This window comes from Molothrus ater, chromosome 3 (assembly GCF_012460135.2).
Source record: "Molothrus ater isolate BHLD 08-10-18 breed brown headed cowbird chromosome 3, BPBGC_Mater_1.1, whole genome shotgun sequence".
Classification (NCBI taxonomy): domain Eukaryota; kingdom Metazoa; phylum Chordata; class Aves; order Passeriformes; family Icteridae; genus Molothrus; species Molothrus ater.
In genome coordinates, this window is record NC_050480.2 from 73,015,750 (window position 1) to 73,159,928 (window position 144,179).

At 44.4% G+C, this 144,179-nt stretch overlaps 1 protein-coding gene and 1 non-coding gene across 2 annotated transcripts; both read left to right on the forward strand.

Moving 5' to 3' along the window:
• The first annotated feature begins 2,953 nt into the window (after window positions 1-2,953).
• Window positions 2,954-3,035, forward strand: TRNAS-AGA (transfer RNA serine (anticodon AGA)). The gene has a single exon. It is a non-coding gene; the product is annotated as a tRNA-Ser (tRNA).
• Window positions 3,036-3,160: 125 nt separating this feature from the next.
• On the forward strand, window positions 3,161-59,166 carry HS1BP3 (HCLS1 binding protein 3). The gene is made up of 7 exons (XM_036379294.1): window positions 3,161-3,217; window positions 9,186-9,351; window positions 18,666-18,873; window positions 20,789-21,008; window positions 47,568-47,719; window positions 48,220-48,355; window positions 57,413-59,166. Exons 1-7 carry the CDS (start codon window positions 3,174-3,176, stop codon window positions 57,639-57,641), a joined length of 1,155 nt encoding a protein of 384 aa, XP_036235187.1. The 5' UTR covers window positions 3,161-3,173; the 3' UTR covers window positions 57,642-59,166.
• The last annotated feature ends 85,013 nt before the right edge of the window (window positions 59,167-144,179 follow it).

Sequence of the window (144,179 nt, forward strand, 5' to 3'; positions counted from 1 at the left end):
CTGTCTCGCAGCCGCGCTGCTGCAGGACACTTCCCAATGCTCAGACATCTTGAAGACAACAAAAACCTCCTTCAGCCTCCTATTGAGCTTAATTACTTGTCTCCCACTCATTCTTTTCCTTCACTTTCTAGAAGCTTTTGACAGAAATCAGACTTACTTACATTTTCTTCGAGTATCTTCTCTCCCTTGGAGCAGTCATCTTTGGCCTTGGCCTCATTTATGCAGAAACCACAGAGGGTTTAGTACAGTACCACACAGACCTGCAGTAAAAGAACATGCATTCCTAATTAGGCAGTCATTCTATGCAAATTAATTGTTTAGCTATAGAGGCTATGCATAAATTAGGCTAGTAAATACAGACTGTGTGACTATGCTGATTGAGTTTGTTGGGGATATGGAAAGAAAGGGAAAATAAAACAGAAAAAGAATGGATAAAATTAAGTCAAGCAACATACTACACCAGTCAGTACTGCAGAGCTAAGAGGCAGGGAAAAAAGGCATAAATTCCAAAGAAAATAGTCCTGAAACTTCAGAGAGTTTCTTTGTCTTTCCTTTGCTCATAGAGAATTGAACTGAGGCAGAAGGGACCATGAAAGGGAGAGAAACAGCTGAGGGTAACCCAAGTAGTAGGTAGGAAAATATAAGTTTATAAGTGATGATTATTATTGGTATTGGTTCTCAGATTCTTTGGACATTCTCCATAGGCATCCCCCTGCATGTTTGCAGTGGATAATTGAGTAAAAAAATTGGTTCAGTGGAAGAAATTTTCTGTGTAGCATCCAAAGCAACATGGGAATCAAACTCCAAGTATTCTGGGAGTTGCTTCTCAAAGAGGCAAGTTGATGGTTATGTCCTGCAGATAGCTCTACTGGCATATTAGTTTTCTCCTGACAGGTTTGATTTATGTCCACCTTTTATGCAGAGGTTCACTCTACACAGTCACCATCTGAACAAAGACCCTGCCCTAACCTTGTGGGAAAATCAGCTGATTATTTCCACAACTTCAGAGGTTAGCACCACTGAGGGACTTGTTTTATTCACATGTTACGATGATGTGGGCTGTGGAGTTATAAAAATGCCATGTATGATAAGACTTGTTAGGAATTCAGATAAACAGGCAGTGCTCAGACTTCTCCTTGAGTGCACAGACACAGCATACACAGCCTCTCCAGGACACAGAGTGGCAGCTCACTGAAGCCAAGCAGACACTTCTGTTTGGGGAGAAAATCCCCAGCTTTTGAAGCCCCTTCACAGGCACTTAGCAACATCTGGAAGGACACTGCTCAGTGAGCACGACAAGCCTCAGTGGGAAGTCACGGGCTCAGGTCCTGCTCTATTTTTGCTGTCTCAGACAGCAAGCTGCCAGCTGCTTACTCCTTGTTACTACCTGAATAAATTGCATTATCCAGGAAGTCAAATGGGAATAAAAATGCCATTAGAGAAGCAATTTGTTTAGCCATAGAACTATTCATTATAAGCTTACAGGAACTCAACCCCAGAGCTTTTTAACCCTTCAGAGGCCACATGAGAACAATTAATCTTCCAAAAGCACTTTCTGGTGGCTTGCAGCATTTCTGGAAACTGCAACTCCTGTGCCAGAAAGGCTGCAGCTGGGTGGTGGTGTTTACACTCTGCTTAACAAAAGGTTTGTAGTGGCAGGGAGAGAAAACAATGGGGATTTAGGAAGGGACCCCACCCATGAAGTCTCCCTTTTTTTTTTGTTTTGACTCGTGGGTTTCATGTTCCAGATTTCTTGTTTCACCACAAGCATCAAAAGATTGTTCTGTGTCTGCCACTTTGGACTGCTCTCGATTTTGACATTTCCATCACTCCCAAACTCCTCCAACGCTCCTTTCTGGGGTGAAAAGTCTTAATCCACTCACTAGGTCATCTTTCAAGGGCTGCTTCTCTCTGGGGACACTGCTGCATACCCACTCGAGGTGCTGAGCCTGTTTGGAGGTTGGCTGCACTGATGCAGTATCAGCATCTGTTTTTTTATCACTTTTATAATATTCTCGGTCTGTGGTTTCTGTCTGTCCAGAGAAGGACAGCAAAGCTGGTGAGAAGGGTCTGGAGCACCAGTGTGATGAGGAGCAGGTGAGGGAGCTGGTGGTGTTTAACCTGGAGAAAAGGAGGCTTGGGGGGAACCCCATCACTCTCTACAAACACTCGAAAGGAGGGTGCAGGCAGGTGAGGGTCGGTCTCTTCTCCCAAGTAACAAGTGACAGATGAAGACATAGCCTCGAGTTGCACCTTAAGAGGTTTAAATTGGATATTAGGAAAAAATTCTTCACTGAAAGGGTGGTCAGGCATTGGGACAGGCGGCTCAGGGAAGTTGTGGGATTGCTGTCACTGGAAGTGTTCAAATAAACATGTGGCTGTAGCACTTAGGGTTATGGTTTAGTTTGAACATGGTGAATGAGTAAACGATTAGATCCCATGATCTTAGAGGTCTTTTCCAACCATAAGAACTTTGTAATTCCGTGATTCCACGAAGCTGTGCCCGCTGCGAAGCTTTTTTCCCAGGCGCTTCCCTGCAGGAGCCGTGCCCAGGAGCGCAGAGAGGCCGCGGGATAACCAAGGGCCCGGGTACGCCCAGCAGCCCGCAAACAAACCAGGGCAGCCCAGCCGAGCCGCGGGTGCCCCAAGGGCAGCAGAAGGACTGCTTCTCTCTTTCCCAAAATAAACTTCGGAACACACAGCCGCTCCGAGGTGTGTGGCCAGGCTGCGGGGGTGGCCGTGCCTCGCACCCGGCTGGTGCTGCCTGGGGAAGCAGCGCCGTGCCCGTTGTGTCAGCGGGAGGTGCGTGCGAGCTGTTTCCCGTGAGGAAGAGAAGCGCCCAGAGATTCACTGAGGTTTGGGGGAAGTTGCAGAAAGTTTGGGTCCGGGAGGAAGAGGAATTGCAGCGTGATGAGTTAGTGGGGCTCACGTGGCAACACACCCGCCCGTCGGTGTAGTCGTGGCCGAGTGGTTAAGGCGATGGACTAGAAATCCATTGGGGTCTCCCCGCGCAGGTTCGAATCCTGCCGACTACGAGCCGCGCTCTTCTTTTCCTCCCCGTGCCGGACGTTTTCTTTCCCCAGCTCGTTTTGCACCGGAGCCGCCGACGCCTGACATCCGGCAGGACGGCGGGTCCGGCCCCGGGAAGGGAGGCGGGACCTCCTCCCGCGGCCATGGAGCAGCGCGGCGCGGCTCCCGCCGTGCTGGCCACCACCAGGTACCGTCCGGGGACGGGCCGGGCAGCGCCCCGCGCCCGCAGCGGCCGCGGCCTCGGCGCGGCAGCCCGGGGGAGCGGGGAAGGAGAAAGGGAAGGGGAAGCAAAGGAAGGAGCGGCGGAGGCTGAGGGGAAGCCGGGTAGTGCTGTGTGGGTTTGCCCCGGGGCACTTCAGATGTTCTCCAGTTCTCCTGCATTCCACAGCCGGGGGGATCCCTGGCCCGTCCTGTGTGCCCTCCCTCTCCTCTTGTGACAGCTCCGCGTCCTTTGCCGTCCGCTCTGGCGCAGCTTTGGGTGCTGTTGCCCACCGGACACATCCCTTCCTTGGCGGTGTTTGGCGGTGGGTGGGCAGGAATTAGGGTTTATCCTGCGGTGTGCGGCGGTGTCCCCAGTGCTTTGGCCGGTGCCCATGCCCGCTGCTGTTCCCTGTATCCCTGTGTCCCCTCCTCGTGTCCCCTCGTGTCGGCAGCCCAGGAATGGGCAGAAAAAGAGTTTATTCTCCTTTCCCATCTCCTGGAAGCTGCCCCCTGCGTGGTGCAGGGGCGCTCTTCTCCTTTGCATTAAATGTTTAAACCCTGTTTCTTCCTAGGTGTGGTAAAGGAATCCTGATGAGAAATACCTCAAGAAGAAAATGCTTATGGCAATCTCTTATAGGGAAATTGATAGATCTCTTTCTCTCTCTTTTTTTTTAATCCCCATGAGATATTTGAGACCACATGAAAGCAGTTTCCTATCAGATGAGACATGAGAAGCAGAAGTGTTGATTCAGCAAGGTCCTTACCTCCTAGGACATAAATAATGAGTATTTCAGTCGATTTAACTTCAAAGTCATTATTTTAATCCTTAAATATTTGGCTGTATCAGGGCTGGACTTTCCTTGAAGCAGTGGCCTTGAACCTTCAAATGTATCTAATGTGACTAACAGACGTTTTGCAGGACTGACTTTATATAAAGTTTAGGCTTGGAAATGGAAATTGGAACACCTGGATTAATTTTACAGTTGTTAGACTGAAAAAGACCCACTTGCAAATTGTCCCACTGAAATTGGAATGCTTTCAGTGATAAAATTGGGTATATATGCATGTGTGGGATTAAGACTTTAGTAAGTGGACATACTTTCTAGCTTCTGTGGTGAAATAACTGTATAGTTGTGACCTTTTCCCCTCTTTTTTCCACATACTTGTTTTGGGAATAGGATTCCTAGTTGCTGTGGTAATATAAATCATGGAATCACAGACTATGCTGAGTTGGATCATGGAGTCCAACTCCTGGCTCAGCTCAGGACATCCCAAGGGTCACACCATGTGCCTGAGAGCATTGTCCAAACACTTCTTGAACCCTGTCAGGTTTGGTGCTGTGATCACTTCTCTGGGGAGCCTATAAAATCTGTATACTTGTAATTAGACCAGACAGAGAAATAAACTATTTGGTGAGTACTTTCCCTTCACTTAATAAATAAAACTGGTTGTACATTTTTTTCTCCTTCTGTTATGACCAGGAATGTCACAATTTGGTCCCCTCTGGAGAGAGGTTTTTGGAGCTGGGTGCTGCTGGCAGGGCTGAGTTTATCAAGGCAGGAAGCAAGACTCTGCTCTCCTGGCCATACAGATGCTGGAATAAATGTTTCTCTGGTCACAGCACTTGAATCTCTTGTTTTACTTTCTTTCTGGAGGTGCCTATTGACCACCCTCCATGTTGGCCTTTCAGCACAGAAAGCAGATTAATTGAAATACAATTTAATGATTATATGCAAATCAAAAACCAGGAGTGAACACCCAGCTCTTCCATGAACTGTGGAAGCTGCTCAGTTCAGCTGACCTTTACAGTCTGCGCTTCCTCTGTTCTGGGCCGCTCCTGCATGATCTGATTGTGCAATGCTCTGATTCACAGCAGTGCTGCTGGTATGAACAGTCTCCTTGTATTTGGGTGAAGTGATTCCTGTTAGGAAGGTTAACCATGTGCCCAGGTCTCTGGTGAACTGTCTGTTTTGTAGACAGAAGTGTAAACTGGAGATAAGCTAGATTCAAATAAAGAGTAGAAGCAATAAACCTGTGTATCCAAATTAAACAACCAGTTTTCTCCTTTTGCTGTTTTTTTTAAAAGATACAAGTGTAAAAATAGTTGGTTTTATGTGAAAGATGCAGTGAAACTATATTCTGTCTTGGGGTTTGCAGGTGCTGATTCTGTTTGAATAACAATAACAGCATTTAATTAGTTAAAACATTAAGGCTGCTTATTTTGAAGGCATTACAAGAACTAGGGAGCACTTTGGATAGTATGCTCTGTTTGTCTCAGTCTCCCTGCTGATTTCTGTTTCTTTAGAATCAGTTTTATATTTAAAAAGAAATCCTATTGCTATAGAAGATAATAGGGTTGGGTTTCCTGTAGGAGATGATAATGAAAATGATCATAAGGCCTAAAGCGAACAAACAAAAATGTAGCTGTTCCCCCTCCCTCTAATAATTTCCATGACATTTTAGCACAGACTTCTAACAACTTTATAAGAAAAACCCTGGGTATAGATAAGGTACTTACTAACTTCATTGCAGTTTCAGAACTCTCTAATGCAGCAGCTCTTTCAGTGAAGTTGTCATCGTGTCATCTCAGAACATCTGTACATGGTTGCTGTTTTCAGCTAAAGGCCATTGAGGATGGTTCACTGGTCATTACTCCTTTTATTTATATTAGAGGTGAAAAGCAGGTTAATTAGTCATTTATACTCTGTGTTAACAGAAGTAGAATCACAGACTCATTTGAGATTGAGAAGACCTTTAAGATCATCAACTGCAAGCATTAACCCAGCACTGCCAGGTCCACACTAAACCCTGTTCCCAGGTGCCGCTTCCACACATCCTTTCAAGGACTGGTAATCACGCACTTCCCTGGGGTTGTGGGTCACTTTTGAGTATGAGTGCCAGACCTTTTGGCTGCCATAGCTGCAGTCACAACCTGAGTGACTGTACATCTGGAGAGCTGTTAAGATCTGATTATTGTGATTATTAGAGAGAGATACTTCTACCCAAATTAAGGTGCCAGTGAGATCATTGCTAAAAATCAATAATGCAGATTTTATTAAGTGAAATGTGTGAGAGACAAAGACACAGAAAGGGTGGAGGGAAAGGCAGAGAGAGAACAATTAAGTAGAAAGATAATCACTAGCCTTGTGGATCCAGCATTGTTTTGTTGGTCCTTCTTCACTCTTTTTAGTGGTAAGGGTCCCACAAAAAATAAAGTTTAATGGGCTAATATGCATTCAGGTATATAGAGGCATGCCCAAGCACCTCCCCTGCAGGGTGGAGTTTTGCACTGTCTTTTGCTACACTGTGAATCATGTACAATCCTCTGATGGCCCAGAAATAAATCTGGGGGTGCTCTGGGTGACTTTGCTGGTTTATGACACCTTTTAAGACATGGCAGCTGCCTCTATGCCTGTGTAGTTGAGCCCCATCAGAAGGGATAAGTACCCTCAGGCCTACATAGGAGTGTGACTGTCCTGTGCTCAGTGTGTCTCTTCTTTGGAGTCAGTGGACTATGGTCTCCTGCAGTCAAAAGCTGACCTTCAGCACAGTTGCTGAGCTGGCCTTCTCCATGGACTCCTTGCAGTGTTACACTCTTCTCCCCCACTCTTGTTTATCTCTCCTTAGGCTTGAGATAACTTGGACAATAGTACTCCCTTTATCTTATCTCAAGTCCCTGTCATGTGGCTTAATTTACTGTCCATATCTCCAGGAATTCCTGGGGGCAGATTTGGGGTGGAGGCATTGGTGGTTGCAGATGAGGAGTTGCTTCTTTATACAGTCTGCCAGAGTGGGCAAAGTCCTTTGGTGATCGTAACAGTGTTTAGGGCTGTTGTGAGCTGTAAGTCTCTTCTAAGAGCATATCCTCTGCTGCAGGTATATTCTAAAAAAGTCCAGATCCAGCTGAGGTAACTGGCAGGTGCCCCTTAGGGCCAGCATTTTGGCTGCTACTGGAAGAGGCAGAGTTACAGCTGATGGTTGTTACTCCCAGGTCCCACAGGCTGCTGTGTGAAAGCCAGGCACCTGTGCATTCACACATGAGCACTACTGGTCCTGTGTTTTAGAGCCAACCACCTGTAACTGAGAACAAAATTTTGTCTGGATGTGTAAAGTGAAGTCCCTGACTGGCAGAACATAAGAACAGAACCAGAGCAGACAGAATAGCATCACCAAAATACTGGAGATGGTAAGAGCTGTTGTTAAAGCCCTAATGCTTTAAATATGGCTTGCAAAGAGGATTGGGTACAAAACTGAGTCTGTGTCCTTGTTTGTTGTTATCCTATTTATCAGGAGCTCTCAGGATATTCTCTTTAAAAGGCTTTTGATTCAAGCTTTGAATTAGAGATTCAGAGATTGTCTTCTTGAGGAAGCTCAAGTTTCATAAGAACTGATCAAGTTTTGACATGATGAGAGGATCTTTTGAAACTTTGTTTGAAACTAGATTGTTTAAGCCTCTTGAAAGTGTATATTAAGTTCTATGCATTGTGTATCCTTAGGTGAAAGGGCACTTGTGTTAATGATTCTAAACTTCCTGAAGGAAGAGGTTAAGAATTCCACAAAAACTCTACAGTCCACAGGAAATCCAGGGAAGATGGAACTTGATAATCCTCATGGTTAAAGTTTAAAGACAGAAAAAATGTTTAATAATCCTAGTTTAGTTTTCTTTTAAGTGGTCCCTCCTGATTTCTCTAAAAAACATTTACTCACACATAGGAAGAATGTGCTCAGAGATGTGTTCAGAGGGTATTGAGTGCTGTGGACAGTGAACTTCTGATTCTGGCAGAATACCCAGCAACAGCAAGTGGTCTATGGCTTGGCACAGGGTAACATTGGGGAAGGGGTCTTTGATCAGTTTTGCCTTTCAGGCTCTTGAAACAGACTGTTTATTTCATTATATGTACCAATTGATGCTCCAACAGCAACTGCTTGGTCTTACTCTTGATGTGTGGGCACTCTAATATGACCTGGCATTCCTCTTGCAAAAACGTCATAAATATTTTCAGGGGGCGCTCCAGGGGGCAGGTGGTGCTACAGTTCTGTGCATCTGAAGAGGTCAGGAGGAAAAAAATCCATTGAGTAAACTGCAGCAGCAACTCCCCTGTTGCATTTTCCTCCAGGAGGAACCATGGGTGGTTATGACTGCTCTCAGAGGTTAATGCTATTTAACTGGGTATGAAAGGACGGGTATCTGTTTCCAGTAGGATCTTCTGTGGGAAAGCCAATATGTTTTGGCTAGTGTGCCCTTTAGGCTGTTTGGCAGCAAGACTGTGTATCAGATAGTCAAAACCAGAAGGCAGCTCTGAGGGATCATGTCCTTCTTTAACTTGCTCAGTCCTGATGTTTGTCTGATTTTCCTCAAGGATCTTCACAAGTGGAAACTGCAATTGGCCCATCAGTCTGCTCCAGCAGCTTCCTTTGTATTTTGGCTTTAATCCACTTTCCTGATTGACTCTTCACAAGTTGTCCCTGTGCTCCAGGGAGCTCCTTCTTTCTTTCATGGCACTTTCAGTTATTGTCTCTGTCATTTCTGGGAATGTCCTTAGATAAAGGAGAGATGGATAGGGTTCGACATGAGTCACTATGAACAGACCTTTGTCTCAAAATAAACCTGATGAGAGATCATTGGATCTTCTCACCTGCCAGGTGGGCTAAGAGGACTTTCAGCTCCTGCAAGTGAAGTCCCATTCTGAATGAAAACACATCTCTTCACAGAAATTATGTGTTCCTGGGATGCTGCCTGCAGAGCTCACGTCAGGTGCTTTGGGATGGAATATAGGAAACAGGCCATGTCCCAGTTAGTCTTGTTACAGAGTAGGAAGTGTTGGGAACAGGGTCTGTGTGATGTCCTGTTCCAGTGAGAGCTTTTGCATTGATTTTCTAGGGCTTGTAACTGGGAGAGGGACAGCTAAAAGTCTTTGTGCCAATGCCTGAACTCTGTGTATTTTCTCCCCTAGGCAAATTCAGAATACACACACGGGACTGGATTTGTCCGTACCGGAATACCAGGAAATCCGTGGGAAGATGATGTCTGGCCATGTCGAATATCACATTGTTGTTGTTACCCGACTGGCTGCCTTCAAATCATCAAAGCACAAGCCTGAAGATGTGGTTCAATTTATGGTAAATATTTCATCAGACCTGTGTTAGTGATCACTTTCTTAACCAGCTTTAATTATTTCTGTCATGATGTGGCAGATGCTTCATCATCAATCCCAGCCTCTCCAGGTCAAGGTCCTTGGTAGGACAACACAGTCTGTACCATTTCTGCAATTCCTATTCCATTATGCATATTACATTATCCACACAGTAATTGAACTTTTTATTCCAGGAGCTAAAAGTGGCAATGCTGTTGTTGCCTTTAAGGCATTTTTCATTATGGATCAACAAATAGAAGCCAATTAAACTTTTTGTAAGTTCTACTGCAAATTAGTTTCTCTAATATATGTATCAGTACTAGACTTTGTATAAAAACATGAAATAAATACATAGTTGCTTATTTGAATGGGTCTGTTACCTGGACACAGATTTTAAAATCCTTCATAAGAGAGGTTTCCAAGGAAGTGTCCATATAAAACATGATTTAGCTGGATTGTCTTTTTCACTATACCTGCAGAGTAAAGGTTTGAAAGCACAGCACATGACTTAAAACAGGTGAAATTAATCTCATCTATGGCGTGTGCACATCCACTTAAGCTGTTGCTCCTGGGACTGTCTGTCAAGCTGATGGGAAAAGGTGCATTTAGGGTTTTCTCTTTAATCTTCTTTAGCTGCCTGCTGAAGCACTCCCAAGAAGTGCATTTCTCTGTCCATTGACCATAAGGGAACACACCTTGTTGCATGCTGTGACCATCTGCTCTTTTCAGATGTTTTGGCAATAACTATAATGTCAGAGTGGTGTGAGTGTGTGGTTACCTGGTAGACCATGACCCTGTAGTGTAACTCACACTTTGTGGAAGATAGCTGATAAAAGCCTATTTAAACAGTCTGATTTGCAGATAAATATCTAGCAGTGTTGTAAAGAAATGCTTTACAACAAATGAGATTTCTTGCATTTATTCCACACCTTGTGCTGTATATAACCATGGTAAAAGCAGCAATGCTGGCATAGGAGTCTGTTCTGTTCACCCTGCTCATCCCTGACTGCTTGTTCTTGCTCCTGCAGTGTTTCCTTTTGTGTCCCAGTGTTATGTGGCTATTCCATAATGTCAGCTGAGGAGCTGCTCCTGGCTAAAAATGGGTATTTTGGGGCTTGTTATTCAGTACTGATTTACACCTGTTCCTTGAGTCTGTGACTTGCACAGTATCATTATAGTTTCTTTTAGGGCAGGGAAGCACCTGAGGAGGCAGGGGCAGATAGAGACGGGGATGTGCAGTTGCTTTTTTTCATGCAGCAATGCCTGCTTATATTATGTAATTTTTCCACACAGCTCTGTGGAAGAAAGAATCTGGTTACACCTGAGGTGTTGAACTGGGCTGTCGTCATCTAACTTCATTTTGTATCATTTCAGAACAAGTTGATAAAATCAGCTTGTCTATAAAGAGGAGAAACAGACTTTGTACTGCAGCCCCCTCTGCTTGCTGGGGTTGTCTGTTCCCATGTCTCTCTGGGAGGATTTTCAGCACTCAGTTGCTCTTCTCAAGTGAAATGAACCTTCCTCATTTCTCCTCTGGTGAGGTCTCCTGACATTTCATTCTTCATGAAGAAGATAACTGGTGGAGCCTGACGAGAATAACATTTATCTCATCAGTTGCATTTTTTTCAGCTGACTAAATATGATATACTATATAGTTTGTTGTGTGAGAGTAATTTAAAACTGTGAGCTGGGAGGTTGAGGATGGATGCTTTCCATCGATTCATTCCGATGAGTCTTGTCTGTGTGTATTACTGGGGGGAACAGAGGGATTCACCTGTCGTAACTTATCTCTCTGTAAGTTGGATATTTTAATCTGAGTCTGTCCATGCTTATATGGTCAGTGGGGAGGAGGGGAATGATGTGACTCATCCTCTGGAAATGTCTCTCTTCTTTGACCATAAAGGGGAAGTATCTACATTGTAGACAGCTGCAGTGGGGGGCTTCAACTCCAAGCTGAAATGCTTGAGGGTCAGTAGAGTTACACACAAATCACTGTGCACTTGGAGGTGCCCTGGGATTTTCTACCTGGCCTTCAGAAGTTGTGTGTTTCCTATAGATCTTGTGTGGTATTAGCCTGCTGCACACAAGCCCTTTGGACACCCCAAAGCATCTCAGATAGCATGGGATGCCTTTTTCTGGGCAGAACAGTCCGCAGATGTCTGTGTTTGGTTTTCTAAACTCCCATCCCCATTGGTGCAGTGCTGTTGAAAAGGATGTAGCTGAGCATCTGTGGGGTGGGGGAACCCACTTTGCATAACATAAATGTCTTGTACCATTTGAGAAACCCTAAATTACCATAGGTGTGTGCACAGGGCTGGCAGGAGTGACAGAGGGCATAAAGGCATTGGCACTGCCCTGAAACAGCAAGAATACATGCAGCATCCAAGGTGCCACTGGCTGCCTGTGTTCAGGCAAGTTGAGCTTCAGTCACTTTCACCAAAATCTCATTTTACAATGACTGTCATGGGAGCTGAGATACCTCATGCATGTAGGCAGATGGCTCAGCCTGGAGAGAAGTGCCAGTCCTGTGGCTGCTGGGGAAGGCAGGTTGCACCCAGAGTGTCTGTGCAGTGCCCTGTTCCGCTGGGTGCTGGAGCAGCACAAACAAGAGCTGTGACCCTTCCCCAGAGTTTGCGGTGAAGTGTAAGAGAGGTACCTGAGGAACAGCAGAGGAGAACGAGGCTGCAATGGGCAGCAGATCTAACACATCAAATTTGTATCACAAAGCAGAGTGAGATGAGACATCTGAAGGAGGAAGAGGAAACTACTATGTGCCTGTTCTGGAGCAGAATGGGAGAGGGGGGCATCTTTTTTTGCTTTTTTTGAAACTGCCAAATTGGAGGAAGGAGTCAGTGTCACAGCGCTGAGGTGACACGGAGTTTAGAGAAGGCAGGCAGGTGTGGCAGGATTTTCCTTGTCTCTGGATGCTGATTTTGGATTGTCTCTGTTTTGGCCAGCTGGGGAGCCAGGTCTGTATTTTTTGGCTCCTTCTTGCCCTGTTGCTGTCCCTGAGGCCTCAGAGAAGTGGCTGCTCCCGCCCTGCCCTCGGGGCCTGCACCTCGCTGAGCGAGCGCTGGTTAGTGAGACCAGCGGCTCCAGCAGCTCCTCTTTTCCCTGGGAAAGGCTGGTGAGCAAGGCAGAAGCATCTCTAAGTTGGCTGTGGTCTCCAGGATTGAATCATAGGATCATTTGGGTGGGAAACAGCCTTTAAGATCCTTGACCCAGCTTTTGACGGATCACCACCTTGTCAGCTACGCTGGAGCACCAAGTGCCATGTCCAGATGTTTCTTGAACACCTCCAGGAATGGTAACTCCAGCACTTCCCTGGGTAGTCCATTCCAATATTTAATGACCATTTCCATGAAGAAATTATTTCTGATGTCCAACCTGAACCTTGCCTGGTGCAGCTTGAGGCTCTGTCCTCTCGTCCTGTCAAGATCGAGAGATGTGTTAAGGGGATAACAAAAACCAGATGACCATCAGAAAGAGACTTCAGATCTGACCTGTGAAACCTTTACTGTGGGTCTAAACAATCCAGAGTGCCCTATTCCCCAGCCTTAACAGAACTATGCAAAATCAGCATCACAACATCTCTAATTAAAATATTTGTGAAGAATTAACAGAATAAGAAATTCACTTCTGTGATGACTTTCTAAATTATTAGAAAGTGGAGGGATTTTTTAATTTAAAAAAATCCTAATTGTAAAATAGGGCAAATGGGTTTTAGAACTGCATAACCTTAAGGTTATATTTGGTAATTAAGGGAAAAGTCAGTTGCATTTCTTTCAAAGGTCAGAATACTCTTGTACTATCAAAAGAGGGAAATTGGTTTTCTCTTCGGTACTGCTACCAAGGTGATATTTAATTATTGCCTGTAGATTTGCCATTTTCTGTGATAAAAAGAAAAGGCTTTGCTTTTCTTAAAGGCATTTCTTCTAGCCACACCTTAGCTTTTTTAGCAATTAACTTCTCCCTTCCCAGCCTTATTAAAAATCCACCCAGCCTTTAGTGCCTTCTCTTTGTATCTGCATCCAGTTTGATTCTTCTGTACAAGTTATTTGTTAGTCAAGTTTTTTCTTTTTCAAAGCTGAACAAATAAGTACTGGTGTTTGACAGGCATAGTACAATTTAGGGAGGCATTTACTATAGAACTATCTTCCTCTCTTAAAATGAGGGAGTATATGAATACGTGGGTGTGTATTCATTTGTGTTTTCATCCTTGCCTTTTTGCATATGTTGCCCTTTTTTTTTTTTTTTGGGCCTCAAAATCTGAAAATCTGTGCATTGGAGTTGCATTTTCCTGACTGTGCAGGTATGTTGTGAAGATAAATTCCTTCACCTTCTAGCTTCTGTGATGTGAGAGGAGGGGAAAAAAATCCATGCTCAGTGTAGCAATAGGTTCAGGAGCCACTCAGGATTCATGCTGATTAAAAAGAAATATTACAGTTCTTGCTCTTCTGCTGGGCAAAACAGATGAGGAGAGCAGCATGTGGTCATGTAATTAAAATCTACCATAATGCACACCCACGGGGTCACCAAGCAACATTCATTCTGGTATGCCTTGAACTGGGAGTTTCCAAGCAAAAGCTTGGTTTGTGCTGCCTGGGAGAAGGGGTTTTGATTCCAGTACCCAAAGCTAGTGGTTGTTTAAAAGGACAGAGATGCTGGATCTCCCTTTTCTGCAGTGTTAAGAAGTGGACTTTGTAAGAAGAAGGTCACTGTAGCCCTGGTTTTCACGAAATACTGTAAAATCAAGTGTGCTCTTTGTTGGTGTGCTCTGGCTGGCAAGGGGCTCAAGTTAGCTCTGAGATCTCCATTTTGTTGAAATCCTTGCAGTAGATATAAAGCATATGAAGACAAGTTTGAGGTCACAAATGGGGCAGTAAAAGGAGCTTTGAAGGGTAAGAGGCATTAAATGGCATTAATACTGAGTGGGATCAAATTCTGCACACAACTGTGAGTGCCAGGCTCGTATCCCACAGCCATTCCAGTGTGTACTTTCCTGTGTGAGGCCCTTGGGAAGAGGGGGGGCAAGGCACATGCATGAGATTTGAAGGATTAGTAGCAAACTTCAGACTTTCACTTTGAACTTCATGGTGGTTTTCTTAACCTTCTAGCTATACTTGATCACATTCAACTTATTTATTTGTTCCCAGTGGGAAAAAAAAAAACCCAAAAAAATGTTCAACCCATCCCTGTCTGTCTTTTAAGTTCTGTGTTGGATGTTAATTGTTACAGGCAAATAAGGTCTTGACCTGGCAAATGTGCACATGCTTTGCTGTATTTGCATGATTAACTCTTTTGAAGTGAAGCAGATTGAGCCTTTGATATTGTGACTTGACAGAACTCCTTGAAGTGTGTGCACTCAGGCTGACTTACAGGTGGTGGGGTTTAGCTCCACAGTGTTCACAGAGTTCAGTTAGAGGCATGGAGGGGGGAGGAAAACTGCAGGATCAACACCTGGAGGAATTACAGGCAGCAGAAGAAAAATATCTGAATATTAATCAAATCAAACTTTGTTTATTTAATAGGATTGGTAAAATGGGGTTTAGAGCAGTGCTTATTTTCTATCCTGACATTTTGGGCCATAGGATCCATCAAGGATTTTCAAAGCACTGTAAGTGATAACCAGGAAAGGCAAGATTTAATTTTGTTACATGCTGATACACCTTTCTCCTGGAAGATTAACAGAGGATGTCAAATTGAAAGGGTCCAGAATTGTTGCAGCAGCAGTGCTTTCTAACTAGAAAGATGTGAGAATGCTCTGCATCATGTCTGGGATTTGCTTGAAAAAATACAGTGTGTGGAACCTGTCTGGCACTTGTGTAAGGCCTCTGTGCTGCTGCATCCAGCTCTGGGGTGCCAGGTACAGGATAGACATGGACCCGTTGGAGCAGATCCAGAGGAAGGGTACAGGAGTGGTCATAGAGCTGGGACAGTGAGGACACAGGGAGGGGAGAGCCTGTTCAGCCTGGAGAAGGCTCCAGGGTGGCACTGGATTCCTTCCAGTACCTGAAGGGGCTGTAAGAAAGCAGGAGAGGGACTGGCTACAAAGGCTGGAATTGACAAGAGGGGATGGCCTTAAGCTGAAGAAGGGAAGGTTTAGATTAGATGTAAGGAAAAATTCTTGACTGTGAGGGTGCTGAGCCACTGGCATAGGTTGCCCAGAGAAGCTGTGGCTGCCCCATCACTGGAACTGTTCAAGGCCAGGTTGGATGGGGCTCTGAGCAGCCTGGTCCAGGGGAAGGTGTCCCTCCCATATTGAAGAGGATGATCTTTAGAGTCCCTTCTAACCCAAACTGTTTGGTGGTTCTCAGCACACTAGTATGGGGCTGCTGGGCTCAGCCAGCCTTACCACTGCATTTCCAGCACCAAACCCCAGGTAAATCGAGCAGCAGAGCTGACTGAGGGTGTCGAGGAGCCCGTGGCTGCCAGGGCTGGAGGCACAGGGACAGTGGGTGAGGAGCCTGGCTGGCAGGGGCCAGCGCTGGGCTTGGGTAAGCAGGGAATGGTTTGGCTGGAGGGCTGACACCTCTCTGGTACAGCTGGGTGTTCTGGAGAACTGACACCTCTCTGGTACAGCTGGGTGTTCCAGCAGAGGGCTGACACCTCTATTCTGGAGGGCTGACACCTCTCTGGTCCATCAGGGTGTTCTGGGGGCTGACGCCTCGCTGGTACATCGAGGTGTTCCAGCAGAGGGCATCCCGGCACTGCAGGATATCTATCGGCCGGCCCGCTGTGCTGCGGGCTCTGGGAAGCACATTAGTATGCTTTGGGGACAGAGCTGTCACACTTGGTATTCCGTGTCGCCTGTGCGTTCCCGGCGTTGTTGTTCAAAGCCCACGTAGATCCACAAAGGCGCAATTAGCGATGGGATGCGAGGGTGTGCGTTTGCTTTAGGTTCAGTGGTGTAATTAGACATAAATTGAGGTTTATGAATAATTTACAGACTTTGATAGAGGAGGAATGAAAATTAAGTGGGGAAAGAAATAAGTTTGTGTATCTCAGTTCAGTGTTAGAGTATTTTTAAAAAACTGTTTTGGCATAATCTTGATTGGCTGCTGTCTTGTAATGCTTTCAGAAATTAATTTGGTAGTTATTATTGAAATTAATTAGATGTTAAATGTTTTTTGCAAATCAGACTTTTTTTTTTCCTGGGTGGAGGGTAATGATGTTTATTCTTTTGAAAGAGCACCGGTGAATTCCTTACTGCCCTTATATTTGTGCTTACATAGTATGTTTGGGAGGGGCTCAGGCATCCTACCCTGCTCAGAGCACTACTGGGACCTAGCAAACTAAAAATGTACAACAGTTCAGAAGGTCTGGAATTGCTTTCCCCTCTCTTTTTGGGGAGTCTTTCAGAGGGAAGATTGTGATGTTCTGGAACATCTCTATTGCCCTCACTTTAGTGCCTGGTTGCTGAATGTCATTTCAGATCTGGCATGTGGAGCACAGTGTTACTCACACTTTACCTTTGTTGCTTTCACAAGACAAGTCTAAAATTCTTGGTTTTCATTCCCCTGTCGACTCAGGTTGGGTGTTGTGTTTCAGATCTTTGTTACAAAGCTGCTTGCTGTTCATGCCTGGGCACTGAACCCACAGTGAACATTGTACAGCTGAAATGCAAATGCTTTTCCAAATCATCTGGCTAGGTTGATAATTACTGCGAAAGGCAGGGAAGCGTGACGCTGAGGTGGTTATTGCTCTTTGTGCCCACATCTGAATCAGTGAACTGGCTGAGGTGTGCCTGTTACTGACAGGGCCTGTTCCCTGGCCTGGAGGGCAGCTCACACAGTCTGGCTGCGTGCACAGCATTAAACTTCCTTACCATCTGCAGTGGGCATCAGTGCCCAAACTGGCTGCTCTGGGGTCTCTCCACTGGGCCAGATTTTGGGCTGAAGAGTTATCTGGGAGCATGATAGCTGTCCAGAGTGTAGAAACTGTGCCAGACATTGTCAGGTTCCAGTAGACACTGTAAATGAGGTTTCTAGTAGGCGCTCTCAGGTTCCAGTGGCTGGGAGTATGCCTGATGCTGTTTAGTTTGCCTGTATAGATGCAGTGCAGGGATTCTGCACTGATTTCTAACTCATTTCCCTTCTGTGATTTTTGTTAGGTTGACTTTCTTTATCACTGTGTTGATGGGAGAACTCTGCATTACTCCACTCCAAGATGTGGTGCTTGAGTCTCTCCTTCTTCTATATCCATCTCAGTATGTGCAATACTGCACATATTGCAGTGTTAATTAGGATTCACTCCTCTAGAGTTCAGCAACACATGTTACAGGAGGATTAGAGCTGGACCCTAAAAGAGTATTTGTCCCTTATGCACTCCCTTAGCACTGTTTTTGGAGTAGTTTTTATCTCTGTATTAATTGAAACAGTTTGGTAGATTATGGATCCAGGGAGGGCTTTGACAAATACAACAATCTGTGTAACACCACAGAGCAGGGAAGTCACCCTCATTGCATCTGTAACATCACTTAGTGTTTTGTTTGTGTGTGGGTTTTGTGTATTGGTTTAAAGTACTGAATTCAATACTTAATGTGGCATAAAAGCCACAATTTTTCTAACCAACATTCCCATAGCTATTGCTTTCCTTGTAATATCTTGAGCCTTATTTCTCCTCAGGCTTCCTGTCTTTGTCCACAGAAGGAATGACTCCATTCACTGCTGGCATCTTCTCCCTGTATGAGAACCTTTTAGGCCACGGCCAAGTTGTTGATTTTTATTTTCTCATGGATGAACTAAATAGTCAGGAGTCAGCTGAGCTCTTTGCCCTTAGGTTTTTGTGTCATGTGCTCTTCAGGGCAGAAAACGTGACAGTTTTTTAGGCCTAAGCAGCCAAAGGGCACTGAAGCCACCAGGAGTGAGGAGTGGGACAGTGGTGCAAAGACATGGGCAGCTTTCTCCACCATGTACCGACCAGGCAGGGCTTTTCTTCCCTCCTGTCTCTCAGGACTGGGCATCGCTTTTAGTGGACAAGGATTCCTGCTGTCAGAAAAGTATCTGCAGCAGTGACCTTCCCAGTATTTCATTAGCTGATGAGTCAGACAAATGAATTCTGGAATGAACTTTAACTCGATTAAGCAGTGGATTTTTAATAACAGAATTAGAAGGCTAGCAACAATGCTTAAGGATTCACTGGGTACATAACAGGCTTTTGCTAGGTCATATGTAAAGCTCCTTGCTAATACATGGTTTTCCACTTCCACAGTTAATGTTTCACAGCACTTCACTGCTGCTTTGCTGCTTCTGTCTCACCTGTAAAGAAATGAACCCAGGCAATACATTTTCATTGCAGGTTTCCAAGAAGTACAGCGAGATCGAGGAGCTCTACCAGAGACTGGCAGCACGGTATCCACAGGTCTCTCTGCCACTCCTGCCTAGAAAAGTTCTCTTTGTGGGGGAATCTGACATCTCTGAGCGAAGAGCTATGTTCAATGACATCATGAAATTCATCTCCAAAGATGAGGATCTAGCAACGAGTCCTGAGTTACTGGAATTTTTAGGTAACTAAAAGACGTGAGTGTCCCCTCTCCCAGGAATGTGCTTTATGGAAGTGTTAAGTTCTTGACTTGGGCAGCCAAAAACTAGAGAGTGCCAGAATAAAGGCTGTCCCTGAAAATATCCTCATGTGCATTTACAGTGCTGCACAGTCATGTTTGCTAGTGTTTCTCCCTCCTCTCAGGGGACACCTGCCTCATTTAGAGATGTTGATAGGTACCTTCAAAACAAGCATTGTGCTAGCCTGTCCCTGATTTCTTGCTGTACTTCAGAGCATGTAAGTTTAGAAGGCTTAATAGTCATATGTTTTCAGTGGGGAGATGGACCCTAAAGGGACAGTGCAGGGTCTCTCTTAGTGAGCAACTCTTCCATGTTTTGTCTGGTTTTCCTCCAAATTCTTTACTCTGGGAAAGATTTAAATGGAAGACAGATTCTTTGTTAGTTAAACACATGCTATGGCTAGCTTTTTTTTCTTTTTAGTTTGTTTTAATTTTTTTTTCTTAGTTTTCCTTAGCTTTATGTCCAGCTCTTGTTGTCTTGTCTAGTGATTCTTACAGTTCTTTTCTGCTGTCTCTTGGGCATAGCAGGGAGTTACTGAATGGGTGGAACATATGAGTTCTCTGCTTTTAATTCACCTGAGGGCTGCTGAACAGGGAGTACTCCAGCCTGGTGCTGTGCAGGATTCTTAGTGGAGGGTTACTTTTAAGTGAAGTTGCAAGAAGCTAAGAAGAGTAAACAGCCCATTTTGCAGAAGTGTCAGGTGTGGCCAGATTAGTTCTGTGAACTGGGAGCTTCCTAAAGTCAAAGGGGGCAAAACTGCTTAATGCATGGCAAAATCCAGGTGGTAAGGTTTTTGTTTGGTTTTTTTTTCCCTGAGCAGTATTCTCTTGGAAGCAGATCCCTTGCACAGAGTATTCAGAATTTATGTTGATTGATCTTTGCTTGCTGGTTAACCTAACCATGGTGCACATCTGTAGGTAAACTAGGCTGGACTTCATTCTGTGGGCAGGTTGGGTGCAAGTAATGTGAAATCAGAATTTGCATTAGAATAATGTCAGTCTTACCCTGATTTGGCAGATGCAGACATGAAAAGCTGGGTGAGATAAGTCTCCCATGCCATGTTACTTCAATAGTCAAAATGGTGTAGCCATGAATTTTATTCATCACAGTTTTCAGTAGCCTTTTTTTTTACCTGGGCTCATGATTTCAAATTGCTTCCCTGGACATTCAGAAACTCCCCAACAAAGAACTATTTTCTCCTCATTCTGCTGCTCTGTGCATGAACAAGTGTGGTGAGAAGACTTAGTTTTATTTTTCAGTTGGCTGAATTTGCTGAGCTGGATGCATCTTGCATACTGAAGGGTGTTAGAACTTCAGGCTTCATTTTTCAGTGTAAACTGAAGAGCTGCTGTAGAAACATGCTGTCCAATGCTCTAATTTTAACCCAAGTTAATTAAACTGTATCAAAAAGAGGATTTTATCTCTACTAGCTATGTGAAAGTTAACTACCTACATCTATGCAGAGTATTTACAGTGTCTCTGTAGCCAGTAGAAGAGAAATAAGCACTTCAGAGAGAAACTCACATGACTTCATTTGGATGGGATGAATCACCACGTGGAAATTCTATTGTTTCTGTTGACTGTAGAAGGAACATAAATAACAGATTTGACATGTGCTGCTGTGTCTCAGATAAAGTTCATTTCCTCTATCTTTCTCTACTTAACTACTTTGAATCAGTAAACAGATCAGACACAGGATGACACATAAAGGGAGCAGTGGGAGTGTTTTGAAAGAGTTTCACAAAAGCTGATCATGTCCTTCATTCCTTAAACAAAACTCTCAGCAACAAGTGCAAGGTATTAAAAACTGTATTTTTTATCTTGTATACTCAGTTTTGCCTCCATTACTATGTTTTGCAGGAACAAAATCTTCCAGTGCCATTGACTTCAAGGGTAAAAACATGCCTGATGACAGGGAGAAAGAAGATGAAGAAAATGAGGCATTGGATTTTTTCAAAGAGGAGAAGACACCTGACTTAATCTCACAGCTTTTATCAGTGGAAGATGTCAAAAAAGGGGAGAAAAAAGAAGGGGGAGATGAGGAAGAAGAAGAAATTTTAGACCCTCTTGGTATAATCAGGTATGCCTAAAATCCTGTAAATTAGGTATTTAGACTTCAGCCTTTCTGAATAAGGCTGTTGTATGTCACTGTCCCCACATTGCTAAATTTCACAGGGGAGGAGGGGCCTCTACACTTCATCAGGTGCTTTGATAGAGGGAAGAGACTCGGTAGTGCCTTTTCAGTGCATTCCTCAGGACATTGAAGTGACAGGGACATGATGAGTGCCTTGGTAGCAGTCCCAGCTACAGAAGGTGTTTTGCTGGGCACTGCAGGGTTCCACCACAGAGCATCCAGTGGATGTGCCTTCTGGAGTACACAGGACACTCTGATTACAGTGTCTGGAACTGCTTTTGAGCTCACTTGTGCCTTTTCTTTCCTTTTTCCTTTGTCTGAAGGTGTCAGATGCTAAATGCCACTAAGGCATATGCAGTAACAGCTTGAGAAACAGTAATTGGGTCACAGCTTCCTGATCTGGTATCTGGGTGTCCAGTAATTTTCAGCCAGTTACTTTCTTTCCTTCAAGATGGAATTTCTCACTGAATTCCAAACCGATTTCTACTAAACTCTGGAAGCAAATTAAGCTTTTCTGTGCTCGGATCATGAATATCAACTACTTTTTAGGGTGTCTCAGGCTTTAGATGTCCAAGTGGAGAAGGTGTAGCTGTTCTTGATCTTCAGTAAGCACTGACTGACCCAAGTGGATGGTTCCAGCCACCCAGAGTCCCAGCCACCACTGAGTGTTGTCTTGGATCTAGACTGTGCTTTCAAAATGCTTCTGCATAGCAATAGGAAGTAACTGAGAGTAACAAGCCAGACCCCTCTCTTGGTGTTTCCCAGTGGCATTAAATCATTTCTGGGGGATCATTCACTCTAGGTCTAAGCTGGAGTCTCCTACACTAAGTTTGGTCAAATAAGATGAATAATACTGGAAGCACCATTTGGACTTTCCTCCTGCTATTATAATCATGTAATTGTGGATGCCCAGATATTGTCCTTTTTACTTGAAGTATTTAATCCTTTAAATCAGAAAAGATTCACCAGAAAAACATTAACTATTACTCTTTTGATAAAATGTGCTGAATTACTCAGCATCAAAATTATTCTTTTGTTTAAGGAGAGTTAAAAAATTTAAGTAACTATTTACAACAAGAAGTTAGATAAAGCAATACTTCCCACAAAATGGTCCTTAGTTTGTATTTTTACAAAAGCAGCTGTCCTTTTTTGGATAGGAAAATGATCTATTGGGTTAGCAAATGCAATGTTATATTTTCCAACTTATAACAAATAGAAGCTGTAAAAAGCTTGCTATGCCAAAACAAGCAAGAAGTTTGCTTTTCTGCTCTGCACAGCTTGACATAGCATTTGAAAATCTTGATTATTTTGGTCTTCTAATGCACTGAAGGATGACAAGACCTGGTATTTAATCCTCATTGAGTTTATTGCTTCCATCCCTTCCAAGTAGAAAATTCTTACTGAATCAAAATTGCTTCATTTATATAAGAAGTATGGTCTTCACTGGGACAGAGCTGCAGCTCTGCAGCAGCAGTTATGCAGTCAGATGTTTTTCACCCTAAAGCAGTGGCTGGCTATCTATAAAAGACATCTCCATATCTGTTTGTTACTGTTTCTGTGATTCTCACATGTGCAGTGTTGGGGCAGAAACATGAAAGTGGAAACAAGAATTCTGAGGTGGATTTTTCATTGTCTCTGTTCTCCTGCAACTCATCCTGCTTCCATGGAAGTTATTTTCAGCTCACATCAATGGAGATCAGATTGTACATCAGCACTGTATCCCAGCTCTGTGCCTTCTAGTAAGAGGTGTCTAGGTGAGAGGCCAAAGGCAGGAGCTTAGTAGTCAGTGGATAGGCAGTTCTCAGGGGACATCTTAGGGTCTTTGTGCCTGTTAAAATGTTTGGTGCTTGCATGCTTTGAAGAGGGAGCTGAAGCCCCATAGCTTTAGTGCTTCACATGTGCTTGAAGTTACTTTGGCATGGGAATGAATAAACAGGAGGTGAAGCAGATAGATAAATGTGTTTAGTAGTAAATTGTCCCCTAGTGCCTAGTAAATTCAGGTTTAAAAGGAAAAAAAAAAAAATCCATGCTCCTTTCCCCTCTGAAAAACCTTTGGAAAGCAGTACAGTCAGCACTGAAACAAGCCAGTCCATTTGGTGAAGTAGTGGTGTCCAGAGTGCTTTGAGCAGCAGAGCTCCAACCTAAATTGAATCATGTGTTTGGCATAATCTTACAGGTTTTTTGCTTTCTGGATGAGGATGAAACTGCTCCAGTAGCACAGGCCTCCATATGCTGTCAGCATGCTTCATTTGGTAACAACTTCTCCTGGGCCAGAAGGCTGTGAGTTGGATTTGGCCCAGCACTGCTGCTGTGCTGCTGAACCACCCAGTATCCACTTAAATATCAGGCCTTAGGGGTAAAATGCTAAGCTAGGGGCTTTTTTTTCTGGTTTTGTATTGCTGGTGTCCATCCAGGTGGAAGCTCATAATGGGCTGGTTCCTTTTGCCTGGAAGAGACATCCCGGTGGTGCTGATTGTCTGCCTCGCTTTCAGGGCTGTGTCTGAGCTGCTCTTTGATGTCAGTTCAGCTCCTCATCTTTTGTGGGTATTAAGGATGATCTACAAACTTGCCAGTTCAGCTTCTCATCTTTTGTGGGTATTAACGATGATCTACAAACTTCGTGTTTCTCTGTTGTATGGTTCTTATGCCTCAAAGCTTTCTCTCTGTGTTAGCAGGATGATTCTGGGATTCTTACTCTTAACAGGATTCTTACTCGTAACAGGATTTTGCTCCTCTTAACAGGAGGAGGGCTTGGGGTTTTGCTCTTTTTCCAAACCAGGAACATGTCAGAAACAATAGATATTTCTGATTAAGTTTTCATCTTTTAACATGCCTCCTCCTTTATATTTTTTTACCCCAGAAGCCAGGTTCTTCCTAGAATAAAAGGTGCTCAATATTAACTTATATTTGTGGGATGCAGTGTTGAAATTCATTGAAATATGTTCTCTTCACCCTCTGCCTTTCTTGATAGTTTGGAGTGCTGGTATTCCAGTGTATTGTCACCAATTACTTTGCAGGTTTTCCTGGACATTTGTAGAAATCTTTTCAGCTTTGGACAGAATATACAGGTCCTGTAGGAAAAATAACTCCTAATGCAGAGTAAGACTATCCTTTGATATCAGCTGTGCATAAGGGAATGAATTATAGTATACTCACGTTTGTAGCAGTGGCACACTTATAGCTCTATTTCACTCTTCTTAGTACTTTAAGTATACAGTGACTTGTAAGTCATTGTAAATCTCTCATAACATTTTTTAAAGGTGCATCTCTTGGGTTTGGGGTTTTGTTTCCTTTTTTTTCTCTTGAGTCAAAATCACTAAAATACTCCTTTGTTAAAATATTTTATTTCCCCGATAAGTAGGAAATCAGATACATAATTAACTCCCCATTGTAGGGACAATATTAGGTATATTGACTTAGCTTTGTCACCACTCTTTGTCACTCTTCTTTAAATCCATAGAGCTCACCATTTGCAGATACGTATTTTTAAATCCTTAGTAGGCCACCATGGTACTTTGGTTTTGGAGTTTTTAAAGGCGCAGTATTTTTAAAAAATGTTTTAAAGGATTTTCCTCATAAATTGCAAAATAATATCATGTGGCCAGTCTCAGTTGCAGGGAGTTCTCCAACTACATGCCTTTAGGAATGAAAGAAACAAGAGCAGCCTGAAAGAGGCTAATACATCTGAAGGACAAGGCCTGGAAGAGAAGCACAAGTTGGATGAGCTATTCACCTGAACTTGATAGTACTGTTGAAAATTCTGCAATGGAAAAAAGGTGTGATTTGCCAGTGGTTTGAAGGGAGGTTGGCAGGGAGTGAAGGGAGCTGTGTGCAGCAGGGATCCAGAGCAGCAGCAGTGCTCAGCCAGGGCTGACTGGCCAGTGTCTGGCTGTGGCTGTACCATGACATTCTCTGTCCTCTCAGTGAGGTTGGCTGTGTCCAGAATGCAAGTGCCTGCTGGCCTGGGCTCCCTCCTGGGCTGTGATTGGGATAGTTTGGGAGAAGGCAGGTTGTCCCAAGCCAGGGTATACCAGGGGCTGTTCTAACAGCTTGAATTGTTGAACTGAGCTCCTGTGCTCAGGCCCAGGCTGTGAAGAAATTATTCAAAAAACTAGTATGGCCCCTGTTCTTCTACCCACAGAGCTTTCTGCCTGCTGCCATCTTTAGTCCACTCTGCCCTCAAGTTACCTTAGGGCTTGACTTTCTGTAGACAGGTCAGGCATCCAGTTTGGGTGCTTAATCCAAGCAAGATGAAGTTCACATTTCCAGGTATTCTTCTTAAAGCTAGTTAAAAACACATCACAGCAACTGAATTGGGTTTTGTCTTCTTCCTCTGTGGGTGAAATACAGAGTTCCACTGTTTATATTTTGAAGCCAAGAGCTTTAGCATCCCTCTCCTCCCACTTTGTAGTCACAACAACTGAATTTAGTACTTGTATTCAGTTCATTCCAAAAAACCTCAGACAGCAGCTGATTAAAATGACTGTGAACCAGCTCCTCTGAACAAAGCAGCAGCAATTCTGCAAAAGGAGTGTGGCTGCCTCGTGGGTTAAAACATGCAGCAGCCCTTTCAGTGCATGCATTTCTTCAGCTGCAATTACCTTCTGAGGTAATATTTGTTCACCACTTTGGGAGAACCCACCTTTTCCTGAGCTTTTTTTTCCTGTCTTCATCAGCTCTCTGCAGCCCTTGTAGGAGCCTCTCCTCCACACAGGGTTCCTCCCTTCCGTCCTTTTTCCTTTGCCTCCCTAAATCTTTCAGTGACAGCATGTATTTCCCCAGGCATAGGTTTTTCCTGGCAAACTGCACAGAGGTGAGTATTCCCTAGGCAAGAGTTCTTCAGTCTCATCATGGCTCCTGGAGAGTTTCTATCTTGATTCTGTGCCTTTACTATTGTTTCAGAGGATTTCCTTATGACTTCTCCTCATCCAAATTTGTGCCTCTCCTGAGGAATACAGACACGTGGGTAGGTGGAAGCTTTGCATCTGGTGTGTTTAAATACAGACACAGCTGAGTCCTGACAATAGTTAGGAAGGGATGGGGCTGGTGAGGGCTGACCTTTTGGGTGTCTTCTGCCAGGGGTTTTTTAAGTCTTTTTGTAGCTGGTTATTGCTGGGGTCAAGCTTAAGCACCTCCAGTGCTAGAGGTTTGCTGTTGCTGGGTTTAGTTGGTAAGGAGATTATTAAGGCTTTCAGTGCTTTTGCTGGCTGCAGATGAAGTAGGTGATGGCTTGGAGCAGCAGATTGGCAGGGAATGAGCAGCCAGGAGCCAGCCCTGGCCTTGCCAGAGCCTGTAGAGCCAGGCAGGCTGCAGGAGGAGGGTAGGTTGGCACACAAGCCAGCAGTTGTTTCTGGGTTGCATCCTACACCTTTGTGTTTCCCAGCCCCTTAGTGGCAGTCAGGCTAGAGCTTGACTCCTGAGTTGTTGATCCCAGTGCTCCCTTTCCTCTTCCCTGTTGTGGCAGAAGAGCTGAGAACAGCCTCAGCCTTCTGTCTTTGGGGAAGAAATAAGTGGCATCATTTGATCTTGCTTCCTCTGCCAGAAACCTTGGGCAGCTGAGAGTGGCTGATGGAGAGGCAGAAATCAGCTTAAGGGGAATCCTGCATTCGGCAGGATTCGCCTAATATAGCTCTGGGCACAATCCTGCATTCGGCAGGATTCACCTATTACAGCTCTGGGCACAACCCTGCATTCAGCAGGATTCACCTATTACAGCTCTGGGCACTCCATCAATAAAACCAAGTGGTTTTATTGATGGAGTGCCCAGAGCTGTAATAGGTGAGGGCAGTGTACTTGCTCATGGATTTTCCCCTCCAAGGAAGAAAATTTCTGCAGGGTGGAGTGGTGTTGCAGCGCAGCTGCTGTCTGCTGGACAGATGGTCTGGAGCAAACTTGTCAAAATGTGCATTCAGCTGCTGTGCCTTCTGCTCCTTGGCTGGCAGGATTGTATTGCTGCCACTCCTCAGGCATCCTGCTCCTCAGCCACTCACAAATTCACAGCTGCCTTTTGGTCCAGCCAGGTACGTGTTTGCTTCCCCTCTGAATCCTGTAGGATTTATACACAGCATAAAAACAGCTTGTCTGTTTGTCCTGGTCAGCTAAAAGAGAGTGAAGGTGTCAAAACATCAAAGAGTGAAGATACAGGTTATTTTTTTCTTTAACAAAATTCAGATAGTCAAAACAATGAATGGCAAAATAGAGCTTTGTTTTCCTAGCAGTGTGTGTATCTGTGCTCACAGCTGTGAGGCCTTCAGAGATTTAAACAGGCAAATCTCTATTTTCTGTCAGTTGTTGAGTCACAAGCTTAGGTTGCAAGGCATGCTTGACCATCACTTTGCCAAGTGACACAAGTATTTGTCACAATTCCAATCCAGCTGCTGTCAGATTGGCAACTCACAACATCCCAGTAAACAACCCTCTTGGTCTTCTACTGACAGATGAAATTTTTCTGAAAACCAAAGATAATAGTCTGGTATAGTGTTCTTCTCCATCAAAGAGAGAAGGAGAAAAGGGAGCAAAAATTCTGTATTACCTAACCAGTTAGAGGATAAGCCTGCCTCACTTTTCAGAAATTGTCTGGTCTCAGCCTTTTTTAGGGGCAACCTTATAGCCTCTCCTTGGACTGTTTTAACTGAGTGTCTAGGGAGTAAAGCAGGTTGGCAGGAATGCTCTCCATGCAGGAATTCTGTCCCTTCAGTTTATCTCCTGAATATTTTTGTTTTTATAGGTGCTTTGTGAGTGGTATTTCCTATGCAGAGGGCTTTCCTTTCTTTTCTGCCACCAATGCCATCTCCTGAGAAAAGCTTCCAATGTGTTTCCTTACTGAAAATCTTGCTGTGCCCCCACAAATGGGAGGTTGAGGGAGATGGAAAGAAAACAATGGAAAATGAAACCATGTTTAACTGCTGGATCTCACAGACTCATCCATATTCATTCTGTTTAAAGTCTTCTGAGTGGCAGAAACCTGTTCTTTTGAGATAACTCTACAAAGGTTTGTGTGGCTCTGAGTAGTGGAACTGAGACCCCTTCCTAGCTGTACTTCCCAGCCAGGAAAATCAAGTTGGATATGTGAAGGACTTGGCCCTCTTTTCTCATGGCTTTCTTTGGGAGGGCAGACTGAATGGAATTATGCTCAGGAAAACTGAGATTTTTGGGTACTCCTGGACTTGTAGTTGACATATCCATAAGCACTCCTTCAGGAGAGTGTATTGCACAGGTGGTTGCTGCTATGTCTGCACCTGGCAATCAGAAAGAACTGTACCTTGGGATCAGAGCTAGGGCACTCACACTGTCAGAGGGTTGGGAGTGGATACACAAGTCACAGCTCTAAAGTTGGCTGCTCTGTGTTTTCTTTTCTTTTGGAAATAGTCACTTCCCTGACCTAAGGAAAAGTTGTGTGAGTTCTCCCCGTGCCAGCATTGTCCTTATCTGCATTCATATTTCCCTGTCTAGTGTTGGATTTTTGGTCCCATGAGATTGTGCAGTCATTATTTCCCCAGGTTTTTAAGCAATTGCCTGGCTTAAAGTTCAGTGATGAGTTTTTGTCATGACAGGCTTGAGTGATTCCAGTACATCCACAGCTGGAACATGAGAATCCTCTGGGAAAGAGTTTAAGTAATTATTTTAATGTGCTTCATTTTCTTTCTGATTAGAACACTGAATATACTTTAATGGGTTTTATAAATAGTTAATTTGTGTTTATGCCATCATCCTAAGCCCAAAGGGCTGAAAATAGCTCTCTAGTCTGTGTAGTGTTACAGCTGTGTACCATCCAGTGGTGCTTCCAAGCAGAACACAAATGTGACTTCACCTGGGGTAAAATGCAGCAAGGACTTAATTGCTTCATGCAACACTGCATTGCAGCACTATAAATGAAGAACACTTAATTCAACTGGAAATGCAGAGAGAATTGCACCCATGTAAATGCAAATACCCAGCTTGGAATTTCACCAGATTGCCAAAGTATATTGTCTCCTTTTGATAAAGATTTCACAGGATTTTTAACAGACCTGGTTCATTGTTTACAATGTACTAAAGGAATAAAAGTTAACATACATTTTTCTGTATACAGAAGAACTGCTGTAGAGCCAAGTAATATCAGGGAACTGGAATGAAATGCCATTGCCACTAGCTGGTACCAGCTTTCAAATAATTCCCATACTCCTCTGAGTGAACTCCTGGCTTTTGGTTTCCCCCTCCTGTTTGGCAGGACGTGCAGGCATTTGTAGCAGAGCTAGGCAGCACTGAAGGTGTGCAGGAGCTGCTGTGAGCACATCCAGCAAGTCCTTACTTAACTGAGAAAGAGAGGAGAAGAAGGCAGGAGATCCTTTAGAGAGGCCACAGCATAAATTTATGACTGCACAGAATCAGAAGTGTCTTTTTTTTTTTTTTTACTTCTCCTTTGGAAGAGGATTGAACATGATGTAATTGGGCAGATTTAAACATGTTTTGTTTCACGGACTTTACAATAATAGGATGACTCAAATCCCTAATTAGAATAAAAAAGCATTACCTCATCGATGAGCCTGCTCCTTTCACCAAGGCAGGGGAAATCTTTAATCAACAGATGCAGGGAACTGCTCATAGATGAGACAGACTGCTAATGAGGGATGGATTCAGAGCTGCCCTACTGCTTTACTGTGCACTGAAGAAGCTGTCTGTGGGGTGAATGTGGGCTCAGTTTAAGTCGAGATGGGAGACTTGTTTTTCCTTTCATCTGATGCTGTCAGGTTCCTAATTCAGCAGACTTAATAAAACCCATTGTTCATTTTCCCCATGGACCTGCTGCAGACATTTCTGTCTTCATTTCAAAGGATCAAAGAATCAGCTTTTGGAAAACCATTTTTGAAAGCAATCTGTAAAACTTCGCCAAAAATGCATGATTTAGCTGTATTAACTATAGGTTGGTACTAATTAACACACCTGGGGATCACATCTTTTACTGCTGCCCCTTGCAGCATTTGGCCAGGTCTGGAATCACCTGAATTTTCAATTAAAAAGGAATGGCCCTAAGGACAGATGCATCTTGGACTCAGCAGCTCTTCATTCTGCACTAGAATTTCTTGGGTCATATCACAGTACTTAAAAGTTAGATTTCTCCATTATCCCTTTAGTAAAAGGAATAAAACTGATTTTATAGATCTGCCTGGGGAAAACTTTCCCTTTGCACAGAAATATGGCATTCAGATAGTTGTTAATGACAGTGTTGTTGAAGCAAAAGAAATGCTTTCCATTACCTTCTGTACATTTTGGGTAAGAGTCAAACCCTTTTTTTCCATATTGCCTGATATGCCCAGTCATGTCCAGATCATAGAGGGAGTAATATTCATTGTGAAAGTGAAATACACAGCTGTGGTAGGTGGTTTGACTGTGGCTAAACTAGTAAATAAAAGCAGACAGGAAGTGTAGTGTTGCTTTTGCCAGCTAGAATAAAGTAGCTTCTGTCCAACAGTTGAATCCTTCCTCTCCCCAGAGCAAACTGGCCATGTCCAAAACAGGAAGGGCCCTAAGCTTGTACTGATCCCTAAACTTTGTCCAGCCATCATTTGGGAAAGCAATAATTAGCCTGGGCCAAATTCATGCCGGGGAGCATGCTACAAACTCACAAGGCGGCTACTGTGCACCATTATCCCAGCCCATGCACCCACCACATTTATTTGCTGTTGTTGGCCCTTTTTTTTTTGCCCTCTGGGCAGCCTGAGGAATGTGCATTTTTAGAAATGAGGATTGGAGCTGTTGGGGCCCTGTAAGGAGGTGCCAGGCAGTACTGAGTGTATGACTGGCACCTGAGGATGCTCCCTGCCATAAATCCCCAGGTTCTGGCTGCTGGCTCCTCTCAGCTGGCACTCTCTGGGTGGTGGCCCAGTTCAGGAGCTGGCCTGGAGCTGGATAGGTGCAGCCTGCCTCTTTGGGGCTGTAACAGAGTTCAGCCCTGTGGGTGTGAGTACGGTGTATCACATGGCTTGAAAAGGTCTTGATTGTGATTTTCATTAGTGTAGGTTATTTTCTGAGGTCTGCTCTCTGAACCACCATTTTCTGTAATAACTGCTCTTTATTTGTCACAATACACAAATGGATTGGAGTGGCTTGAATGGAAGACTTCTAAGCTTCTTTGGTCTTTGCTTTATTGCTTTTTGTCTGTAATAGCATCTGAGGCATACTTGATGGCATCGTTAAACACAAAACACAGTGTCATGCCCTCAAAACCATCTTATAGAATCACTGGTTTGGAAGAGACCTTCAAGATCATCGGGTCCAACTCCATGCCCTAACACCTCAACTAAGCCATGGCACCGAGTGCCACATCCAGTCTTTTTTGTAACACATCCAGGGATGGTGACTCCACCACCTCCCTGGGCAGACCATTCCAGTACTTTATCACTCTTTCAGTAAAAAACTTTTTCCTAATATCCAACCTGTATTTCCCTTGACGCAGCTTAAAACTCTGTCCTCTTGTTCTGTCAGTTACTGCCTGGAGAAGGAGACCAACCCCACCTGACTACAACCACCTTTCAGGAAGCTGCAGAGAGTGATAAGGTCACCTCTGAGTCTCCTTTTCCCCAGGCTAAACAACCCCAGCTCCTTCAATCATTCCTCACAGGGCTTGTGTTCCCAGCCCCTCTCTAGCCTCGTTCCCTCCTCTGGACGCACTCAAGAGTCTCAACGTCCTTCCCAAACTGAGGGCACAGAACTGGACACAGCACTCAAGGTGTGGCCTCACCAGTGCTGAGTACAGGGGAAGAATGACCTCCCTGCTCCTACTGGCCACACTGTTCCTGATCCAGGCCAGGAGCCATTGGCCTTCTTGGCCACCTGGGCACACTGCTGGCTCATGTTCAGCCGGCTGTCACCAGCACCCCCAGGTCCCTTTCCTCCTGAGCACTGTCCAGCCACACCGTCCCCAGCCTATAACATTGGGCTATCGTGGCCAAAATGCAGGACTCGGCACTTGGATTTATTAAACTTGATCCTATTGGACTCTGCCCATTCATCCAGCCATTCCGGGTGTCTCTGCAGAGCCCTCCTACCTTCCAACAGATGGACACATGATCCCAGCTTAGTGTCTTCTGAAAATTTACTAATGAAAGACTCTAAACCCTCATCCATGTCATCAACAAAGATATTAAACAGAGCTGGCCCCAGCACAGACCCCTGAGGGACACCACTGGTGACTGGCCCCAGCTGGATGCAGCATCGCTCACCACCACCCTCTGGGCCCGGCCATCCAGCCAGTTCCTAACCCAGCAAAGAGTGCTCCTGTCCAAGCCACGAGCTGCCAGCTTTTCCAGGAGTGTGCTGTGGGAGACAGTGCCAAAGGCCCTGCTGAGGTCCAAACAGACAACATCCACAGCCTTTCCCATATCCACCAGGTGGGTCTGATGGTCATAAAAGGAGACCAGGTTGGTCAAACACAACCTGCCCCTCCCAAACCCCTGCTGGCTGGGTCCGATACCCTGGCCATCCTGTAAGTGCTGCATGATTACACTCAGTATAAACTCTTCCATGACCTTGCCTGGTACTGAGGTCAGGCTAACTGGCCTATAATTACCAGGATCCTCCTTCCCACCCTTTTTGTGAACAGGCATCACATTAGGGCAGTTTCCAGTTATCTGGAACCTCACCAGTGGGCCAGGACTGCTGGTAAATGATTGAGAGCAGCTTCACAAGCTCATCTGTCAGCTCCCTCATCACCCTGGGATGGATCCCATCTGGTCCCATAGATTTATGAATATCCAAACATCTCAGAAGTTCTCTGACAGCGTCCTCCTGGATAACAGGGAACCATTCTGCTTCCTGACACCATCTACCAACCCAGGAGGACAGCTGTCCTGAGGACAAGCCCTCTTCCCACTAAAAACTGAGGCAAAGAATGTGTTAAGTACTTCCACCTTCTCTTCATCTACAGTTACTAAGTTCCCTCCCACATCCAGTAGAGAACAAAGGTTGGTCTCACCCTTCCTTTTGCCATTAATATATTTGTAAAAACATCTTTTATTATCCTTTACAAAAGTTGCTAAATTAAGTTCAAACTGAGCTTTGACCTCCCTATTTTTTTTTCCTACATGCTCTAGCAACTCCCTTAAATACTTCCTGAGAGACCTGACCCTCCTTCCAAATATGATACACCTTTTTTGTTCCTAAGTTCCTCCAAAACCTCATTGCCCATCCAGACTGGACATTTGCCTCGTCGACTCATCTTTCAGCACACAGGGACAGTCTGTTCCTGTGCTCTCAGGGTCTCTGTTTTGAAGCTCGTCCACTTTTCCTGAACTCCTTTGTTTTTAAGGGCTGTTTCCCAAGGAACTCTCTGAATAAATCTCCTAAATAGGCCGAAGTCAGCTCTCCAGAAGTCCAGTGTAAAAGTCTTAGCGATGTTCCTCCTGATTTCACCAAATATCCAGAACTCTAATTTCATGATCACTCTGCCCCAAGTGGCCTCCAACCACCACATCTCCCACCATCCCATCTCTATTTGCAAACCACAGATCTAACATAGTCCCTCCCCTGGTGGGCTCACCCACTAGCTGTGATAAAAAGTTGTCCTTCACGCACTCTAAGAACTTCCTGGACTGCCTCTTTTCTGCTGTATTAAGTTCCCAGCAGATGTCTGGTAGGTTAAAGTCACCTACAAGAGCAAGGGCTGGTGATCCTGAAACCTTCTTCAGCTGCTTGTAGAATAAGTTGTCCACTTCTTCTTCCTGGTTGGGTGGGTGCTAACAGACTCCCAGTAGGATGTCAGCTTGTTGGCTTTCCTCTTAATTCTTACCCACAGGCATTCAACATTAGTTTCAATACCCATGGCATCAAAAGCTTCCCTAATATAAAGGGCCACCCCTCCACCATGTAGCCATCCAGTGCAGCACTCCAGCCATGTGAGTCATCCCACCACGTTTCTGTGATGGCAATTACATCATAGCTCTGCAGTTGCACCATGGCCTCCAGCTCTTCTCGTTTGTTGCCCATGCTGCACACATTGGTGTACATGCACCTCAGCTGGGCTGCTGATTTCACCCCTAATTCAGGCTTATCACCCTTGGGCCTGCTTCCAGACAGCCCAGCTGCATCCCCCTCTCCCTTCAAACCTAGTTTAAAGCCCTCTGAATGAGTTCCACCTGTTCATGAGCTAAAATCCTTCTGCCCTTAACAGAGAGAAGGGGCCCATCCAGTTCCAGCAGACCAGGTGCTATAAAAGTGGCCCCATGATCAAAGAACCCAAAATTCTGCTGATGACACCAACCCTTGGGCCACTTGCTGAGAATGTGGCCTCTCCTACTCCTTTCATCATTTTTCTCTGCCACCAAAGGGACTAAGCAAAACACAGTCTGTGCTCCTGCCCTATCAACCACTTGACCCAGTGCCCTAAAGTCCATTTTAATTCCCCTGGCACTCCTTTTCAATCTCATCACTGCCAGTCTGGAGTATCAGCAGTGGGTAATAAGCAGAGGGCTGAATCAGCCCAGGGAGTCTCTCAGTGATATCCTGTACCTGGGCCCCAGGGAGGCAGCAGACCTCTCTGTGGATGGGTCCAGTCAATGGGTCATGGGGCCCTCTGTTCCCCTCAGAAGGGAGTCATCCACCATGATTACCCTTCTCTTCTTTTTAATGTTAGAGGAGGTGCTCTGTCTGACAGATGAAGAATAACTGGGAGGCTCACTGGGCAGATCATTTTCTTCTACATCATCTGGCTGACCCTCTAGATCCAGGCCCCCATACTTATTCTGAAGTGGCACCTCAATAGGTGATGGGGGTTGGGAGGAATTTTTATTACCTCCCTGAGGAGGGACCCATTTCCACTCCACTGGTGGGTACCAGGTGTCCTCCTATTGCCTGACAGTAGGAGGCATGGGAGTCCTCTGACTCTTGATGGGCCTCCCTCAAGGATGGAAGGGCAGAACCCCACCAATCTATTTCCTTTCACTTTCCCTGATACTCCTTAGTCTTTCAACTTCCTCCCTAAGCTTGGCCACCATCAAGAAGAGATTGTTCACCCGTTCACACTGAAATCAGGCTTCTGCAATGCGCCTTGGTACCACTGATAAGCTCAAACACTCTGCACAGGAAGGGGTCTGGACAGATGTATTCTTTTTGGAGGATTCTGTTTGGCTACAAAAACTTTTACTAACTGCAGTTTTTGATCATGTAAAAGCCATTACTAACAAAAAACCTTAAAACCAACCAACCAATGAAAACACAACAAACAAACTGCAAACCCCACTAGCAGGAGGAAACCTGCAGCCCTGCCTGTGCAGAGCCCTCTTTCAGTCACCGTGCCACTGGCCGGAGGAAAGCCGCGCCCTGTGCCTCCATGGCTAATGAGAACTCACTACATTATCTAGACCTGTTTGCAGCAGACATCTCATTTATCCTCTGTGTGATGGGTTATCTGCCAGCATTGGCTGTCGTGTGTTAACAGTCTTGTCCTGGAAACTCATTCCTGAATCATCCATCTTTCTCCTCTTGGCTATGAGTGACAGAGCCATGGCCCCAGCTGTAATATGGAAAAAAGCAAATGTGTTCTCAAGAGACTCCTGAAGGTTAACCCTCACTTCGTCCCTCAGGGGCTGTAACACCAAACCCTGACCTCACTGGAGTTGTTTTTGTTTGTTCAGTGATGCTGCCAAGAGACAAGGGCAGTGCCACACAATGCAGGATGCTGGAAAAGGAAGGAGAAGCACATGGTCTAGAACTGTACACCAAAGTCTCAGGAGAATAAGTTTCAATTTTTCATTTCAAAGACATCCTGTTTAGGCTGCAGATAGCTCACTTCTGGTTTTCAGGACCAGATTTCATTCCTGATCTGTAAAGGAACAATGCTGGCATGCAGGAGTGCAAAGACACTGAATTCTGAAAGGCTGTGAGGTGTTTTGGGGCTATCCAAACATTGTGGTTTGTTGTCAGTAAACATTGGTTTAGCTGCCCTTGGGAGGTGGTGCTGGAGATGTTACCCAGCCCATTGTATCCCTTACTCTCATGGAGGAACTTCCTTGGTCTGCCAGTCCTTTTCCAGCTGTTGGCAGCCCAGCACCATTGCTCTCAGGGGGGATGCTGCCATGGTGCCATTGTGTGCTGCTGGTGGATATTATGAAAGATGATGAGGTGTCCTTAAGCCCTACAGCCAGATGGACAACATAGCAAAGGACAGCAGTCTCCTTTCTGCTCTCTGCTTATCAGTTCTTCCTGGAAGGGGCTGGTACCCAGAACCCCTCACAAAGACCCTTTCTAGAAGGTGACAGGGACATCAAGCTTCCCTCCATATACAGTCCTGTTGCAGCATCACACCAGCCTTTGCTTCTTCAAACAGCCCCATGTGCCTTTGTTCTGTGCCCAAAGCATGTCATTACCATCAGTTCAGGCTATGACTTTGCAGAGCTCTAGCACAACCCTCATGTCATTTCAAGCACTTTGGAATTAAAAACAGGTGCAGAACAAACATTAATTCCAGAATGCAACCAAGAGCAAGGGAAAACCAAGGCCAAGTGTTTTAAAGTATGGATTAAGTCCTTCCTGGACTGGCCCTCTTGTTCAGCACAAGGTGTAGGTGTGTGCTGCCTCCCGTGTTCATTGCACCTCTGCTGTGGAATTCAGTATCAAAATCTTCCCAAAGCCACTCCATCACTGCTCTCCTCAGCTGTGCATGGGAGAGAAATGATAATGACAGGCTCATGGGGTGAGGTAAGGACAGGGCGAGATTATTCACCAGTGACTGTCACAGGCAAAACAGGCTCTACTTGGGGAAATGAACTGAATTTATTACCAGACAAATCAGAGCAGGACAATGAGAAATAAAATTGATTATAAAATGCCTTCCCCTCACCTCTCCTATCCTGAACTCAGCTTCACTCCTGCTTTTCTCTGCCTCCCTACCAGCAGTGCAGGGGATGGGGAATGGGGGCTGGGGTCACTTCATCGCTCGTTGTCTCTGCTGTTCCTTCTCCTCAGGGGGAGGACTCCTCACATCCTACTCCCTTGGGGTCACAAGTCCTGCCAGCAAACCTGCTCCAGCATGGCCTCCTCTGTCCATGGGCCACAGGAGGCTGCTCCACTGGGGTCTCCACAAGGTCACAGCCTCCTTCAGGCATCCCTCTGATCTGGGTTGGGATCCTCCACAGGCTGCAGGTGGATCTCTGCTCCCCCATGGGCTTCAGGGGTACAGCTGCCTCACCAGGGGCTGCAAAGGAACCTCTGCTCTGGCACTGGAGCATCTTCTCTGCCTTCTTCACTGCCCTGGGCATCTGAAGGACAGTTTCTCTCACATTCTCCTTCTCTCCTGGCTGCAGTTGCAGAATAGTTTTTCCCCCTTATCTATGCCATCACAGAGGCACTACCACCATGGCTGATGGGCTCAGCCTTGGCCCCTGAGGAGTCCCTCTTGGAGCTGGCTGGCATTGGCTCTGTCAGATATGGGGAAGCTTCCAGCAGTTTCTCACAGAAGCCACCCCTGTAGCCCCTGCCTGCTACCAAAACCTTGCCATGCAACCCAGTACAGGTACCAATGTCCCTTCTTGGAAGAGCAAAGGAAGATGAAGAGAGACAGGAGTGAGGCCAGGAGCTGGGTGGGCAGCATGAAGGGGTTGGCTACAGGAAGAAGTCAGCCCTGTGAATCAGCATTTTGACCATATCTGATGTACTGTATGTTTGCAACCACACTGACCCTGTGGTGTTCTCTGTCCTTGCTGTGTGGCATGTGAAAGGTCTGCTGTAGCATTTCTGCTTATGGATCCAAATCCTGAAGTGCCCCGGGTCTGTATTTTCTGTCTGTAATGATCATTCTTCCTCCAACACTGCCATAGCCACTGTAACACAAGGGAGTAAAAGCTCAGAACATTGTGCAGTTATTTGTAGTTGCTACTCCCCTGCTCTCATCAGCATCATTTCAGCACTTTTCCAGTCATCCCTCTTACTGACAGACATCAGTGATACAATTTGTGTTCCCACTCTGTATTCAACCAAAGATCCTCCTTTAGCAAACCTCAGGTAATTTCTCACATCTCCAACTTACTAGATGGTACAAGATTCTTCACAGCATAGAGCTTTAATGTTCTTTGAATGAATTCAGGATTTGTGAGTCAGCAAGCTGACCCAAAGGATCAAGTTAGCTCACAGGTGAGTGACCAGTAGCTAAACCTGGCTCACCCTGTGAGTGACCAGTAGCTAAGCCTGGAAAGAGCTCTCCTTGGCTGCTGGAACTCTATGTTTGCCCCACACAAGCCTGAGATCTCATGTCATCTGGGGTATGAGAGCCTGAGATGTTTACCAGCATTTCTACCCACAGTCTGTGGGTAGAAATGTTCCCTGATCCATTTTTCTTGCTGCACCCTTCAGCACAGGAATCTTCAGGGTTTAATACAGCCATCTCAAGGGCTGGTGGGCAGGAGCAGATCATCAGGTGGCTGAGCAGGAGCAAGGAGTGGGGATCTGCAAGGAGCCACTTGTGTGGATCTACAGGCTTGTGTTGCTTGTGTCAGGTGATAATCCTCTGGGGATGTGAGATGCTAGATGGAGGCCTGAGATCATCTGTCTGCCAGCTCTGAAGAGTGCTGTGGGAATAGCAAGTGTCCTCTGGCTGGGCTGAGCTCAGAGATTTTTTTTGCCAGTAGGAGGGGAGTGAATTTTGTTGAGATTTTGGAATATTGTCGTGGCTGCCAAATAACACCAGCACTGAGTTGGATCACATGCATAAGCCAGAGCACTTGTGAAGACTGCTCATTTCTTCTTTCAGTCATGTGTTGTGGCTTAGCAGGTTCCAGTGATTCAGTGCCTGGCCCCACTGTGCTCCCCAAGGGGTTTGTGGTGCTTCCCCACTGAACCCCCCTCCAGCCTGACAGCCAGCCACTGGCACACTGAGCTCAGTGCCAGCCCCTGGAATTACTGACCTTGCAAAAACTTCTCTGCTGAGAAATCAAGCTAGTTAACAATAAAATCATAAATAGGAATCCAGTTTAAAAAATGCAGAAAGCAGAAGGCAGCAGAAAGCAGCCCCTGGGCAGCTGCCACTGCAGAGCCTCAGTCTCTGGCTTAGGAGGGAAGGATTGTGTCTGGGGTGCTCTCTGGTGTGACTGTTCCTGCAGCCTGACCTCCAGCAGTGTCTGCAGCATCACAAGTTGAATTGCTTCATGCAATAGGTATATCCATGGCCTAGGCAATATTTCACCCAGAGCAATTTTATCTTACCTCTGTTTTAAAAAGAAATCATCACAAGAAACCTGTAGGCAGGAAAGCAGTGTTCTCTTTTCATGGAAGCTCTTTTGGTGTCGTGATCAGCAGGAGAGGCAGCAGCCAGAGCGCGGCACTGTGTCTGCAACAGCAGAGCCATTTAGCTCTGACAATGTCTCACTGTGTCCTTCTCTCTTGTAGCTCCTGTGGAGCCATCTCTGAGTTGTGTTGAGAGGTCTGCTTTACCCATGGCACAGCCAAGAGGAAAAAGTGACCTCTGTGAACAGCAAGATGTGGGGGAGGGAAGGCAGTGGGGAGCCAGGCTCAGCCCCATCATCCCTCCTGGACTTGATGCAAGTCCTGCTTGGCCTTGCTGGAATCTGCTCACTGCCTTGGTGACTCGAGCTTCTCCTAAGCTCTTTAGATATGCTGTGGCAGGTATGTCAGACAAAATGTTACGCTCGAGGTTTTCGGTAGGCTGGGGGTTGGTCTGTGCAGGTACCAGCAAGGAAAAGCAAAGGTTCCTTTCAGACTGAATTTTATATGGATTGTAAGGGATTAGAGAGGCCAGAAGTTTTTTATGCAAACATCCTCTATCCTATTTGAAGTTTTTCTGTTCACAGATAGAAAAGTTAGAGTTGAGTCTGCAGTCTGGGCTCTTATGCCCCCTATGCTGGAAGATGTGGTGAGGAGGGAATTCAGGTGAGGCAGCAGCAAAGTGGAAATTATCTCCTCCTGAGGAGCACAGTGTGAGTCCAGGGGCTGGACTGCATTCTGTTGTGAGGAGGTAAAGATTAAATAACCCAAAATTAAAACTTTATTAAGTAGAGGTAGCAGTTGCAAACAGGCTGCTTGTCCTTTGAAGCAAACAGTTGCTGATTAGACCTTGCCAAGGCCTGTAGTGAGACGACACTTTATAAAACTTTAGGTGTTAAACTGAAAAAGGGTAGGTTTAGGTGAGATATAAGCACAATAAATGTAATGAGACACTGGCCCAGAGAAGCTGTGGATGCCCCACCTCTGGAAGTGTGCAAGGCCAGGTTGGATGGGGCCCTGAGCAGCCTAATGGCAGGGGTCCATGTACACAACAGGGGGGTTGGAATAGGTGATGTTAACGTCCCTTCCAACCCAAACCATTTTGTGACTCGACTGTTCCGTGAGGTGTGAGTGCCCAACACACCTGAAAATGGGGTATCAACTATTCACATGTTCAGTGCTTTTCCAGAAAACAGATCTAACAAGAAGCTACAGTAGTATGTTCATTTCAGGAGGGGAACAGGTTTCACCATTTCAGTGTAGAAGAAACATCACTTCTCCAAAACGGTTGCTATTTGCATTTGTCACTTATAGCTGCTACTTGTAAGAATTCTCAACATGACATTGCATACTTTTAGTACCTTTAACTCCCTTTTTGTGAGGCCTTCTTTTAAAGTGTTTGCTCCCAAATCTGTTGAGAGTGTGGCAGAAAACATGCTTACTAGCAAGTTTTTTTTTTCACACACTGTTTCAGCTTGGATGACTTGGATCATGAAGCTTCTCAGGATGTTTGTGAAGCATGTCTCATAAAGGGATGATATTGGGAGGTTGATTTCATTACAGTGGTCAAATTTAAATTCTTGTGGCAGATTTTATTGCTGAGGTATACTGCATATAGACATTACTTGACAGGCAACACAGTACCTACTCAAGAATTTGTTCATTTTGGAGCTACAGACCTGCAGCAATCATTAAATAATGTAAGGGAATGGCTTTTTTTTTTTCTTAGAGTGCAATTTTTATAGGGTTGAAAGAAAGTTTCCTGGGAAGCAACTCCTGAAATGTAACTATTCCTGAAATTAACTCCTTTAGCTTGAATTTTACCTTAAAGGAAATAAACCAAGGGATAATGTCTCGCAGAATTTTTTAAGTGCAAACTGTTCTCCCTCATTTTTTTTCTTGATAAAGCTTTGTTTCTTCAGAAAGATTATTGCATTTATTTAAGATTTGACGTGAACTTTGCCTTTTATTGAAAACTGACTAGTAATGTTGTTTATTTTTAGGGGCTAGCAGTTACAGCTAGTTATCATTTGTGATCAGCTTCAACCTCTCCCCTTTCTCTTGTTTTGCCTTCTGTACCTCTGCTTAGTTCTATCCCTTTTTTTCCCCTTACCTTTTCTCATCTGCATTTTCCTACTTTCTGAGTGAAGTTTCCTGTTTATTCTTCAGTTACTGCCTGGGGTCTTTTTCAGAAGCATAATTTGACCAATGATAATAATCTTCAGGGTTAAAGCAGAAAAAGAAGAGTCCAGAACAGAGGTCTGGAGAGTAAGAGGTATGTGATGTGAAGGAGGGAGTTCAAGATGACAAGGAGGCCTTATTGTCAGTCTGGAGGGTAAGGCAGCACTGCAGATTCTGGAGGTGGAGCAGGAAAATGTCTGATACTGGCCAGAAACATTGGGAAAATGAGGAAGGATGAAAAGGGGAAAAAGGACAGAATTGGGCAGAAATTGTAAAGGCTGGACCTAAGGAAAAAAGGTGCACCAGAAGAGGGAAGCAGAGCAAAAATCAATGCTTCTCTCCTTTTTTCAATTTAAAATCAAGTTCTGCCAGACATACAGATAGAGAATCAAGGGCATGATAAAAGCTGGCATGCATCAAGCCCTGATGCTATCATTGTCATATTTGCCTTGTAGCTCTTTTACTAATTCATAGACAGACATAATATTCTCGTGTCCTTGTCCTATCAAAAGAGTGTTGTGGTTTTATCCCCTGTTGCTTGTGGCATCTGAGTGTCCAAGTTAATGCAGAGATGGCTCAGGATCTCCACAGAGAAGCAGGTTCCTGCAATGGTGCAGTGAGATCACTGTCTGCACGACTCAGAGGAGAGAAACTTCCCTTGTCCTGCTCCTGCTTTAGAAAGAAATTATGGACTCTTTCAGGATTGCTATGTCACACCTGGGGTAAGATACCATTATTAATCAAGGCTGTAGGTTGATGAAAAGAAGATAGCATGACTCTGGACAGATTTTAGTAATGAATGCTTTTCATGGCTCTTTTAATTACTAACTGGTTATATCTGATAATCTGCCTTTCTATAATTTTACTGAGCATCAAGGCAATGCTCACTGGCCCATGCTTATGTTCTACTTTTTTAACTTTTCTGATTTCTAAAATAGCTTTATTTTTAGCCCTTGTGTAACTTCCCTGGAGTTCTAAACTGTGTTGAGTAGTTACATCCAGGGTGTGGAAAATGCCTGGCCAATTTTTTCCAAAACATCTTAGTTCATGTTATCCAGTATTGCATATCTGAAAATGTTCATCATTAGCGTGAGTATTAGGATAAGAAAAATTTCACTGCTGTCAGAAACCTTGGAACTACCATTTTGCTGCTTTGCAGACAAAACCCAAAATACTAATGAGTATTTTTGGCTTTTTCACATCATTATTGACAATTTTATTACGCTTCTCTTGTTCTGTACCACTGTGGTTTAATTTAGTCATGATTATGTTTTGAAACTTGTCTTTTGTTGTTCTTTAACTTGTTTCAGCAAGTCTTACACTCTGGCTTAGTCCAGAAAATCAGAGGAAAACTATAAAGAAATTTCCTTTATGTTAATTTTCCTTCTTTGCAATCTAGTCTCTAACCCCAGTTCTCTTGCCAGGTTTATGAGTGCTTGGTTTTATTAGTTATTTAGTTGAAAACATTTTAGGAAATGTTTCTCTATTATGATTATTGCTAATGACCTGTGTACTAAACAAAAGTTGTCCATCTGTGGTCTTCTCATCTGCTTTCAAATTACATTGGAAAAGGATATAATCAGAAAACTTGAGGACAGATTATAAACACAGCTTGCCTTTGTTTAGGAAGAACAGGTACTCTTAAGTTCTGAGCCCTTCAGAAAAATCTCCCCACAGAAGCAGGACCCTGGATGGGAGCTGAACTCTTGAAAATCTGTTCCTTCAGGCTTTCTTTCCTGTCTGCTGCTGTGCTGGAACAATAATCCAAGGCTGACCTAATCTCAGAGCAGCAGCAGACAAACTTTGCAACTGGATACTCTTGTTCCAAATTATTTCTAACTGGAGATTTATTCCATCAATTACACATTATCCTAATTTGGGACATGCCAAAGCCATTTAAAATCCTGTAAATCAGCATGATGTCCACAAGAAAAAGATTGCTGTGTGAGGTACAGTATCCCTGCAGCCAGCACTTGTGGTGGCAGCTTAATGCTTAGGAGTGAGGCTGTGTGAGCTGATGGGCTTAGAGTTTCTGTTGGGCATCCCTTGGCCAGAGCAATTGAGAATGACCCCTTTTGTCCTGTCTTTTATTATCAGGCAGCTCTGGAAAACGAGCACCATTGAGTGAAAAGAAAGCAGCAGATGACATTTTGTTTTCTGCACAAACGATTGTATAGGATCTTTGTTTTTCAGACGTGGTTTTCAAGAAGATGTGCAAATATTGCTGCTATTCTGGCTGCAGCTCTTTTGTTCAAGCCTGAACATAGATCTGTGGGAGTGGGGATGTCCATTTATATTAGTGAGCTCTTCCCTTGTAAAATTCCATGGATGCCTAATGTAGAAGTATGTATGTCTAATATATAAGTATATATTATATATATTGTATATACAATATATAAGTATGTATGCCTAATATATAAGTACGTATATTCTGAATAAGTATTTTTTTTAATATTACTGTAGCACTCCTTTTCTGAAACATAATTTTAGTTCTGTAAAAAAGATATGGTCATATTTTCAGAATAATAACACCTGAAGACTTTTGCCTGTGTGCTGAGATTACTCATGCTCTTGATTCCAACTCTCACTGTTTAAACCCAGCATTGAGCACGGGGCAGGGACTCCTCTCTGTATAGAGACAGTAGACACACTGTGATTTAAACCAGGGTCACCCAGCATTAGATCTGTAGTTCCAGTGTTTCACAAACAGCTGTCACACACAGGTCTGGAAATCTTCTGACTTTGAAGTGCCTTAGTCATCCTCATTGCTGTTTTCCACAGCTGACCAGAAAGCTCTTGTGCATTGCTGCTGTGCCAGGGAGACCTGGAGGCTGCCAGATGAGTGACCTACATTGTGTCAGTAAACAGTAGCAGGAGAACTGTGCTCACAAAGTGAGTGGGGTATGAAAGTGTCTGCATACAGGGTTTTGTTGACATTTTCATGGGTGATTTGAGGATCATATGGGAGGCAGGAGTCTCAGCTGGGCTTTCGAGTGTTCCAGCAGCCTGACTAGGTGGATTCATATACTCTAACTTTTGATCATCCAGTTTTGGTCCATGTCAGTTAAAAGGTCATTCTTTATGTACAGTCACTTAGGAGGCTCCTTTTTAGTTAGAGCAGGAGACAGGGGGGTTATTTGAGTTATTCTCACAGTGTTTCAGTGCTTCCTGTGTAGACATCAGTAGGGTCAACTGAGTAAATAGTTTCTGCTGAACAAAGGATCACGTCATCTTTAGGGCTGGTTTGGTTTTTGTTAAGGTTTTAAAAGTCACTAGAGTGATGCTCCAAAAGTTCACTTGTTTCATAAATGAAGAAATAGCAATAACATGGGTCATCTTCTGCCAGCTGGATGCTGGTAGTTTCAAAATGTCAGATGCCAAGGTTGTGAGCATGATGTATGAAGAAGGTGCTATTGAAGTGCAGGGTTTGAATACAGTAATACTTTGGAAGACTTCAATGTTCCTTCATTAAGAGTCTTCTCTAAAGACTCTACATTCCTGCACAAGTTTACTGCACCCTGGTACATCATGATCATTGAATTAGCTTCCTTGCAGCTTCTCCTCTGCATGCCTGCCTGCTTGGGGCTTCACAATCAGCTTGGCTCCAGCACAGTCCCTGGGCCCTGCTTATGGGGAGGTAGCACCAATATACAGAGAAGGGATGGGTGGGCAGGCAGATGCAGCCTCAGGCCAGCTGCAGAACCTCAGACAGTCTCTTAAACTTCCCACACCCCCTTCTCATCTGTTAACCTCTGCTCAGCAGTGCAGTCTGGGCTGGCACAGCTAAATACAGAACCATGGGAATCCTGTTTCCCACTTAGGGACTGACCTCAACAGTGGCCCTGTATGGATACGCTGGAATTACTTGGCAGTCCAACAGTGGCTTCCTTAGAAGGGCAGCGAAGGGAAACAACTTGAAGGCAGAAAAACAATTTCCTCCTGTTCCTACCGGTGCCAGTCAAGCTCAGCAGGTCTGGCCCTGTGCCCTGTAGCTGCCAGTGGAGTCCCTGGCCAAACAGAAAGTGAGCCCGTGTCAGTGGGCTGGTTTGGTGGCCAGACCACACAAAAGGTCATTACCAGGACATTTCAGTTCTATTATTTCTGTTTTACATGCTGTTCTGTATGATGCTCTTTATGATTCTCTTCCCTTTCTTTGGTGTTTCCACTATTCTGGTATTGTTCACTGCAAAAACTTGAGCTAACTAATAGTAAATTCCTTGCTAACTTCACTGGGCTGGAGACCTGTTGCTTGGCAATGTACTGGCTCCTGTATATAATTACCTGTGCCATGATGGGCTCTTAAGCATCAGGAGAGCTGTTGTAACTCTAAATGGACAAGAGTTCTTGTCAAAGACTTTTGGCATTCTGTAGGTTGGCAAGTCCTCACCTGTATTGTCATTCACCTCTCAAAGAATACTTTGAGAGGTGTGAATTATGCAAATAAAGGTTGCTTCTTCCATAGTAGATGAGATTTATTTGTGTTTGCTAAATCTTTTTTAATGGGTTATTCAGTTCTGAATGACTCAGTCCTACTGTTCTTCCAGTTTTGTTGTTGTTTGGTTTACCTTTAATACTTAGGGTCATTTGAGTGATAAATCCCTTACTACAGTTAATAAAGCAATGGATTTGAGTTTGTGTAGTATCCTGAGTGAAAGCTGCCTGTACATATTATAACTTTAGATTTTGACAGGTTTTAGAAGAAGGGTCTTCTGCAAATGCTTCACTTTGAAGCAGTTCCTTGGAGATGTGCTTTCAAAAGTTGCTCAAATTGAGAAGTTACTCAAGGCATATCCCTAATGAATATGAATGCAGAAAAAAATTCATTAAAGTTCCTGCTGCTTTAAAATGAAAGTTTTTGTCATGAATAGTAGTTGTTGACACCTGCAGATACCTTTAGAGTATCAAATAGGGTATATTTATTTCCAAATAAAGCATTGTTTAGGTTCTGCCTGGTGCTTGCTCTTAGGCTGCATTTGTGACAAAGTGGTGGCAGCAAGATAATACCATCTGTGAGTTCCAGTTTGTTGATAATAAACTTGTGAAAATATCTGGAAGTAACTGGACTCTGCTTTTGTGTGCAGCTGTAATTGGAAGAGGATTTTACAAGACTCCTTAATGTAGTTGGAGTGTGTGTGTAATCTTTTGACCTTGTTCTTAGTTTTTGATGAGTATGGCATGTTAAGTGCTGATAATTGGGTTTGCTCTAGGCTGAAACCTGACCTGCTCTCTGCAGAGAAGATCAGATCTTCTACTGTAAGGGGCACTCAAAAGGGGCTACCCTAGAAATTGCAGTACCAGGGCTGCTGAGAGTGAAGATCTCTGAAATATGGCAATTACTTTGGAAGGGCATGTTGTCCTAGGGACTGCTTCTCTTTCAGCCTAGTTTGAATTGGACTTTTCACCCAAAGGTTATTGTCCTCTAAATTTTCTTTTCTGTGCCATCTGGTTTGCCTCATAACTCAAGCTCAATTATTGTGAGAGCTGCCTTGTAGCCTCAGCTGGTGGAATGTGAGTGCTGGGTATGAGAGCAAGAGGCAGGTGCTTTTCATTTTGCTCTTGGAAGAAAAGTCAACTCTCTTTGTTTAAGCCATGTGCAAATGAGAGGAGTGTCTAATACCTTTCTGAAAGGAGTATGCAGCAATCATAAACAGCAGCAGGAGCTGGCAAGGAAATGGAGCCAAAGGGATTTTTTAAAACCTGTCCACAGGGATCAGTGCAATGGACCAACTTGCACTTTGTATTTCAAGCCATCCTTTTCTGTCTGTCTCAAACAGTGTTGATGGAACTGATCTTTCTTATTTTAAGCCTTCTGTGTGGGAGCAGTAAAACTGCTTAAATGTTTCTGAGTAGTAGTTTGCACAGTGCAGTATTGTTAGCTCTGCTTTTCCCATTCCCATTGGACTCCTTGACATATATTAAGAATACACAACGTGGGTCCAGCTAGAAAATGCCAGACCAACTGTCCCTCCAGGTCAGTATCCCATTCCTGCCAGCAATTAACAGATGCCTCTGCACCTTTGTCTAAACCTTTCCTAGCCTCCCACCGTCTGTTTTCAGCTTATGAGACTTTCTAGCCATAAATCTTACTTGTTAAAGGCAGAGTTGCAGCTAACTTTCTTTTCTCTTATGTTTTAGAACCAAAAAAGCAAAGAAGACAGCTGCTCCTCCAGCCAAGGAAGAGAAGCCCAAATTAAGCATTTTTGAAGAGGAGGTGGATCCAAATGAAGGACTCTTTGGTCCAGAAAAAGATTTCTCATCAATCGGTCCCAGAAGAAAGATTAAAGAGAGTAAATCTGTTCTATATTTGTATATACACAGATTGTTTTATCTAAAGCATGTGTATAACTGAGCCTTTAAATTACAGTGATGCATAGTATACAGGCTAAATAATGTCTTGGAAATGTTAAGGCAAATCTTCAGCTGGGCAGAATCATCTAGAATCATTCAGAAAGAACAAATGAAAACTGTAGCTCTCATAGCTATTCTCTGTAAACATTTTGAACTGAGATATTAAGGTCTGTGGGAGCTGGCTGTCCCACAGTCATTCATGCCACACTAACAGGAGTAATGTGACCTACTTTTGAATGCAAGGAAAAAGCAGATTTACCAAGTCCTTAGAGTGCAGAGTATCACTGCACTTTGTAGACTGGAAGTCTTTGGAAAAAAAGAATTGTCTGCATGATCTGTTTTTTCAACCCACCTAGCCAGATTTACTAGTTAGTGTTAGTGCAGGCCTTGTGTTACATAGCATGATTTAAATACAGCAGCTTCTGATTCCCCTTTCTAGATCTGAAGTTATTTGAAGACCCAGACCTTGGTGGGGTGGTGAGACTGGGTGACTCACTCCTGCTGCCAGCTGCCTGTGAGCACAGCAAGTATGTGCTGAGCAGGGATCCTGAGGAGGACACTGAGGAGCTGCTGAGGTACTCATCTCAAATCTGGCATGTGGGATGAAGGGGGTCTGATCTATTCTGATCTATTTAGATCTTGAAAGAGATGAATTTGGGGACAAAACTTAAATACTCAGAATGCAAACTGTGAATCAGTACTTGTATCATCAAGTAAAATGTAACGTGTGTCATGGAGCTTGGACATCAAACACATTTAAAAGGAAATTAGGAAGACCCTTTGAGAGAGGTGGGGTGCAAGGAATTATTCTGTGACTCCAAAGGAAGAGCCTTGAAGGCCCCAGGTGTGCTATCTGGTTCTTGTTTTCTAACAGGACACTTCTGCTTTCTGCAAATGATCCACAGGGAACCTGACTTCCACTGTGAAAAGTGGGGAACAAAGCCCAGAGATAAAGAGCAGTTCAGCTTCAGGGCCCTGAAATCAGGGGCTCTTGCCACAGGAGGAATGATTTTCATGCTGATGGCTCACAGACTTCTGTGCATGTTTCCAGGAGGGATCCTGTGCATACCTCCACAGCCATAAAGGACTCTATCACCCTGTGTTTAATTTTTAATCTAGTGGGAAGGAGGGCTGGAGCTCAGAGTTGCAGGAGGGTATAATATATTGCTTCTCCCTTGGTAGTGCAGCACTGGAACACATCAGCACACCATGCATTTATCCCTGACACCTCCCTCACAGGGCTGGTTCACCTGTGCTGATAATCCTCCAGAGATGGAGCAGGGAACCAGTGCTTGGAGAGACACAGGGAATCTGTGCTGCAGTAATGAGTCAAATTCCTTCCTTCTGGGTCTCAAGCTGGCATCTGAATTGTGCTTCCAGTGCTAATTTGTGTCAACCAGCTCCTGTTAGGATGTATGATTTCCACAGCAGGTACTAAACCCAGGAGAGAGACTCTGTGTGTGGTTTCAAAGCTTTCCTGAAGCAGGTAATTCTGCAGCTGTTGCTTTCTACTCATGGAAAAGTGCTGGCTATCTCAGCAGTAATACCTGACTGACTTTAAACAAAGGTTAAATTGGGCTGGGTGCCATCTTGCATTAGACCCTGACAGCCCACCTGATGTTTATAGAAGCTGATGGGGCAGGACATGACCTGATTTCATGCTGTAGCATACTGAGAGCAAACACACGTGTGCTTGCAATATTTTCTTGTCTGCTAGTGATCTCAGCATACAGCACTTCATCCAGAGTGTTCATATGACTACAGGAGAAGGGCGTGTTCCACTGCAGTCCTTGCATTTTTATCCTCTAGAGAGAACTTCTCCATCTGTTGTGTTAATGTCTTTTGGATTATATATGTTCAGAAAGGTCTCTGAAGTCTGCTCTGAGAACAATAGACCATGCTTTCAGATCAGTTTGGGATCATCAACGACAGCAGCACACCCAGATGGTTATGGGAACCCATGGGAAAAGATGTAATTTCTTTTAAATTCCAGTAGTTTTTGTTTATTCCTGATTTTTTTCAGTGCTTCCAATAGTTGATAAGTCATTGAGGTCCAGCTGGAATTGAATACATGTAATGAAGCAGAAAACCATGCAAGTGGTCCAATGGGAAAGTTGCTATGGGAATCCAGAGGCAGGTCCTGGCTGTGCAAGAGGTTTGGCACATAGATCAGGATCTGTTGACCTGTTCAGGTGCCTAACACCCTCTGAAATTCCCCTGGTAAACGCAATTCATGGTGTTATCTGCACATCATAGAGAGCTGGTGAACTCAGTGCAAGGCAGTTGAGGGTAAAGGAGAAGCTGCTGTCCAAGAGAGGAGGAGGAGTGGCAGTGCTGTTTTAACCTAGTGCAACACTTCACCTCCCCCTGTGCAAATTCACTGCAGTCACCTGAAATCCAGTGGTAGGGCAAAATGCACTTTGTTTTCTGTTCAGCTGGAAGCCTCAGCAGAACAGTCAGGTCTCAGAAATGTAGAGGTAGCATTTGAATCCTCTCCCCCCTTCTCTTCCCACCAAACTGGTGTTGAATGTTCTTGCAGGGCAGTACTACAGGCTCTTTTCCAGGCAGTGACCCTTTGTAGTGACAAAATGTTTAGTATAAGCTGCACTCTGCAATGTCCCTGCATGGGAGCTTGAGCTTATTTTGAGGCCTAAGAATAAGTCTTGCCTTTGCCATGTATGTGTTGACAATTGCTCTCCTTTCCCAAAAGGGACTGAAGAAATCTCTCTGCAGCCCTCGGATCAAAGTAGGGGCTGTGACAACCCATTCCTTTAGCAGGCTAGAGCTGGATATGCTACTGGAAATGGAAATGGAAACCTTGGTCTCTTGGACATACTCGGTTCTATCATGCCAAAAGTTTATGTGGACACATTTTGTTGAGATCTAGGACTGTCCTGAGCTATGATGCACCAGCAGGTCTGTGGTAGGTCCAGAAACGTGGACATGTTCACTGCACTCCAGTGGAGTAGCTGAATAATGCAGATGTGGGAGCTCTCTGCTGGTGCAGTGAACAGTCACATGTACCTCAGGGTCTGCTCTCGTGTGTGTGGTAGATCTGAGAAGTGTCTGACTCACTCTGAATCATGGGCAGAGTTAGAAGAGAGCTGCCTAAGGCAGAGGAGGGCAGAACCTTCTTCCAGAGGGGGTTGGCAAGAAGATAATGTCCAGCACAGAACACAGGAGCAACCAAATCCTTTGTGATCTTTATGGTACCTGGGTGGTTTGAGCAGCAGTAGCCCAGAGCAGTGTCAGCACAGCAGTGAATCCTCAGCAGTGGCTGTAACTCATGAGGCAGAGGCTGTTAAGGAGACAAATGAGTCTGCAAAATGTGCGTGGGCTGGGCTTGTCACAACTTGAGGGAGAAGAGAATCTGATAAATGTTCTCACTGCAAACTGAAAACTGTGCTCTCTGTGGATACTTGCTCATATGCAATGAGAATTACTGTTTTAAATAGAATCACCAACTTGACATTAACAAGAGCTGAGTGTTGAGAAGAACCAATTGCATTCTAAGTGCAGTGGGAGATTTCATGGGCTTTATCCCATGGACTCTACAAAGCAGATCCCTGAAGAGGCCAAAGTTTGCTGTCCTGAAATCCAGGGTTTGCTGAGTACCCACTTCACTGCCATGAGAGAGTCAAACTCCACCATTTCATGGTCTCTGCAGCCCAGTTGCCCTGGAGCTTTACATTCCCCACCAGCCCCTCTTCATTGGTGAGAATGAGGTCTAGCCTAGCACCTCTCCTTGTTTGCTCCTTTACTTGGAGGAGGAAATTGGTCTCAGTGCATTTGAGGGACCTCCTGCATTGCTTAAGCCCTGCTGGCTGCCCTTCCAACAGATGATGGGGTGGTTGAAGTTCTCCATGAGGACCAAGGTTTGTGAATGGGAAGCTGCTCCTGTCTGTAGAGTACCTTATCCACTCACTCTTCCTGGTCTGGTGGCCTGTAGCAAACCCCCTCAATAATGTCACTGTCCTTGCCTTCCCTTTGATCCTGACCCCTGAGTTCTTGGGTGGCGCCTCAGCTGAGGCTCATGGCTGAGCTCTGTGCACTCCAGCTGGTCACTGGCATAGAGGGTGACAGCTCCTCCTCATGTCCCCTGCCTGTCCTTCCTGAAGAGCCTGTATCCTTCCATTCCAACACTCCAGTCCTCACCTGTCCCTGTCTAGGACCTGTCCCACCATGTCTCCATGATGCCAATGAGATCATAGCCCTGCAGGCATGAACTCTTCTGCCTCATATCTCAATCATGCCTGCCTGGTGTGATGGATCAGGTTTTTGTGGAAAACCAATGCTGGAATTGATCCTATGAATGTTGCAGCAGCTCTGTGTGCCCACAGAATTACATAAATTATCACACATCCTAGCCTGAAATAATTATCACAGCTGTCTGAGCAGCCTTTCAGGAGAGATTTAATTAGCTTCACCTTTGATAATGAATAGGAAGCTGAGATGGAAGGAAGCAGCTGTGAGCACATTTGTCTTTTTCCAGTGTTGAAAAAAAGTGTCAGCAGCAGGATCCGAGTTCTGCTGCCCTGTGATGGCAGATCTGGGGTGTTCCTTCTTAGGATTACACTGATCAGAAGCATTACACTTTTTAAGGCTGAGGCTGTTTGTGACACTGCACCGCAGACACCATTCAGTCCATTGAGCTTCTTGAGCAGGTTCATCAGCTTCAGGTTTGCCAGGGAACTGTTGTCACCCTTGAAGGAGAAAATGTTTGTGTGTTCTTTCAGCAGGCATTAGCAGATGCTGAATTCAGAGAGTAACACATCTCAACCTATCCAAGAGTCATATGGAGCAGCACTTCCAGCACCAATGCTCCCTGTCCTGAGAGTATGAGAACAACACTATAGCTGGGAAAAAAGCTTTGAGAAACTCCAAAGTGTTTATATGTAGATCCTTTGGGGAGAGGATTATTTGGGCAATGTACAGGTGGAAGAGAGGTTGCAATAACTGAGTCAGAAATTTCCTGTCCACTCCAGGGCAGTTTCTCTTGCTTGCTATGATGGAGCTGTGGGGAAAGGTCCTTGATTTGGCTGCAGTAGGTTACAGAAAAACAAATTTTTCTGTGATGGTTTTCAAGAATTTATTTCATTCCTGTGATGTATCGGGATGCTACTTACAACCATTAGAAAAGCTATCAAGTAAACTTGCCAACAAAACAAACAGTATTTTGCTAGACCAGAAACATTAATCCTTGCTCCACCCCTTGGAACATGTATGGGTTGAGACCCACCAGATTTCAACCATCTTGCCCCAGGTTGTTTGCATTTTGACAGACATCATCAGCTCAAGGGGCAAAAGTTGCCTGCTCTCCCCTGCCCCAGCTGTGCCTTTGGCTGGTAATTGGGGAACTTCCTAGAGAGGCAGGAGAGAAAGGTTTTTAACTTTTTCAGACTGGAAAAATTGAGTTTTCTCATTTCCAAGGTGAGTGATATAACCAGCAGGCTGATTTCCTCAGAGGGCTTCTTGTGGGACTTACCTGCACTATTGAATCTGTTCTCTGGCACTCAGCCAGGCAGCACCACCAGGCTGCCTGCATCCATCCTCTTGGACTCTGCAGCTGCAGGACAAGGGCACTGTGTGCAGCTGCTCCAGGGAATGGTCACTGTCCCACTCCAGCTTCGAGTTTTGCCACAGAGGTTTTTGGAGGAGGGCAGATCTCTCCCAGCCCAAAGCCATGCCAGTGGTTCTTGCAGCATTTAAACAATACAGACTGTCACATTCCAATGTCCAGACATATTTCCTGGCCCTGGTTAAAATATCATTGTGAATTTACCTGTAATGGATTGCAGGGGAAAGCTGAAGCAGGAGGGGAGAGATCTTCACGGCCCCCAGTGCTTGGCATTCCTGGGATTAACTCCAGCCTGTATCTTTCCCTGGGCCTTGCTGGACATCACACTGTCTCTCCTGACCATAGCAGATGTGATGGGTAACAGATACTTTGAAGTCTCCTGCCTATTTTTGGGCACAAGTCCTTTCCCAAGTTGTAGATGTGATGTTACAGCACTCCCCAAGGCTTCACCAAGTACTCTTGTACTTGGAATTAACACCAGACAAAATAAAGAACATAAGATAGCAAAAGATGAAAGTCTGTTCTGCAAGAACTGCAGTTAGTTACACAACTGAGCTTCAAGCATGAGCCTTTTGGATTCTTAGCAAATTATGGGGGTCTTTGTCTCTTGCTTTCATTACAGATTCTCCTCATTAAAGCATTCCCAGCAAGCAGAGGTCACTGTCCCTATCACGTTGTACATGCAGACAGTCATTCCTGTCCCAAAGATTGGTCCAGAGACAAGGGACAAAGTCCAGAGAAATGGCATCAAAAATGTTGATGTTCTTGTGGCAGCTGCATCTGTCTCCAAGTCAGAACTCATTTACTGTCTGAAAGTCCACATGCCAGCAGTCATGAAGGGCTTTGTGACAGCCTTTCTTCAGTAAGGGCTTTGATGGCTTTCTTTTGGAATTCTGAGAGAATTTCCACCAATGGAGTCAGTGAATCGGCACAACAATATGGCGAGAATTTTAAACAATGTGGCACTGCTTTTCTTTTACAGAAATAGAAAGAGACTAATTAAAGAATGATTAATTACATGGATTCTCTGTCTGATTCTCTATAAAAAGACGGGGTGGGAAGGTTCTTCCTTTAATCATGTTTCAGAATAATTGCTTGATTTTTTTCTTCCTTCTCCTGGCCTGGAGTTAAATATGGTGGTAGTTATGCACTGTAACAATTCATTTGCTTTCAAGAAGTAGAAGTCCTTGTTTCTATCTCTGCCTGAGGCATTTTGCATTTTACCTCTTTAGTTTTGCAAAGACAGTTGTGTCTCACATGATCAAACAGCAGTAGATCAAACAGCTTGCCTAGCACTGCAGTGCTGAAAAGCAGGTTTTGAGACAAAGACCACATATTATCTGCTGTGTTCTCTCTAAGAGACTTCTGTCTAACCAAGGTCTTGAAAAAATCCAGGACAGAAAAAGGAAATTACATCATCAGCTTCCAGACTTTCTTCTGCAGAATCTTTGGCTTAAAAGCAGAACACCAAACCCCCACCCCCTAAAGACCCCCTACAACCTACTGGACTGGATCTTTTGGGGGTATTTTTTTGGCTGTGCTGAGGGGTTTTATTGCTGTGATTAGCACAGAAACTGGAGTAGACAATTCAGGAAGTTGTATCATCATACCAGGTTAGTGAGCTGGATTTACTGCTGCCCTTTCTGGGTAGTGCATCTAGTTCAAAATCCTGCTTCCTCTGTATGGTCTCTATGTATTGTACATTGTTCCTCTGCTTATTATGTTTTCTGTTATTTAAGACCAAAACTTTATGACATGGACACTGATTCATTCACTATTTGTTTATGCCAAGAAGGAAGGCTTCAGAAATACCAGCCTTAACAAGTTTTGTTTATTACACAGCAAAGAGAACAAGAACATGTCTTGGCAATGTGATCACAGGTGTGATACCTCTTGGATATCAGAGTTTGCAACAAGCACAAAGGCCTGGGCTTAAATGAAATTAATTTCTTTGTAGATGAGGAATTCAGAAATACATTGAGTGTGTTTTATAAGTTAAGTAGGATATGTCACCCACAAAGAATGATGGAAAATAAAAGACATCAAAAGTCCTATCTAAATAAAAAAGAATATAATTTCCAGAGTTACTTAGAGGATGAAATTTGAGATGCTGCTTGCTGTAATACAAGAGGTAGAGTTCAAGGTGCAGAACTCTGGGGCAGTGAATGGCTCTGTCCATCAGCTGATCTGTTCAGGTGCTCCCTACTTTTAGATATCAGTGTTCATGCTATTGATTTTACAAGAGCAGCCTTGGTTAAAAGTGATTCTTTTAAGTTTCCCTTTGGGAGTCACAAGAAGATCTGTCTGACTTGAGGAATGGTTTTACCTTAAAGAGTTCTGACTGTCTCTACACCAGAAAATTAAGGCTAATCCTTATTAACTTCATGGCTGGTTCATGGTGAGTGTAGTTTGTCTCAGCCTGGGCAGTAGTGTTGTACGTTCCTCTCAGGTTTTAATGAGGGTGAACATGAAAAAGAAACCCTTGAAATCATGCTGTTTATCATAGTAATAGTGGGAGCCTTAGCTTGAGGGGGCTCTAGCTCTTGAAATACCTATGGTCTTAACATTCAAACAGTGTTCACTGGGGATGGAGGAATAAAGTGTCTCAGAGATGTTGGTTTTTTGATCATGTTCCTGGTCGTCCCGGACAGTTGCCTCATCAGCTGCTTCCCAAATTATGGAAAAGCTGAGCTTTACTTTTAACTCTCAGCAGAAAGCCCCACCAGTTGTACTGCTGTGTGGTAGAGGCATTTACAGCACCTCTCCTGAGGCAGCTGGTGAACAAAGAGAGAAAGGGAGGAATCACTGTCCCATTTAGGAAACAGAAATTATCCCAGGGGTTTCACAGACATCTGGGTAACGCCCCAAGATGCCTCATTGCCTGGCAGTGGAGAAGTTATACACTGGATATTAGGACAGGTTTTTTACCCAGAGGGTGGCTGGGCACTGGAACAGCTCCCCAGGGCAGTGGTCACAACACCAGCGTGACAGAGCTCAAGGAGCATTTGGACAATTCTCTCAGGCACATGGTGTGACCCTGGGGATGTCCTGTGCAGGGCCAGGAGCTGGACTTGATGATCCTGATGGGTCCCTTCCAGATCGGGATCGTCAATGGTCCCATGAGTCTAACTACAAAAGGCAAATGAGAGGAAGAACCAAAAAATACATGACTTGAAATGATTTCTTCATGCTCCAGGGACTGCCTACCTATAGGTAATGGAGAAGAAGAAACTAAAAAAGCATCTTCCTTAGACTCTAGCACCATATCCTGTTCCAGTGAGTGGAGCTGCTGAAGAGAATCCTTCTTTTTCTTTACTCCATATTTTGACTTTTCAAAGGCACACAGTTCTTGGAGTCACCAGATAATCTGTGATAAGGGCTCTCTTGAAATCTTCTAACAGCTCATGTGGGAACATAGTTGGGCATGCACAGCCTGCTGCATATCTGTTAAGGTCAAACAATGCAGGCAGAAAATACCCTGAAGTGTTTGAGTTGTTCTGGGTTATTTCAGTAGGAATCAGCAGCAAATTATCATCAAAAAGAGTTGTTGTATGTGGTCAGAGACTGCAAAACTTCTTCAGTGTCAAAGAACTAAATATGAACATGGAATTTTAAAATCCATTAGTGTTTTTACAGTTTCTCATGATTGAGCATGGGGATGCTCAATCTCAGTATTGGGTGATGGGGATGAAGAGGAAACAGAGATGAATGTGGATAATTTTACTTTCCCATGAAAATTTATGGGGAAGCAAAGCATCCTGTCACAAATACATTTTTTTCCCACACTAAAATAAAGTTTGGTGGTTTTAGTTATCGCTAATTGCATTTAATTTAGACATTTGAAAACATGCTGTAAAATTAACTTGTATAAGTTAACTTGTATAGCCACATTATAAAAAAGATGGTTCTTTTGGAAACTTCTATGGAGAGAGAAATTTATCAGAGTAGATCCTTTCCTGCAGAAAGTTTTGTTTTGAAAGATGGCATTTTCTTACAGAACAAAAAGCAGTTCAGAAATTCCCAGGATGTTACTGATGTTTTCCTTTCATTCCAGAGTTGAAGATGATTTTGAGAAACTCTTAGAGGTTACCTCCAAACCAAAACCTAAGGTCCCACCAAAGCCACCTCTGCCTCAGAAGCCAGCAGTTGCCCCCAGGAGCACTAATTCACCTTCACTGGCAAAGCAAAAGGAAAACAGGATTCAGACGATGAATGAAGTGGACATTCTCCAGTATATCCAGGAAAATGAATCTATCAACAACCAGGATACCAGTCTTTTTTGAACATATGTATTTTTAAAATGTCCTGATGGCTTCTTGGCCCCTCCTCCCAGTGAGCTGCAGTGACAGCAGCAAGAACTGACCAGGTGTTTCTGCTGTCACAGGGCTCATTTGTGTACCAGGATACAGAGAGCAGCAGAACCTCCCTGTGAGGTTTGCAAAACACTGCAGCTGTGATCTAATGTTGCCTTGGATTTTCAGGGTTTCACAGGCAATGTGAACAAGGATGCAGCACTACAGATTTTCTACTGCTGGGTTCTACTACTTCAATGTTGATTTAGTATCAACATTGTACAGTTTTGGCCAGTTGATTGAAAATGGTGAGGATGTTGTACACACGGGAACTGTGAATAATGTCCAACAAATGGTCTGAGGCATGATAGGATGCTGTTCCTGTCATTTTTAGATAGTGTTTTTCAGCTCAGTGGAAAGGCCATTTCCCTTTTATCCAGTGTGTTTTTGTAGAAGCCTCTTCCTCCCTGTCTGGTATTTTGGTAATTTTTAACAGGAACTGCTAAATGTAGTTAACAGTTCCTCTGTCTTTCCATGGAACATTGAAATCCCATCTAACCCTGACAACCTGCTGCCTTAATTGCTGCACAAATGCCAACTTGTAAGAGAACTTTAGGCCTGCAAAGACCATGCTATGCATCTCTGATTCCCAGGGAGAATAGCAGATGACTGGGGGTGGCTAAGAACACTCTCCAGACGTAGATGGAAGTTGCAGTGCCCAGGAGCTTTGGATGCTGTAGGACTCCTGTGAACTCCAGATTCACAAGGGCTAATTTTTTCCAGTCAAGTCTTCCTGGGTTTTCCACTGTAGTTAGTGGAGAGAAAGAGGGGCTTCTCCAGGAGGTCATTCAGTGCAGGTGTGTTAATGGAGGAAATCTGAGTTGCTCTCTGGAGTCACTCTTTCTCTCCTATTCCTTCACTTCTCCCAGAATTTTTAAGAACCAGCCATGGTGATTAATTCCACTAAGCTAAAATGAGTTTGTGTGATAAGATGGTGGTCTGTTCTTTACTATGTGATGGTTAAAACAAGGGAAGACAAACTTGGCATTATCTAGAGGGAAAAAATAGGAAGAAAATATACTGGAGAAATTTTAATATGCAAGAGAAGAAAAACATTGTAGAGTAGGTATCCAAGACTTTCCCTCTTCTTGTCAAACTCAGGTACTCTGGTTGAAGATACCAAAATTACACCTAATGTGGGTTGATACCTGCTGTCATGCAGTTTCCTGAATTCATTCCATGTGTGGTCTAGCTAGAGATGAAGACAAGCTCCCCAGAGGGAAAATATTAATATATTTAAGCCATATCATCATCTCAATATTTGCCTTTCTAATATAGAACAAAATAAGTAGAAAACATTATCTATTTTTAATATTTTTTTCTATTAGCATTTCCTTTTTAAGCCAGGGGGAAATATTAGAAAGGTATTTTGCTTTGATGGGACAGATAAAATATAACCATTGGTTCTCCTCTGTGTATGATATGTTTTACTATAATAAAACATTTTGCTAACCTGCAGGTGTTACTGTTGTTGCTGTTGTTCTCTGGCTTGTACAGTAGCAGCAAAGAATCAATTCCATTTAGCTCAGGAGTGCTGTGTGGTGTTAAAGTGTAAATAACTATGAAACTGAAAATATAGCTGTGCTCATATTTCCTTTGAGAGCAGCTAAAGGCAGAACCAAAGGTACTACCTGGTCCTGTCTGTCCCCTCAGTGTCCTGGTGCAATTAGGAATAAAAAAGGTGAATAAAAACAGTCAGGAGAAAATAAATGCCTTGCCCAAGAACAAGCAGGGAATAGCAGGTAGGAAAAATTAATTCAGGGCAGCCTTCCTGTTGCACTCCCTGCTGTCATGAACAACCACTATATTTAACTGAGGGCTCAGGGAGCATCAGCTCCATTTTACTCAGCACTGTTTGGGAACTCTGCCTGCATTTCTGTATTTTTGGGCCACAGCCCCACCCATCTCATAGCCTGAACACTGCTAAAACTTCCCAACTGCAGGCCATGGATTTAATGATCAGTACAGTGAGTGCAATTCTTCACCCTCCTTAAATGGCCAAGGAATATTTTGCCCCCCAGCTCTCCCTAAAATTGTCAAATTGCCTAAGCACAGGGAAGGAAGAGCTGTAAATTGTTTCCTGTGCTAGATTTTTAAGACTATTTTGAGGTCAGTATTTTACTTCAGAAAAAAATCTTGCATTCCCGTCAAGAAACTAATATAAAAGAATCCTTCATAAACCCTGGTGTTATGCTTTTGTTTTACAATGCAAATGCCTAGCTGCAGTCATATTTTTGGGCACTAAGAGGTGAGTTACAGTCATTGAATATATTATATATAATGAATCATTATTATACAAGAGAAGAATGTCAGACGAAGGTAGCTGAGAAAAATGGAACATACTATTAGAAATGACATAGGGAAACTATACAACATACTTTGCATCCTGCCAGAAGAGAACTTTAATTTTTTTCTTTCTTTAATATTTTACTTCTAGTAGCAGCTATTTGATTAGCCTGCTCTTGACAACTCTTGAAATTCAATTATGGACTCTAATGTAGTTCTTGGCTGACAGTCATCACCTTCCAACATCAGTAATAGAGTTCATCAAAAGATTTGACAAGAAAGAGTTATATTTAAATCCTTAGAAAAGATGGGGAGGTTAGTTAGAACTCATAATTGATACCTCTATTGCCTTATAAGCAGCTTCTTGTTTTGCATAACATTCTGCTTGCTCTGTGGTACAGCACTAATTGACAACTAATGCTGTATACTTCATTATTTGGGTCACAGTTAAACAAATTATTTCTCCAAGCTGAGTATTTCACAGATGAGTTGTGGGTCATCTACTCAGGTCTGTTCAGTTGCTGAATTTTTAGGAAAGCTAATTCCCATGTAGCACTTAAGGCCTAGTTCTGTCAGTGACAATTTGGGTTGAGTTGTAAAACAAAATATTAATTGAAACTGATATTTCTGCTAATTTTTGCCCAGATGTTAGCTTCTGCAAAGAAGCTGAGCTGGGTACAGCAGAATACACAATTCAATCTCTGATTAAGGCCATGAAAATCCAGCATGCTCAAGGGCACTACCTACTGTAAATGAGCAATCCCTGAGGTTGTTAGATTTAATACTAAGTACCAGAAAGCACTGATGTTTCACTTAAAAATGTGACTGTCACTAATTCACCAAGGAGTCTTGAATCTCTGTGTGTGTGTGTGTGCATGCATCAACCACATTTCATCTCAATTGAAGTGATCACACATTTGTGACAGTTTAAATGTCTGTGGGTCAAGAAGATAAAAGACTCTTACTATGAAGTTTTATCTGTATTTTTTTATCTGTATTCTTACTTTTCATCTCAACATCAAAAACTGGAGTAAATTAAGTCACTTGCTTTCTGTATTGTGCCCATTTCTTCCTTAATTTATCTTTAAACCCTCCTGATCAAATTTTTTTCAGCCCTCACCATATCACTGATTTTCCTTTAAAGCCTCCTGCATATTGTTATTTCATGTGATGCATTGAACCTAATAAAGAATTCAGGTGATGGGAAAATTTTGTGCACTGCTTTGAGTAAAGATACTAGCACCGGAAGGTGCTAAATTAATTTTATTAAATTAAATTAATTTTCGAATTAAGTGCTGCTGTGAGAGTTCAGAAGCCAATAAGGCTGCTTAAAGGATTGATTAGTTCTAGATATTTAGGGACTAAGTTTTATTCACACCAAGATGTTATGGGTGCCTAAAATTTAAATGGGGTCAAGGAGACACCAGTTAGATTCATGGAAGATAAATCAATTGATGGTTATGCCACTCAGAGCTTGGAAAGTCCTTCAGCTACAAGTTAATGGAAACAAGGAGAATATTCAACAGCCAGATATTGTCATATTTCCCTAGAGTGATTTGCTCTTGGCTGTTGTAAGGAATACTGTTCTGGGCTAACCCAAAACTCCCATGGAATAAGTCACTCAGGGAGGATTTGATGACTGAGGGAACAGAACATATTCAGTGCTTTATCACCCTGCTTCCCAGCACCCTCCCAAAGATCCCTCCTCTGGCCTTACAACAACAAAGCAGGTTCTCCCATTTACTCAGGAGAAAGTCCTGGAGTCAGTGGAAATTTTGGTTTCCAATCTATACTTTTTCAAAAGCCGTTTTTGACATTTAGTGAGCAGTAAAAGTTCAGATGGTATCAGAGGAAGATTCCAACGATTCTTGAATGCCCTTCCAGATCCAGACCCTCTGCTCTACTGAGGATTTCCCATCTGGAATACAACACACAGTTCTGGTGCCCCTGATATAAGAAAGACGTGGAGCTGTTGGAGCAAGTCCAGAGGATGCCCTGAAGTTGGTGAGGGCACTGGAGCACCTCCCCTGTGAAGACAGGCTGAGAGAGTTGGGGTTGTTCAGCCCAGAGAAGAGAAGGTTGTGTTCAGGCCTCATAGCAGCCTCCCAGTGTCTGAAGGTGGCTACAGGGAAGATGGAGAGGGAATCTTCTTCAGGAACTGTAGTGATAGGACAGGAAAAGAGGCTTCAAAGTAGAGGCAGGGTTAGATTAGATATTAGGAAACTATTATTTACTGTAGTGGTGCCCAGACACTGGAACAGGTTCCCCAGAGAAGCTGTGGATGTCCCTGGAAGTGTTCAAGACCAAGTTGGATGGAGCTCTGAGCAACCTGGTCTAGTGGAAGGTATCCCTGCCCATGGCAGGGGGTTGGAAATAGATGATCTCTGAGGTCCCTTCCACCCAAACTGTTCTGAGACTCTGATGCCAGCCTGGATGGGAAGGTTAGGATACACTACAGTTTGCTTAGGATGTCACACACAGGAGGTTTAGCAGAGTAACCTGGCAATAAATGGGCATCATCACAACACCATCAAATGGCAGTGGAATACCCCAAACAGAGCAGCTGATGTTATGTTATGATCTTTTTCAGCGAGGTGCTCAGGAACCCCAGAGTCTGAAGTCATCAGCAAATACAAAAAGACCTCACAGCCCACTGCCCCCTGCTGCATTAACAGCTACCATGGTTTCTTACCCTCAGATATATTGTTTTTATTATCAAGTACCAAGGAATCACAGTATTAAATTGGAGATGTGGAGCTGTTAAAGCCATGGGGAAGCATTATGGTCAGTGTGACATCTTCCTTGAGGTCCTTCAGTCACCAAAACATCCTAACAATGTATGAAAACCTATCATTTTGTTGGGTTTTGGTAAAAGAAATGCAAACCAGTCTCTCCTTGAACTCATTAAATACTCTCAGAATGCAGTTTAGCTATTTTCTACCAAAGGCAATGTTTCTGATGTCATCAAAATGTTGCTTCCTGTGACTGCTGTGAGGGTCATGCTCTCAATCCAAGCTGTCAAAACCTGGTGCAGATCAGTGGAAGCCTGGTCCTGCTGATGCTGGAGAGAGGAGGTAAAGGAATGGGATGTGACACCACTGACAAGCTTGGAGGGCACACTGAGAAACAGGAGAGACAGGGTAAAATGAAAGGAGGCATCTGCCTGATTTATACACACAGCTCCAGAGCCATTCAATTCCCCTGAAATATCACAGCTGTAGGACTGGAATCAGCAATTAGCTTAGTGATTCTGTGGTGAGAGAAGCTCCATGGTTTTTCAAATGAACATAAAACACAAAATTATAAAATTCCTGGGGTATTTATGGAGCACTTTTCTTACTTCTCTGGTAATCTATCTGCCTTTTAAGTCCTCCCAGAGATTTTGTCTAACACTTACAAACTTCTCAGATTTTTTTTTTTTTGCAATAATGGTTTAATGATACTGATTGTGCTCCCAAAGAGCTTAATGAAACAGTCAATTTGGTAATGTCTGGGTATGTTAACAAGTTCTTACTGTGAAACAACCAATCATTTATTTACATTGGATACTGAGAACAAAACTGCCTAATGCTTCCCCCCTGTCTTAAGCAATCAAATCTGCAGGCTACTATGATTTGTTTTCCTGTTTATGCCTTCCCCATCTCAAATTTTTATAGCTTACTTATTTAATCTTGTGTACAATCCCCAAAAGGAATTGTCTATGTCCAGAATTACATTCTAATTATAGCTGCAATGCCTACCTAAAAAAAAACCCAACCAAAAACAACAAAAAACCCCCAAAACAAAACAAAACAAAAACAAAACAAAACAAACCAACAAACAAAACTAATTTACATGGAATTGTGTGGAAAATTCATCTTTTTCATGAGGAATGAGAAAAGAAATCTGAGGCTGTCTTCATCAGTGGTTTAGTTTAGCTCAAGGGAGCATTTTCATAGCACATCTGGTTGGCTCACCTAACTATACTCTGTTTCCCATCACAGACCTGCCATGGCAGCAAACCAGACACTTGGGTCCAGAGACCCACCCAGAGGTAGAAATAACCTCCCCCAGGTGTGGGCAGTGGGGACTCACCACCAGCTCTTCCACTCTGCAGCTGGTGGTAAATTGAGCCCCAAATCCCCCTGAACTCAGCCAGTTCCCTTCCAGCTCTGCAGTGAGGGATTGTACTGAGGGAGCAAAGGGAGGAAGGGCAAAATCATAGGGAGGTTCAGGTGTTCCATGGTCTGCAGGGGCTGGGGTGGGTTTCACAATACCCAGCCAGGTCCCCTGCTGTAACAGCTTGGCCTCTGATCTTCTGTCTCTGCTGCCCATGCTGTTTGTGAGTTTTGCATTAAGCAAACATTGGCTCAACTAAAGGAAAAAATTGTATTGTGTGGGGAATGTCAGGAGAGAAAACAAACTCCTGCTCTCCTACTTGCAGTAAAATCTCTGGTTTTTCTTCTAGGAATCCTGTTTCTTTCCAGTTTCAGCTGGGAAGATAATGCATGATTTTGGCACTGCCTTGATTCTTTGCTGGAGAAATGGAAATGAAAGTCCCTGTGGCTCAGAAGGGCAAAGGCCTGCACATCTGCCCTCCTGGGTGAGCAGGCATTGCATCAGGGAAAGTCAGAAGAAACAAAAATTTCCTTTTTATTTAACAAGAGAGGAGACTCAGTCCCAGGCCTGGCTTAAAAACCTGTCACTGGGGGTCACTATGAGATGCTGTTCCTTTCTCCCATGTCCAAGCTGGCACCACACAGTCTGGATGGGCTGTGTGTGCCAGCTCTGTGCCACCCTGAGGTGTGCCTTCAGCTAGGGCTGACAAGCAAAGGCTGTTCTGAATAGTGTAGCATTTCCTCATGTACCAGCTCCAGTTTGCCCATATTTCCAAGTGTGTGCATGATAACTGGGTTTTGTAGAGTAGCCATGAGCTCACCCATCTCCATTTAATGCAGTAATTAGCAGATTGACTGCCTTCCCCAGATACTGACCTGCAGTGGCTCCTCCCCTGAATCACTGCAGGTGAAATCTGCAATGTCTTCATTTACCACAGCTTTTTTTTTCCCCATTTCTGTTGTTATTTCTTCATTTTCCTTTTTTTTTTCCCTTCTTTTTCTTTTTTCCACTTGACCTGCAGATTTTCCAGCTTTGTTAAAAAAATCATGGAGTTTCTTTTGTTCAGCCAGAGGATAAGAAGAGAAAGAAAAAATGGGGAGTTTAGTGGAAAAAAGAAGTTTCCCTAGAGCCATGTTTGAGTAACAAATTCCATGTAATTCTAGCAGAGATCCACACAGGGCAGCATTAGAATCCAGTGAGAGATCCCAGGAGATGGCAGGTACCACTGCTGCCTGCTGTCTCACCTGGCTGGGAGCACTGTGCTCCTTGGTAGTGACACTCCAAAAGGTGCTGGGGAAGGGTGACAGTGCTGTGCCCCTGCCCTGGGGTTGGAGCATTCACCCCTGTGACTGTCGGAGACCTGCTGCCCCCTTTCCTTTTCCTGTGGCTATTTTAATAACATGAAAACAACTCAGTTATTTTCAACACTTCAGTAGAGACTGGGATTGAATGCTTGGGAGTAATTTATAGACCCGGTGTTCCTCTCTGTCTGACAATATGTAAATATATAGTACATATGAGAACATGGAAATATCAGAGAGGCTCTTTAACCTTCCCATAGTTAAAGAGGGACTCTGTAGCAGAGCCAGGAAAAGATTTGTCTGGTTTCATATCTTGGCCATGAACCTCAAGGCTAAACTAAAAATATAAACCAAACAATCCTGTGGGTTAAGGGATTTTCTGATTTGTTTTCACATTTTTGTGATATGCATAAGGATGACCTCAAATATTCATCCTCTGAAAAAAATTTGCCTGCCTTTTCTGTGTTTTGTTAGAATTTTGGGGATATGCTTTGTCTGCTGGACAGACAGTGAACTGGTCCCATTGTGACAGATGAAAGGAGGGAAAACTATCTATTTTGGTACTACAGGTTTTCATTTCTTTTCCAGTTGATTTTCTATTGAATTTTAAAATATGTAACTATATTTGTGAGAAAAACAATGTTTGTTAGGATTGCTAAAGAATTTTCCCAACACTAAGGGTGTGAGAATCTGGGTTTCCTCCTATTTTTCCCAATAAAATATAAAAAGGAAATGACTGACCTTTAAAAATAAAAGAGGAAAAGCTTAAGTGTTTTCTTTATTATGTCAGAAAAACAGGTTCAAACTCTAAATTACTTTAAAAATCATCTTTCCCCATCAGTCTCAAGTCCCTGAACCAGTCACCATTCAGTCACCACAGCCTGCTCAGAATCAGGACAAATAAAACTTCAATTGGATTGGTGTCAGAACACTGTAAGACAAAACTTTTTAGTGAAACTTTTTCCTGAACTCATGAACCACTTGAGACAGCAAAACCCAGAGATGCCTGGAGAGGCACAGACACCAGAAAGCTGCCAGTGTGGCTTTCCCCAGGATGAAGCACTGCAGGCCTCGTGGTTTGTTAAAAGAACAGGTCTCGGGGCTTTAGCTGGTCACTGTGTCCCCAGGATGCATTTGAAAGTCTCTTTTCCCAGCCTGGTGCTCGAAGAAGGAGTCAGAGGTCTTCATTTCTCATTCTCAAGTTTGTTTATTGTTTCTTATCTATAAAACTCTTTCTCCTGGCCTGCCGAGGTCTGCTCAGAGGCACTCTGCCTGCCCCCGGGGCGGTGTTATCTTTTTATACTAAAAACTACACCTACAATGTTTACAATGACTTCCCAATACCTATCACCTGTGTTAGACAGTGAGCTTCTACTCTAAACCAATCTGTAAGTGCCAACATCACAGCAGAAGATGGAGGCCAAGGAGAAGGAGAAAGGCTGGACACACCCAGATTCTTCCATCTTGCCCCCTGAACCCCGATTCTAAAAACTCCAAAAAATCTATTTTTCCTCCCTGTGACAAACTAATTATTATTCTACTTATATATACTAATTGTTACACTAATTATTATTCTACTTTTGTGGCTAGCAGATCCTCATACAAGGTTGGTCACTTGCTCCATGGGTCATAATCAAAGTCACAGGGGTTTTGTGCCCCTGTGCTCTGTGCCAGGGTCTCTGAGCCCCCTGGCAGGGGACCTGGCAATCCAGGACAGCCGGAGGGACGTCCTGAATTCCGACAAACAGGTACTGGCTATAGATATGGGATAGGCCTCTTTCCCTGCGGTTTTGCAGCGTCAGGAGCGGCTGCCCTGTGAGGCCAGCCGAGCTGAGCCGAGCTGAGCCGAGCAGAACCGAGCCGAGCCGAGCGGAGCCGAGCCCAGCCGAGCCGAGCGGAGCCGAGCCGAGCGGAGCCGAGCCGAGCCGAGCGGAGCCGAGCGGAGCCGAGCGGAGCCGAGCCGAGCCGAGCGGAGCCAAGCGGAGCCGAGCGGAGCCGAGCCGAGCGGAGCCGAGCGGAGCCGAGCGGAGCCGAGCCGAGCCGAGCCGAGCGGAGCCGAGCCGAGCCGAGCCGAGCCGAGCGGAGCCGCTGTCCCCCGGCACGGCCGAGGAGCGGCAGAGCCGGGGCCGCGTTCCCGCTGCGGCCCCACAGGCCCGCAGTGACGGCCGCAGCCCCGCTCCTTGGGAACACCAGGACTGCGGGAATGCTCGCAGCCTGAGGGAATGCTGACTAACCGGGCACCGCCGGCACTGTGACTGTGCGCTGCTCCGAAAGGGAAAGCGAGGGCAGGGACTGAACCCAGAACCTGCCAGGTCACCGGTGGCGACGGGCGCTGTCACCGCACCCCGTTACGGGTGTGGGAGGGAGGGGGAACAGCGGGCAGAGCGAGAAGTGAGGTCGTGGAGTAGGAATAGAAGCGAAGATTCCTGGGATATGAGTTGTTTCTAATCACAGCACGCTTCCTGCTATTATTTCCCTATTGATTACATGTCACAAATGAGACAATAATCCCATTTGGCACCTGGCTAAACCAATATGAACATGATCCTTATTAGAATTAAGTGGCAAATTATTCCTGATGCAGATAAATACATCTAGCCATTTCCTTTGTGTTTTTCTTTCCTGTTTTCAGTTCCTTAAACTTTGCCAGGTTTTAATTGTTCGGGATAACATTTCACGTGCCCCATTATTTGGCTCCACTTGAGATAGTAAGAATGCTTCAACTCAAACAGCTCATGAGTCTTCATATGAAGTAGTTGTAGGAAGTTCTACTTATATTTTTTCTTAGAACTGTGGGTGAGAAGGCTTTATGGTCTCAAAGCTTGAAAGAATGGTTTGGGAATCAGCATAGAAATCACTTGGATGTCAAAGTTGTTCCTTTTGGTTTATTAATCAGAAGCAGACAAACCCCACATCTTCTGAAATTTGTGTGTATGATAATAGAAAAAAAAAAAGAAAGCAAGAAAATAAAAAAAAAAAGGAAAAAGCCTGATGTATAAACTGCCAGTACTGAAATATTGTGGGCAATTCTGTACGTTTTGCCATGAACTGTCAGTGCCCATCTGCAGCTGGTCACTGGGCACAACATCTTTCCTCCAATAGCTCAGTGCAGGAGGATGCTGAGCAAGACCTGCACAACTCTTGGCCACCAGTGTCCTGCTCTGGAGGGGCTGTGGCACGTGGTGATCAGCCTGGATCTGGCAACAAGACAGACCTGGGGGCCAGCAGCTGCAGGCCAAGCAGATATTGGACATCTGCGCTTAGGCAAAGGAACCAAACCTCAAGGATTGTGCATCTCATCCCAGAGCTGGCAGCTGAGAACCTTTTTATAGTCTGTGAAGCAACTGGTGTTTCCAGGCTGTTTCATCTGACCTCCATGTAACCCAGGGTGAGGTGACAAGGCCTCTGGAAGTGCCTGATCTCCTCTCCAAGGGACTGTGGCCAGCTTGCTCAGCTGCAGGCTGGGAGCATCTAAACTTGGGTGAAAGGGATCCTGCCCAAGGAGCCTTTCTCCCAAGAGTCAGGCTGGGTGTCCCTGGGCTGTTAGCAGAGGAGGCAGCTGGCTCTCAGGAGGCTGTTCCAGGCTGGGACCCATCAGCTGGAATCATGCCATGAGTGTTATTTTGGTCCTGTTCTGCACATGTGCTCGGGGTCATTTGCTAACAGATGAGCCGGCCTAAGCATGCGCTGGCAGTGGGTACACAAGGGGAAATGGAGAGACAGTGGCTTGTCCCAGGAGGGACTTGGCTCCTCTCAAGCCATGAAGGTTCATCTCCTGTGGAGCAGAGGTCTGTCTCTCTCTACCAGGTGCTGGCCTTGTGGCAAAAGTACATTTTCACAGGGAGTCTAAAAATTGCTTCATGAGTGTTAACCCTGGGAGGGCTATAGAAGCATTGGGGTGAACACTTAGAGCATCTACCCACTGAGAGGGAGGCACAGGTCTGTCTCCCCTAAGGGAGGCACAGCTGTGCACGTTTCCCCCACCACCTGCCTGAGTGCTGGCCTGGAACATAAAACACAGCCCTGGACACCTTCTCCCCAGACATGTGTTTAGCACAGTTTGTTCCACTGACCTGCAATAAGCAGCTGCTCGTGTGGCCATGTGGTGCTGGGCTGGGCTGGGCTGTGGGCAGCAGGAGCTTCTTGCCCTCTCTAGTTCAGCACACTGAGCTGCCACACTGATACTTAACTACTGCCTTTCTGACACCCCAGTGAAATAAATTCACCCGAACCTGAAACCTGTGCTTGCTTTAAAAAAAATTTCCACAGATATTTTGATCTTAAAGGGATTACTACCCTGGGGCTTTTGTACCTCAAGTGATTATTTGACATTGCCTTCATGTTGTATAGGAAGGATTGGCATTTAATTGAAGTATTTGGGAGTGTTGAGATATTTCTCATTACAGAAGCTGGGGGAACACCAGAGTCCAGGTGCTGAGTTTCATGTGTACAGACACAGTACTTGTGTGATCTGCACTGTTGTGCAGTAAAAATGGCAGGGAGTGACTTGCTGGGTATCACTACTGTTCATTTGCTCCTACAGCCACCTTCCATTTTCCCATAGGAATAGCTAACAGTAGAGAGTCTAATAGGTTTCCAAATGTTTCCCTGCTCTTCAGGGTAAAACTGCTGGGTTTAGAGTAAGGTTAAAAGACTCCAAAAATTGCTTCAATAAGCTGAAATTTCTGTTGATAATGAAACCTTGCAGAAACCTTTGCTTCAATCAGCCAATTAAGTTCCTAATCTGAGTAACTCCTCTGCCACCGGGATTTAAAAGACAAAAGGTCAGGCTGAGATGAATGTGCTAACAAAACCCTGATGTTAACAAAACCCTCAGCTCCATGACTGGCCTGGGCCCGCACATCAGCCCAGAGCTGGGGAGCACTGAACAGCCAGGGTGCATCAGCACATCCCTGGGATAGCAAATGCCACGGCTGCCGTGTCCTGGAGACCATGGCAATGGGTGTCCCGGCAGAGGTGCTGGCACAGAGGGTGGCACCACCTAATCACCACCTAACAAATGTGTTCTCCTTCAACATCCCTGCTGTGACTCCTGCTTCCTGCCCCCTTTTCATGGCCACATTCTTCAGCAGGTCTGGTTGCCCTCTCCTGGGGAACATCATTCCAACACTACATTCTCTAGAACTCCCGCCTGGGATGGTGAAATCTAAGCCTCAGTCTAGGAAAGCCTGACAGTGCTGTAAGGCTCAGTGGTGCTGGGCTGGGATGGGCTGTGGGCAGCAGGGGCTTCTTGCCCTCCTGCCGTGGGAGGAATGATCCCTCTTGGCTCCCAGCAGTGCTGCCCAACCTCTTCTTGCCACAGCCTACTCACATCATTTCTGCTGGCCCAGGACACGCTCAGGTGTTTATTAAAAAGCACTGACAACCCTACTGGTAGCTGATTCCCTGCAGGACGTCCAGCACTGAGACCAGTGGCACAGGGGGATCACACTGCTGTAGGAGTTGTCCATGGTGTGAGCTGGCCCCCAGACCAGGGGACATCATCAGGGCCAGATGTGTGCCAGGGACCACCAACCACCTTGGCATCTGTGAGAGACTGAAATGTTAAGGGTTAATGATTCAAACAGTCGACCATTGGTAAAAGCAGCAGGGTGTGCTTTGCTGAGCCCAGGTTTGCACCCCCAGCTGAAGGGGAGAAGGAGACCTGTTGGGTGTGTGGTGCTGAAACCTCTGATGTGCACAAGCACAGCCCAGGTGCACACCCACCACTGGAGGATGACTGTTGCAAACCAACCTTTGTTTAGCAACTCCCTGATTTTTGAGCCAATTAAGAGAAAAAGCAGATAAGAAGCAGATCCACCCTCGATGGATCAAGACTGCAGCCATCACTTTGCAATAATGAAGTCTCATTGCTAGATCCTTGGGTTATGATACTCTTGTATTTTCAGAGACCCCCGACAATGGAAGGAATGATGCATCTGACTCCATGTTCTTAGAAGGCTAATTTATTACTTTATGATACTATATTATATTAAAGAATACTATACTAAACTATACTAAAGAATACAGAAAGGATACAGACAGAAGGCTAGAAAGAAGGCTAGAAAGGTACTAATGAATCTCGTGACTCTTTCTAGAGCCTCGACACAGCTTGGCCGTAATTGGCCAATGAGTGAAAACACTCACACCAGGAACCAATGAAACAATCACCTATTGGATAAACAATCTCCAACCACATGCCAAAGCAGCAAAACACAGGAGAAGCACATGAGAAAATATTGTTTTCTTTTTTCTCTGAGGCTTCTCAGCTTCCCAGGAGAGAAATCCTGGGCAAAGGGATTTTTCCAGAAAATATGACTGCCACATGATACCTTTCGTCTCTACTGTCTACTCTTTTCCTTTTTTTCTGTCTTACTTTTCCATATACATTTTCTTAAGTGATGCTTTTATACTTTTGTATTGTTACATTTCTACAGAGAATAACAAAAATGGCTACACACCTCCTTTTCATTGCAACCAAATTGTTCTAAAATAACCCTTAAAAAATAGATATGTATATACCAGTCATTCAGTGTCATTTCAATCTAATCCACCCGAAGGGATCTACTAAAAAGGATTATGGCATCACTGAAAAAGTCCTTTTGGTGCTGGCACCCTGGGCTGGTGCAGATTGACTTTCCCTAAAGGTCCGAGCCAAGCTTGGGGACTGCAGCTTTGCAGTGAGGGAAGAACATGGCGGTTCTCAGAACTCCCTCTTTTCTTGCTATGCTACATGAGTTTTTTACATATATTCCATCTTAAGGAGGATGATTTTGAAATAAATTAATTCCCAAAGTAACCTTAACTTCCCAAAGGATGTTAATAAAATCAATACGTTCTCAACATAACAAAAGATGACTGGCAAGGACATGCAGAAGTAAACTCTTAAGCAGCACATGAGCTCAGAAGGAAAGAGCTGTTTCCCATTACACAGACCATTTCCCATAAATGTTAACTTGAAGCAGTTACTTCAATAGTGCCAGCCAGACATTTGTTGTTCTCTGTTCAGTTTTGAGTAAATCATGACTAATAGGCCCAGCCTCACTGATAAGTGCACAGAAGGCTCACTGCCCATGTTTTCCACCAGTGTAATTAACTTTTATGGAGTTGCTCCCAATTTGCACCCATTAAGATCCTCTGACACATGACTGCAGATTGGCAGGTTATCACACAGCTCCTCAGCAGCAGCAAGTGCCCAAGTGTGATGTGAGGCCCTGGCAGCAGAGGCTGGGTATGACATCATGTAGCTCGCAGTGAAAGAGGATACAGCTGCACCAGATTGCCTCATATCTCCTGAAGGCTGAAATGTTGGTCCAGACAGCCATGACAACTCCCACTGCACGTGGGAGGAAACGTGTCTGACTGTCTTCCATGCAGAATATGCTTTCCATGATTGCCCCAGGCTATTTTAGGGTGTTGTCTCCGCTTACATACAGCAGTGCTGGATCCAGCCAAGCTCCGTGTCCTGCCATGGATACACCAAGTGCTGGAACCTTATGCTCACCAGTGAGCACCAAGGTCTCCTGGCATTCAGCTGTGTCAGTAACTCCACACCTGCTGAGGATGCTGGCCTGCAGCCACCAGAGCTGTCTGACACATGGGGTGGCAGGTGGGTTTGCTGTGCTCCTGCTGGACGTGCACCGTGTGGTGGCACTGCCTCCCCAGAGATTTCCACCGACAAAATACTCGCTCAGCTCCAGCTGCAAATAAGGACAGGATGTTCCTGCTAAAACCCAGATGCCCTGCAGCAGCAAATGACAACTGTTGGAAATGAGAAAAAGCCCCAGAGGGGCAGAAGAAGAAGGGAAGAGTTTCCACCCCTGCTTGAAGTCAGTCAGAAATCAGCTGCTACGGACTTAGCCCACCACTTCCACTCTGCAAAACCTGCTTCCCAGTATGCTGACCCAGCCCCAAATGACCTCCACCCTGAGCTTCACCTTACATGTTGGATACCAAAAAACTGCACTGGCTGTGTGCTGGCCTGCCAGAGACCTTCCATGTTAGGCAAACACCTCACCCAATTTTTTTTAAAAAGCCCTTTTTTTTGTTGAGCTGTAGCCTAGAGCCAAGGTATATTTAGTGCTTTTTTTCCACCTAGATCAAGCAGTGGTTGGTACAAGTTTGGATGCAAAGAGGAAACAAGAGAAGCAGCAAAGGTGGTGAGGAGGTTAAGCTCCTAGCAAGCAAGGGAATGGTTGATAGAGAAACATTGAACTTTGGAATGTTACTGGTAATTAATAGTTAAAAATCTTCAGCAAAATAAAATGTTTAAGAATACTGTATGTTTCATGAAGGCTTTATACATGGTATTTTTTTCCAGTGGTCCCAAGTGTTTAATAAATTGTATTTATCTCCCCTTTTATCTGCCTTTTTGTTCATGAACTAGCTAAGTGAGGTCAGAGTGAAAGAGCACTTTTGGCAAAGGGAAGCTTTAAATATGTCACATTTACTAGAAGTAATAAATGCACAAAATCCCAGGATTTATAAAGAGCTTTGTGGAGGGAGGTTAATTTGCATCTCTATTGGATATCTTTCCCTAATTATCTTTTTGTTGTTGATGTCCTTAATTCCTTTACCATATGGATGAGTATTAGGGCATTTCCTCTGCCATTTAGGGAATGGTTGACACAGTTCACTGCAGAGCTGGCACTCTTGAGCACAGATCAGTCATGGAGAGTGCTACAAGCTCCCTGTCATGCCAGGAGTGAATCATTATGGAGAGATGCCCACAGGGACTTGAACTTCTTTTTCCCTGTCTTTGCACTCACAAATTTGTTATAGCCCACAAGATCACCAAGCAGAGGCATGCCAGAGGTTATTTGTGAATCCATGGATGGACTTGAAACCCAGGTTAGCATCAAAAATAATCCTCTGGTTTCCAAGACACCCTTTATCTCTGAAGTATTTGCCAGCACAGCCAGGCCAGGAAAAGTCTCTCTCTCACATGCAGTCTTTTCAGTGATGATGCTGTTTTACCACATCTTTTAAAGACTGACACATTTTCCCATAAAATAAGAGGAGTAAGCACCCAAAGTCTGGAGGAAACAAATGTTGCTCCTATCTTCAGGAAGGACAAGAAGGATAACCCAAAGAACTACAAATTGATGAGCCTCAACTTTATCCTTGAAAACCATTTCCAGGTACATAAATGACAGGAAAGCCACTAGGAGCAGTCAGCGCAGTTTCACTAAGGGGAAGCCATGCTTGACCAATTTTACAATCTCCTATGAAGAAATGACTGGCCTGGACACGGAGGAAGAGGAGTGGATAGTTCCTACCTGGATGTCTCTGAGGACTTCAATGCTATCTCACATTAGATGCCCATAGACAAGCTCTTGATGTGTAGGTAAGTTGAGCAGACAGTAAGGGCGATTGAAAACTGAATGGCTGAGTCCAGAGGGTGGTGACACAGTTTAGGTGGAAGCCTGTGACTGGGAGTTTGGGGTCTACACTGGGTCCAGTCCTGTTTAACATCTTCAGTGGTGGTCTGGATGAGGGGGAAGTGTGTACCCTCAGCAAGTCTGCACATGATACAAAACTGTGAGGAGAGGCTGATAGCACAGGGCCACACTGACATCCAGAGACCTCAACAGGTTGGAGAAATGGACCAAATGGAACCTCATGAAGTTCAACAAGGGCAAATGTGAAATCCTGCACCTGAGGAGGGACAGCCCCATGCACCAGAATATGCTGGGGTACCCCACTGGAAAGCACCTTGTCAGAAAATGATCTGGGGGTCCTGCTGGACACCAAGTAGCACACGAGTCAGGAGTGTGCCTTTGTGAGAAAGAAGGCAAATGGTACCATGGACTGCATTGGACAAAGAACTGCCAGCAGGTCAAGCTCCTTCCAGTGTACTCAGCACTTGTGAGGGCACAGCTGGAGTGTTGAGTCCAGGTGTGGGCTTCGCAATATAAGAGAGACATGGACATACCAGAAAGACTCTGGAAAAAGCTCATGAAAAAGATTGAGGGTTGGGGAATCTCTCCTGTGAGGAAGGACTGGGACTTTTCAGTGTGGAGAGAAAGTTCAAAGGGAATTTCCTCAATGCACATAAATACCTGAAGTAAGGCTGCCATCAAGTTAGAGCCAGACTCTTTTTGGTGGTTTCCAGTGACAGGACAAGAGGCAATGGGGACCAACTGAAACACAGAAGGTTCCTTCTGAATATTAGGAAACACTTTTTTACTGTGAGATGACTGAGCATTGGCACAGGTTGCCCAGGGAGGTTGTGGTGTCTGCACTCTTAGCCCATGGTGGGGGAACAGTCACATATCGAGGTGTTGTGATGGCCTCTGTTGAAGGTAATCTCTTATCAACCCAGCTTCCCAAAGAGCTGGAAGAAGAGCAGTGAATTCCCACAAGACTTGGTGCCCACCAGTACTGGAGTATTTCTGTGGAAGCCAAGAGGACTGAGTGCAGGATGGAACCTGGGGTTTTACACATAATTTTGGTCATCATTGTGGCTCCCCAGTATTACCCAGATTTTTGTCCTGCATGCAAAGGCTGTTTGTCATCACAGGTCTCTCCACCTTTCACCCAAGCAACCATGGCCTGTCAGCTTACACTCAAATCCCATGCTGTATATCAGTATACTTATTTCTGTGGAGAAAGGTGAGCAATTTAATTAATGCTGAATTTGAGCTCAGAAGAAAGCAGGAAGCCTCACTATTAGATAAAGATTAATGCCAATCCTGCCCTTTTCTCAAAACTCTCTTCTTGGCTGGTCTGACTTCTTGCATGGATGCAGCCTGCATGTTTGAACAAGGAGCAGCTGTTTTCCAGGCATCTTTGGCTCCTCTTGTGCTGAGGTCTCCATTGTTCTCTGCAGCACTGTGGTGAGTGACAGATCTTGCACCCATGCCAGTGCCTGAAGCTCTAAAGCTGAGGATGCTGGGCAGGCTGGAGCTGGTGAGCTGCAGGGACACCAATGAGCTGCTCTTTAGCACCCTGCAGCCATCTAAATTAGGAAAAGGAAGAAGCACAACAATGAACTCTTTCTGAAATACTGAGACCAACAGTTTGAATGCTAGCTGCTACTCAGCAGCAGAATCCCCACTGCAATTTAAACAAATGCAATACCATCCTCTGGCTCCTCATACCGTGCCCACACTGCAGCCCAGAGTCAGCTGTGAGCCAGAGGTGATATTTGGTGTTGTGTGAATGGAAAACCTTGAGCCCAGACCACCCAAAAAACCCATCTTGATACCCACCTGCAACCATTTTGAGGGACTGTGCTGCTCTCACCACAGCACCACTGCTGAGCCACGAGGTGCAGAGAGGACTCCCCTGCCTTCTTAACTCCTCCTCAGAGAGGAGCCTGGGGTCAGCTGGAGCCAATCTCAGCCTCTCAGTTTGTCAACACTTTACGTAACTTCCCCCTCTCCCACCCCAATTGAAAGATGTCAAATCAGATGCATTTACATAAAATTAATTATTTATTATGAAAAATTACTAGAAAAAATATCTTAACTGGGATTATTCACTATATAGCATAAAAGCTAAAAGTACTAGTAATGTATAGTATAATAGATGGACCATATTAAAGCAATTATATTAATGCTGACAATAAGAAACTACTTTTAAGTAGAGATTGATGTAACTCACCAATATCAACACTCATGGGCAGGCCTCTTTCTCTTAACCTTGAGGAGAATCCTTGTTGAGCATCCTCAAAACCCCAGTCTTGTTAAATATGTTGAGATTCATCAGTATCCTAGGTTTTACTATTTTATCGGTAGATAGTTTGAAATAGTGTTAGCTATATTATAATCATACCTTATACTTTTACATAGAAAATGATTATAAAAATCAGTTAGAATTTAGTTAATAATATTAAATGGAACATACTATAGAATTAGCTATTGATTCTGGCAAGAAACACTGTTATTATTTTAATTGATGTACTTCTGGACTCATTAGTATCCTCATTTGTTGGATAAAGTACCACACTCTTACATATAAAATATGTAAAAAATTATTATAGAAACCAGATTCTGATTAATAATAATATTAGAATAACAGGGTGTAACAATAAATTCAGAATGCCCATCATGGTTGGGAATCATCCAAACAAGTCATCATACAGTAACATTCTCTATCCCTTTTCACTCTCTCTAGGACAACAGTGTATTTTTCCATATCATGATGGACAGTGATTAATAATTTTCAATTGTCCTTCTTCAGTTGTACCAGTTGGTGTAGACCAGGATGTTCCAATAGTTTTTAACCAGGGTAATGTTCATTCCCAGAGGTGCTGCTGCACGACAACACCACCTCCAAGTTGTAGAGGGACCCTTGTAGGCAGGTACCTGCTGGCCCATGAGATCTGTTGTGTTTGCAAGTCCACACTTCAGCAGCCTCCAGGCTGTTTGAAGGATATTTCCACTGGAATGCTCCAGATCTTGCCGTCAGGATGATGACCAGGAGCAGCCATTGATCTGTAAAATAAAACAATATATATCTTGGCACCTGTGCTAGATAGGATAGGTTAATTTCCTTAGTTCAGAAGGTGGGAATTATCCATGAACTGATTCTGTGTTGGTGGCCATTAGAGTCTGTAGCCACCCAGGCTAATGGTCCTCAAGTGTCCATTAGAGTCATAGGTACAATCCCAGCTGGGGATGTTTGACCTTGACAGGTTGGAACACCTTCAGGTTGTCCTGGAAGGCTTGACCATTGGCATGAGCTTGGACCCATTCTATGTGGATTGGTTGGGTTTGAGCCTGTAAACACATCACTTCCAATCTTCCTCCTGCCACGCCTCTTTTCCATTTACCTACCACACTATTGTTTTCCATTGACACAACCACTGGCACAGATTGCATAAGAGTCAACTTATATTGCTTTGCTTTCTCTCTTCCTGCCAGCAATACAGCTTTTAACATTCCCACCTGTGCACTTCCCATTCTTTCTTCTATTGCTTCCATTCCTGTCTGAATGTTAAAAGCAACTGGTCTGTACTTCCATTTACCATCAATATGTTTGGCTGACATACCAACAAACCAGACATCTTTAACTTCAGAGAGTAATGTAAATGCAGGAGCATCAAGTACAGGACTAGGTTTACACGGCTGTTGCAAAGCTATCTGGGGTCACAGCTATGTAATTTTGCAGGTTTTGTTGTCCCTTCAGTTATATCCATCTGATCCTTGAGACGAACCTTCTGTGTACTGTTGGTCTTTGTGCAATTCCATCTGGTGAAGCATTGCCCTTCTTAATACTACCTGACAGGTAAAAGGTCCTTGGACTTGCACAGGTTGATGCTGTTGAATTTTTCTGCTTGTTTAAGAGCTCAGGTCAGAGATAATAATCCCTTTTCCCAATCAATGTATTTCATATCAGTATCCTTCAATCCTGTGGAACTCAACCTTAATGGTTGTTTGGGTACATGTGGACTTTTCTGGAACATATTACAATAAGTCCCATATTCAGAAAAACCCCATTTAACTATTATAGGATCACTGGAATGAACAGGAGCTAGTGCTTGATCTGTTTTTAACTCTTCTATCAATGTTTGCAAAGTCTGTTTGTGACTATCAGGCCTGTTTTTTCACTCCCAGGTCTGTTTTTTCCTCATTAATGTGTGCAATGGTCTTTCTATGAGAAAAAATTCAGAAACATTTCTCCAGTATCCTAAAGTACCCACAATCTTTTGAAGTTCCTTTTTAGTAGTAGGAGTGGCTATAGCATCCAATTTTGTAATTGTTCCATCTGGGATTGCAGCCTGACCAGCAACCCACCAGGTTCCTGGGAATTTTACCTCTTTAGAAGGGTGTTGTCTTTTAGTAGGAGCATTTCTATCCCCTTGTCATTTAATTTATTCCATATATCCTGTGCTGTTGTTCTTACTGCATCTCCCTCTTCACCTTCTGTCAACACATCATCAGTGTATTGATAGATTTGTACTCCTTCCAGGATTTTCATTTGTTGAAGGAGTTCAACTAAAGCATTGTGTGCTGTGGTAGGTAAATAGTTGTACCCTTGGGGCAGGCAATTAAAGGTGTATTGTGTTCCCTCACAAATGAATGCAAATGTGTGTTTGTCTTCTTCCTGAGGCAGAACCATGAACATGTCTTTAATATTAAAAAATGCCATCCATGCATGTGCAGCTGCTTGCAGGGCAGCAGTGAGATTTGCAATATTTGGGACAGCTGCAGTGAGTGGTTCTGTGTTAGCATTAAGTTCTTGATGATCAGTTGCTAAGTGCCAGCTCCCATCTGGTTCTCTTAGCAGCCAAACAGGATTATTTTATGGGGAATGTGTCCTAAATATATTCCCCTTTGTTCTAAATTCTTAATTAATTCATTTACCCTTTCTTTGGCTGCAGGAGGAATAGAGCACTGCTTGATATTAGTCACAGCAGAAGCAGGTAAAACTGGATAAATTTTTTATAGATTAATTTTTCCCTTTTTTCCCAGAAAATTTACTCTATGGAGTTTTTGTGGGCCCAAATGATTAGACATTCCTGTTGGGCAATTGCCAGATTTTCCTTTAAGGATATCATATCCTGAGATGTTTTCTTCATGATCTGCAATTGCAAATGTTGGTGAGGTCATTCATTTTTCCGCAGATAACCATAAACAGACTTTGGCAGTATAACATGTAGTAATTTGTTCATTGAACCTTCTTCCTCATAGACAGATTCTTTCTTTTAAAACTGAAGTTTAATTTTTTAGCATCTCTGGGGATGATCAGAGATAGCTGAGCTCCTGTGTCACACAGCCCTTTTTGAAACACAACATCCTGCAACACTGAGGCATCAGCTCTCTGGAGGCAATGTGCAGCAGACGTGCAGCAGACGTGCAGCAGACATGCAGCAGACATGGAGCAGACATGCATCTGCAGTCACCCTTATGCCTAGTAGCCCTGAGCAGCTCAGCAAAGCTGCAATATTTCCTCTTTTCTGCTGTATTCTTCTTCAGAATACAGCCAAGTCCCATTCCTACCTGAAAGCAAATAAGAACTTATTTTGCAACTCAAAAAGCAGTGAGAGGATTAACTCTTCTCTAATCCTTCTTTTCTAGGAGGGGCTGAATCAGGCAGACTGCAGTTTGACTGCCTTCACCTTGACTAACCCTCTACTTTAACAAGCTTTATCCTCTGTTTTTTTTCCCTTTTGCCTCCTGTAAGTTTCTGCTGTTGTCATGACTTTCAAATATGCTACCTGCCTTCAAATGGGCCTCATTTCCTCCTCTTTAGCTGTTTGAACTTTCAATTTGGACTTATTAAGCCAAGTCTTATTAACATCACACAGCACTGAACTAAGGGACAGCCAGTGCATCACCATCAGACACTGGATTCAAGAGAGTGAGGAGCAATTGCCATTCATGCTCAGAAAGCAGCAGTGACACCCTGGGTGCTCAAAGGTGTACAGTCATAGCTGGTCACCTGAGTACTGCCAAGCTCTCTGTAGAGGGAGAGACCAGAACTCCCAGAGGATGATTCAACCTTCTTAAGATATGTATTGTTTTCTGTTTGTCTTCATTTCCTCAGTCTTATCTGCCTTCCTAAAATTTCTGCAGAATTGTAATTTTGTTCAAGGTGGCATTTAAGGTAAAATATCCATGCAAATTAGATTAGTTCTGGATCGTTTGATCCCTTTCCAATTTCTAAGCAAACACTGCCAACCATTTCCAAAAGTGCCAACACCCGATGAAAAAACCACTGTTATCCTTGCTGCTGCAGACTTCTTGTCTCCTGAGATGTAAGCACACAGCCAGCATTATTTTACACCAGTTAAATAACCTCATTTCACAGGTAATTTACACCAAGGGAAAGCATATCAACAGGTGTTTTAATACTTAGAAATATAATTTCCAGATTGGAAAAGTGAGATCTTTTGAAAGTGGCATAAGGAAAATGTCATTAATGCAACTAAAGTGCAGTTTACACTGAGGTTTGGGTTTAAATTCATAGAATAAGCAGTTGTGGGACCCAGACTACTTTTGGAGGTGACACATAACACCAGGCTGCTGACACTGCTCCATGTCCCCCTGCATCCAAGGCCTCAGCAGCAGCCAGACATGCATGCCTTGCACAAGTGTGTAGCTGTCAGCATTGCTCATCATGGTGCCATGTCTGTGCTCAGGAACAGACAAGCCAAGCTGATATTCATCCTCTGCAGGAGAGTAGTCAGAGCTTTTGCTTGAGGAAAAATCCTATTTTCTCTGCTTCTTTTGTCCCCTACTCCACAAAACTTGCACCCACAGCTTCTGTATGCAGGAATGCTCTAACCCTCAACAGTATGAGGTTATTTCAGGTGGAAAACCTCCCCATGACTCCCATGGGGTTATAAGGCTGGGAGACAAGGCTCTAGGCTTGTGAGTGATGGATGTCTTCAACCTGATGGGGTTGGAAGGAGGAAAATGAGAAAACACCAGCCTTGTCAAGGCTGGGGGGTGAGAGCCTTTCCCTGTCACCTTAGTAGGAAATTGTGCTGTCCCCCTGTGATCCATGGGAACAAGGATGGAGAGGCCAAAAACAGGGATCTCTTTTCTGGTAAGGCAATTTGCAGTTTATCTTTAGTTATCTCAGGCGAAAATAAAATGTGTCCCAAGAGGGCACAGCTTTTCCCACTCATTTAATTACTGCACAGGGATGTGCTTCAGGCAGCTCTGTGTCTCTCCCAACAGGTGGCTTTGTGCAGCATCAAAGTGAAATCAGCGACCAAACTCCAACTGTCAGAGCTCTCCAAGAGCCAGCTGCCACCTCTGGATGCAGAGTCATTGCAGTATTGCCTTTCCATGTCCCAGGGGACACAGAAATATTGGCCACAGATAGAAGATCTCAGGACAAAAGGTCACATAAATCTGGGCTGCACAAAAAACCCGTCAGCCGAGCCAGACTGCTGCAACAGACCTACAGTTCCCAACATTTACTGTGCTGGGACAAAGGAGCCATAAATGCTCCATTTAAATTCTGGCCTTGAAAGGCTCTTATTTAAATCCAGACAGATGCTGCTGAAACCAACACAAGTGGCACAAAGACTTGCCACTGGTGCCTGGCATTTTCCCATGTGACGCTCCAGTTCCCCCCTCGGAATATGGGAAACCCAGCGTCCCATTTACCAGAAATGGTCTGGCAGGGCTGAATTGGCCATGACTATTTATGGAAAAGGCCTCACAACTCAAAGCATCCTCCCAAAAAGCAGCATACAGAAACCTGCTTGTGCCCAGAACGGGGTGCACTGACCACAGTGCTAATGAATGCAGATGGCAGAGCTCCCTCTCACCCTGCTAAATTGCCCATGAAGATGAATATTTTACTTTCTGGGCTCAGGGAGGCACAGAAGGAAGGTGTGACACTTTCCATGCCAAGAAGAAGCCCTGTGCCCCCCTTGCTCACAGACAGCATGCCAGGAGTGGGACTTGTGGTGGTGGGACTGGGCTGGATCCCATAACAGCAACACAGCTCCTGCCTCGAGATTTGCAGAACAATAGTCCTTTCAGTTAGTGATTAAACCAGTATCTCTGCAAACTCTGATTGGTTTTGGTTTGCAATTAGCCTGGATAGTGGTTTGTTGCCCTTTTTCTTCTAAATTGGTCTTAAAGTGTTCTTTTTGAGAACATCTTATTGAGCTCTTTTTAATGAAATACTTTGTTCTTATTGAACTGATGGCCCAGCCTGTCTGAGAACAGTTTGATTTCTATTCACTTATTAATATGCCTAACTAAGTATTGCAAACATAGGGAAGATGGGTAAAGGCACTTCCAAATTGATGAATTGATTGTGGACCTCTTCTGCCTTCAATCTTCAGCTGTTGCAGCACAAAAATTAGGCTTCCCTGTGAAATTGAAACATAAGTGTCTATGTTGTTTATGAGACTGTTATCCTCTAAAATGAGGAGGTGATGACTGAAGTTGAAGGAAGGACAGGCTCTCCCTCATATCTCAACAGGACAGAACTCAGATATGAGGAGGAGGTAAGGATCACCACTGAATTTCAAAGCTTAAAAATACCTAAGTCAGAGAAAGGCCTGAAGATCCTTTGGCCCTTAAACAGGTCAAGCCTTGTAGTTAGAGGGAACAAAAGGGCAGTAGGAGCTGGACAAACCTTGCCCAATGTGGTTGGAGCAGAGATGCAGGGGTATTGCTGCTGCCAGTGCTGGGAGCAGTTGTGATTTTCAGCCTCCCCAAGGCACCTGTGCTTGCAGGGACAGGGACACAGGGGATGGCTGGGACAGGAGGAGCACCGGGCTCTCCCCTGCCTTTGCACTGCAACCCTGGGCAGGAGCAAGTCCCAGTCATGGCCCAGAGGCTGATATCAGGGAGTGCCACATGCCTGCTTATTTGCAGTGGTACCCCATACCTGGGCAGCCAGATGACTTTTAAAAATACTGTGGAAGGGACTAGAGACAGAGGTGCTCTCTGGTTTTTACTCTGGTCCTTCAGTTGGAGGCTCAGGAGAGGCTGCTTCACCTTGAACTTGGTCTTCTGTGTGTTCACTTATCTTCTAAAGTGTTCATTTATCAAGACTAGATCCAAGGCTTTGTGCTGTGACATTAATCAAATGGAGGTAAAACCATTGCTGAAAATCAAAAAATAAGCCTGAAGTAGGCTCTTTTTATTTAATGAAAATGGGCTTTTCATCAGATGATCAACCCCCAGTGGCAGGCTGGGGTGGCAAGTGCCCTGCCAGATGGGAAAAGCCTGGCTCTGGCACCAAAGCTCACTGACACCTCTGGTCTGTGAGCAATGCCTGGATCCCACCAGCAAATATCCCAGTGCCTGTGTGTCCCAAACCTGCACCCACTGCTTCCCAGAATCTCCTTTTGAACATACCTAATCTCCTTAGCCAGGAAGACAGCTGGGTAAGAAGTTATGTGTTTGAGCAGCCCAGAGTGGGAGGTGTCCTGTTCCCCAAGATGCTGGCACAGAGCATTGTCCCTAATGACTCCCTGTGGGAAGGAGTAGAACATGCTGACCCAGAGCAGGCAGCAGCCAGGATAGCAATGTCCCTGGAGAAGATTATTTTAGTGTTTTCAAAGCCATTGAGCTTTGACTGAACTCAGACAGTACCAAAATTTGATGGGACAAGAAGTACATCTGCTGGAAATTCAAATTAAACTATTAATGGATTTTCTGCACCCTGAAAAGTGCAAAATAATGTATGAAGACAAGATCTTCTTATTAAAACCAATCTTGTCTATTTCTTCCACATAGCCAACTTTTTTGCCCCAAAAAATATTTAATTTCCAATTACCACAAGAGAGGAAAGTTTTGCAGTGGTTAGAATAAACTTCCCTGATTCATTTTTAGCTATCCTGGCTGAAGCCTCCTTGCACAGAGAACATGATCTAAATTAGCAAGAAGACATAAGCATGAATTTTTTTCTTCTGAAAGCCTGTGTGCATTCCAAACAACTTTTAAGAGCATTTCCAATGCTAGCTTTTAAGAGAGACTTTATCACACTGAGATTAGAGGATTAGAGTTTAAAAAGAATCCCTAGAGAAGCCTGAAAATTTACAAAAAAAGGGAAGAAACATGAAGAAGAAGAAGAAAGAAGAAAGAAGAAGAAGAAGAAGAAGAAGAAGAAGAAGAAGAAGAAGAAGAAGAAAAGATCCATTGTGAACATGGCAGCATTTGGTTCTAAAAATTGTAGGAGTGATGTTCAACACAATCTGATAAAAGACTTCTTCCTTTATCCATTATGATTTGAGAAAGAGAAACCATCCAAAATGAATTTCATGTTCTGGATTAAATGGGCTGGGCAGGAAGTTCTGTTTTCTGTTGCTTAACAACAGGGATTACCCAGTGTGCATGTTCCCAGCAGAGCCCTTGGCATAAACCTTGATTACCTTTCAGCAGGAAAGCCTGCTCTGCCCAGGGGGCACAGGGCAGTGTAAAAATGCATCAGAATAAGCAATTTCAGCATTGTGATACAGGATTCTTGATAGTAGTTTATTGATGGGATCAGATTAGAGGCTTAGAGCCTGCGTAGGTGAAGGAGGTGTTTTTACTAATGAAACTCCAGATAAATCCTGCAGGTGCCTTGGGAGGCCTTCAGGCAAATTTGACTCTGTTCCTGGTGCTACTCTTCTTCTGGGCTCTGTTCAGCAAAGTAAGCAGGTACATAAACAGATACTCAAAGCAGGTTGGTAATGAGAACTCTGTACATTAAAAGGGTCTTTTTTGAGGTATATATATATATATGTATATATATATATATATATATGAAAGGGTCTTTCTGAGGTATGAGTCTGGCTGGTGCCCAGGACAGACAGTGTCCTGTGGGTATAGGAACAGAGCTGTGAGAGGCCCAGATGCTCTTTGATAGTGTAGTCAGGGAGTTGGCATCAAGAGGATTTCATAGGGCAGGACTGTGAACCTGGGATTTAAAACATGCTCCTGGTACTTCTCCTGCTTCCAGATCTCTTCTGCTGACATCTGAGTGTTGGAAAAAAAAGCTTCCATTGGGCATGAGGAAAACTTTCAAACAGAAGGGGAGAACGTCATCCAGCTGCATCTTCCCATGCTGACCTCCCATGCAGGCACCATCCAACACAGGTGACAGAACTTACCTCTTCTTAGCCCTCTTTTAAGGGAGGAACAAACTTATTTAGACCCTCCCTGCTGAAGACTTGCCTAACCTGGTCTGTATGATCCCCAGTGCAAGAGGTTCAGGAACTCTCCAGGACCCTCAATCCACAGCTTCAGCACTCTATAGTTATGATATTTTCCTAATATCTCATACAAATATTGCTTGTGGCAGTTCCATCAAACGTGTTTTGCCTAGTGCTACCAACCAGACAGGAGTCCCTTGCTGTCCTCCATCCCACATTCAGTGACTGTTGCATGTTCCTCTCCCCTCACTCCTCTCTTTTCCCTGCCAATCCTCCTGACTCATTGTTCTTAAATCTCTGTCACAGCTGCCCATCCTGGACAGCAGCCAACCTTTCTTAAACTGGATTTAGTGTGTAAACCCAAGATTCATCAACAAAGAGCAGAGCAAAACCACAGCTTGTGATACCAATACAACCCAGAATGCATTTTCCCTTTTATTTAGTGCATTTCCCCTTGTATTTCACATTTCATCTTCTATCTAATAAAAACTTGTGCTTAAGGATATTTGAACTGGGATTTGTTTTTTATTTGTTTATTTGTTTGGTTGGTTTGGTTTTGGGAGGGTGTGTTGTTTTGCTGCTTCCTTGGTATTTGCGCATTTGAACCCCCCTTCCCAAATTCAGCATTTTATTTCATTCACCTTCACTGGTTGTGCTTTTTCCCTGTCTTGCAGATTGCTCTGAGCCCTGCTGCATGCCTCAAGTAGATTTGAAAATTCCCTTGAGAGGCTTCATCCCTCAGCAAATGAAAGTGCATCCTTTACTCCACCATGAACTCAAAGTGAAAAAAATTACTAAAAACACTGCAAATTTTTTAGAGAGCAAACTATTTACAGCTTGCCCTTCAGGGCCATATGCCAAGCAGTTCAGTTCCCACCTTGCTATGATTTAATCTCTTTCACATTCTGTTAGATAGTATGTAAGAACGTCATCTAGCCAGGACAAAAGCATTTCTGAAGTCATGATGCAACACAGCAGCTACTTTTTCCCTGTTCTTGGGACCTGTTATCCTGCCAAAGAAAGGAATCAGGCTGGACTCATGTGACTTGTTGCTGAAAAATCTGCTTCTGTTGTATTTGCATTTTATCCTGCTGGTGCTTATAAAGTTGTAAATAATTCACAGAATCCTGATAGGTACCAAAGCAAGTCTGACTGGTTTAGCTTCTCTCCGTCCACAACCTTCTCCATTTCCTTCTGTTGCTTGCTCTTCTTTGGCCTCTTGGGATCTCCCCTTCCACCCTCATTTTGCACTCAGAGATGATTGTTAATGTTTCAAGGAGCACTTCAGCTGATCCCTCACTTACCCTTGGGTGATTGTCATCTGCCTCTCATGGCTTATCTAATTTCTCTAATTTATGCCTCACATTTAAAACCTTTAACTGATTCAAACATTTCAGCACTGAGGAAATTTCCAGGGATATACCAAATAGTAGTTATTATGCATTGATTTATCAGTCTGCTGACTCAGGAGAAATATTGTGTATTTTAAGCCTCATACTTTCAAAGATACTTTCAAATGCATATAAACATGAGATTTATTTGGTCTAATGATAGCAATTTATAACCCTATTTGGAAGATAACATTTTTGTTGCAAAGAGATAATGAACGATCAAGTTTCAATTTCCTCTTTATATAAATGTGACTCCTTCAGACACTACTTTTTGTCATTTATATAGCCAAAATCTGCTGTATTTTGGTTTTAAAATTTTAGGGTTTTATCCCAATAGTAATGGAAGATCATAATTTCATTTCACAAATCACTCAAACTTTTACCATGGAAATAATTCTATATGGAGATGGGTCAAGAGAAAATAATCTCTCAGAGAAGATTGCTACTTGTAAAGCACATAAATTATAATCATTTAATCAAAAGTATAATGTAGTCAATCTGAAAACCTATGGAAATATTATAATTCAATTGAACTGCCTGATCTTTCTCTCCTGTGCATATCTTCTCCACTATTGTTAAAAATCCATTACTAATTAATCTCTAATATGGTTTTCCAGGACACAGCCCAGTTGGCCACTGAAAGTATTTTGCAAAGGAGATGAGAAGGGGTTGATGCTGGATAAAATAAAGAGCATTGTTCTCACTCCTGCTTGTCACTGCAAGATAAATGTGATTTCTCCTGGATATAGAATCCTTTATCTTTATGCCCTACTGTAGTGCTGTGGGAAGGTTTGCAATGCTTAATCCCTTTCTCAGATGTGGCTGCACATCCACTGTGAGTATTTCAACTCCAGGAACCTCATCTCAAGCTCAGTGAAAAAGTCCCAAAAAACAACAAGGTTCTTTGTAAAGAAAACATTGCTTTTTTGAAGTCCAGCGTGGATGCAGATACCAGCTGAATTGTCAGCTATTTTGGTGTTGAAACTAGGCTTTGTGTTAAAGTAAGGAAATCTCATATTAATGTCACCCAGGAAAGACCTGATGATTTTGGTGTGAAACAAATGCATCGCATAAGTTTCATTTTACTTTGCTTTTGTTCATCCTATTATTTCCCCTGTGAACACTTGTGGTACATCTGCCACATTGGTGTCCATGAGCTGTACTAGCAGAGAATTTCCTATCTCACTGTCTCTTCCCTGTACAGTGTTTTACCTGGGCCCAGCCAGACTTTTATCTGAGATCTCTCCAGTGCCCTTCAACCATGATTGACCAAGGTGTTATGTTTGAAATGAGCTGCAATAAGAGACTGGCAAAAATTCTTCCCTTTTCAAAGACAGCTGAAACTAGATGGATTTATTGAGTGATTTGCTCCTGGCTATTGATCCCACTCTGCCAGAACTGGGTTAAAATCCAAAGCACCCAAATCCAATGTTATCCTTCAATTCAACTTCTAATGCCTTGTCATTTCAGTTTCCAGGGTGAATGTATGATACCTATTCTCACCTAAAAACTTTGGAGCAAGGTGAAAGGGGAATAAAACTTCAAGAAAGTTACAAAATACAGAAGAAGAAAATTGACAAAAATAAGACCCAGTGTCCCTGGACAGCAGGATTAACCAAAAAGATATGAAAACTTATGATTAATGTCACTAGGAGAGGAGAAGTGATTTTTCCTTGCAGAAATGATACAGGGAAAAAATATAAACTGAAAAAAAAAAGTAATAACAGAGTTATTGGGCCATTGTTTTCAAAGCTCAGAAGTACAGACTTTTACCTAAAATGGTGAAAAGATATTTAGAGAGAGAAATGCAGAAAAATCAGGAAGTCTGTAAGATAAACCTTTAAATAGCTTGTGAAGGCTTCAAGCCTCTTGGTATTGACAAGGCATTAAGTGCAGACAACATCCGCCCAAGGGTGCAAAGGGAAGTGGGGGTGGGATGGAGACAAGTCCAGCAGATTTTGTTTCCAACGTCACATCTCCCCCACACTGGGGGCAGACCAAGTAAACACAGATGAGTCAAAGGCGCCAGCAGCTGCCAAGATTGTTCAATAGCAGCAGTGGAGAAAATCCTAAAGTTTGCAGAATGTTGGGAAGGGCTGGAGAAGGGAGGCTGGTCGCTACACGAACGCAGATCCAGGATTTCTGCACCCTTGCTCAGCAGCTCCCAGCTCTCCCCATTAAAGGTGTAAGGAACACCAGTAAATCACTTCCAGCAGAGATGTCCAAATGTTGGCAGTGTGAATGTGCTTTGGTCAGCGTGAGTCAGAGCTCACAAACGTACACTTCAGCTTGGGAAATTTCCAAATTTAGGAAAAACCTCAGGCATTTCTTTCAATCTCATTGAAATCAAAGAAGAAAAAACATATGAAGAAGAGTTTTATATGAATTCCCGTATTGGATCCAGATTAATTTAGTTGTTGACTTTTTAATCAAACAAAGCATTTCTGAACTAATCAATGAAGACATTTATTACTTATGTGAATTTACCACAGAGTTTAATTTTTTTTCCAGATGATTACCTATCCTGACATGACAAGTCCGAATACAGATGCTCAGGTTTAATAACAGGTTACCTAAAAGTGTTCCTATTTGCCAATTGCTTTTTGCATAATAATAATAATAATAATAATAATAATAATAATAATAATAATAATAATAATAATAATAAAATAATATAATTAATAATTATAATAAAAAACCCCAATGGTATAGGAAGTGCTGTAAGAAATTCAGACCAGTAATGATCTTGTACTAAAATTCTAAAATACTAAACCATCTCTGACCTCTGAATAATTAATTGTTGCCAACAACCAATTTAATAACTCTAAAGAGCAAGTGACGTGGTGGTGGTGCATCCTCAAATCATTCATATGTCTAACTGAACTTTGTCACATAAAATTCATCATTTCAGGTAAGAAGGCAGCCTTCCCACAGAGGCCTTGCATTTTCCTTCCTTATTGACCTACCATTGTAAAGTAGTATCACTGTAAAGAGCACTATTGATTTTCAGAAGGTCTTTAGGAAAGCAGTCTCTTGGCTTCATTAAAAATTGAACAGCTTATTATAGTGATATGTCTGGAAGAGAGCTAAGATGATCTGCATTAACCTCCAACTGACTAGAGAAATAGGGAAAAACCATGACAAAATGTGTACAGGTCCAGACTTGGAGTTTCAGACCTAGTCTAGGTTTGACCTCCAGCTCTGCAGATATCTCCACAGCGTCTGCCTGTCTGTGGAGGTTCCTGCATTGCATGGGCAACTCAGGATTTTACCATGAATTTTCTGAAGAACCAGAACTTCTTCCTGTAGTGCCTGGATACATCAGTTTAGCTGGGTTCAGTCCACCTTACAGGCAAACCTGCTGGTGTGACCCTGCCCTCCCAGGCTATCTCAGGTGCTGGGGCTGCTGCTGCAGCTGACATTTACCTCATGATCACACCCCCATCTTTGATACCTAAAAGACAATTCCTGGCAATGTCTAATTTTGGTGTCTCTTGGGGCATTTCAAACCCCAATTTAAGGCTCAGCTCCCACATGTATGTGTAAGCTCCCTAAAACTCTTCCAGAACTCAAAGTCAGATGTTGCAGCATATGTCAGCAGTGATGAACAAACCATCATCAAGGCCTGTTGTTGGATGCTCAGTTTGGTCATTCCTACTGGGTTTTAGCACCTTCAGGAGTTAGTCAGAGTCTGAGGGATAAGTTCTCCATGGCTTTCCAGAGCTCTCTGGTGTTTAAACTGCTCTGGTGCAGCATCTGGTACTTATAAGAGATCAGCTGAGCTTGAGTTGGCAATTTGGTCCCTGTGGGACCTGGAGCTTCTTGATGTTTATTATCCTGTCTGATGTATAAGGCCATAGAAATGCTGCATAAACCTCAGAGGTAAAGAACAAAGTAAAAGTCTCAGATGGGATTTCTGAAAGTTTAAAACTTTTTCCATCAGGCCATTCCCAGCAGGCAGAAAAATCCTGGCTGAAGAGTAAAGGCTCCTGAAATGAATAGCATAAAAAGACATCTTTTATTATCTTGCTTCAAAGTACAGATCATGACCATTAAGTTATTTGAGGCTACAAGTTCCAGACCTCCTTCTCCCCTCCCCTTTCATCTAACCAGCAGAGGAAAAGGCTGTAACACAGCATTTAGCACAAGGTAATGCATCTCTCTCTAGAACTAATCAGAACCCCTCCAACCCCCCCAGCAGACCCCCAGGCAGATTATTTCAGCATCTGTGTGATGTGCACAGTGACAGGCTGAAGACAGAGGTATTTGTCAGCTGTCTCCTTGCTGACCTCTAGATAAGAGCAGTCTTCCCTGCTTCAGGCCACCGGAAAGGAAAAGGTCTGCACTCAAGACATGCCCAAACTGGGAGCAAGCTGCAGCCTTCAGCTTCCCTTTCCCTGTGTGCTGGGATTCTTCAGCAGCAGTGCTGTGGAGGGTGGGATCCAGCCTCCACCCTGTCTGGACAAAGTCATACTGATGTCATTCCTTGGGTGTCTGATGTATAAAGCTAAAAAATGCAAGTGTCTGCTGTCCCTGGTCACCTGGGAGGCTCAGCTGAGGTGTCCCAGGCTGCTGGAAACACTCCTATCTTCCAGGAGTGGGGGGAAACAACTCTCATCACCCTAAAAGCAGCATCTCAGTATCTCTCTGCCATCCCCACAGGCACCTGGGACAATCCTGGTGGACATCCCTCCTGGCATTCCCAGGGGCCAGACCCTGGAGTGATGACACGTACCCTACTGGACAGAGCATGGCTGTTGGACCCTGCTGGATGCCAGGAGGCACACATACATACACACCTACTGTGGGTGTCTGTGCCCCAGACCCCAGCCTGCCCTCTGGTGTGCCTGCAACCTGAAACACCCATTGGTTCTCCCTCTCCAGAGGGTTGCTCTCTCTCTCTCTCTCTGTCTCTCTCCTGCTGCTTGAATTTGTTGGAAGTTAGCACCTTCAGTGCCTCTGCATCAAATTTGGCTGAAGCTGCTGGGCAAAGGTCTCAGAAAAGGTGGGTTCTGGTCCCACAGGAAGAAAGAGAAAAATAATAACAGGTATATTGATGCTCCCCAGGAAAAAATATCCTGACCTGTATGGCACACAGTAATGTGCCTGGGGCAAAGCAGCAAGTTGAGGAGCCAGAAGAGGTCATGTCAATGCTGACACCCAGGTCATGAGGGTCCTTCTCCCTTTCCTCTACCTCCCTTCACCCCAGCTTTGGGGTACATTGGAATTCTCAGCACCCTCATGCAGAAAAGCAAATGAGTGGCGTTCATGGCATTAGCATCCAAGATGGCTCAGGCAGACTGTGGTGAAAGCTGGAGTGTGACTCTATGGGAGCAGATGGTACTGAGTTATTGAGGCAGAGTAGAGGGCAGGCCCAGAGAACTGGCAATTAAAGGGTTAGGGAGCACCACAGCAACTGTGAGAAGCAGGAGGGTACCAAAGTGCCAGCAGGTTTCTCATGGATGTACACACAAGCATCCCCACTGGTCCCAAAACCAGTGCTGCTTGCCAAGAAGAACCAAAAAAGTGTTAGACTTTTGGCAGCAGCCAACTCTCCCCTTTAAATGAGTTGAATCAATTCCTTGCTTCAGGTAAGTACAGTCTGCTGGGCTCAATAGCAGGAGGGAGGTTACTTATGGAAATACAGAGGAGCATAGATGAAATATAAATTACCCAATCTAATATATTAGCATATTTTTGAGTGATGACTGATCATTGCCTTGCAAACAGCTTGCTACTACATCAGCCTTCCTCAGCAGCAAACATAAAACATGAGCTGTTTGCTAACATCATGTTCAGGTGTTTTTGAGCCTCCTGCACTCATGTTTGGAAGCAAGTCATGGATCACCTCCACACCTGCACGAGGCTGAGTTGAACTGGTGGCCATGTGAGGTGACAGCCATCCTCTGAATGCCTCCAGCTGTCCTGCAAGTGAGCAGAGAGGATTCTGTACGCCCTGGATGTGTCAGTGCAGGACACAACCAACACAGGCTGGTCGCCAGCTGGTGCTGCCTCTCTCGGCAGGGCACAGAGGGCCACAAGGCAGCTCCTTGACTCCCTGCCTGCTGCCTCCAGCCTTGGCTGGGCTGGGGCTCAGGCAGGTGAGGCTGATCCAGCAGCACAGCCGACTCCCTGCCACCCTCAGGGCTCAGGGAGAGCAGGTGGAGCTGGGAGCACACAGAGAGCCCGAAGCCGTCCTGCTGGCAGCGGTGACTGCTGAGCACCAGCTGCTGTGCCACTCTCCAGCCACTTGTCATCAGGAGGTGACAGGGACAGGAATGCCAGACAGATGGCCTTGTGCTGGGCCTGGTGGCTCTGCAGCCTCCATGGCACTTTTAAGGAAACTAAATGGTGATAAATGTGCCTGTGTGTGCCAGCAGTGACACCACAACCCTAAAGCCATCAGCCAGCACCAATGGCTGCTGACATGAGCCTACCTGGGTGGTGGAGTGCTCAAAAGCCTTTCCTGGCCCTGCTGCTGCTGGAAAGATTGTGAGGCAGGATGGAGCAGGAGATACCCCCAGCTTTCTTTAATAAATGTGTGGGATTGCTTGAGGCACATGCTGGGTGAGATCAGGGGCCACAGGGCCCACATCCCATGGCTGTGCCCCCACACTGCACAGCCAGGCCTATGTATGCAGCCTGGGCATCTTTGTAGTCCAAGATTGTGGAGGGACGAATGCTGCCAGTGTCTAGAAGGAGAAAGAAAAGGATGCTTACTGGTTTACGCTTCTGCACTGCCCTTTGCCTTGGGTCTTCAGAACTGGTGTGTTTGGGATCCCTCTGGCCGGAGCAATGGCAAGAGCAGAGGGGGCTCTAGTGACTTCTGAGCTGCCACAGCCTACAGGCTGAAACAGGGTCTGATTTTGCCAGGGTAATACTCCAAAATAAAGAAGTTAGAAATAGGAGAAAAGATAAAATGTCATGGCGGGGGGGGGGGGGGTTAAGTGTGGGAGTGGAGCTTTATGTGGGGATGTGGAAGTGCAGCTCCTTTGTGGCTGTGCTGGTGCTCCCCAAAAGATCTTCAGGTACACTGCTAAATGTGAGATGTTTAGAGGCCATTTTTCCCTAAAGCTTCCCCAAACACGCCTCTGGTAAACCCCAAGGCCAGTGATGGCCACACGTGCAGGCTGGTAGGTGCAGACAGCAATTTGCTGTGGCTGCACCCTTGTCTTTACAACACAAAGGAGGGGAACAGCCCTTGCAGGAAAAGAAAGCAGCATTTCCATTGAAAGGTGGGACCAAAGGACAGGAGACAATTTGTGTGTGGCCACAGGCAGCACATTTGAGACAAAAAAGGAAAGCTCTATCAGTGCAACTTTCCCAGACAGACAAGCCATAAATCAGAGCGCCCTTTCCCGTCTCCTGCATCGAGCTTCTCTTTAGCTGCTGCAGTCTCTGCTCATCCATTTCCTCCCCTCCCTCTCCACTGCTTCTTTCATTACCCACTACAAGACCTATTCATGGACATCCCCTGAAATGTCCCATTTGTCGAGGGAATTGCAGTGCTTGCTTTCACTTCCAGCTACTGGACATTCTGAGCCAGGGGCCCAGTTTTTGGTAATAAACATTCCCTTTGTCCAAAAAAAAAAAAAAAAAAAAAAAAGGAGAATTAAAGTGCCAGCAAGCAGTGTCTGTCTGCTAGACAGGGGGCTGGTCTGGCCTTAGCCAGCTATTGAGATGTCTTTGTGCCATGTTGCCATAGCTACCCTCCAGCTAAATAGGGAAAGAGCTCCTTTGTCCCAGATTAAGACCAGCAGACTTTTGGATCAGAGCCTGATGGAGACTGGGGAAGGAGCTTGTCTGCAGCTGGTGGGACTCTCCTGCATTATTGCTGTGTGTGCATTAGACTGGGCAAAAAAAGAGACAGGGAATTGTTGGAAATACATTGATTTCATATGCATAGATAGATATACACATATGTTCATATACTTTATTTTGATATGTATTTATGTACACAAAGGAGGCTATGGAAAGATACTGATTGAGGGACACGTTTGCCAGGGAAGAGGTGTAACATGAGTAAAAAAGACTTGAAATAAATACACTAGGAGCACTTGCAGCACTTGTCACAGTCACCAGGGATAGCAACCAAATCCCTTAAAAGGGGACCACAAGTCCTGACCAAACTGTATTCTGAGATGAGTTCCAGAAAATTCACATCAAACTAGCTGGGCCTTGTGCTATGCAGTGTCAGTGCTGGCCCTGCAGGTCCTTGTACATCTGTCTTTGCAAACTCAGATGTGAGTGGATTGGGGCAGCGAAGCATTGACAGACTGGTCAGTAGGGCAGGCACAGAGCTGCAAAACCCCCTTGGAGAAACAAGGGGCATTGGCCTAAATGTTAATTATGATGGGGATTAGTATCCAAGTGATTTTTTTCTGCCATGACTGGATATTTAGCTTGGCACAAGTGAGGCTGGGTGTTCCCACACTGCACTGAGGTAGCTCTAGCTCTGAGTTTTCTTTCTGCCCCTCATCTTAAAATAGCCCCATTTCTTGAGGGTCCTCACACAGCAGGGAGAATTTCAGACCTCCTGAGGCTGTGATATGTAAGTGACACAGACTACTTAGGGACTGAATTTACATGAATTCAGAGGAAAAGGGCTGAACCCCCTGCAAAGGGTTGTTTGGATGCTTGGATGTTTGGATGTTTGGATAACATGCAAACAAATTTTGAAGGAACACCTGAAGGCATGGTAGTAAAAGACAAAATATGATAAAAATAAATCCAGGATTTACCAAGGTCACTTGAGTCAGACTGACTTGATAAGAAAATAAAAAAAAAAAAGAGCAAACAAAGTTCTCTGTGGGCTTTTTTAGACAAGGGAAATGCTTTAGATCTAATCTGTCTGGACTTCAGCAACACTTCTGATAAAAGAGCCACATGGGAAATCATTGTTTGTGTTGGAAGAAGCAGGGACTGGTATTTGAGCTGAAGGTCTGTCAGGAAACAGCAAAGAACAAACACAACAGGTTCTTCTGAAAGGAAAATGATAGGACCAGGGGGACATAATGGGTGAAATTACTTGGAGACAGTTTTAGATAGTTCTCTTCTGGAACAAAAACTAAGAAAGAGCTAATGATATTTGCAGACAAACACGGTTGGGAGGCATCAGTGAATCTGGAATAGCAGAAAGGAAAAACACATTGTGTTGGAGAGCTGGATCAGCAGACCTGGAGTGAAGAGTTCAAAGTGCCTGGCATGCACTGAGGCTCCCTCTACACTAATTAATTAAACTGAGCCAGGGCAGGTTTATGAACTGCCCCATGATCACCAGTGAGGATAAATGTTTATGTGCTTCCTGGCACTGTTTGACGGGGCTGAGCAATTCCCTGCTAGACAATGCCCAGGCATGGTTTGGGGATTAGCAGCGGCCAGGGACAGCTTCCAAGGAGCTGTGGGGATGAGGTCACTCTGGTTTGCAGATTAAGAGAGTCATGGATGTGATGCCTCACCATCAGGCCCTGGCTCACTGTTCTGGCTTGCCATAAATGTGGCCTAAGAAACAGCAGTGTTTCTGATCAAACACGAAATGTGCACCAGACAGCAAATACGGTCACAGCTTGCATCAGGAGAGAGGCTTCTGAAAGCATCCTTTTGCTCCTTTACAATGTTTTCTGGGGATAAAAAGTGTTTAATCATGGGCTCCTCTAGCCCAGAGTCATCCCAAATGGATGGCATGCAAGGAAGAAATATTGGGGGGAACAGCAAACATGTCCAGTGAGAAGAAATTGAGTGAATTTGGCCAGTTTAGTCTGACAAAACAAAAGCTAAGAAGCAATTAACTTGTGCTGTCTACTAATACATCAAGCAGATACACACCAGAGGATGAAAAAAACCATGTAAGCTAAAGCCACTGTTGGCACCAGTACAAATGATATCAGCCAGCCACAGGAAACTTTAGACTTGAAATTAAAAGTCATTCTAATCACTGGAGGAGAGTGCTTCAGAGACAACAGGAGAAGCAGGAAGAGCACTGGAAGCAGGAGTGAATCTTGGTTTCATCACCTTTTGGGAGGTGATGGCCGCACATCTGGGGATATGTGTGACAGGGTGGCTTGTGACAGCAGAGGCTGGTGTCTTCTGAGAGACTGCCCTCACTGACCCACAAGGACCTCCTGTCCAGCTTCTTCTCCTCCTAAATAATTCACAGGAAAGTGTGGCAATAATGACCACCAGAAGTGATGCTGAGCCTAATAATTCCTACCTTCCACTGAGCTCTTTTATTGACCACACTGACCCTGTGCACATCAGATGAGGTACAGCTGCTCAGGGAAACAAGTGCCAATTGCTGTGCTTTTCCCTGGATTGCTGTGTAAGCATGTGGCTTCCTGAGAGACTTGGCCTCATACACATTGTTAGAAATTAAAACATGGGGAAAAAAATATAAATTAAAATAAGGGATTCCACAGCATGTGTTATGAACTGCAGCCTGAGGATGGTTTAGAAGGCAAGAGATTGTGGTAATTGCTCTGGCTAATAACTATGCAGAGCCAATTTACTTTTTTCTGCCTTTTCCATGCTTGTGTGTCTCAACTATTAGTAATGTTTTGTTTTTTAAACCAGTGCTTTTCAACTGTGGTCTGCAGGTCCTGGAAGGTTTCTGGGCTACTTGGAAGCAGTTGTGCAAAAAATTAATTAAGAAAAGGAAATCTGTGGTGGGAGACCTAAAATTGCTAGACAGAAAGTTGCTGTTGCAGAGCAGTCCAGATCCCTAACCCCCAGAGCTCAGCTGTCCCCAAACCCTGTCTGAACATTTACACTTTGTCCAGCACAATCAGACTGTGACTCACCCAGCCTCTGTGGATACATCCATGGGTACATCCTCTCTAAGGTAGCCCAGAGGTGTAGGGCCCACCCTCAGTATTTCCACAAAACAACAAGTCCCCGCTCATTGCAGAGGGGTTAAAATGTCCTTTTCAACCCAAACTATTCTCTGATTCTATGATTCCATTTATATGCAACACACAAAGCCTGCAGATGGATACAAAATACATATCCATGTGAGAGAACTTGGAGAAGGGCCTTTGCATGTCAAAAGGCAGAAAAAAACTGAATTATTGTGTCTAGCAGTATCTCCTGTGCTCTCACAGCTTTTCATGGGTTTGGGGAGCAGTTGAGAAGCTCCAACTGTTGCAGAGAAGCAAGAGGAGGAGGAAGAGGTGAATGAGGAGGAGGAGGAGGAAAGGCAGCAGTACAGCAGCTGCTCTGTTTCAGTGCTCCTTCGGACACTTGCCTTTTGGCCAAGTCATTCAGCCCCCACATGAAATAGTCATAACTTTGCATAGTTTAGTTTTTATCTGTTACTTAGTCATGACCTGATAACAAAATCAGCAGCACGATTCAAATCCTCCACTAAGAGTATCAGTAGCTCTGAGATGTCTCCTGAGACACCATTTACAAATCCTTCCCACTTCTTAGGCATCAGCTGTGAAGTTTGCATGCAGATCCAGGGTTATTTAGATCCAAGAGCTTGAATCCATTTCTAATATTTGCAGTTTGAAGCCCTGTGCATGTGCCAACTTCCCTTTCTCTAAAGCTGCCAATTTGTAGAGTGCTACTGGAATGGATGAACTGAGGGAAGACAAACTGAGGTCCCAGGTCTGGGGCTCAGGTGAAGCAAGTTGCTGTCCTTGTCACTGATGTGTCTCTGACAGGGACAAATAGTTTAAATCCTTCTTTACATATCCTGGGCCACTATAAGGAAAAATGTTCTTAAGAACACAGGACATTTAGGCTGCAATGATTGGAGCCTTACAAATAGTCCCCACAACTATGAAGGTCTTTTAGGCCCGAAGCATTTCAAAAGCATAAAGACTCCAAAATACTTTGATAGCTTTGGAGGTGAGACCTTGCATACAGGTTCATATATGTGTACATTTCTTCAGCAGTGTATTTGCATCACAAAAGTTGCTCCCTTCACTGGAGGACAGCAGAGAGGCAGCACATTGTCCTGGCCATCTACAGTGCTGGAATGGTTTGCAGAGGCCATGAAGCTTGCATTAAAGCCCTGGCTTCATGCTTTGCCACCACAATTGGATGCCCAGAGAAGCTGTGAAGCTTCAGCCTTAGGAGACATTCTAAACTTCACAGGAGATGGCCCTGAATCACCTGCTGTAGCTGGCCTTGATTTGAGCAGGGGATTGAACTAGATCATCTCCAGACATCCCTTCCAACCTCAGCTCCTTGGTGACTTTGTGATAGACACTTCCACACACATATATTTACATCATATATATATATATATATATATATATACACACATACACATACATATATGCAACCCCTCAGTGCTAGGACACATAGCTGAGTTGCAGAAGCTCAATGAACTACATTCCATCAGCTGATGCCAGTGAAGCTCATGTACTCATCTGCTGAGTCTTCATGTGCAACACAGTGTAAACTTCTTTTATTGAGGTCTAAGATCAGTCACTTTACTTCTCAGCTGATGGGGTGAAAGGTACTCCAGCAGTCTCTGCTCCAGAGATGGGCTGGAAGGGCAAACCTGGCCAGCAGCAGCACAGCCAGCATGGCTCAGCTGGCATTAACAAGCTGGCAGTATTAGGCTGGATTGTCACTATTGCCCAGGCTCTGAGCCTTTCATATATAGATTCAACTACAGCAATCTGTGTTCATTGGAGCTCTGAGGAGAGGAGGTGAAGGTTTGTTTAACTTGACCTGATACAGATTCAAACCCATGTAAGGAAACAAGATGTAGGCTGTTCTGCTCCTTGCTGGAGCTGCTGAAGCACGTTTCACCAGTACTTCTTGTGATGCTTCTCCCTAGGCCTTTATGTGACAAATTAGCTATAAAACTTTGATGAATAAATAAAACTTTTTAAGATGTTAAAAAAAAATTGAGAAATTTTGCAGTATGTACAAAATACTGTTGTTTATGGTAAAAGCTCCTAATCTGGATTGGCTGCTGATTTTAAGCAAAACAGGAAACAGCTCTTCAAGAAGGTTGCTCTGCAGCAGTGTGATTATCTGGGAGCCAGACTTGTCACTGAGCTCCATCTGCTTTGTATCACACTGAGACTCAAGCCCAGACCTGAACATCACCAGAACTGCACAGTAGCTGGAGTAGATGGCTAAGGCTGGGCAAACAAGCCCATCAGTTCTCAAGAGTTTTACTCACTTGGACATGGTGTTCTTACAGCTGCATTTCAGACACCACAGCAACTCTCCTGAATGGGCTGAGCTGTGGGATGGTACAGTGGCTGGCCTGACCTCTCTAATGAGGAAGTTTTCTGCTTACAGGATAGTGAAAGGAGACTCTAAGATGGGGTTTCTGTCCTTATCCAGGAGCCATATGCCCTCTCCTACTGCTAGTCTCCCCAGGCAGACAAAATTCACTTCATCCCTGACCACTTTTACTCTGTCCTAGTGACCAGAAGATGTCTGAGGTCAGCGTATATCTTGCCAGGCTCATACAGTGCCCAGACCCCACAGAATTTGTACTGCAAAAGCAAAGGAAGGTGCTAGCTAGGAATTTGAGCAATATTGCCTGCCTCTAACAAGAAATTTGGCTGGTGCTGTCTGCTGAAAGCCTGTACACATAACCTTCTAGGAGGAGACATTTAGTCAATACACTTGGTGTGGAAAGCAAAATGTAGGTAGGAGCAAGGGATGAAAGCTCTCTTAATCATTGTCATTGATTTTCTGAAATGGCTCCATGTCTGTTCATAAGGATGAAGTGACATTCTATGTTTATTCAGTGTATGCTCTGTGTGGGAGGAGATGGCCATGCCAATTAAAGAGTTTAATTAAAGCTGCAACCTTTCTGTTCCAGAGATGGCGGCCTGTCATCTGCCAATTTACTTTCATGAATAAGTCATTAAAGCTGGAGCTGCTGAGGACTTATTCAAACAGCTCATGTTTGCAGTGCATCTCCCCTGCTTGCTAGAAATCATTGCAGGTGCAATATCAAGGCCTTGAGGTGAAACCCAGGAATACAAGCCTAAATAGATCAGAATTACATCTGTGATGTTTTACTGCAGTGCTGGAATCTCCCAAAAGCAGGGATGTGCTGTTATAGTCCATAGCAAGATTAATATAACTGCATTTCATGGACATGTCACACCCAATAAATCTTCAGGGGCACCCAATTCTATTTTCTGCCTAGTTGCTCACTGTGGCTCTGTATCAGAGTGAAGAGGTGCCCATCACCTCTGAGCCACGGCTGCCTGGGATGCACCAGGTTCCTCAGTGACCAAACTCAGATGGTCCTATGAGAGAGAAAGTGGAAATGACAGCTTATAACCTTGTTTTTACTACCTCATAAATTACTTTGTGTTCAGATGAGTAAGTTCAACTCTGAGTTCAGGCTGCTTTGAACTACCTCTGGAGATTACTTCACATGATCCACGTGACTCTTCTCACAGTTGGTAGAGGAACACTAATCTGCAATTTAAAGTATTACTGTTAGATACAGGGAGCCACAAGCCATAAAAAATATCCTCATTTGTTCGAGACTTCTTAGCTCTTGATGGCTATACTGCTGCTTTCCAAAGTAACTGAGTCATCTGTGTTGAAAGACAAGGCTCTTTCATCTGGACCAGGTGAGACCTGAGTCAGCATTTGGGTGCTGCTCATCATCTTTGTGGGTTCCTCCAAGCAATCTGTTTCCTTCACTAACAGGAAGGAACATCCATGGCTCTTCCAAACCAGCCTACAGATGAGGAGAGACTGGCATTAAATGGGGAGTAATGACACAAGAAGTGAAGATGATCTGCTTCCAGGCCAGTCTGGCTTTGTGGGGATTTGCCATAAGCAAATTAGGCAGATATATCACCACTCTAGTGCTGTTGGCTTTTCAGCCTGCTGAATGTCTACTACACTCTGCAGATGAAAAAAAACAGTAATTTTGTGGAATTGAACAGAACCTAGCCCCCTAAAATGTTAGTCCAAAGAAATTCAACATGCTTGTAGATGCAGATAAGACCAACCCCATGGGTTTGTGCCACTATAGATTTGTGCATGGATATGTCTGTGCATATAACTACTTATGCAAACTGCATAATATATTAGGAGACAAAATTCAGTAATGTGGAAGTTGGCCTAGTAATTTCATTGATAGTGATGTTAAAGAAATATTTAAACATTAGAATTATTAAAACTTAAAAACCTTAGGAAAATCAAGTTGGAGGCTGGGAGGGATGTCCACTTCGGCATGACAGAAAGAACCAGACAGGTGAGGTTTTCAAAGCTAATTTTGGGCAGCAACTACATGATGCCCACAAAAAATAAGTGAAAAGTTATATGGCTGAATCTTCTGGTCTGTTCCTGTTTTTCTCCTTTACAGCTGTATCTGGATCCTTGAGCCTGCTTTGAAAAACTTATCCAAGTACCCAGGCTCTTCAGAGAAGAGCAGAAAGGCTCTGTGTTAGAGGCTGTGCAACACCTGGGCTGGAGAGCCAAAATTCAAGCTGATTCAAGCAGGTACAACTGGAAGCAGTGAGGTGAAACTGAAAAAGAGAAGCTGCAGATTAAATGTCAGAGCTGCTTTTTCAAAGCCAAGGTCTATTAGCCTGGGGGACAACATCCAAAAAGAGTTACGGAATTCCCATTAGATGGCCCTTTGAAAGCTTTGCTATACCAATAACACTCAATAATACATTTTTTTGGAACAAACTTATGCTGGCAGAGAATCAGGAGGTGAATTAATAGATCCTTTTTGGCTCTGACTTTTATAACTGCTTGCATTAAGTCCTAATACAAAAGGTTATCTTTATAGCAGGCAAGGAAAGGTTTTTCCTGTAGGTCACTACCTGAAAAGTACATGCTGCACATCTTCAAAGTACAGGACATTTTATAATTTCATTTGATTTCAAGTGGCTGGAGTATCCTATAGCCAGCTTCAAGTTAATATTTTAGCAAGAATCAATGGCATAATTAAAATTTATGGCTGTCCCTCATCAACAGTTCCATGTGACCAAGTTTACAGCACGGTCGTACTTGGATAAATCATTTGGTATTTATGGATAGCTCATAAAAAGTCATGAGGAGGACTTATCCACAAGGGAGGATGGAGTAATTACATACTGGTATGGTTTTAAACATAAATGTAATTTGTTATTAATGCTGTGAACTGAAACAGGCTTGACTTAAAGGGACAGTGCTATGTCAATAAAAACCTCATGATAGGGTCTAGTGTGTCCTCAGAAGGACATTCCCTCCCAGCTTTCTGACTACTGATACAAAATGTCAACATGTGTAGAAAGCCCTAACTGTCAGAACTGTTCTGGAATGGTTTCTTTGTCCCAGTGGAAAATGCCAGTGGACATGGATCTCAGATTTAAGTGCCAACAGATGGCAACAGGCAACAGATGGCTGTTTTCCCCTCTGGAAGGCTGGTTGCCTCCGAGCAAACCTGACTGCTCATGGGTAAGATCAGGACTGTCTGGTCAACCCTCTTCAATCCCACAGCTAACTTTGGGACCTTTTTCTGAGTCAGTCAGAGGAGAAGGATGTGTTTTGTCACGCCTTTCCCAGGAGGTTGGACTCTCCTTTCCCCAGCTCATTTCCTGCTGTTGAGTAGCACATGCCTTAGCCTGGATTAACCAGGTGAGAACTACATGGGATGGAGAAAATCCACACTACACCCACCCACACCAAAGTATGTCCTCCAAAGAGAGACAGCTTTCATTGCAACTACCCCTGCCAGTGCCTGGAAAAGCAGGTGGATTTGAGGAATGCAGACTTGGTGTTTGCAGAAGAGTGGGACATACTCCCCAGGAGGCACCAATTCCCAAGGAGGTGTGTGGGCTGATTTCCTAGCTCAACTTCCCTCTCTACATGTGAAAACTTGTGTCCCAACCAAAGGTACAAGTTTGACAGGATGGGGGGAAACAGACTGAAGTTCCACCAGAAGAAGTTTAGTTATTAGGAACAATTTCACCACTGAAGGAAGGAATGGTTGAGTCTTGGAACAGGCTGTCCAGGACAGTGGTGAAATCATCCCTGAAAGTGTTCAAAATGGACACCCGTGTGTGTATGTGAAAGTGTGTGTGTGTGGCACTTGGGGATATGGTTTGGTGAACATGGCAATGCTGGGCTAATGGTCAGACTCAATGATCTTAGAGACCTTTTCCAAACTTAGCAGTTCTGTGATTCTATTACTCAAAATGCAGACTTAGTGCAGCTGGACATTGCACCTCCTCTTCCAGCCCAGCTTCCCAGGTATTTTACCAATATCCTGCAGCACAGGCAGATACAGTCTTTGATTCCCAGGAGAAATAATCATCCTGCCATGTAATTGTAGAGCAGCAGCTTATTCCTGATTAATGGCAGTATAAATGAATTCTGATAAATCAATGAGGAGAAATTGAAGATGAGCAAGCTGAACATCACTGACACAACTCATTCATTGTCTTCTACTGAGACAAATGCTGTGTGAATCCTGCAAGGTTTTTCTCCACTTTACTCCTACTGCTTTATCATTGCTTCCCTTAAATAGAAGTTCGGGTCTGATAAATAACAGTTTTGATATCTGCTTATATTCTGATGAGTGTCTTTCTTAAGACACAAGTAAATGAAGATTTTCACTCTGCTTAATATGCAACCCTGACTCCTTTTGTCACAGTGCAAGGATTTTCATGGGGTCACGCTGGCCAAACCGTAATTACAAAGGATTGCAAAACAGGGAGAAGATTATGTTGCTGGTCTTGAAGCAATTGAGGAGAAAAGAAGAAACAGGTTGAAATGAAAAAAGCTGGGAGGAGAGAATTAAAGCATGAATAATTAATGTTATAATTTGCTACACTGGAGTAGTCATCTCAATTAATAAAACCTATAATGCAGAACCATCATGTAACAAATTCCTTGTAAACCTGCTCTGCTCCTTGCCTGTCTGGTTTTGGGGGAGAGGGGCTCTGCTTGTTGGCCAAAGCATGAACAGCTCTAAACTGAACACTTGACAATTTAGTGCTATTGAAAGTGGACAATGCAGGTTTGACACATCAAGTCCTTCCATTTTTTGAAGAAAAAGCATGAAAATGACTGAGCTGTGCAGCCAAGATCTGTGCATGGGCTTTGAAAAGAAAGAGTGCCTTGGAGGTCAGAAGGAGCAGGCACAGGATGCTGAGGCTGAACAGGTCTGATCTCCATCCACAGAGGCTGAGTAGAACACTGGTTCCTCTGCAGGCTCCACCAACCACTGACAGATAACAGTCTGAGAAAATATGGTCATATTTGGGCTACTTGGGACATAACTTGAAAGCACTAGCAGGCCTTATGTTACAAGTGTAAATAATATCATCAATATTCCAGCATTTTTCATTATTGTGAGGCTTCCTCTTTTTGGAAAAGATACTCATTCCAGGTATTTGTACTCCAATAAGACAGCTGTGTCCAGGGCCATGCTGGCCACTGCCTTCACCAGCTGGCCAACTGCCTGCAGCCTTGCTATGGTGCACGTCAGTCTTTTGAAAGCTACAGATAAACTCATTGTATGTTTTATCTGAATTTATTTAAGCGCAAAATAACCTGTCACAAGGAGTTTGAGTTTTCACTGACCTTCGCCTGATACACAGCTCCAAACCTGGCAGTATGTCAGTATATTTAAATCTGGAGTATAAACACAACCAGCCTTGCTGTGCTTCCCTTCCAAAAGACTGTTTAGGTTTCAGAAACCAGCCATGAGCTGAAAGAATTTGTTCAACCAACTCATTGTGTTCCTTCCCTAATTGCTGCTAATCTGCTCAGAGGAAAGGTGCTTTTTTCCCCTGTGTGCTGGAGGTTGCTATATCAAGGCTAAAAGCTGCCTGCAGGGAAAACAATCACTTATGAGCTGAAATACACTGAAAGTGGTATTTTGCCAAACAAAATGCATTGCTACTGTCATGCCAGGGACCCTCTCACTTTGCACATATATAAGCATCCAGGAAGGACTTAATTACAAAGAAGCTCATATTCTTTTGGGGATGTTGAAAGTGTTCTTAGCTGGGTTTTTTTGTTAATGTCCTCATGAAACTGAATCTTCCCTGGCAGCTTTAAAGCACAGGGCTAATGGCTTTTCTTTCTGTCCCACAAATTCAGTTCAATCTCCAGATATTTCTTGTTCATTTCGAAGCAGGTTGAGATTGCAATCTGTTTCCAAGGACAACCAGCTCCCCAGTGGCAGATTTACAGGCTCCTCAAAACAACAATACTTGGTTTCACAAAACACTGAGTATGAGAGAGGAAAATGGAAGCCCAGAAGGAACCCAAAATCTCCAAATTTTACTTCCTCTGGCTTTTTTCAGCAGAGGTAGGGACAGAGTAGTCATGGATCTGAGGCTTCCCTCAGCCAGGTGGAGCTTGGGCTCTCAGCCAGGTGCTTGAGTGTTTCTTAAAGATGGCACAGCAAGATTTGTGCCAGCACTGCTCCCTCTTGACACCTCAGCCCTTGACCAGCATCCCCCAAAACACTGGTTTTGCCACAGTATTATTAGGACAGTGTATCCCATCAGTAGTAAGTTGCTGGTGAAGTTGGGAAAGATGGTGGTGGCTCGATATCTTCCATGCAGTGGTACCTCACCCAAGTTCTGACAGCAAGGAAAGGGTAACTCTCACCCGACTGGTTGCTTGGTGGCTCAAAGTGGGAGTGATGTGGGTAGCCACTGAAGAACCAAGTACATTATTTCCCTGCTGACGGGATGGACTCACTCCAGACTGCTCCCCTGCTGATTCAGTATTTAGGCCTTCCTCCTCAGCCATCTTCTTCAGCACTGGCAGGCAGGAGACAGCCCTGTGAGAGGAACCTGCTGAGCCACCTCACAGGGCAGTGGCAACCTGTGAATATGGAACACCCTGGACAGAAAGGGGAATCCCTTCCCTCATCTGATGTCCATTTGGAGAGAAGGTCAATGGAGAAAATGATCATTTTCAGTTTTGTGATTTTTTTTGACATTTTAAAAGAACAAGGCTAATCAAAATAGCCTGCAGCAATAGTTAGTGAAACACTTGCTTGAACCATGGCATTTCCAGAGTATTCTTTGCTCTGAATAACAGAAGCAGAGACCTGAAGCCAATCTCTAATTTTCTGAGTGAAGTGTATTCATTCAGGAGTGACAGACACAAAGCGAACTGTGAAGCTACAACTCTGTATTTCACCAGAACTAGTATCCTTCCACTAAAAACTTCCATTTCAAAAAGCTGATGTGCAATGGTTGAAAAATGGGAGTTTAAAAATTCTCAAGCAGTTCTATTTTGGATCTTCTCTCTTCCAAACCTTGGGATTCTGTGATAAACTTGCGGCCTCTTGGTATCATTTGTAATGTCTTAGAGGCTTCTGGTTTAGAACAAAAAGCATTCCTGGAGATTAAATAGCAGCACTTTGTCAATATTTTGGAGTTTCCACTCAGTGAATACAAGGATTAGTACAATGATCCAGCCAGCTCAGTTCACTGCCAATAAGAACATTATAAATACAATACCAACTAGACATTTTTATTTCAACTTTTGACCTCAAGGTAGCAACTGCGGTAAAGCATGAATACAACTGGCCATGGCTTGTAATGGAGGCCTGAGTTATTTTCCAGCTTAATGGCAGCTGATATATGTGTGTTTGCAATATCTCTTGTAGGAATGCATTAAGCAGAAGAGTTAACTAGTGTCAACTGATGATAATGCCTGGGGCTTCCTCTGGGGAGAGCCCCAGAAATGGGCTGGGTAAACAGCACACAGACTGCAGACACTGTGGCATGTTTGCCGAGGGGACCTTCAGCCAGCAGTGCACAAACAGCCTGGGGAGACTGGGCTCTCCTGAATCAACAGGCCCTCACTCCAGCCAAATGTGAAATTGTTTCTCCTGGATGAGATAAAGGCACTGGCAAAAATGATGAGTTATTAGGTTAGTCGTCAGCAGCAGCTTTGCAAATGCAGCTGAATTCCAGCTGACTCCAGTTAGCCTGGGAAGACTGCACACAGCAGGTAAATGAGGTAAGGAGTTGATGAGTCAGGGAAGTATTCTTCATACCTTTTTGAAGAGGTCAAATATGAAGTTTTCACAAGGGGGCCATTCCATTTACTTTGCCATGTACCAGGCATTGTCATCAGTTTATTTTTACCTGACCTTTGTTTTCTTTTATACATTGAAAAGTCTTAAATCTTGGTCTCATTGTGTCTGGAACACAAAGGTCATGTTAACCATTTTCTACCAGGAAAACCTGGGAATAAGCCAGAGAAGCTCCTTGTGCGTGGGCAGGATGGGTGTTTGACACATCTTCATGGGATTCCTGGTTTGCACAAACATCATCAGTGCTCAGTATAGGTCTCAGCTAAGACCAAGGTTCACAAAGATTTATACACCTATATGTAGTAAGATATTACACAATCTCAAAAGAGCTTTGGCCCAAGTCTTCCACATTATTTGGATATTCAGTTCTTGAGTTATATACCAGAGAGATTTAAGGATTTTCCCTGAAGCCTCAGTAGATGATGCACAGTTTGACATGGGAATTATGGCTCAGTTTGGCAGTTTACAAACTGATACAAAGAAATTCAATGGCTTAGGCAAGGTCAAGCAAGAATTCTCCCCAGCCCTGATCCTCAAATCCAAAATATCAGTTGCTGAGTGTGAGTAATGGCTAGGGAAGGGAGATGTCAGAGGCCAGTGTAGGAAAACAGAACAAATGAGGATCAGAGCTGTTGAGACTGAGGTGAAAGGAGAAATGGGCTGGGATGAGGGAGATACAGGGAGTAGATGAGGGAGATACAGGGAGTAGCTTGGATAGGATGGGAGCTCCTCAGAAGTGGTAGAAGGGGCTTGTCTCCAGTCCTGAGCCTACATCCATCAGAGCGCCTTGCACATACTCGAGAGCAGTGCAGACTTTGACTAAAGCCAGGCACATCTCAGGGCACGGAGCCCTAGCCAATATAAACCCAAACCTTTGTGGCTGTGAGTTTCTTTAAGCTGTTTATTTATGTATGTAAATGTTTTTATTTTAAAGTTATATATTACTAATTTTGTATTTAATTATTTGGTTTCTATGTAATCATTATATGTAAGTTTATGCATTTATTTACATAAACTTTCTTAAGGCAGAAGCAATTTTTAAAGTAGAGGCAATTTGCTGCTGTGTCCCTTCACACTGGGTACCAACTAAGCCATAGAACAGGTGTGGTAAATCCACCCCAAAGGGCAGGTGGATGGAGCTGAGCTTTTCCTGGGCAGACCTGTGATAAGTGTAATCAGCTGGAGCTGACACTGCCTAATCTGGGCTGGCAGGAAGGCCATTTAGCAGCGTGTCTTTGACACGAGTATCTCTTCTCTACAGCTATCACAGAGCCCAGGCTCACTGAGTTTCAGGGTGTGCAATGCAGTTCAGAAGAGGAATCTGAGTCCCTGGGCCTTTCCCTGTGGGAATATGCATGTGCAGAAGGGGGAAGGTGGATCTCCCCCTGCTCAGAACATGAATTATTGATCTTGAGAGGCAGCTTTTCTGTGCTAGGTGGGGGCATGCAAAGCTAAGTAAAGAGGATTTCTTTTATTGTGGATGTTGCTTTTGTATGGATGTTGTTCTGGCAAAAATATTGCTGTGGGTTTATAAATTATGTGTGTCCAAAAGGAAGGACTGGTAAAACCTCCCTTTGTTCTCATGGCAGTGTTTGCTACAGGAAGATGAATTGGCTGCTCTTTTTGACATGAGCGATGAGGGCAGGATTTTCTCTGGTTATAATTGATCACGGAAGCAGACAATAGGAGACACTTCTCCAGCAGATCTGTACTCACCCTCTGCAGCACTGCATTTTTTACTACCTGTGAGTAGAAGCTCTGAGCTGTGCCTGAAGCTGCCTCCACAGCCTGTGCAGCCCTGTGTGCCCCCTCCCTGGGCTACCCAGACCTCTGGCATGCAGAGGTTAAGTCCACCATTGTATCTCAGGGGTTATTTTTGTGCAGCCTGTTTATCTTCAGTCCCCAGGTCATTAATAAACATCCTTTTTCAAATACTCTGGACATCTGGAATATGGTTTGCTTGTCTTCTGAGACAATGATTTCCTTTTAGGCTGGTAAGGGAAGGGTGAAGACTAAAGCTCCTTCTTTGGAAAAACACCATCTACATTTTCTTCTCTTCTACTCCAATTCGTTCACCTGTCAGCTGGGATTGCAGCCTGCTGGAGCATTTAAGCAGGTATTTAACTGCCATGCACATGTACAGACACACTGGTATCACCTCCCTGTCACCATCACTGCACAATGTTATATTTGCACCCTGAGCACAGGCAGAGCCATTTGGAAAAAAGCAACATCTGTTCCTTTTATACAAGACTAACTACTCACATACCTGCAGCAGGGTAGCAAACCTGGCAATTTTCAGCTCTTTTTACTTCATTTAATATTTGTTTAAAGAAGAATCCAGATTTTTTTTTTAATTTTTTTGTTTTAAAGAAGAATAGCCAACACAAGAAGTTCTTCAGATGAGAGCTAGAAAAATGCAGGAAGGTTTCATGGGTCTGTTCTGCTCATGGGGGTCAGGTGCAGGGATATGAGAGAGCAATTTAGTTTCTCTCATTTTTTATTTCTTTTTGAAAATGAACCAAATTCTAGAAGTGTCTTTTTCTATGTAATAACCAGAGAGGGATTTTACATTTCCTAGTCCAGATGGAGCAGGCATCAAGATTTAGATGAAATGCACCCTCCCCTCCTGGCCTTAAGTGTTGCTGTGCTGTAGCATCTGCAGTGATTAGTGGGGTGGTGGGACAAGGCTCCAAGTGCTCCAACCCCTCTATCATCCCTGGGAAATGCAGCTCTGTCTGCTGCCTGTCAGGCAGATCCCACACAGCTCAATGGGCACAACTGCTTAGACCAGCCCCTCCTGATGGGTTCCACTTGGCAGGGGAAGTCACAACACTAAACCCAGATGGAAGATAGAGAAATATTAGCCCCAGGATTTGCAGCCAGAACTTGGGTCTTGGCCTTTCCTCTGTGACCTCGTTGAGGCTGGAAACTCCTGTGATGGGAACTCTGCGTCTGCAACAAGAAGTCATGATCACATCAGACATGGATTGAGCTGGTGTGGAGCTACTGTCAACATTGTGCCTCAGTTTCTACCTATAGAAGCTTTTTCTTGAAACATTTTAATGAGGCCTTTTTGGGCTTGTAGCAACCTCCAAAGCTACCTGTTTATGAGCAGCATCTAACAGAGCATCTGGCTAATGATCATCTATTGATCATTCATTAACCTCTGCTAAATAGAAAGACTGAAACCTCTCATTTGCATGCTCTGCAGATGTCTGCCATTGTTGTATAATGCCATTCACATGTTTTGCAAAATTAACAAGCTTTTTGGGCTCCCCTTCACCCCCTAAGGCCAGGAGTGAAAGGAGAAAACCCTTAGTGAGTCATCTCCAACTGAGCCCTGCTGGCACAGTGTGGTGTCAGAGGAGTGGTGTTTTACAGACCTCAGTGGTTGCTTTTCATCACTCCTCTTTGAGAAGGCACTCTCTCCCATAGAATTAAGGCAGGAAAATTGTGCCTGGGGCTGGAGCGAGGTTAGGGGTCAGCAGGCAGCCCCACATGACTCAGGGCTGAGGAATGTGCAACCAGACCCTGCTCCTGCAGTGGGCACAGTCCTCCCACGCACCACTCTCTGCTCAGCATGCATCCATCTCCTCCAGGATGAGCACTCTGGTCTCAGCTTGGCTAACTGGAGCAGCTCCTGGGGCATGCTGCAGTCCAGAAATGGTTCCTAAGGCTTTCCCAGTGTTATTCCCTAATGTATGGAGCAAATAGAAGAGGCACTGGGTTTGGGTGGTCTCTTGGTCAGGTACTCCCATCCCAGAACAAGTGATGGGTGATGAAGGCTGCAATGGAAAAGATACCATCAGACCAGCTATTTCAACTGGGAACAGTCTGTTATCAGTGCTTTGTAGCTCCAGACAGTCATCCTTGTCTCTCATCCCTTCCAGTCTCACTGACAGAGGCTTCTGCCACCTCAGTTCCACCAGATTCATTTGGCCAGCTGTGTAAAATGACCCAAGTTTAAGTAACCCTGTCGACCTTCTAGAGAAAGGCTGCTCTGTGCTCCCTGCAGAGAAGAAATTCCTGGAGATGATGATGTAAGCCTTGGCAGGTCAGAAATATGGTCTTTCTTTCCACAGTTTTTTGCCAGATCACATCTTTTTTCACTGTCTCAAAACCAGAGAAATATTAGTGAATCTCATTTGCTGATACTGCCACAGGGGTTGGCTGGTTCTCTTACTCTCTAGGAACTTTTTGTGGCAAATGCTCACACCAGTGCTAACATTAACTTAAGCAGCGTGACAGATGATGTAAAAGGAACTTTCATTACCTTTGATTCTCAGAGGTGCCCCAAAACATCCAGGCTCACCCAAGGCCTCTTTCAAGCTGCACTGTGAAGCAAGGGCTGGTTGAAACACAGAGCCTGTAACAGCAGCTGTGTGTGCAGGATCACTGTGGCTCTCAAGGTGGGAATGGAGGGAGGCTGGCATCACTGATCAGTGCATCACTGAGAACAGAGGGGAGGCAGCTGGTGAGGTTTTGAGAGTCAAGGATTGTGATACATCCCTTTTTTGTCTGCCATGACAGTGCCCCTTGAAAAATGTGCATATGAACCCAGATCATGTTTGCACTGGGATGATCCCCAACTAAAATGATCTATATACAATCAGCAGGGGTTTTGTGTAAAAATGCCCACACAACAACAACATGCCTGACTGGTGCTCCTCACAGCCTCAAGATGCTTTGAGATGCTGCAGTTTTATTACCCATGGGCTTAATGTCCCATGATGGATCCTGTGCTTTGTGCTTGGAGCTCATGTAAGGCACCTGGGTGCAGCACAGCCTCCTCTTCTCCCACCTCCTGCTCTGGGTCTGCATCCCTCCTTCAGAGCCTCCCTCTCCTGCCAGGTCCTCTCCTGATTCCAGCTTCCCCTGTGCAGACACACCACATACAAGAGGTGCAATTCCAGCCTGGCTCAGTGCTTGTGAACTGTGACTGCTTCACAACTGGAAAAAGGATTACCAGGAACACCTCTCATTTCCTGCGTATACCTGTAGAGGTATATATCCCCCCATTGAATAGAAGAGACAGCTCCACCCCCTCTGTGGGACTAGAAAACTTTTCATTGTTTCTATTTTCATCTGCTGTGAGCTTGGCTTGCCCAGGATTTATCTCAGCTCATAATGTGTTTACAATGAGAAAACTCCTGACATGCTATTTTCCAACTACCTAGGCAGGATCTACCACTCTAGAGATGGCAAATGAAGTGCAGGATCTCAAAGAGTATGCATTTCTGTGGCATCTGAATAAGAAAAGCCCTTTTGCAAATGATACATCTGGCTTTAGAGTTCCAAAATCCTGCAGACATCATGGGTCAAGGTTTACTGAACAAAACTACATTTACTGGTGATTGCTCAGGTATACGTGGAGGAGACAAGTTTTCACTGGCTTGTTAGGGGAGGAAGTCTCCTCTGTACAGAAATGAATCAGCAAAGCAGACAGTTTATGGTCCTTTGGGAGTCTGCAATGGCTTTGAATTTTAGGGAAAATATAACCTGATTCCCTAGAGAAATCAATACCCAGTCCCTTTCAAATCTTTGACTGAGGTCTTGACCATTTGCAGTCCTTAAGTATTGCAGGACACTCCTCTCAAGAGCTGCACCCTTAATTAAAGTCTCATTCCCATTTCAGCTTTGCATTCCTGTGCTGTGTTCCTGGGCTCTGGACTCCAGCTTGGAGCAGCTCTGTGGCACCTTTACAACCATGCCTTGTTGTACCACCTGGCTGCATCTCATCCTTGCAGAGAAATTACTTTCTGTGACAAAGTTTCACAGGTTAATATCATGAGAGAAAACCAGCCTGAGAGAGAATTTGAGAGGTCACTATACAGATCCCTTGCCCCAAGACAAGTTTGACAGTACTGAAACTAATCCTGACAGGTGCTTCTCTAATTGGTCCTCAGAAAGACTGGTGTGAAGATTTCACAGCTTCCCTTGGGTGTCCAACTCCTTGCTTCAATATTTTAGGTTGAGAAAGTTTTTCATAATTTCTCACTGAAGTCTTTGCTGTAGTTAAAATCCATAATCTCTGACCCCTTTCCAGGCACAGATGGATTATTCCCTTCCTTTCTAAGGGCATTTTTGCCTTGTTTCAAACATTTATCTTTCCCTGGCAGTCACCTGTTGCCCAGACTGATGTTCCCCAAGTCCTTTGAATCTGTTATAGATGGATAATGAGATTATTGGCTCTCTCAATTAAAAGATTACTATTGTGTGAATATTAAAAAAAGCTTTAGTGATGTATAGTTATGTTATTGTAGTTTAGATGTCCTCTGTTCTCCTTTCCCCCCTGTATTGTGACCATCAGACAGCCGGGGTTGCCTAGGACAGGTACAAAGAACGCTGCACACGTGTCCCTTACCTGGGGCAGCTGGGAATGGAAAAACTCAGGGGGGTGCTTAGGGGGCGAGGCATGGCAACACCTGACCTCCAACCAAGTTACAAGAAAGCAGTTTCCACTGATAAATAGCAAAGAAGAGCTGAATGACAGACTTTAGGAGGGGCCAGAGTTAGCTGATGTAACCCCCACAAGTATAAAAGACAGCATCCATCTTGAAGGTGAACTGGCCACGTGGTATCCATGAGGGGCAGTTCCCAGCACTGCAGCTATTTCCTTTTGTAGTCCTTTTGTTGTATTTTTGTCAAGGTTTAATAAACCTTTTTAAATTTTCAAAATGAGCAGTTGTTTCTCACAATCCACAAATTTTATCTTCTGGACCTGAAATCATTCATGCTGCTCCCCTCTGAAGCTCTTCCAGCTTCTCCTTCTGCAAGTGCAGTGACCAAGCTGCATACTAGGCCCCAGCTAGGTGCTGATAAATGGCAATGCTCCCTCCACCTGTCATGGGGATCAGTCCTTGAAGAACAAGGTGACCGAGGGATGAGACTGTGCAGAGCTGTCACCACCATGAAGAGGCAGCAGACATCCTGCACACCCACCAGTGCTGCAGGTGTGAGTAAATGCCCTCAGCATGTGAGCCACAACCACAGTGCCTGTGAGCACCTGTTGGCTGTGGCACATCCCCTCACTTTGCTCCTTGGCTGTTCAGAGCTAGCAAATTAAAATGAGCACTGAGGCATCTGAGATTGTGCCTAAGCCATAGGAAGCCAGGATTTAAGAAGCTTTTATCACTTTTGCAGAAATTACATTGGTCTGTGGCTGTGTGGGCATGGAAGAATCTAAACAGCTCGCTCTGCAAAGTTCTTTCATATTCCTTAAGAGTGAGCCATGCTCTCACACCCAGCACCAGGCTGAGAAACACAGACTGGTCGTTGTGGGCCCTGAAAAGTCACTCTGCCTCTCTGCCTTGGTACTCCCAAGAGCCTCAAAGCAAAAGGAACAATTATTGACTAGCACTGCCTAATGAAGAGAAGCCCATGTAGCATTGACTAATGCCATCGGAAGATGGTTCATGCCAGTGGAATACAAAAGCCAAAAAACGTGCACCAAGTCAGTTCAGGGAACAGATCCACCAGAAGGCAACTTTTATTTCTTTTCCCATGAGACCTATTTCTTGTACAACTGCAAGAGCCCTAAAATGTCACAGGAAGCCTGATGGGAATGAGGAGGTGGAGCCTGGGCAAAGAAGGTGAGAATTGCCTGCCGCTGACTGTGACTTAATGCTGCCTATGTTTTTGAGATTTGGGTGATTCCCACCTAAACCTCCTGCTATCTCCTCTGAACCTCTTGCCATGTCATCCATTATAGAAAAATGGGGAGCACGTTTCTACAAGGGATATAAGTGTCTCCTGCATTTCTTTAAGGAAGGGTGAACACCTGCAAAAGCCCTGCTCTTCTGATACACAGGTGCATAGCAAAGCAGAATTCCTTTTCGTTTTCAAAGGATTTTAGGATACAAAAATGCTGGTAATTTCATTTACATTAAAAAAAAAGTCCAAAGCATATGCAAAGTGAAAAAATAAAAATACCATGTCAAAAAAGCACATATTTTTGTAGGTGCCTTATTTCAATAATGCAGCAGTCAAGGCCTCAGAGTAGGCAAAATTCCCTTTTAAGGATCTCAATGCTTATGTATTTAAAAACTAAAGAACCCTCACAATTGTGCTTCTTGAACTTCAGTCTTGACTACACTAGTGTAATTAATTTATTAAGCCATGAGAGAATTAATTGCATTAAAAGTACAGGCTCCATGCTGTCTGACTATACAGTAATTGCCATTTCATTTGACTGCTAATGGACATTTTCTTCCTAAATTTTTACCTAAGAAGGTAATGTAGCTCACCAAAAAAAAAAAAAAAAAAAACCAAAAAAAACCAGCATACTTTTGGTGGAATGCATCAGGTAGGTATCAGACAGAGAGGTCAATTAAGTTTTTACTTTCAACTGTGACTGCCAATGATTTAAGTTCTGAAGCCCTCAAAGTGCTGACTGTGCTTAGGTTTCACATGATTTCCTTGGCTCTGCTGCTTTGAAAGTCTGGATGAGAGCCAGTGGGAGATCTTTCTTCTCCCAGTGCTTTGGCATGTGCTCCGTCCAGGATCTCCATCCTTATCTGGACAGGATCCAGCCATCAACCTTCCCATCATCACAGGGCAAAGGATGAATACTCAGCCACCTGGCTCATTTGAGGACTTTGGCATGATGATGTGTTGCGGCATTACCTGAGGGATACTGCAGTGCACTGACCCTAAGAAGGGCAGCTGCAACCCAAACTTCCCCAAAAGTGGGGAATTTTTAGATCCAGAACTTCAGCCTGCAATGCTTGCCTAGGGCATCAAAACCCCACCAGAGCCTTGTGTTTTACCTTCTGAATTTCTGCAGTATCTAAGTGGGAGCTGGCCCAGTGCTGTGTTCTTGGTGGAGTTGAGCAGATGGATGTGTAACTCCTCTTTAGCCCTGAAGTCTGGGAGCCCTCCTGGAGCTCCAGGACCCTGGGGCTAAGGCAGGAGTTACACATCCATCTGCTTGGCTCTCTCAAGACATGGATGCCATAAGACTTCTCGAGCACCCTGAGCACTCAGGAATCAAACCGAAGAGCACTCCCTCCATAGAGAGCTGGCAGAGCTCAGCTCAGGACCAGCTCAGGTAACAGCACATGCAGAAGCACTTGTGCTCCAAGGACTAAAGTCTACACTGCATCACTCCAAGGATGTGTCTTGAGTCACATCTCACTGTCACCTATCCCTCTATCCCTTGTGAGGCCAGGACCAGGACCCATCTTTTGCTAAATGAGAACAATTTCAATTTCCAGAAGTTGGAAAACTTGTTGAAATTACTCTGCACTCCTGGAGTAATAATGAATAGCATTAAAATAGTATTGCAGACAAGATTTTTTTAAATAGTCAGTTTAGGGGAAGCCAGTGAGGGAGAGGGGAGTTGTAGACAACACCTGCTAAAACAATGACAGGCCCTGCTGACACCTTAAAAATCTCTTCTTCAAGAGGAGATGCCATGGCATGGCTCAAACCACAGCCCACTTTCCTTTAGGCACTATAGGGACCTCTTGGCCTGTGACTCCAGCACTTGTTGAACAATTTAATGTGATAATCTGCTTGTCCTAAAAGACCTTCTTGTGAGTGATTGAGAGATTGCCTTTTCTTCTGGTATGTCTGTCCTGTGAAGCCCAACCCATATGTACAGCAGGTAAACAGACATTTAAAGGTGTTGAGAAGGTAAACACACCTGTAAAGGTGGTGTGCATTTCCTAGCAGAAACTGCCCCCAAACAATGTTTTTCCAATGACTCAGGAGAGAAGGCCATTAATTTCATGTCTCTAAAAATAATCCTGACCCCTGCGTGCTTCTGCTCACTGGCAGCTCTGTGTTTGCAGGGTGTGGAACCACCCTGTGCCTCTCCAACAGCACTGGGTGTGCATAGGGCAAAGTGCTGCTCCTCTGCACCCAGCTGGCTTCAGTGTCCCACACCTCTGCCAGCCTTGGTCACACCTTTTGTCTTTTTTGCCACTTGCCATCACAATTCAGACCTGGGCTACACAACTAATCTCGTGCAGGAGTGGTAGAAATGCAGTCATCCAAAGGGAACAATGGTCTGTTCCAGCTGGAGAGCCCAAGCAGAAAGTTTATGTTGCCTGAGCTACAGCAGCAAATGGATGTCAAAGGCCACTGGACCAAAGGATCTTCTGATCTTTCCCTTACTGTGGGCTGGGTTATTTTCTCCTCTCCCTTTCTTCCAGGATTGCTTCACTGTGCATTGCTGGGCAACATTCAGTCTTATGTTTGGACATTGCACAACAACACACACGTGGCATGGGGTTGTCACTGAACTGCTGGGATTTTGTACTCAGGCAAAGGGATTTCTGGGCCATAGCAATACACAGCACATCAGTAGTTATGCATTCATCAAACTTCACAAGCTGGCCTGGGATATTTCTGAGAGGGAAATGAGAATTTCTGATTTCAATGGGTGTATGTTTGTTTTGGGTTATTCTGTTTGGTTTGGTTTTTTTTTTTCATTGAGAGCACTGGAATAACTTGTACTCTTATCTTACTTTTTTAGTTTGACAAGGTAAAACATTGAATTTACAGCTGTTTTTTATTATCCAAAATTCAGATGAATTAAAAATTTAGAATCCAGCATATCTAAAAACATTGCTATGGTATCAGAGCATTTCATTTAATCACTGAGTGCTGTATTCATCTCATATGTATTAGATGCCTACAGCAAGGTATCAATATCTTAGCCAAATTCCTGCTCTCATTGTACAATGCACAAAGACAAATAGTTGTTTTCATGTCATGGTTCATCAGATTTATTTCAGAACCCCCAGTAACCTACTTAAAGCTCTGCACTGTCTGTAAGAGGATTCTGGGCAACTGGGACTAGACTCAGCCATCTCCTTGCCGTAGTCCAGCATCCTTGCAGATTCATTCACTCCAAAAGGGTCTTCTGTAGGTCTTATGGCATGTCTGGCCAGTCCTGTCTGGGTATCTCAGACTTCCCAGAACTCTTCAAATGGCATGAGGATCCCAGGTTTTAACTGTGGTGCTCAGATCACACACTGGCCAGTTGAGTCTGATCACTACATCCAGATAGTCCCAATGCTTAAAAATTTGTTGTAGATGGTGGCACAACTGTCACCTCCCAGCAATGACCTGCTTTGAGTTAGGAACATAATTAAACTTCATTTCCCCTTGGTTGCACAGTGCTTTATGGGAGTTACAGTTTATGAGACTGCACTTGAATTTGGCTTCAGCATCCAGCCACTGTTTCTTGTCATGTCTTTCTCCATTAGATTTAAAAAGCTCTTTAACATTGCAGCCTTTTTATTGACTGTAAATTGAGTTGCCACTAAATCTTCTTTTCCTTTATAAATCAAACTGATCACTTTAAATCTTTTAACATATTTTTCCAGGTCTACAAAGTACTTTTTAAAATTTCTTCTGAATATTGGCTCCATTTTATTAACTATTTCCAGAAATGCACATGCTAAGATGCAGGTTTCCTTCTACCAGGCACCTCAAAGGTACACACACATAAGTGTGAGTGCATCATTCCAAGCAGTTCTCAGACAGTGGGGTGAGACAAGCCTCTCTGGAGGGCAACACTTCTGGTTTGAATTGGTTTTGCATTAAGTGAACCACCAGTGTCTGCAGGAGGCTGCATCAGTCACAAAGCACAGCGAGCCTGAGAGCACAGGGAGGTAGATGGGAAAAACATGGCAAGAAAAGTCTGCCAGGAAAGTGCCTCTAGATGAGATCTCTCCTTCAGTCAGACCCAACAGGGGAAATAACAGGAAATTCCAGTGGAGGTTGGACCCCAATTTTCATACATGGTCAGGTTAAACTGAGAGAGCTTTGACTGAGATGTGAGTCAGAGTCTCTAAAAGTGACAAAGGACAATAAACCTGGAATTTAGGGAGTGTTAGTACTAGATAAAAACATGTGATGGAGACTCATTCTTTGCGATTTTTTTTGCAAAAAAGATTGCAAAATATTTACAAGAATGTAAAAAATGCCAACAAGGCCCTAATGCATTGTGTCAGCTTTTTCTCACCCAAAGTTTGTTGATGTTTAACTTCAGGTGCCCATCTAAAGCTGCTTTGCATCCTCTGGTTAACATGATGCTGTGCTCAGAGGTACATCAGCTGCACACATGCTGGCGCCACCAATCAGGAAACCAACCCAAAATTTCAGGAGGACAGGAGTGAATGGTGAGGGAGTCAGGCAGTGAGCAGGAGGAACCTGACCAGCTGGCCATTTACACTGCTTTGAGCCCAAGTTCCATGAACAGAAACAAACAGGAGCTGTGCCACTGCAGGCAGCACGCGTGGTGTGGAGTAACAACACATCCTAGGGAATGGTTGGAGAGCTTCCCTTCCCTTCCCTTCCCTTCCCTTCCCTTCCCTTCCCTTCCCTTCCCTTCCCTTCCCTTCCCTTCCCTTCCCTTCCCTTCCCTTCCCTTCCCTTCCCTTCCCTTCCCTTCCCTTCCCTTCCCTTCCCTTCCCTTCCCTTCCCTTCCCTTCCCTTCCCTTCCCTTCCCTTCCCTTCCCTTCCCTTCCCTTCCCTTCCCTTCCCTTCCCTTCCCTTCCCTTCCCTTCCCTTCCCTTCCCTTCCCAGGAGCACAGTGCCAGTCCTGGTGTCCCTCCTGCTGGCAGTGCCAGTGACCAGAGCCCAGCCCCCATGGTGATAATTTGCACACAGCATCAGCACTTTGGGGGCCTGAACATTAAAATATGTGGCTGATGCTGGTGATACAATGAGAGGATGATAATTTTGGTTTATGCCAGTTTTAGCTACAGACTCTCTGTTTGCCATCATGGAGCAAAATACCAATTACCCCCTGCAGGGAGGATAGATTACTTGATGCTGCATCAGTCACTACCACTGCTAGCCAGATAGCACAAACTCATTTCCCAGAGGTCTCCAAACAGCTGTCAGAGAATAATGACTTTCAGTTGCTACTAGCCTACACCAACTCTGAAGTGGTGACCTAGAGGCAAAAAGACTGAGTCACATTACAAATCCCTTCAGCTTTCAGATGTGCCTCAATTTGTTCTCTAACACCAAAAGATTTAATTAATATGGATTATCATTTTTCACATTTTTCACAGCACTTCTCATTTGTGCAAAAATTGGTCTAGAGACCAATTTTCAAGAACTCCTTGTCTTTAGGAATTTTGCCTGTGATACATTTGAGCACTCTTCCTATCAATATTTTTTATTCTGTTTTAAAGTTTCAGGAATAAAATCTAACTACTCAAAACAAAAGTAAGCTTCCTTAATAGAAAAACCAGTATTTTTATATGGAAGAGAAGGTGTATAGATAAAATTACTCAGTAATGTATTATCAAAAGAACAAGACTTCATACTAAAAAGAAGCAGTTGTAATGACATGTCAGGATTTCTAGATTCCCCTCAGATTTTCACATCCCATTTCTGCTACTTTTTATGTTGCAATTGAACTGAAACATCAATTCCTTGGGTTTGAGCTTTATTTTTCATTTCTGTCAGTCCTCAGTGTCTGGGGTCAGACTCACTTCTCATTTATGCTGCTGTATGGAGAAGTCTCTCTGAAACTGCTGAGACAAAGCAAAAAAATGTGAAGAATCAGGTGTCCCACCTGCATGAAATTAACTCAGGTGTTATTTCCCCAGCAGACAGACTCTGATCATGGCCATGCTATACTTGCACCACTAAAACTGTGGTCAGAGTCTGATAGATTTAGCATACATAGTTCATACCCACATCAATAGATCATAGTGACAGTGATATTTCTGTCTTGCAGACACGAGAGAGGGCTATTGAAAGATGAAAAATGAGAAAATTTGTTTCAAAATAATGAAACTGTTTACAAACAAGCAGTTTTTACAAGGCAAAAAGTAAACCTAAAACAGTGTGCTTCCACTATGAAATCTAGACAAAATAAAGGATTAGATTTTTCCATTATATTAACAACTATGTTCCAACCAGACTGAGAATTTACAAAAGGATACTGGTGCTTTTTGTGGGTGCAGTTGGCAACTGACTGTGGTATGGATGAGGAGAGTCATGTGCTGATATCAAAGGAACAGCAAAGGTTCACTCAGGAAGCCTTTTGGGTTTAGCATTGCTTGATCTTGCAATTCTGTCCCCAGTGATTTTCATAATCACCAAATAAGTGAAAACCTTAATCCTTCCAGCAGCACAAATCCACTAGAGGCAAATCAATTTAGAGAAATCTCTATGGAGGTAAATGAGCCATTCTCTTCCTGCATAGTTTGTGAAAAGAGCTGGAGGCACTGACAAAAAATACCTTTCTGCTTCAGGAAGGATAAGAGAAAAGGTCAGAACAGCCACATATTAACCAGAAACCATAGTTCTGTTGCAGAAGAAACACCAACAGCCTCCAAGCAGCAACCAAATAATTCACAATTACAGGCAGAGAAGGCAGAAGAGGAGCACCTGAACATCCCCAAGACATTTGGTAGGATTCACTTCTATTCTTTGGCATGTCTACAACACAAAATTCTCTTCCTGGGCCAGCTACTGCAGCTGCCTCCTGTGGCCATCCACAGTGTTTCTACACCATCCCAGCTGCTTGTCCTGGGCATTATATTCCCATATTCCAACCTGGGCCACCCAGGGCTCTCCCAAAGGCCTGGTGGGCTCAGAGCAGGGCAGTAGCAGTCACTTGAGGGCTGCCTCACTGCTTCTGAGGGCAAGAGCATTGTGTGCCATTCTTTGCCCCTCATCTTCAGTGCCAAGGGATGATCCCTGGCATTTTAGTTTTCTAGTGCAGACATAGCCTGAAATCTGCATCAGTGCCAGTCACTTTAGGGGTTCCCTTTACAGCCAGGAGAAAGAAGCAAGCACTTTCAGGGTGTGATATCAGAGCTGTTGCAGACATTAGGATTAGGGGAAATGCATCCTGAAGTGCCTGTATTTTTCCATTGACTATAAAAACACTCTAGACTCTTAGCTCACAGGCAGAAATTTACAGTGTGAACATCTGGAGTTGGTTGGGCAATTCCCACCTTTCCTGTCAAACATTCAAAAACTTTTTCCATAAAGACACCATGACTGAGGACTATACCTCTAGCACACTTGCAGAGAAAGATACTTCCCCTTATTTGTTTACTAAATATTTCAAGTAGAAATTTACTTCTCTAATGAATAAAATAAGGACCTATTATTAAATTTAAATACAATGCTTAATTTAGAGCTAATGCAAAGCTAGTCAAATAAATGGAAATGGTTTTTTTGGTTAGCATAACATGGTACAGAAAATGGTTGCAAATATCGCTCACTATTAAATAGAACAAGTTCCCAAAAACAGTACTTGTAGGGCAGTCCCTGTCTGACAGACAGGTGACCTGCATCACCTGCAGCTTTTCCATGTCAAGTGAAGCTGGAGGGACACAATAAAAACTGTCTGATCCAATATGAAACCTTCCTGTAAAAAGGTAACTAATTAAAATGATATGAGCATGATTGAATCAGTTCACTGAATTTTTAGCAGGTCAGCATTTTGCATGTCTGACTGCAGTGATTCTTGAAACACATACCTACAACTTTTCTGTGTTCCCTGGGATGCTCCCATTGAAACTCTCAATGGTTCAATGTAGGGGAAAATAGACCCAAAACATTTTCAAAGTACCTTCCTTAATCCCATTTAAAATATACAAAATGACACAAAATTTAGCCTGAAGTACAAATTTAATACTTGAGTGCTGTAGATAACTGGGTTTCAATAAGTGTAGCTCAGCTAATGCTGCCCTACATTTTATCACCTTCACAACTTTCTTCATCACAGTCAGCAGTTTAAGCATTCCTGTGGCTAAAGTCTGCTTTACGTGCTGAGTATGGACATGATTCAGTGCTGATTCAGTGAATAATGGTGTTTTGTAACTTGAACCTTTCTCTGATGAATAATTTTCTGTAGGAGTCCTTCGGTGAGGTGGGCAGGGAGTTCCACACTATGCAGCTCATGAACCAGTGTGGACTCGATTGCCCTGACAACAGTGTGCCTCCATGAGGAATGGAGCTGGGAAGGGAGGCTCCCCTTGCTTCCAGTGGCCAGGAGGAGCATGGTGTTGGTGACTGTGAGCACCTCCTCCACTGGCACAGCCTGACTCAGCTGGGCTTTGTGCTGGGACAGCCTGCCCTGTTTTGTGGGCCTTCTCCAGCACAGCAGACCCATCAGTGAGAGAGCCCCCAGCTCACGTTTTCCTGAGCATGGGGCATCAATGGCAGATGGAATAAATGCCTGGGCTCATGGATGGCCTCACTTAGGTTCCAGTTAGATGGCGTTGGATTCCCCTCTGGCACCAGCCCCAACTGTGTGTCTTGTTTTCTTTCCAAAGGCAGGAAATCTCCCACCTCAGGATTCTCTTGGACAGGATGGGTGATTCACTTTGTGCTCCACTGCCCCTTCCTCAGGCTACAGCTGGGGAGTTTAAATAGAAAATTGTCTCAGACAGATTGAACACTGGGGAAACCCTTTTATGACCCAGAATATGCTCTCCACACAGTATTTGTTTCATTGCCAGGGGCCCAGACTTCCTGAGCTCCATCCCCTCTTCCCGCCAGCCTGCAGCCTGCCTGACATCAACAGTGTTTCCTTGCATGCCTGGGATGCTTGAAATCGTTGGGGCTTAACCGGGAAACAGCCAGGATTCAGGGAAACAAGGGTGAGATTCAGTTTTCTTTCTGATAGGAAGAATTTGCTGCAGGACACCACTTTGTTATGCACGAGCTTTGTTTACTCCCCACTTTGCCAGAGCCCACTTGAGGCTCTGGCTGCTGCAGTCACTGAAGCAGATGTTTCCTGCCCAGATCCTGCTCTGTAAGAACCCACGAGAGTAGAAGATACTGAGTTAAAAATGGGATTGCTTAATTTTGAGTTGTGTCTGGCAGCCAAAGACCACAGAGGTAGCAGCACAAATGCTGCCCCGTGGGTGTGAACAGCACTGGTGTGGGCACAGAGCTGTTGTGTTCCCTGCAGCACCAACAGCCCCCAGGGTTTTTGTCAAGCCTTGGGTAGGATCTGCTACACTCCCAGAGTGAGGGTCTCTCTTCTATGGTGCTTTAGACTGATATTTCCCCTACATAGCTTACTGAAGCTAAGTCATTTGGGCCATGTCTGATTTAGGGAATAGATAGGACCCGGGCACAAGCCTGGAGGCTTCCATATCAATAGAATATTAGCTCTGTTGCCAGCATGGTTGTTGTCCTCAGACCATCAAATGCTCTCACAAGCAACTGCTGCACAGGGTGTGAAATATGGACTATGCCCACCAGGCAGGTTTTCTGTGTCTACCCTACCTGAGGTGGCCTCAGGATGGAGGGGAGAGCACACCTGGCTGGAGAGAGGATCAGGGCTTGTGAACCTGCACAGGGAGCAGTTATGGCATGAACCTGGGGAGGTGCTGGTGACAACTGACTTATGTCAGAGATGATCAACAGCAGTACTTTAGAAATGACAGAAGCAGATTGGAATTGGCATCCATGGCTGTCATGTCCTGGGAGCAATTTGTCTGGCCAGCAGCGGGTAGGCAGAACACAGCCAGACAAGAGGTCTCAATTGCTCTTGTATTAAGAGTATCTTCCATAAATGCAGATTTCTAACATAAATAACATGCAGATGAAAACCAGTCTCTGGAGAGAAACAGACTGGCCTGGCTTCAGCTTTGCATCCTGTGCAGGTTGAATGACTCCTAGAACTGCAACAATGAAAGCCCAGTTTTGGCCCTGGCAGCAATGCTGCTGGGGAAAGGTCAAAGAACAAACACATGTGCAAAAAGCAGGCACTGATCCACACCAGCAAATGGCCTGCAATGATAGTTCCATAAGAAGGTTTCTCAGAGCTAACTGGGCAGACCCATGATTGGGTCAACACAGGTCTAGCAATGGCTCTCTCACTGGGTAGGAGTTTCTCTGAGCCTGCTGAACCTCAGTCCCAGAGAAACACACTTAGAGTGTCTAAAATGAGCTGCTATTCTCCTTTTCCAGCCAGGTTTGTAAAGGGAGGTCTAATCTCTTTAGACTAATTGAGCAAAATCCTCTACCTGTCACAGGTGCAGCAATGCTGTTGCTCCAGGTACCATTGAGCCCTGCCTGCACACTTCAGAGGGCAGTGACATCAGCCTAAACTGCTTCTAGCAGTCTGAGAGACTTTCCTTCCTCCCCTTATAGTTTCTGCCTTGCTCATAGCACCTGGCGATAACACAGCAAAAACTGTTTGGTCAAACCTGCCCAAACCTACGTGTTCTGCCTTGCTGGCCTTACCTCCAGCAAGGATGCTCTGAACCCCAGTCCCCTGCCTCCACCTTGTCACTCTCCCAAGAAAGGAAAGAGCAGACAGCAGGTCAAGTCTACTAGTGAGTAAGAGAAACATGCTAAAACAGCCTGGTTCTCTGTCACCAGTAACAAAAAGAGAGGTGTGGGAAGCTTGCAGCACTTCTGTTAAGTAAGCAGGACAAGGCAGAGCAGATTTCTGTGTGGGAGCCACTTTTGTCTGCTTTGGAAATGTTTCTTAATGTCTGATCCATGCCCTGATTTTCCTCCTATTGCCTTTCTCCTTATCCCATCTCCCTTTTCCACTTTCCTCCTCCACCACTGGTGAAAGTATCGTGGAACAGGCTGATGTGTGTCGGTCTCTCATGGTTTGTTTTGTCTGAAGTGTCATCCTCCTTTTATCAGTCCATCACAGACATGTTGGCTGTGACTCATCAGCACAGACCCATCAGTCAGCCTCAGCCTTGGGGACTCACACTCAGGTACTGCCAAGGAAGAGTGAGCTTGGTAAATCAGAATTTCGAAACAAACCATTGGGCAAGAGGTGACCCAGACAATATTTTCCATGCAAGCAATGTTTTCCACCATGGGTTTCTCAGATAAAAAGCAGGAATTGCTTTCAAACAGATTGTAGGGCACAGGTCAACAAAAATGAGCTGTTTATAATTTCTGCTGTCAAAACAGTGTATCTACGTAGATCTCAAACAGCCTTGTAATCCATGGTTATCTTTTCTGTGTTTGTTTTCCAGCTGAGACCTTAAATAGCTTCTTAGATCATACCACAGTGCAGTGCACGTGTTCCAGGTCCTGAGTGCTCTCTTTGGGGATTGAACCCATGTCTCACCAAGCTACCACTCCTCACCAGCCACTGTATTACACACTGGAGTGTTTACCAGCCCAGGGAAGAAAGTCCTGCCCATGGCAACATTCAAAGCATTGGTGATACTGGTACTAGGCCAAAGATACCTGCAGTAGGTCTAATGGGTTCCTATTACTAATTTGTAAAGAAAAGGTCTATCTATCTATTTGTAAAACACATCCATGTTTTGGAAAGTTCATTTTACAAGAATAGTTGGCACAGCTCAAATTTCATTTATCCCAATGAGACCAGGGTGCTGTCCTGGGAGAGGTGGCCATACATGAAGGACACTATCAGGGATCTTGGGAGATCAGTCTGTTCCATCTGCCACAGACTGCCACAGGCATGTCCCTTAATCTCCTTCCCTGAACCTTCCCAGCTCATAAATAACAATAGCATTATCACTTTCTACTTACCTTGTCTGTGTAGACTGCAGGCAGACTAATGCTATGTATTTCCTCATGGCAAACACCAAAGGAGTGATGCATCAGTGCCCCAGCAGAGGCTATAATGGAAGTGTATATGAATAACCTTGTGACCTGGGAAACTTGAGATATGCAGGTTTAGGCAGTCAGGCAGGGTATAGCAGTAACCCAGCCTGCAACAGCACTCCCCTCCTTGAAATGAGGCTCTCCCCCACACCCCCAGCTGCCCATGCTGATTCCTGTTTGATCTCATGCAGTTAATTCTCCATTCATCATTTCTTTTCTATCTTGATTCCAACTTCATTTAGGAAACCAAGCTTGATACAACTGTGAAATATATGAGGGCAAGTTCTCTGATGGAATTTACTGACTGCTGAATTGAAGCAGACTATACCTACATACACCAGACAAATCAATGCCCCCTAACTAACATCAACATGTATTAATTTCTGTACCAGGAATGCTAACAGCAAGTTTCGATGTGGTGAAAAGCAAATATTGATCTGTTTGCTTGAAAATCGGATTAGGCTCTGTCCATAGGCAAATATTCCTTTTAGGAAGTAGAGGAAAGGTTGTTTCCCCTTCCCCCTTCTCAAAGGCAGCCAAATCAAATGAAAATAAAAATCTGTTTGATAGCTAGTAAGTTTTTAATTAAGGAGAAACCAAACCTAAGGGAAACAGAAGCCCTAGGGAGCTGTCAAATGACTTCTGGTAGTTTTTTGTGGCAAGAAGCCACGAAGGTTCATAAGGGCAGCCACCCATTAGTGCCTCTGCTCCTTCTGAATGGGGAGAAAGTGCTCCTGAGTGAAATAAGACCAAACCTCCCATGAACAGGGGCAAAGGTACTCAAAAAATCTGTCTGAGCACAAGCATTTCACATTTTAGTCTTCAATTTGCACTTCAGCTCTGCTGCCTCAAGGCAACCAGTCCCAGCACTGACATGTCCTCCTGGTCTCCCAGTCATGTCTCACCTGGAATGAAGACACAGAACCAGAGGACAAGGAGCCCTTCACTTGCCATCACCAGCATTTCTCTCTGTGTGGCAGTCTCCTGAACCCAGAAACCACCACCAAGGCCACCTCAAAGCTGTCACAAGATGGGTTGCTGGGGCCTCAAGATGCACCAGGGGAGGCTTAGATCTGTTATTAGGAAAAATTTCTTCATGGAAAGGGTAGTCAAGCCCTGGAACAGGCTGTCCAGAGCAGTGGTGGAGTCACTATCCCTGGAGGTACTTAAAAACTGTGTAGCATGGCATTAAGGGACATGGTTTAGTGGGGGACTTGTCAGTGCTGGTTAATGGTGGGACTTGGTGGTCTCAGAGGTCTTTTCCATGCTGAATGGTTCCATGATCCCATGGTTGCTGCAGGATGGAGGCAGAGCTGTGAGCTGCTGGAGGGCACAGGCCATTCCAGCACGCCTCCCCCAGTTGTGACTAATCCCTCGTGTCTGCACAGGGCAAGAGCAGCTCACAAGAACCTGATGAGCTCTTGGAGTGCTCCAAGGGTTACTGAAGGGAAAGACTGCTCAGGAGCTGGCCAAACATTAAAACTGGCCAGGGAAAAGCAACCTATTCTTTGTGCTTTGTGCTGATTTTGCACTGCTGTTCATTTCCAGCCCAGTATAAGGTCTCTTCGCTCCAGATGCCACACACCTTTATTTTCACCTCTATTGGACTAGGCAGGTATCAGCCTCTTGGCCTCCTGAGGAGGTGGTTCCCAGTTCCCAATGGCTTCAGGAAACCTCTCCATCATGTCCATATGCCACAGGGAACTCTGTCTCTCCACCTCTGTCCCTCATCACAGCAGCCCAGTGAAGGATGGGAAGGCACACATCAAAACCTCCTCAGGCAGGAGTGGGTTACCCGCCAGGGGTGATTTCATCCCACTTGACAGGGATGAAAGGCTGATTTAGGATCTAAAAATGAAGTCCCAGGGAATGCAATTAGTTCAAATAGGCTGCTAAATATCTCAGCAGCCTTCAGCTAGCAACAGCAGGTAGCAAGCTACTCTTTTGAACATCTTCCATGTGATTAAAACAAATCTCTTGCTTTTGCTCTGCTTATTTTCCTTTGCAATACGGAGGAAATCTACCAAAACTGGAGGCAAATGCGCAGCCTTAGCTCGGTTATGCAGAGAGAAAAAATTCAGCTTTATGTCATCTTCTCACTCCAGAACCAAGACACAAGTGTAGTCAGAGGTTTGCTATTCCAAGGCTGCTCTGCAGCCACCTGGGCTGGTTCCAGAGGGACTGGTTCCCAAGATTAAAATCTAGTTAAAATGAAAGCAATTACATTTCAATTATTGAGGAAGCATCTGAAGGATGTTTCATATTCTTATCTCTAAGCAAGGACTTGAGGTGCCTATCAGTGTTCTAGTGAGGATCAGGTTTTGCTTTGTGCAGCACTGAGCACATGGATTTCACCTGAGAAAGAAACAATTGGGCATAACCTGAACAAGCCCCATCTTTAACCATGTGTTTCCTCTGTTTGCTCAATCTTCCTGTAGAGAGAGGCACTTGATATAGGTGTAGACTGGATAAGCAAAGGGTTATTTCCTTCATCATTACATGAGGAAAGATGACAATTTCTCCTGTGGAGGCTGTCTCAATGAGTACTCTTTTTTCCCTCATCTCCCAGACCACATATTATTTTACAAGCTCACATTATAAAAGGTTAATGGGAGAAGCAAGCACTGACAGTCATTTTCACTCCCCTGGAATGATACACTGCATTGCTGCGATTCAGTTCAGTGTAAAGTTTCATATAACAGTAATACCTGCAGAAACTAACTGCTTTCAAAATCTTTTATTTCCTTTTTTGTTTTGAGCAAAACTTTTTTTGTTTTTGACTCTTCTTTGGTTGAACTTTGACTTGAATAAACAGCAACATCTGGAATTCAGCAAAACACACCATAAAGGGAATAATATGTCCACAGCAGTTTTGCTGGAAAGGACAAATCCATTTATTACTCAAATGAAAAGTTACGATTGCTAAATGTCAGATGGAATTAGAAAAAAATATTGAATCCTCTGTGTGTGTCCTTTGTGTCCTTGCCAGCTCAGTGTGTATAGAAAGCTGTTCCTCTGTTATCACTGGTCTGTCTTTCTGCTTTTTTCCATTGCTGAAAGCCTGTGAGGATTTTCCTTCTGCAGACCCACCAGGTCAGTCTTTTACCTTTACAATGGGGCAGAGCTGCAGCTTTTTCCACTCAAATATGGAAAATACATCAGAGTGTCTGTGATCAGATCATGCTGTAATCAAGTGGCATTCTTCTGGCCCTTGGATCAGACACTCCAGGAAAGCCCCAGGGATGCTGGGAACAGTTGAGGATGTGCAGGCAGTGGGGTTATGGAGGGATGAAGGCACTGAGCACTTCAGGAAGGGAATGGCAAGTGGCATCTCTCTCTGTCTCCCTCCTCCCAGCTGAGCAGCCACAGATGTTCTGTGATGGTGACAGCACAGGACACCTGAGCCCCAGGCACAGGGCTCAATTACAGACCAGATCCATCTCTCTTTGCTTTGTTTTCCAGTGGGTAGCTCCTGGTATCTAGCACAAATTCACTTTCTTTAGAGCACGTGTTGAGGTCAGGGAGTGACAGCTCCCATAAATCAGCAGAAGCCAAACACATTAATCCAGGAACAGAAGGAGGTATTCAGCTAGTTCGGCAATTTTTAGCTTAGAAGCCTGGTCCAAGGGTTGAAATGCTGCCAGTCTGGAGAATAAACATCACTCTCTGTTCCTTTTCACTTTGTACCAGGACGTGTTTGGGGTCTTTGCAGCACAAAATCAAACTCAGGGAGGTGAGACAGAGATTGGATTTATTTGCACAAGGTTCGGGTGGGCCCTGCTTCCACCCCTGCTTCTTCCAAACATCTCATATGTGATTTCAGGTGTGTTTCTGATGGCCAGACCCCACAAGAGGCAAGACCTCCTCAGCCTTAGTGACACTGTTGTGTGGGGGGTCAGATAACTTTTAAGCATGTGACCAGTTAGTTCAAAGCTGGGTATCCCTGTCTCTATTTCAGCTGGATTTTGCTCACCATTTAACTGAGGGCACATTGGTTTTGGCCCAGACCATGCTGCAGGTAGTGCTGCCCTCCTTGAAAGCCCAGGTCTGAGCTATGGGGTGATGCCCATTGCTGCTGCTGCCCTTTCCTTTCACAGCAGTGGTGACGTGCAGAGCCTCTTATCGCTTGTGAAATCAAAAGCTAAACAGGTTCCAGGCAAGGTAATGTGTTAGTAGGCAGCATTTTGGGTAAGCAGCATAATAGTTTATGTAAATAAGTGAGAGGTTTTTCCTGTTTATTCTCCTTCCCCATGAAGAAAACAGAGGTTACATCCATAGCAGCAAACTCATCCTGAAGGTCCAGGTGTGCAGGTTTGAGCCCTGAAACTTGATCACAGGTGCTGCTAAATTGGCAGCACTGACAGAGCTCAGGGCTGGGCCCCCAGCACGGCCCTTGCAATCCCTGGGAACAGTTTAGGATTTAACAGGGACCAGAGGCTCTTCCCAATTGGCTGTTTGAATGTGGGCAGCCTGGCTGGAGATGTGGAGATGCCACTAATGGGCAGATAACCTGCCTAAGGCTGAGGAACACCTCCTGGCTGTTTAAATTCCCCAGTGAGGATACACCCTAAAAGTGTATGTGCGTGTATCCTTGGGAGAAGTGCGACCTAACAGCAGCTCTGCAGAGTAGAAGTGACAAATTCACAGAGGCCTGAGTTAGACTAGAAAAAAAGCAACACCTTAGACTGTAGGTAAGTAAAATTACATTAAGCATAAAGTAACCCTCACCATGAGCAGGAACCGCTTAATAGGGTGAGTTACACTTTGGTTAACCGCAACAATCCCATCTCCATGGAGTCTGGAATATTGTTTTAGCTACCACAAGTACCCATGGCTGTGCTTGTTTAAGATATCATTTCCTGCTGCTGGCACAAGTTCAGTCTCAGCAGAGGGTGTGAGGGACCCTCCCTTCCCTGGCTGGGGGGGCCCCCATCCCGAGGTCATCCCCACCTGCCACCAGCTCCAGGAATGAATGCCTGGGAAAACAACTTGGTTTCCTCTGGCATGTTATGGCTCTCATCCCTCCAGCTGCACAGGACAGGTAGCCCAAACAGCAGCACAGTGTTTTTGGCTGCCTGCCTGCTCAGGGAGGGCTCTGAGCTGGGCAGTGCCTCCTGGACAGCTCTCACTGAGCCACCCTGCCCATCATGTCCCACAGCACATTAGGACTTTCTCTTGCCCATTCCCCTTCCCATGTTTGTCCCTCTCACCAGCAGCACTCTGTCACCATTCCACCACCCATGTGGGAGTTCTGTCAGCAGCAGCTCTGCCCCATCACTCCGTCCCTGCCACCCATGGGGCAAACCAGGGCACTGGGGCCAAGCTTCAGCCTGGGTGTGTGTGGGGGGAAGCACACACACCCCAGCCCCCATCTCTCACTTCTTCTGCTTTGACAGATTTCCAGGACTATTCCTGGTGCAGACCGGGGATGCTCCTGGATTTTTGGCAGCTTTTCAGTCGGGGGAGTTGTTTCACACCCGGCTCGAATGATGGGATATGTGTACAGTACCAGGAAAATGTAAATTTTTTATAAAATCCTACATATGAAGACATGGTTTCACAACAAGAAGCATGGAAATGAGGTGGCTGGCTGCTGCCTGCTCCCATTCTCTAATTTCAGGAATCCTGTTCCTTGCTGAGAAGAAGGAACACATATTTTAGATTTTACTTTAAACTAAAATAGACCCAGGATATAAGTGGGAGCATGGATTGCTCTCAGTGTCCTTCAGAAAACAAATCTGTGAGATTCCAGTGAGAAACGATGAGGCAGTCCTTCAATTTCCAGTAATAAATGCACAGTCCATATAAACATATGGTGCTATTGGGACAGAGATGCAGCAGATATAAATCCTCAGTGCCTGCTTGACTTCACGTTTGGTATGTGCCTTGCATCCACTGACACATCACATCCGGCCAAGGGCCACCATAAATTTTATGAGTTTCACATTCTCTTAATCCTGTTTCTTACAAGAACCCAGAGGAATGCAGCATTTTCCCCAGTACATGCAGTGTTGCTATTTTTAACTCTGGACCTATCAGGATGATTTTTGATGTTTTTTCCCCCCGTGAAATCTCAGAATAGTTCAACCAAGTGAAAAACAAATCATCTTTCCTTTCTTTATTTACTGTGTTTAAGTACCAGGGCTGAGAATGTGGAAACTATCCTAATAATGTAGTCTTAGATCGTCCTGGATTCTCATAGACGATTTATCTACGACCAGAAGGACAGCAATCCAGTATCCACTCTGTGATCCATAGGGAGCCATAAAAAGCCTTGCCTCACAGAAATTAATGTCTGTGTTCGATCACTCTGCATAAATAACAGACCAGACCCGTCAATGCCCTAAATTTGCAGAAATTCACCCATCTGCAGTCACTAATCTCATCTGCAGAAAGGCACATGTGCTCTGGGACTGGCAGTGCCACTGTGCCCACAGTGAGACCGAGCAAAGGCAAGTGTCCATAATCACCCTGTTCTTCCACACTCACACATTTCCATATCATTCACCTCTTACAGCTGTCACTACTCCAGAGTGGGCTCTTTGCAGAAGGAACCTTTGCTTTATTCCTGGCTTGCAGAGAGCTGGGCACCAGAGGAGCCCATCTCTCCAAGGACAGGCACTGCAATGAGAATAACAGCAGTGGTTTGAGTCCTGGCCTCCCTTCTGTTTCCTTACGTATCCATGCACATACACACGCATGCCCAGACTCCCCAGGGCCCATTAGCAGCCCTCAGGAGGCTGGATTCTGACCTAACTTACAATCATTTTATAATGACTAACAAAATTTACCTTGGTAGAAATTGCTGCTGATTTATACATGTGCCAGAAACAGGCACTGCTGGAGTTAGGAGTGTGTGTTTATTCTTTCCAGGAGATGAAGAACAGAAACAGGAACCTCAAACACAGGCATGGAGGCACCAGGGGCAGCCACTTCCAGTGGCACATTGGGAGAGATCCCTGTGCCAGCCTGCCTAGCTCTTGCCATACACTGTTGGATGCTGGTCACACTCCTGCTTCTCCTGTTCCTGCAAGGGGCCAGGGTGTGCCCAGACCCACCACCCTCCATTGCCATTTATTTCACTTCCAGGGCAGAAGGTTTTTTTCACTTCAGGATTATTTTTGCAACTGTAGGGATATTTTTTCCCCAGTGACACACTGTGATTTGTTCATTCCCAGAAGAAGTAAGGACCAGGTTTGCCACAGGTTTCCCTGGGGCAGAAGGGTGTAAACCAGGTGGGAAGAACTGATGGCTTAAAGAAAATAGAAGAGAAGGCTTCATCTCAGTGGCACGTACCAGGCCAGCAAGGTGAGACCCTCAGGCTGTGTCTGCCTGCTTTTCAGGAAAGGTGAAGGCACTGGAAATTGAAATTGGGCTAGCTGAATGAGGAGGCAGAGCCTCCGGCCATAGCCTTGAGGTATCCTGTGGAGGAAGAGCAAAGATTTCCTACAGCCTGATCCTTCACTTCAGGTACTTCCCAGCAGGGAGATCACACAGCTTCCTCCCCTAGGGCAGAGTGAAAGGCTCCAGTCATGCCAAGATGCCACAGGTGGCTTCACATGCCATGATGTGTCATGAGGTCTCACGGAGGCTTTCCCACTCCACCCACTCCCACCTTCCCCCCTGCCAGCCACAGACCCCACTGCAGCCATACCTGTAAGGGAGCAATTGAGGAGCACCTGTGAGCCCTGGCTCCCCCAGCACCTCTCCAGATCCCACCCCAGAGCAGAACTCAGCTAGAAAGGTGCCAGCTCAGTGCATGCAAACCAGGCAGCCACAGCCTGAGGGTCTCCCCTTGCTGGCCCTTTCTGTGTGACTGAGGAGCAGCTCCCCATTCACCCCAGCACATCTCAGGAGAAATTCTACCATTACTGACTAATTAGGAGCAGATGGGATTCACACCAATCAAACTGAGGAATCTCAGCAGACAAGTTCCCAGTGCTGTAACAGTAGGTCAGATATACAGGGGAATATGCAACATTTCTGGTTGGGAAAGGAAGGTTGAGAAGGAATAAGATCACTTACTGCTGCATCAGAGCATAAAATGGGATCTTTCTTCTTCCTTTCTCTTGTGTGTGAAAAGTTTTAGATGCATTTATCTGTAGGAATATAATTCTGCTTGAATGCCTTCTGCTTTGTCTGTTTCCTAATCTAAGTGGAACAAATTAATTTTAGAAGTCCACAAACAACCTTTATCAGCTAAAACATCCTCAGTGTTCTGAGATAAGGATTTATTCTAGCAGTTTCAAAACTGTCTTGCTGCCTCTCCCCAGCGTGGGGGTTTCTGGACTCTAAGATTTGGTCATAAATTGTGCAAGTGCTCCCAGCATTTTTAATTAATGTAAAATTTGCATTTTAATGAAGGGGGTGATGGAGCCTTCCAGCAACAGAAACAATTACATATCGACCCGATGAATTAGCAGCAGGATTGCTGCAGTGAGCAGGTTTAGATTGGTTTTGAAGGATTCAGCTGTGGTGTCCCAGCTCTGCCCACACTGAATGAGCAGAGGTGAAATACCCTGGAGCAAACCCCAGGAGAAAGCTCCTGGGAGTCCTGCTGATCTGGGCAGCTCACACAGCTGTCAGATTCACTCACCTCTTGGGATTTGCTCAAGGAGCAGAGAGGGGAATGAGAAAGGAGTTGAGGTGTCTTTCCTTCTTTGTTCCCAGCTCCGGGTCCTGGATGCTCTCAGGGAAGATCCAGGATTGACCTTTCCCTAACACTGGGTATATGAGAGAAGATATTCTGCACTGGTTTGTGCTTTTCCAGATTTTCTGCCCTAAGCAGGATCGAATGACAATTTGGCTCAGTTTCTCCATTCAAATCAGCATGAGATACAGAAAGTTATTTTCACCAGTTCTACAGACCCTTCATCCTGTAAAGCAATTTTCCCTTTTTCCAAGTGATGATGGTCTGCATAGCTGCATTTCAATTTGTAGGGCCTGCTTGAAAATCTCCATTGCTTGGCAGTGCATCAAGAGGACAATTGTTGGAGTGTTTTTTGTCTCAGGGAGCTTGTCTCAGCATGCATTCCTCAGTGCAGGGCCAAAGCACTAGAAAATGTTTTGCATCCAGGAATTATTTATAAAGCAAAGAGGAAGTATAAGATGACAGGAAACATTAAGACTTTCCAGCCTGTTGAAGAGAGGGAAACATAATAGGGTTTCCTAGCAGGTCTTGCTGGTTCACAAGATATTTTATACATTTCCTCTCTCCGGATGCTATGCAGTAAGAAACAAACGAGTGGCCTGGAAGTGTTTTATTTTGTTGGGTTTTTTCATTTAGACAGGGATAAATAAAATCTCAGTCAAGCTGAGAATTTATTTCAGATCATCTCAATGCAAATTCAGTCTTATTTTTTTGACCACTGTTCTCCCCAACACATGGACCCCAACAACAGCATGAGCTGTACTTATGCCCAAGTCCTTAGGAACAGCAGAGCAGATGTGGCATCACAAGTGGCTCTGGATCAATATACCTGACTGCCTCTATCTTGTTATGAAGTTAAACACAGGGAACAAGATCTCCCCACGTACTGATTAATCTCCTGACCACTGACTACCAGAATAGAAGGGGACAGAACCAGCAAGGGCAGCTAAAGCAGGACATTTTATCTGCGCATCACAGCAGGAAAGCCTTTTGGAAAATCTCCTAAAATGATACCAGAGTGAGGTTTATGCTGTAACTACTGGAAGCAAGAGAATCAGGCAGATTTAGCCAACCACAGTAGCAGAGTTTTCCTAGACCACCCTTTGAGAAGACCTTTAACTCCTGGCTGTACTGCATTTGCTAAAAACTCAGCTCCTCTTAGTCTAAATAGCAGCTCTCCCCACCCTCATTTCTGTGGTCTTGACCTTGTGTGCAGCCTGTGTGGTTATGCTGGTATTATCTGATTCATTCCTCTGTGCTTTCACTGCCTTGTCTGCTCACTCACCCCTTGTTTTTCCACTGCTGGGGTTGAGGTGCATGACTGTCTGTTGTTATTGTGCTGTCAAATGCCATCTTGAGCAAACCTGCCTGCCTCAGATCATCTGTACCTCGCAAATCCTTCCCAAATGGGGATTTGCACAGCAGGTAAGAGCATGCAAGGAAGGCAGCATGGGCACATGCAAACAGAAGAGCCCCCGTGACCTGCAGCCAGGTCATTACAGAAAGGGAGGCAGCTGGCTTGGGGGTTTATATTATGCTTAAGTGTCACATTAGGTGCTTGAGTGTTGATTCTTTATTCTGGGATCTGTATCTAGAGCATCCTTGGTCCGTACTTGGTGCTTTTTCCATTCTTCTTGTTCTATTCATATGGGCAAAGAACATTTTCCTGCTTTATTTCTGTCAGGTCTAACTAATTTCTCCACTCAGCAGTTCTCATTTTACATCTTCTCTTCCCTGCCTCTGACACAGCTATATCTATTTGTCATCTTTTATTTTCTTTCTTTCACTGAACCTCATTTGCTGTCTGCTTACCCTAGCATTGCCCTTCCCTGTGTATTTTTGTCTTTGGAATGCCACTTCTGGATAGTTATAGTATCTGTGCCTTAAAGAAATCCATCTTTTCCACCCTCTAGGCTCTGAGCTCCTCAGACCAGGCGACTTTGTTAGTCACCTTAACGCTTCAAAATCCACTCCTTTGAATACTGGCAGCCCTGGCAAAGGATATACTTATGTTTATTCTTCATGCAGCATAAATTAGACCCCCTCACAGTCATGCAAGCTGAGGCCATTTCCTAAAGCTACTTTTTTCTCAGCCACAGCATGACCAACATTAGATACTGAAAATCAGAAGAGCCAGTGTCTCCAGTCTGGTCATTAGTCAATGAAATCCAGAAGAGACACCAAGAGATTCTGCAGCTTCTTAAGTCCTGACTTAGAAGTAGTCCCTGTGATTGAAATTTAGAAAAAAGAAACATAAAGACAAATGGAAAAATTCCTGCCTGTCCTCCTGAGAAGCAGCAGATGCTCTGAAGATGAAAGCAAATTCTTCAGTCTAGCTTGCAGATTTATAAATTTCAGTGAGTTTATTATATTATTTGCTACTTGACCCTGTTACCCCCGACTGGCCTCAAATGTCAGGTGCCTCTAAAATCGAGGAGTTCTTCAAATCTCAAAACTAATTATGCAATTGGGTCCTTGAACTTATTCTGTCCTCATGGGATGTAGAAAAAAACCCAAGACAATTTATTGCTGCACATTTCTTGGCATTAGAGGGTTCTTTGAAATCTTGTAAAGATTTTTCAGTTTGGCAGTGTAGGGGAACTTATTTCTTACAATAAATGAATGTGAAAATCACTGGTTTCTGCAAAGACCTGGTCATTGTTTTCCAGCTTTGTGCTTGAGGATTTGAATAAATATTTAAGGTGATGGACACTCATAAAATGATAATTAAAAACTCACTAAGAAAAACATGTATAAAGTATAATTTTAAAATTATCTGATTTCCTGAAGAGTCAAGGGAGGGCAGTTTTTGTGAAATGCTCTATGTGTGCCCCTCGCATATAAAATCCAACCTTGAAAAAGACAACCCATAATTGTTACTTGTGCAAAATTACCTACTTAGCATGCATATAACATGTTTGTTTGGCTTACAAAAAATGTGGTACATTTAGAGGAGCAATTCTACTCAGGGGCTGAAGTTAGCTTTCAACCTGTGAACCCCCACCAACAATAAAACTTCTTAGGGATAAACTCTTCTCTTTTTTAATGTTGTATCACTCTATACACTCAGAATTCATCATTAGCCCTTATGAGAAAATCGCTATTTTTAATCAAAATAAAGGAAAGGTCACCATCCAATCTTGTTACCTGATGAAAAGGGGAAAACAGAGATGTAAGACATTTTGTGAAACAGTAGATTTGCCCCTTAATATGAAGTTTCAGTCATTTCAGTGCATTCATCATAGGATACATGCGATAACACTGATCTGCTTGAATTTTGTCTGTTTTTTCAGTTGTAGACATATTTATCTTGCTGACATATATACAGCAAGACATATATGTCTTGCTGACATATAAATCCTCTTCCTTCCTGCTGGGACATGGACAGAGAAATGCCCAGGTTCAAAACTTTTGACATTTCTGTGGGACTCTTTCTACTGCTTTTTGCCATTTCTCTCCCAAAAACTCATTAATGCAGAGCCTATAGCTCAGCTTCCTCTCAGTAAATAACCCCTGGTGGAAAGGACTGCCCTTCTCACTTGCACACAGGCCAGCCCAGCAGTCTGTGCAACCTCTCTGGATAATCTGCTCCAGGGATCCACTGTCCTTAGGGGGGAAACCTCTTCTCCATGTGTTCGAGCCTCTCAGGAACATTTTGTGACCACTGTCTCTCTTCTTGCTGCTCCACACCCTCAAAAAGAGGATAGCTCTGCCTCCTCCAGCAGACACTGGCAGGTTGACATCAGGCTTCCCAAAAAGGGGTTTTTTTTTTCCCAGACTGAGAACCCCCACACCCCTTAGTGTTTCACAGGGCAAGTTCTCATGGCACTGGGGACACTTAGGTGCAAAATGCTCCATGGCTGTGCTCCTAAAGAATCTTCCAGAGAGCTTCAAATCCCAAATTTGCTTACCATGAAGAATTGTTTAAATTCAGGACCCTGAAATATTTATTTTTTATTACTAAATCATATAATATTCAGGTTATATGGCAACGTATGCAAGCTATTTTTGTTGGTAGGTATCAATAATGGTTAAGAAGAAAAGCTGACATATCCCAGTGTAAAATATGTTTGAGCAGGAAAACATAGGTTTTCCACATTTATATGTATTTCTGAAAAACAAAATGTATTTGCTTTAAAATTAAAAACTGGAATTAAAAAGAATTTCAAACAAATATTATATCTCAAATTTGCAACTGCAAAAAGCAAGTCAGTTTTTGGTTATCATTAATGTAAGAGCGTTTTTTCCCCCCACTAATAGGCAAACAACTACCTTGGGGGAAAAAAAATTCTAATTTTTAATCTATGCACTTCTGTGAATAATATTCATGGCAAAAAGGTGGGGGTTTTTCTAGCTAGCTTGTACAGAACACATGATCACTCCCACTGCATGTCATAAATTTGCACAGTGGAGCACTCTTGGCAGTCTTCTGATGGGACCATTTTTTAAACTATAATAAGTAGATCTCCTCAGCCTCTCCTCCAGTCCTGTCATAAATCTATCACACCAGCCCCTGGCTTTCCATTTCAGCCCACACACACCTGCCACATCCCCTTATACTTTCTCTAACGTTCTTTATTTGTGCATAGCAGCTTCTCTCTGGAGGATCTCACAGCTTGGGTGTGCAGCTCAGCTTCCCATGCAGCAGGGTAAGTGCCAGTGAGGTTGTGCTGCCGAAAGTTGTGAGAAGCAGCACAAATTGCACAACAAACTCTTCTTCAGGTGAGGTCCCCATGGCAAGGAAGTTGTCCTGAAAGAAGGAGCAGAGGCTGCTAAAGCAGCTGGTGTTCCTCAACCTTGCCCAAGACAGGAATGCAAGACCAAGATCATAACCTTGTACATATGTGGCAAGAGTTTCAGCACTTTCTTTCCACATTTGAACTGGAGGCTGCAACCCTTTCACTGCCATGCTCCTTTGGGATCAAAACATTCGCCACCTCCTCTCCAAATTCACCTTCCAAATTTCTTACAATATTATCTGTTCCTTTTTCTGAGTCTGGACACATCATGCTATAGGTACAATAAATTGTGTAGTCCTCATACTGAACTGACAACCCTCAGAGTAGAACCATGGCCTTGTACCTGTTTTAATCACCATGCCTTCTTTGGGGCATGGCCAAAACTTCTGCCATCAGAAGTCACATTCAGAAATGTTTAATTCTCTGAGGGTTGCTCTCACACCTCCAGCACAGCTGACACCACAGTCCTGTGCAAACTCCTGCCTCCCCAGCCTTGTCACATCCCAGCCTTCCTGGCTGTCACAGCCACAGCCTTTGTGCTGTTCCATTGTAGAGCCCAGCTGGGCCACAACTGCACCCCCAGCTCCCACAGATTTTCTGCAATAGATTCAAGACCTGGAGAGTTGTAGTACCTACTACCTCACCTTCCCATGCCCCAGCTTAGCCAATTCTCTGCAGTGCCACATCTGCTGGGCCCCAGGAGCTGCAGCACTGCAGAGTGTCCAAACCACGTCCCACATGTGGCCAAGCCCCACAGGCAGATCCATGAGGGCAGTTCTGTGGCACTGTGATCTCTCTGTGCTAGCAATCCACATGCTAACTACAGCCCTTTGACACAACCAAGCAGCCACCATTATATACCTACACCCAGAAACCAAAGGAACTTTGCAGGAAACTCATCCTCTCCTTTGGAATCATGCAGAAGCTAATCTTCTCCCTGGGAATCATGCAGTGGAGGCTTCCAGTGAGGGCTTCAGGGTGAGAGTGAACAATGTGCAGCAGACTCCTGCCTCTTGCCACTGCCTTTGCCCGGGCACATCACCCAACATCTTTGAGACTCTTGGGAATGAGCCTAGAGAAGGTTCCTCAGCTGATCATGAGCCCAGTGCACTGACCCTGTGGCAGAAAATGAACAAGAAACCCAACTCTTGACAAGTCCATGAGTTCACTCTGAGCCCTCAGTGGGAGTCATTCCTCTAGAGTGCAACAGAGCATCTCCTCTGCCCTGACTCAGGCTCCCACAGCATCAGAGATGAATCACATCCTCAAACAGCTTCTCTCTGTTCACTTTGCTGGGAGTCTCAGACAGCTGGCTCTAACACAGGCAGCAGCTCTGCAGATGTCCATGCTCAGACATTTGGCTTCCCCGCTCCCGGTCAGCTGCTGGAGAGAAGCAAATCCCTGTTCCTTCCCATCCCTTCAGCATTACTAGACCTGCCTGAAAGAGAACACTGACGCTTTCCTCCTGAAAGGAGGCATCCAGGACTGGGCTCCAGCTCTGTGCTAAGTCCTCCACAGCTGCTTTTCCCTTGCTTCTTCTGCTTCTGCACCACAGAGGGACAAGGAGAAGTGACAGTGCTCTGAATGGGAGGCTTCTTTCAGAGGTGGAGTCAATGCCCTGTTCAGAAAAGTCAAAGAAATGTCTAAATTACCAAGTGCTTGTTTAGCACTCCATGGCCATGAGATTGGGAGAGGAGATGAGGAAGATACTTTTGAGCCACTCTCCTCATTTTCCAGCTCCTTAGGTTGTTCATGAGACCCAGCTGAATCCTAAGCTTTAGATTTTCACCAGGAAAAATTAGGCTATTTTTAATACCCGAATTTTCCATGCAATTTGGTAAAAACTTCACTTTGAAAATCAGTTTGGGTAACCTGCTGCATCCTGCAGGTGGCCACAGCTCAGCACTTTGATTTTGACAGCCATGGGGCTGGTCTCCCCTGATCCCTTCACATGCCACCCCATGTGAATCCATGTCCTCTAGGAATGTGTTTCTCATATTGCAGTGCCTTGGCCTCAGAGCCTTTATTTGAACAGACAGCTACAGCTGGGGATTTTTGCCTCTGCACAGACTTTGAACAGCTGCTTGTGGTTCCACCCAGCCCAGCTCCCACCCTCTGGTGGGAAGCACGTCAGGCTGGGAGGAACAAAATAGCAGCAACCCTCAGGGTGTCATGGATCTGCAGTGGGAGCAGGATACAGCTGGGCCAGGAGGAGCTGCTGAGCTGGCCAGGCCAAATGTGGAGCTCCCTGACTGTCATCCATGAAAAATGGAGGCTTTTTATAACACAAACAGAAGATGACCCTGCCTGGAGAAAGCTGACGACATGGGAAGCAGTTTTGTGCACCGTGGCTGCTCCTCTTTCTGTGTGGGGCAGCCCAGGGGAGGTCACCAAGGTGGGTGTGCTCCATTACCCACATGTGTTCATGGCATTTGTAGATGGGCATTGAGCACAGATGATGGCATCAGTGTAAGAAATTTTTACCACTTGGAATTAAAGAGTCCCAGGAGACTCTGCAAACACAAACTGTGCTCTTCCAAGGATGTGGCTTATTACTGGCTTAACCCCAGTGGTTCAGCTGCTAACAAACAGTTCTGCTCTCCCACTGTCCCATCCCTGCAGTCTTCTTCTCCCTCCTCATCAGTTTTGCTGAGGGACACTGGAAGTTTTGTGGAATGGCCTTTCTGATATGGCTGGAAAATAGGTTTAGGTCAGGTTTTAGGGTTTTTTGGCTGGGCTGATTTTCAAGCCTGATCACTGACCTGACCTGATATACTGAGCAGGCACAAGGGCACTGAGCTGATCCAAGGAATGGAGTTTAAAACACATGAAAAGAGAACATGTCTGTGCAAACAAGGTCCAGGAGCAGACAAGATCTCATGGTTACAA

Coding starts and splice junctions, on each gene's coding strand:
- HS1BP3 (XM_036379294.1), top strand. CDS start 3,174: ATGGAGCAGCGCGGCGCGGCTCCCGCCGTGCTGGCCACCACCAG. Junction 3,218..9,185: donor GCCGTGCTGGCCACCACCAG/GTACCGTCCGGG, acceptor TTTCTCCCCTAG/GCAAATTCAGAATACACACA. Junction 48,356..57,412: donor GACACTGAGGAGCTGCTGAG/GTACTCATCTCA, acceptor CTTTCATTCCAG/AGTTGAAGATGATTTTGAGA.